The following is a 144,179-nucleotide window of genomic DNA, read 5'->3' on the forward strand; positions in this document are numbered from 1 at the left end:
AATTCTCGATAGAAATCTCAATCCATCAAGTTGCTTTTTCTATTTAAGGATGAGACGCGATTCAAAGTTCATTCTTTTCTCTTTCTCTGAATAGATTTCTTTACTCTCTAGATCCAAACACCTCTCCCTCACTAAAATTCTTCAACTCATCAAGTTGTCAGCCCAATCCAAGTTCAAATCACTTGGTAAATCTCTACAAATCCGTCTTCTCACTATTTTTTCATGCATTCACGCATTTATACCTAGGTTTTGGGTTTTTGAATTTTGTTTTTTGCGTTTGAGTTTATTGTGTATATGCTGGGTTGGTTTTTGTGTTATTGATGTTATATGATCGTGCATTACACTCTAAATGCATTATAACAATGTTTCATGCATTATAGATTTGTATGCTTGATTATCTCTGTTATGAGTGCTGATAGGATTGGATTAGATTGGGTATCACCCATGAGGTCTTTATTTTATACGTCACATGTTCATGCATTCTTCATGCATACGTTCTTTTCCATCTTTCCTATTTTGAACTTGTGTTGTGTTGTGTTCTTTCTTCTTTATCTCTTTCTCTTGAATAGAACCTATCTATGGCACCCAAACAGAAAAAATCCACTCTGGCTTAGAACCTTCGTCAAGGTTCCGGGTCATCTTCTTATGCTCTTACTACTGTTCCTTCTCACATCCGATTCCCTGATGAGAAGGCCAAGACGGACTTCTTTGAGAACTTCCAAGACCGTGGCTTTCATCCGGAACACCAGGTAATTTTGTCTGATTTTGTCGACACTCCTCTCCCCGAATTCATTCGGACTTGGGATTAGGAATCTCTACTTAAGAAACCCACAAGGTGTCCCGTCGTGTTTATTCAAGAGTTTTACTCTAACATACACAGCATCGATACCGCTGTGCCTCAGTTTGATACTACATTCAGAGTTACACGTATCGTAGTTACTCCGAATCTTATATCTGAGGTACTACGAATCCCTAGGGTGGCGCATCCTGACTACCCTAGCTCTAAGCATCTCTAGACCATGTCTAGAGACGACCTTCTTTCTCTCTTCTGTGAGAAACCTTCTCTTTGGGGTGGTGCGCTAAACAACCCTTGCTCGTGCTTTGCTAAAGGCCCTCGCTTTCTAAACAGGGTGATGATATTTGATCTTACTCCTCTATCACACTATAACTCCATCACCGAGCCTTGTGCTCGATTTCTTTTGTCTCTTATGGAAGGTCTTTCTATAAACTTTCCCTCTCACTTTATAGCATCTATTATAGATGTCTATAGAGACACTGCTACCCGTGATAAGCTCATCTTTCCTTTGGCTATCACATGGATCCTAATGCACTTCTCCATTCATATTACTCTCTATCTCTCTCTCTCTCTCTCTCTCTCTCTCTCCATCATGGTGCCATTAGCGCTGGCTTTATCCGGCAGAGTGAGGCTCAGCTTCAGTCGAAACGGCCATGTGTGGAGATGACCAACCCTACAGCTTCTACTGTTCCACCCTATTCAGCTCCAACTTCTTCCACTCCTTCTTCCTCCATGGCTGGTGGTGTGACCCTTAAGGCCACCATGGAGCAGTTTCAGCAAATGCATGCTAACTTTAGTGGTTTTTTGGACACTTTCACTGATGAGATGTGTCAAATGAACACTAGAGTAGGACGCATTGCTCGCCGACAGGCTCGCATGGCTGGTCTTGCTCCTTCTCCCGAGGCCTCTCCTGATGATGAGGATGATGATGATGCTGCTAGCTCTTCTGGTGATGACGAGATGACTATCTCCCAGTGACTTACCCTTTGTCATTCATGACAAAAAAGGTAGGGTAGTTTTGGGTTTGATAGTAGTCTTGTACTTAAAGGGAGAGTTAAGGTAGGATATTTTTGTTAGGGGGAGTGCTTTTTATCTATTTGAGGGATGTAGTGAGGATATTTATGTATTCTTTTACGTTAGCTTCATGTACACCGGTCTTGTAACCATTTTATTACATACATTGTACTTTATTCTTATATATATAATGATGATGTATGTTTTTCTTCACCTACCTCTACATATGTTGTTTCTTTTCTCTCTTTATACACATGTTTCTTTATGTATGCAATCTTTATTTATGTTTCTCACATGATACCTTGATGAGTCTTGTTTAAGTGTTTCAAAAAGACAGGTTGTGAAATTCTACCATACCATGACCTCTTTTCTTGCAAAGTTTTCAAGAGTTTATGTTAGGGTTAGATTTTTTTTGTAATCCAACAAGTGGTTATGAGTTTAGTGATTTAAGACTTCTCACATGATTTATTTGTTTGTTGTGGTTTTGTCACAAATTGCAAAAGGGGGAGATTGTTAGGGACATATTTTATGTAATTAGCAAATCCTTTGACAAAATGCATTTTACTTGTAATTCGGTAGATCTAGGATGGGGTTTAGGACTTCAAGAAACATGCTGTTCAAGTCAAGTGTTGAAGCCATGAAGATCTGACCAAGAAATAAGTGAAGAAAAGTTGTTTATTAAATCTCGATAGCAATCTCGTCAGAAAGACTTCTATCGAGGTTTATAGCCGAAGCTTGACACAAGTTGTTTCTGTCGAGACTTACAAATTCAGAACTTTTAGATTTGATTTTCGGCCCGTGATAAAAAATTTGTATAAGGTTTCTTTTCTCACCACCTTAGACATATATATATATAAGACTTATTTTAAAGGCTATCACGCATGAAGAAAGTGACCCAGTGCCTTGTTCTCTCTAAAAGAAGCTACTGCGTCTTTAAACCAAGGGTTTTGTGACCAAGAAACTTCCTGATCTTTATCATTGATGAATTGAAAAACTTTAAAGTCAACAACCTCTTTAAGTTACTGGAGTTAGTTACGTACTAGGATCCGTGCACATTGGTTAGTCATGTATTGGGATTCGTGCATCAAGGGAAAGATTGTCGTTACAATACAAGTTCAATTGGGTATTAGGGTAAGGGTTCAACTGTAGGTTGGTATTTCGGGATAGGCCAAAGGGTTTGGTAAGATTCCTTATACTTGTAACCACTTGTGATTGATAATAGTGAATTCTTGGGAGTGGTTGATAGACAAAAACATGTTTGTATCGCATACAAAACATACGCAGCGGAAAAACAACTGATTTACTTCATTCATAAATGTTAACATGCACTATATAAGTTTCAGAATATAAGAACAAGAGAGTGTACCTTTGGAGCGGTGAATTATAAAATCGAAGATCAGAAGCACTTGAGAATACTTTCAATCTTCACTCCAATTCCATTAACACCCAAGATGTGTGGTCTCTCAATCAGTTTTCAAAGGAAGAATGTCAAAGTGTCTAACACTCACATACACACCATTTCACAATAGTGTTGTTCTTTTTCATACTAAAAATTCTGTATGTTTCGCCCTTTTTATCTAACTGATTATCTAATTGGGCTGTTTGGGCCTTTCTGGGCTTAAGTGTGTGGCTTGGAGTGAGACCAATAAGACACTAACTCCAATGGGTCTTGGGCTTTTTTGTCAACTCTTGACAAGTCCAAAGTTACCATTAATTATATTTAATACCACTATATAAATATAATTGCACTCTAGGCCTTATTAATAAATTATATCCCAAGACTTTATTGTACATGCAACCTCTTCATAAAATATTCGTAGTAACACAAAGTCATGAACGTAGACTGTCACTTTGTAAATTACTACATCTTATCCTTGAGTACCCGGTTTAATTCTTTAAGTTATTCATCATATATTTATGAAATCCAATTTCATAAATATATACTTTAGTAACTTCTTACCAAAGTGGTTAGGCCTAACTCTCTGAATAACAAACTCATTAAACTTATCTCAAGGAAATATTTTGTATCTTCGATAAAAGACTATGAATTTCATCTTGAGAATATATGTTCCATCAACACTAAATGTGATTGCCCAACATACTGAGGTTTTGACCGTAACTATAGATCTCACACATGATATATCAAAGCAACCTACACTTCATGATCAGGTTCATTATCCTCTCAGGATTAAGAGTTCATGTAAATATAAGTCGTGACCAATTTCATAAATATATATTTTAGTAACTTCTTACCAAAGTGGTTAGGCCTAACTCTCTGAATAACAAACTCATTAAACTTATCTCAATGGAATATTTTATATCTTCGTTAAAAGACTATGAATTCCATCTTAAGAATATATGTTCCATCAACACTAAATGTGGTTGCCCAACATACTGAGATTTTGACCGTAACTATAGATCTCATTCCTGATATATCAAAGTAACCTACACCTCATGATCAGGTTCATTATCCTCTCAGGATTAAGAGTTCATGTAAATCTAAGTTGTTAGGAGAACAATAAATCTCATAGCAGTTCAGTTCAATATGTTTTAACTCTTAAAACATATCAACATACCAACTAGAAATCTCAATTTCCATGATCAAGACAAATCATCTTAGTTGATATGTTATAGTCTTCGCATATGAAATGCCCAATTTCATCACCGACTACGAACTACAATTCTGAATTTACAAAGAACTTGTGATTTATATCTTCTGTGACTTTTCACATAAATCATATACTATGCATCTCATAATGTCATACATAATAACATACATAGTATCATACAATAGAATTTAAGGGCATTAATCCTAACAGTGGTGACCTTAAAATCACCCGGTGGGGTTTTGTCTTGATAGTTTTCCCCATTTGTAAACTAATCGCTTGTGTCAAATTTATTTTCTGTTGCATTTAGATAATTTGGTGATTTGTTTGTGCAGCCATGCTATTGCATGAAATTTGATCTAATTAATGCGTGCTCCCCTCCCTCACATAAATGGTGGGTCTTACTATGAATTTAATTAGTGTGACCCACTATTTATGTGAGAGGAAGTACACATTTATGGTACTCTGTTAGGAACTTAGAAGTTCCTAATGGGGATGGGTATGAATTGTAAGGGGATTGATAGGAATTGTAAGGAAATTGACTTAATTCAAGGTAGTCACCCTCCATAGAGAAAGAGAGAGATTAAGAGAGAGAGATGCACTAATGCACTAAGAAGTTGGTTTATTCTTCAATTGATATCTCATATTGAATTACAATCATGTATTTATAAGAGATTAGCTCTAATCTCATTGGCCCACATGGCATTATCCTATTGTAACTAGTATTCCCTATGTGCATTAATAATTCCAACATGTGCTAAATGTGATTAACATTGGTTCTATTATTCTCCATGTGTATTAATAATTCCAACATGGGCTAAATGTGATTAACATGCTTGCAATTGTAACTAACTAACTAACTAACTAAATCTCAATACAACAATTATTATCTATATGCTTATAGCATTCCTAACATACTCTGGGAGTACACAATAATTCTCCAAAAGTGAGATAGAAGATTTGGACTCGAGACAGAGAGCCATATGTGTTATGGAAGCTGAAATGAGAACGGTTGAAGCCTTAAAAGACAAATAAAGAAATAATAGAAATAAAATAATTTGGTTTATTAATGAAAAGAAAATAATAACATGGTTGCTGATGTGACTTAACAAAAGTGTAACAATAATAAATATAACAACATTTAGATATAATATATATATATATACACACACACACAACATAGATTTGGATTCATGCCAAAAAAAAATTTAAAAAAAAATTTACATTATCAAAGAAACCAAATGAAATTACAATAATACCGGTCAAAAACAAAACCGGAATCTCAAAAAAGACTATAACAACTTAAAAATAAAAAATAAAAGACCAAATTATTGGAAAAGACTAGAATTTAAACAAAATGGAATAAGAGAGTATAGTGTACCAATTTAGTGATGGGTCGAAAAAAAAAATGAAATTGATAACCTGAGGGCTCACAAACGGCTGAATATTTATTCCATAAGGGCCAATTCGACCTAATCGTACCACGTAATCTTTTAAAAGACGTTCTGAGTGAGTTATTTCAGCTCCACGCTTTCTTTTCTCTGAATCAAAATTCAATCAAGTGGATCCTTAATAATAAAAAAATATATATTAATTAATCAAAATATAAATTTTTTTTTTTTTTTATAAAACGAGTAGTTATTTAGTTTATAGAAATCAAAGCCAAAATCCATTCTACGGATTTTGGCTTGGTAGCATTTGATAAGATAAGATTTAATTGTTAAAAGAAAAATAATAGTTGCACACTATTTGTTTCCCAACTTTGCTCGGGTGATTTGGACTTCTTAATCTTGGTTTCTCTCAACTCTCAAGCACGTCTCTTGTACAAAGGGGCGTAGCCAGGAAATTTTACATGGGGGGGCCGATTTGAAGTATTGATATAAAAAACATAAATCACAAGTCTATTGAATATGAAATTTTAATTTTGATATATCTTTAATATTAATGAATATACAAGGTAACAAGGTAAACATTAATGAACCTGTTGAAATGAATGCATCTGATCCGTGATGACCTATTGGTTTCTTACTAAAAAGGTAGCAAGGTAAACAATATATCGCATCCATTGAAGATGAGTATTCCAACCAATCCCTATGTGAATGTGATTCAAACCGTGAAGGTTGAAATCGATGACGATGAGTATCATCGTTGTATGGATAGTCTATATTTTTAGGTTGATAAGGACCTTCTTTGAGATAAGCTCGTCGGATTTCATTTTGTTTGTTGATAGGAAATTCACATATTTGTTTACGTGATCCTGGATCACGATCTAGCTCTTCAAATTGAATTCTTGAAAATTTGGAGGGGTGTTCATCAAGCATTGAAGTATCAATATTTGTTTCTACAGCCACAGGTGTCCTAATTTCTGAATTGCTACAATCTTTTTTCTTAAAGAATGCATCAATTATTTTTCGTTTGCTCATAATTCTTTTAGTTTTAAGAATATGACTCAAAAATTAACCTCAAAAGAACTTTAAAAAATAAAATTTTAATTAGAAATTTTTACTTAGTTATATGGATGTTATTTATACTCAAGAAAAAACAAATTTCCACTATAATTTAAACAGTCAACCCATTTTTAATACGACTTTAATTAATAATAACTCCTCAAACAAAAACAAAAATTAAACACACAAGTATTGTTACACACCATAAACCAAACAATTTAACAACACCGACAGCCACATCACACGATATCTAACTAATCAAAAATAAGTAATGAATCAAAACAATTTTACCTTGGAAAATTTGTCTTCACAAAGTGCAAAGATGAGTGTGAGCTGTGTGGCAATGCCTACTGCCTCTACCTACAACTTTAGATCTTCCCTTCAAGACTCATCACAAACAATCTCCCCATGCCTTCAATCATGTATTTCTCTAAAAATCTATGAAAATATAAAGAGCATGTGAATATTTAGGTGTAGATAGTTGAGAAAATCAAAAAAAGACACTAAAAAGGGATGAATGTCTAATGCTTAAGAAAAAGAAGAAAACTCACCATGCAGTCACCAAGTTTCAAATCTTGAAATTTGACAATAAAATATGTTGAGTGATTTGTTTTAAAAAGCAAGAAGAAGGTCAGGATTTTTTTTTTTTTTTTCAGACTGTAAGGACGAGGACTAATGCTGAGTATTGGGGGCTGGTACTCTGGTAGGCAGAGGAATGAGAAGTGTATAAAAAATAAAAAAATAAAAAGGAATAAGAAGTCAAGGGAATGAGATTCGGTGGGGTGGGTTTTTTTTTTTTTTCTTTTTGACCGAAATGATAGAAGTGGGGTATTGGGGTGGGTTTTTTCTTTTTGTTGTTAGTGTTTGTACTATTTAAAGGTAAGTGGGCTGTGGGTCAGTTTTTTGTATTATTTGGAGTACATCAGGCTAAAACTAAAGTTGGGCTGACTGCTGAGAAGAGTAGAGATATTGTGGGTATGGTGGGGGGGCTGGATGTTAAATATTGGGGGGGCCCAATTATTTTTAATAGCCACTCTAATGGATTTTTTTTTTTTTTTTTTGCAGGGGCCACGGCCCCCCAAGCCACTACGTGGCTTCGCCCCTGCTTGTACACACTTTCCATCACTCCCACTGATTTTAAATAGAAGTCTATTGATTCATCAATTGATAATGACGAATATGAGACTTGTAACTTTTTTTTTTTTCATAACTATTTAGATCAAGTGGGAGAAAGGAATTCGAGTTTTAATATTTCTCATAAATAAAAACTTAGTAATACCATTGAGATACATGGTCTATTTTTATTTTTGTAACTGTTACATCAAGTGGAGGAGAAGAATTCAAATCTAAAATTTTCTCCTAAGTTAGAACAGCTAATGCCATTGAATTGCAAGATTCTTGACACAAGATATGTCACTTGTGTCTAAGATTTGTGTAACTAACGCTAGGGCTGAACAACATAAAATGTCCAGACCAATTTTTAAAAAAAAAAACAAAACAAAATAAGAACAAAGAAAGCTTTATATTGTGTCCTTCAAGAGGTTTGAGTTACTAAATGCTGGTCAGCAATTCTATGGTCTCTTCATTTGCGGATTTCTTCAAGCGGTCAATGGCCTTCTGAACCTACACACCCAAAAGAAAATATGAATAAAGAAAATGATCATTGACAAAACATTGTAATGCAAATCATTTGATATCTTTTTTTTTTTAATGAAATTCATATGATAGTTTAATATAAAATGATATTTTAGTAAAAATATATATATTTTTTATTTACCTCGGCGTCCCAATTGGTTCTGGCTGTAAGAATTATAAGAGTCACAGTTTGTAGAAGAACTCCAACAATCATTCCCCACCAAATCCCCTGAAAATGCATTCAATCCGTTAAAATTAATAGAGAGCACTAGAAAATTGTAGAAGATGCGGAAGCAAAGAGAGACAGTATACTAGGATTATGTGGTTCGGTTTTGTTTATGCTAATATATATATATATAACAGGCCTAATGGCTTAACTCCACCTAGGAAGTTCTTGGATACATTCTTACGAGAGAGAGAGAGAGAGAGAGATTGAACTTACAGCTACCCCTAAACTAGTTTTGAAGCCAAGAACACATCCAATGGGGAGACCAATTACATAATAAGTGGCCAGGTTAACATAAGCCACTATAGCTTGCCATCCACTTCCAATAGCCACACCTGGAAAGTTAAAAACAAAATGAAGATGATATATCAATAATAGTTATTATTAAATTAAAATAAGTGAATGTGGACCTGTTTTTTCATTCATCTACTAACCAGAGAGTATAGGCTGAATTCCATTTAACAGAACAGAAATGGCAAGCAATGGAGTCAAATTTGACACTGCCTCAATAACCTCAGTGTCACTTGTGAAGAGTTCGCTCAATTCAACCCGAAGTATTAGAACCAATGCACTGAAAATTATACTAATACTAAGGCTGGTGCCATTCACAACCCATACTGAAAATTTTGCCACCTTTGGATGCCCTGCCCCAAGCTCATTACTCACTCGAACACTGCAATCACCATTAAAACTCGTCAATTTTGCTTCTTTGACTATTACTACTTATGTGTTTTTCTTGCCAAGAAAAGTAAACCGGGGTGCAAACTAATTAGTGGAAGCTCTAATTTGATTTGATCCACCAAATTTGTCACAAACCTGGCTGCTGCTGATAGGCCTAACATGAAATTAATGTCCCAATTCAGATAATTCATGCTGCGCCACAGAAATTGACGGGTAAGATAACAATGTTTGTGGAAAAAAAAAAAATTAAAAAAAAAAAGGAGAGAATAATAGTGTAGTCCTACCAAATTGAAATGGAGTCTAGTGAGATTGTAGGGTCGGAAAGGAGCCCAGATATCAGTACTAGTCCTTGGCTGTACCATATCTCCAAACTACATTAACATATGACAAAGCCCACTAATTAATAAGTTGTGTAAGAATAAAAGAGCTTTGACTGTTTCACATCCAATAATATCCGCGTTATTTTGCATCATGTTCGTACTCTTTTAGATCTTGTGTAAAAATATGGACAAAAACATTTACAGCCAAACAAGAGAGAGCGGTCACATACCACAACATGACAGCAGAAGCAATGGTTAACTTGAAATAAGGCCAAATTCCTGTGAAGGCTTTCATAGAGAAGCCAGTCCAAGTATCTTTGCAAGAGGGGCTTAGAAGAATGTAAAGTGCATTTAAAATGACGAGGATCCACCAAGACAGGCTCAGCGTAAGAGCAGCACCCATAAGGCCATAATCCAAAACATAAACTACTAACCATGAGAGCAAGATGTGCAAGAGGAATACCCCAACAGCCATGTAAGCCAGAGGATTTACAATGTTCTGTGCTTGGAGGAACCTCTGCATGGGGCAGCTTATTGCAAATGCATAGAGTTGGAGTATCAAACCATGTGCAAAAACTTGGCCTTGCTCAGCTATGCTCTCAGATTGGCCTATGGCTATGAGGATTGGGCCCGAGAACCAATAGAGGAAGGTAAGGAGTACTGCTGCTCCCAGATGCAAAATTATTGCTCTCTGGCATATGATGCCCAACGCCCCATATTTTTTGGCCCCATATGCCTGTCCACACACGGTTTGCACAGCACTGGCCATGCCCAACTGTTTTTTTTTTTTTATTATTATCACAAAGAAAGAATTACATGCATGAAACATTTAATGAAAGACAATATATATATAAAGTGTAACTTGAATTTTGGATTGTAATTGTCTCACACTCCCCGTTTCACACTACACAAACATTGCAGACATTCATTATCAACAATATTTGTGTGGTGTGCACGACAGTCTTGAAATGGGTAAATGTGAAATAGCAATTTGCCTAGAACTCTGTTCCCTTGAAAAACAAGCAACATATAAATTCTCAAGTAAATTAAAAAATAAAATAAAAAAGAGTCGTACCATAATCCCATAAGCAAGACCTTGAATTCCCACACTAGCAATGGATGCCCCAGCAAGCTCTAATGAACCCAAATGCCCAGTAAAGGAGAGAGTGGCAAAAGTAAGCATGTAATTGAATACAGAAACAATAATAGAAGCCCCTGATAGAATCCAGAGGAGCCTTGACTCCCACCCCACTAAACGAATCCACCATCGGACTGCCACTGGCTTGTGTTCTAAAAACTCTTCAACTGTATCTGATTTCAAGTCTGAAATTGAAGTATTTGAGTGAAGCCCATTTAGCAGCGGCTGCTGATCTTCCGGGTGAGCCATATTGTGGAAGCCCTACTGCACAGTCCCCACTACTTCGTACTTTGAAATGTAAGCTCGGAAGACTTCAGAGTTCAGATAAAAGCGCAACAGGGATTTATATAATAATAATTTATAAATAAATGAAGTGATTCATAAATCATACTAATTTACTCAGTTCCCAATTCTACTCCTCAACAACCAATCCAACCCACGTGCTAGTACTAGTAGTTAAAACTAACAAAAGACTTCGTGCTTTTCTCCTTTATTGGCACCTACCGGAGCATTTCTCTTTGGCGGTAGCATATCTTATATAATAATTTATTTGAATTTCTGTGATTTCCGAATCAATCGACATCCCATAGGACAAAAATCTCTTTTACAGTATCTTGTTCTGAAAATCAACAAAGCATCAGATAATAAAGGGGAAAAAAATCATCAATGTACTCAAGAAATATGCAAAAACTATGCATTTCACATGCATACCAAAAAAAACCTTCAAACTCATCTAACAAAATTCTATTACTCACAGTAACAACCAAGTAGTAAATTTTGACAAGGAAAAAGTTTGGCTTCTAATATGTTTAGAGCTATCTTCTTCCAACTTATTACCTATTATGTGGCGACTAAAGAAACCATTCATATATAATTTTAGTTATATAACTTTTTTAATAAATTGTGTGGCTTATTTAAATAATTTATATGAATAATCTTATAAATTGTCACGTAAAGATTTTTTTAAAAATAGCTTCATACATGTTTGTAGCCAAATTTTAGCATTTTATTTGTATATCATAATCATATTATGTATGATCAATTAAACTTGTGTAATGGGTGACAAAGCTATTGAAAATTAGATTTAATAATATCTTGGTTTTTTTTTTTCTTCTTCTCTTGAGATGCTACCGTAAGTTAGAGATTTGTTTCAATTGTTAAATAACACAGTCAAACATTAGGAAACCAATTTCAAGAAGGCAACAATTTTTTAGGAGTATAAGTCTTCTAGGTTATTCAAGTAAGCAAAAAAAAAATAGGTAAAGAATGGTTCCATATATGAGATGAACCGCTCACACAAACCTTACAACAATTCAGTAAATTTGTTCTTAAAGCAAATCAGGATAATGTCATGTCAAGTAGTTAAGATAGAAATCTTTACCCTATATCAATCATGGTTTTCTATCCAGTACTTCTCTAAGTCTTAAATATACATGTTCCCTTTTAGTAGGGGTTTTCTTCAATTATCTCATTGTACATATGCATTTTTGTGGTAGTCAAGGTACAGTACAAGAAATAAACCTCGAAAAATATGTCAAATTATTCTTTTAAAAATATATAGATATATATATATATATATTTAAATCAAAAGTTATATATATTTGTTTATTTCGTGGTGGGATTCTTAAGAGACATTGAGATATGTTTTTATTTTTGTAAACATGATAAATTCGTATATGGGATTTCTCTCTATATTATATTCTAACTCATTAAAGAAAATTGAGTTAAGAGTATATATATTTACAACCTTTCAATTAAAACAAATTAGAATAATAAATGTTTTGTTAAAATTGAAGAAAGCACACACGATACTCTATTTGATGGAACAAAAACTAAACTGTTAATTTCTAATAGTAAACCTCGAATCCACGAGAAGTTCCTTGAATTCACAAGATGATAGCTAATCTAGAATCCACCTGAGAAAACAATAAACAAAAGTCTAAATTTTTATTAATCTCAATAATATTAAAAACGTTTATAAACTTAGAGGCCTATTTAAAGGCTCAGTAAAACTTGACAGACAAAAAAATAAATTCTAATATAACTCTTAATTAATACTTAACCATAATAGGAGCCAACTTTGACTAAAAAGCACTAAAAGCTCCTAAAAACAAGGAAATAAATGCTTTAAACCTAAAATAACAAAAAATATATAAAAATACCAAAAATAACAAATTACATAAATTCATTTGAAGATTATGACCTACATCAACACTAATGGGATTTCTCTCTATATTATATTCTAACTTATTAAAGAAAATTGAGTTAAGAGTATATATATTGATAACCTTTCAATTAAAAAAAAGTTAGAATAATAAATATTTTCTTGAGATTGATAAATTGATAATGAGGTGATCTTACCTATGTAGTTGAGTGTTATTATGGTGGTCCTCATCTTTGGCACCAAAATTGAGAAAAAGAAACACTTTACACATTGCGTAAAATTAGACTCTAATTGAAATTGGATTTGAATTTTCTCTTTGCCTTAGTTTTAATAATATATGATAAAAATTAGGGATATATGGTATAAAATTAGACTTCAATTGTAATCTAATTTGGATTTTAATTAGATTTTCTCTCTGCTTCAACTTTAATATAGTATATATGATGATCAATTAGATATTTAAATTGATTATACAACAACTAGAAAAGGAGGGGCAACTTTATAACAACTAGCATGTAACATTTGCAATGCACGAGATTTGTTAAATGTTATTAACATTATTTATAAAAAAAAATGAAGTGTGTTGAATTGAAGTAGTTTAGTCTACGTAGGTTCTTTTTTTGGTAAAAAGATTTAAGTCGTGTTTTGGGCTTTTGGGAACTATTTCTTATTTTATTAGCAATAGTAACATGTAATGAAGTAGAAATTTAGTATTTTAGAGAACTTTGGTACTTGAAAGAGGTAAAAGTGGTAGAAATATTGGATGTTTGTGTGATGGAAAGATGGACAACTTTTGTAGATAAGCATAGGGATGGTATTAAAAATCCCTTTAGAGATCAATAGATATGAGAGAGAATTTGGAGGTTTCTAGAAAATTTGGATCAAACTCATGGATAATCTCTTCAGATTTTGAATCCAGTAATTCACTTGACTAAGGCTTCATTTGGGAGTTCATAAAGAAATGGAATGGAATGTATTTAAAAAAGGGAAAGAAATTAAATGAAATTAAGTAACCTTATTTGGATGTTTTAAAATTAAGGAATGAAAATGAATGCAAATGAATAAAATGCAAGTAGTCTTGTGTGGACGCCTAAAAATTCCCCCGTTGGGTTTTGGGGGGGGGGTTCATTTGTGGATTCTTTTTAGATTTTTTACACATTGGGTCCTTGACAACGTAACCCTTATGTGCTTGTGTCTCTAGGGTAGGGTGTGTGTATGTGAGTCCATTTTTCTTATTTTATTTTAGGAGTCGTCACCAACCATTGGTTTTGTGTTAGGTGCGATAGGTCACCAAGGGATATAATTTATTTTAAGTTGCCTAAATTATCTAAACCAAATTGTAAGGGTTTATTAATTAAGGCAAACCAAAAAGTCTTGAACTAAAGATCTTGGATATGGAAGTTTGGTTATGTGTGGAGAAGGTGTTAGACACCCCACAACGCCTATCCAAAGATAGTACCTCATTTTAATTGATTTCAAACATTATCCTTTTAGTGAAGAAATAGAATACTTGGCAATTTGATTGTTGAAAATGTTTTGCAAACAATATGTACATATATATACATGTGAGTAATTATTTGCTTATAATATACCATGTGAATATTAATTTCAAGGGATATTTACAAACAAAGCATGTGAGGTATATACATAGGTAGCATGTAAAGGGGTATACAAGAATAATGTATAATAGCATGTGAGTAGAATATTTACTAGATAGATAGCATGTGAATACTAATCTACAATTAAAAAAAATACAAAAAAAAAAAAAAAAAAATTGGAAAACCTTGTTGTCATCCACAATTTCTCATTTTTATCATGCAAAGAAGATAACAAATGAAATAGGTTAGCGCCGAAGAAATGGGAGGGACAATGTAAACTTGATTGGTGTCGATGGACTCAAGAAAATGAACCATAGATGCAAATCTTTAACAGCACTGTCCTAAGGAAAAGTTTAAATTACAAAGTATGAACAAATTTTACAACGTTAACTTTTTTATTATCTTTTTTTTTTTTTAAAGAAAGTTCAGAAAAGGTGCATCTTTTTAAAAGAAAGGTTTTATTGTTTTTTTTTTCTTGGAGAATATTTTAGAGAACGTCTTCAACACATTTTTTGAAAGGGAGAAAAATTCTTTTGAACAAGCAAATTTTGCAAAGGAAAACAAGTTTTCATTTTTCAGAAAAGGGGTTTTTGAAAAGGGCCATTTTTTAAGGGGAACCGAAAAATGGTTTGAGGAATTGAAAATGTTCAAATTCATTTTAAAACATTAATTTTAAAAAAGACAAAGACTCATGGGTTTGTTTTTTATAGAAAAGAAGATTGACTTTTAAAAGAGTCTCATGATTTTTGAGAAAATGGTTTAAGGAAAAGAGTATTATTTTTTGAAAATATTTTTTAATTACGTAAAAGATAGCTTAAAAACAACAAGGTTTTGGAAATTTTCTTTGAAAAATTTCATGGATTTTTCTTTTGAAAAGATTTGAATAAAAATCCCATGAGTTTTTGTGTGAAAGGCATGTTTATAGGAAAGTTGAAAATATTTGAAAAAGATCCATGGGTTTTTATTTTTCAAGGAAAAAATTTTGAGCTTTTTGGATTTTTTAAGAAAAGAGAAAACATATTTTTTTTAAAGCATTTCTAGAAAAAGACCTTTTTGAGAAAAGAATTTTTAAAGCAAAGTTTTAAAAGAAAACCTTTTTTTTTTAGAATTTATTTTAAGAGGAACGTCTTTTGAAAAAGGGAGGAAATTTTTTTTTTTGAAAAGCATTTCCTTAGAAAAATATGTAAAGAATTTGTTCTATCCAAGCAACTAGGTTGATAAACACGTACTCTCTTTTCAAATTTATTTGTTTTTTATTTTATTTTAGAATGTCTTCAAATATTGTCTTATTTTTAAAATTAAAAATTATTAATTTACTAATATTTCTATTATGTCCTTATTTTATTGTTAAAATTATTTTTGATAAAATTATTAAACGGTAATTTTATATATTTTTATACAATAAATAATATATTCCTTAAAAATTAAGATTTTTAAAGCAGTACAAACAAATAAATAAATGCTGAAGGCCATAAAACTGAAGTGTGATGCGGTGGATTTGGAAAGAGACCTGACTCTGAGTGTAGTTGAATTCAATATATATTAGTGAGAGAGTAGGTGCAAGTGTGCTACCGTGCTAACTTGTTAGATAGACACTCCGAGTAGGTGCTACCGTGCCAACTTGTTAGATGGACCCCCGGGACAGTTGGATACTTCTTTTGGAGAACAGGGCAGAAGTGTAGATGCTTAGACACGTGCGCACAAAACTAACGCCTTTTTTTTTCTGAAAATAAAATTCACGGGGTGGCCTATTTTGAATTAGGGAGAAGAAATTCTGTCAACAAAAAAAAAACAAAAAAAAGTTAGGGAAAAGAAATGAATGTTCTATGTATTGCTTTAGGAAATTTTTTTTTTTTTAATTATGAAAGATTATAAAAAAAATAGAAAAAGTAATTGATTTTTTTTTTGGGTAGTTTTCTATATTTTTCAAGAAAGTTTTTTTTTTATTTATATATATATATAACATAAAAATTTTACTTTAGGATAATCTAAGTATATATGTGTGTACAGCTCTCTCCTGAAAACTTGAACCTTAACCCTTAGTCCCCATATCCCATAAGTATTTATACTTATGGAGTGACCATCGCACTTATACTTGTGAAGTAACCATCACGCCAAAAGTGCGCAGTAATTATTTCTCATGAAAGTGGTATTAAAATTTAAAAATAACCTCCAATAAGAAATGCCAAGTGCACCCGCTAATTGGACCTAAAGAGTTATGAGTAATACTTTTTAACCACTACTTAGAGTCACCACCAACCTTATTGACGATGCAAAAAAATCATCGGTTGTACTCTCTTCTATCTGATAGACAATGATAGGGTTTCTTCCGACTATCTTATGGAGTGACCATGTCACTTATACTTGTGAAGTAACCATCGCGCCAAATGTGCGCAATAATTATTTCTCACGAAAGTGGTATTAAAACCGTTTAAAAATAATCTCCAATAAGAAATGCCCTAAGTGCACCCGCTAATTGAGCCTAAAGACTTATGAGTAATACTTTTTAACCACTACTTAGAGTCACCACCAACCTTATTGACAATGCAAAAAAATCATCAATTGTACTCTGTTCTATCTGATAGACAATGACAAGGGTTTCTTTCGACTATCTTATGGAGTGACTATTGCACTTATACTTGTGAAGTAACCATCGCGCCAAAGGTGCGCAGTAATTATTTCTCACGAAAGTGGTATTAAAACCTTTTAAAAATAATCTCCAATAAGAAATGTCCTAAGTGCACCCGCTAATTGAACCTAAAGACTTATGAGTAATACTTTTTAACCACTACTTAGAGTCACCATTATTGACAATGCAAAAAAATCATCAGTTGTACTCTCTTCTATCTGATAGACAATGACAGGGTTTCTTCCGACTATCTTATGGAGTGACCATCGACTATCTTAATGAGTGACCATCGCACTTATACTTGTGAAGTAACCATCGCGCCAAAGGTGCACAGTAATTATTTCTCACGAAAGTGGTATTAAAACCTTTTAAAAATAATCTCCAATAAGAAATGCCCTAAGTGCACCCGCTAACTAAACCTAAAGACTTATGAGTAATACCTTTTAACCACTACTTAGAGTCACCACCAACCTTATTGACGATGCAAAATAATCATCAGTTGTACTCTCTTCTATCTGATAGACAATGATAGGGTTTCTTCCGACTATCAAACTGCAAAGAAAGTTGGGGGATGGACAAAGGGAGAGCACATCGGTGTGGTGTTGGCCAAAGGCCCTCCGATGATCAAGTTAGAAATGTGAAAAGATTCACTTAATAGGATCAAGAAGAGAGAATAATATGGCTAGTATGTAAAGATCAGATTGCGTACCTCTTTACCTTTTTTTCTCTTGGGTTTTATAGCCTCCTCCTTTATTCTCGATAATAAATATTTGCATTTTTTTGTATGAAGAGTTTGTTGTGAATGGAGGGAGATAAATTCTTCCAACGTTCTTTTATCTGTTGGTCTATACGTTACACTTTGGCTGATTGTCCTCATAAATGAATTTATTGCTCTGACCTTCCATTAATATGGACACTACTAATAAATTCACATTCATCAAATATTACAGACGACCTAACATACCACCGCGTACCCTTGGTGCGGTGGTCACTCCATAAGTATAAGTGCTTGTGGGGTGTGGGGGGCAAGGACCGGGATTCAAGTCTTCATGAGGGAGCTTCACACACATATACACTTAGATTATGCTAGAATAGAAATTCTATCTTGTATAAAAAAAAATGGACGACCTAACATCTAATGCTATGGACGACCTTGGCCTTATGGACGACAATTGTAAATTTACACTCATTACCTACAATTCAATTGACACTATGAAAATATATAGGATTTAAACTATCTCATTAACTCAAACAATTCATTCTATCTCACTAACTCAAATAATATAATTTTAATCATAATATAGTTATTATTACTTATTAGCATAAATTTGTGAATGAATAAAAAAAGAAAGTCGTTGTGTTTAATATGTTAGGGGAAAAAAATTAAGTTAATTAAGTAGCTTGTTAACAAATTAGAGCTTGTTCAATAAGAAGATGAACTAAGTTTGAACATTTAATCTACTTTGATAATGAACCCGCTTGCTCACTTCCAAGTGCAAGAGATCGTAGCAATATAATTCTCGGAGTACCGAAGTCGAACCACAAGGAGCAGGGTAAATTCAAAGACAATGTAATTTAAAAAAAAAAAAAACTTTTGGTGAAGATGAAGAATAATTTTTGCCTGGTAATTGTAAACAAGAATAACAGTAATAACTGATTTAAGCCAATAATGTAAATATTAGGGTATCAGGGTGTTTCCCTATATCGATATGAAATTCTTTGTGATCTAATAAATTACATATTTCATAATTGATTGTTCTGATACAATTAAATACTTATGATTCAAGTTGAACTGAGACAATTCAAGAACATATGATAACTTAGATTAGTAATGCATTAAGAAAAAGTTTTCAGAAAAAACTCATTCACTTTAAAACCTAATTTCTATTTGAAACTATTAGAAATTCGTCTAAACAATAAGAAAAACATGATTGAACTGATTGAAAGCATGGAAGAACTAATACATCAAAAGAAATCTAATTGAACAATCAAATTTGTTGTTGATAAAATCCTAGAAAGAATCACATTGAATCTTCATACAGTATAAAAGAAACATAAACCATAGCCCTAGCAAAGAGTTTAGGTTGCCATTAGAGAAAGGAAAATGCAAGGTTTTCTCTGCCAAATTCATTCTACACAGCCTCCCTTCAAAACCCTAACGTCAAAGTGTCCAAAGAAAATAAAACTTTTACTATTTTAATTTTCGTCTAGATTTACAGTAGTAATTTGTGAGTTAATTTTTCCCTTCAGAAATTGTGAATTTTGAAAAACTTAGAACTGGAAAGTTGTAGGTATTTAAGTCATGGTTCCAACCCATCTAGCCTTGTGCCAATTGAATTTTTGAGGAAAGAGATACGCTCAAAATACTGATCAGTGCTCAAATTTGATTTTTCCTTTTCAGATTCTGCCTGTTTGATTTCTTTCCTTATTTGAAACTTCCAAACATGGTAGACGACCCAAGCACTCCAGCTGCAGCTCCTTAAAAATTTAAGCATGGTACTTTATCTCCTCTTTAATTCTAGTTTGGCCTCCATTCTCTCACAGACTCCTATAAACTCATCTATTTCACATGATTTCCTAAAAGTAGAACATTAAACACAATGAATGACATCTTATTCAAGAAATTATGTAAAGATAAATAGTAGAGACTAATGCAAATTATGGCTTAATTATACAAATTAAGCATAATAATAAGGAGATAACGCCCACGTAAATATATAACAAGTATACATGTTAAGGCGTTATCACACCTCCCAACTTAAATCTTGCTAGTCCTTAACAATCCACAAAGCACCCATGTCTACTAAAACTGAAAAATTAAAACTAAAATACAAGCACTTTCATAGACTACACGACTGCACTTCCCATGTGTAGCAAGTCTTTGAACCCCTAGGTTACCCCTAGTGGACGAGTTTACTCTAGTGAGGGTTTGCAGTGACTCTACCCACAAAATTTAAAGGTTTTCTGAAAATTCTTGTAGCAAATGTTAGTTTGCTTTATCAGTATATCATACAAATGAACTTTCAATTTTGAGTTGGGATACTATTCATCATATTAAAGAGTTTTCACTAGCTTCACTTTTGGAGTGCGTGTGTGCATAGCCTTTACTCCAAAACCTCTCTTAAGTCATCAACACTCTGAGAGAACACATAGAAGTAATGGATTTTTTTTTCTCTCTCTTCAAATCACATGTGAACAAAAAGGAAAGAAGAAGTTTTAAGAATATCACATGTGTATACAAAAACAACCACTAAAAAAATGGAAAAATATCTCTTAAAATGGATGTTGAATTCCTGGAAACATGAGGTTAATACCATTCTCATCCCTAGTTTTTATCCTAAACACATACAAGCCATGCACCTTTAGGATCAAGTATGACTTTAAGCTCAATGGTAGTATAATCTTATGGCTAGATCAAGGCAAAACTGCTCTCTTTGAAATATGAGATATATGAATCAAATGCAGAAAATTCAAGCCAAACCCAACTCATAGCAGTAACAACCAACTTGAATCAAAATAACATTTATTCAGCCATATAACCCTTCTAAAATACATGAAAGATGTGTAAAACACCAATGATTTATTGATTGATTATGTATGTCTCCTCTTTCTTTCTTTTTTTTTTCTTTTTTTTTCTTTCTTCTTCTTTTTGATATTTTTTTTAAGAAAATAGAGAAAATGGTGGTATCTAAACACATCAATTGCTCAAAACTTGAACCCCCAAGAGAATAACCATAAATAAAAATGTTTTGTGGTGTTGTAGAAGTATTTTCTCATGGCTCAAATGATGGTGACAATTATTAATGTAAAGGTAGGCTGAATATTTTTTAGCTGGAGACAAAATATTGGTGGTCTTAGGCTCTGATCTCCTAAAAGTTCACATAAACCAGCATGACTAAGGACAAAAATAAGTAGGATCATGGTATATCTTCCCATAATGTTTCTTGTAGTCAATCAAAAAAAAAATAGAAAGATCTTTTGCAAAATCTGAAGCATATGAGAGAAATTTAAGAGTTCAAACAAAGATATACTCTCACAAAGAAAAGCAAGGCTCAAGAACTCTCTATATGGGTTAAGTTTTAGCTTATATTCATGATCCATGCATATCCAACATCCTACCGCCCGCTAACCCGGCTATTGTGCTCAAAAGTTTCCAATTGTTCTTTTCATGAAGGGGCCTTAATGTAATAAATAGTATAACCAACTCAGCATTATTCATTCTATCACATGACATAAAAATAAACCATATAAATTTTCAACATTCAAATCCAAGGTTTTTTTTAGAATTGAAAAGTTGCAACCAAAAAGAAAGGGAAAAAAAATCATGAAAGGTGCATCAAAAAGTTTAAACCTCTCCCCCCAACTAAAACATTGCATTGTCCTCAATGTATCAAAGCCAAAATAAATTCAAGTATAAAGGAAAGAAGTTACCATAAGCATTTAATTTTTCTTTTTCTTTTTTTTTGAAATTTCTTTCACACCTGCAAATGTTAGCTCACAAAAAACAATAATAACAACAAAAACAAAAAAACAAAAACAAAAACAAAAGAAAATTAAAACAAATATGGTACAACTTCAGAAGGCTCTATGAGAGCTTACTTTGCATCCCAATAGGCGGGGATCTCAAGTGACATAGTCTCCTCCTCTGGTATAACTCCCCCTAAGTATGGTTTTAACCTTTGTTCATTTACTTTCAAAATCCTACCATCCCTAGGGTCCTCAACTACTACAGCTCCATGTTTAAACACTTCCCTTACAATGAAAATGCCATCTCACTTAGGTTTTAACTTACCTGGGCCCAAATATGCATATTTAAGACCATCGGACAACGGCTTAAGCTCTAGTTGTGGTGCCTCTTCACTTAAATGTCTGAGCTTTTTTTCATTCTCTAGTAGCTCCTCAAAGCAAGGCTTCCATCCTTCATTAATTATCACCATCTGTTGTTCTTCCATAACCTGTGAGGAATCCAACAAAGAAAAATTTTCAAATACAAGAATATCACATTCTAAATCATAAGAACCAACAAAAATATTAACAAGAGTTTCAAGAGGATCAGAAAAAAAAATATTATTAAACTCTTCTTGTACCACCGTGCCAATGAGATTCACATAAGCACATGTTAGGATTAGTGTCCTTAAATCCTATTGTATGATGCTATGTATGATATTATGTATGACATTATGTATGACATGATGTATGACTTAATATTGTGATTGATAAAGTTATTTTATTATTATCTAAAATAATGGTAACATGAATATGGGACATTATCATGTAGTCCATGAGATGCATTGTATGTGATTTATGTGAAAAGTCACAGAAGATGTAAATCACAAGTTCTTTGTAAACTCAGAATTTATAGTTCGTAGTCGGTGATGAAATTGGGCATTTCATCTGCGAAGACTATAACGTGTCAACTAAGATGATTTGTCTTGATCATGGAAGTGGAAACTTCTAGTTGATATGTTGATTTGTTTTAAGAGTTGAAACATATTGAACTGGACTGCTGTGAGATTTATTATTCTCCTAACGACTGTCAAATGAATAATAAATCTCACGACTTCTATTTGCATGAACTCTTAATCCTGAGAGAATAATGGACCTGATCATGAAGTGTAGGTTGCTTTGATATATCAAGAGTGAGATCTGAAGTGACGGTCAAAACCTCAGTATGTTGGGCAGCCACATTTAGTGTTGATGGAACATATATTCTCAAGATGGAATTCATAGTCTCTTGATGGAGATATAAAATATTCTCTTGAGATAAGTTTAATGGTTTCAGTTATTCAGAGAGTTAGGCCTAACCACTTTAGTAAGAAATTACTAAAGTATATATATTTATGAAATTGGATTTCATAAATATATAATGAATAACTTTCAAGAATTAAACCGGGTACTCAAGGATAAGATATAATAATTTACAAAGTGGCAGTCTACATTTATGACTTTGTGTTACTACGAATATTTTATGAAGGGATTACGTGTATAATAAAGTCTTGGGATATAATTTATTAATAAGGCCTAGAGTGCAATTATATTTATATAGTGGTATTAAATATAATTAATGGTAACTTTAGACTTGTCAAGAGTTGACGGAAAAGCCCAAGGCCCATTGGAGCTAGTGTCTTATTGGTCCCTTTTGGTCCCACTCCAAGCCACACACTAAAGCCCAATTGGAAAGGCCCAATAGGCCAGCCCAATAGGCCAGCCCAATTAGATAATCAGTTAGTTATAAAGGGAGAAACATACAGAATTTTTATGAGAAGAGATTAGAAAAGAAAAAGAAACTGTGTGTGAGAGAGTGTGAGACACATTTTCATTCTCCCTTTGAAAAACTGATTGAGAGACCACACATCTTGGGCGTAAAGTGGAATTGGAGTGAAGATTAAAAGTGTTCCCAAGTGCTTCTAATTTTTGTTTTGAATTTCTCCACACCAAGGTACGCTATCTTGTTCTTAAATTCTGAAATTTAAATAGTGCACGTTATCAATCATGAATGAAATAGACCCTAGTTCGTCGCTTCCGCTGTGGGTTTTGCATGAGATGCAAAACCAGAATTTTTCCTTCAGCACAGTCATCATCCTCATGTGACTATTTAGCCACATGAAATATGTTTAGCTCCAAAGTCATGGAACCAAAAGTGAGTTGCATCCTTCCATTCCTGCAATTAATTAAAGCATTAGTTGTGGCAAGAAAATGTTGGTAATCTAGAACAATAAAATCAACTGGATAATAAAATTGTTCAATTTTCACCAATACATCCTCAACAATCCCTCTCGGGTTCCTTACAGAGCGGTCAGCCAACTGTAAAGTTACTGAAGTAGGTTTTAACTCACCAAGTCCAAGTTTTTGATATACACTAAAAGGGATCAAATTAACACTTGCCCCAAGATCTAGCAATGCATGCTCCCTGATGTAACCTCCAATAGTACAAGAGATCGTAGGACAACCTGGATCCTTATACTTTGGTGGGGTCTTATGTTGGATAACTGCACTTACCTGTTCTGTTAGGAATGCGGTCTTCTTCACATGATGCTTTCTCTTGATGGTGCATAGGTCCTTAATTACCTTGGCATATGCAGGCACTTGCTTGATAACATACAATAATGGCAAATTTATCTTGACTTGATGTAAATGCTCTAATATCTCAGATGCGGTGTCCAATTTCTTAGGTAATTTTAAGGCTTGTGGAAATGGTGGAGGGATTGGGCATTGTTCAATGTCATCAAGCCCAAGTGACTCAATTTCATCATTCTCTTTTTCAACTAGGGTCTCCTTAGATTTCTTAGTTACTAAAGGAGAACTTTTATCAATCTCTTTATCACTCCTCAAAATGGTAACAACATTTACTTCCTCATACTTATCCTTAGAGAAAATTTTTAGATTTTGATTGATGGAATTGGGTTGAGTTTGGGAAGGAAGCTTCCCTCTCTCTATCCCACTCAATGAATTTGTAAGCCAAGTTATATGACTTTTAGTCTCTCTTACCTCTTCATTTAGCCTAGTGAGCATGGATTCAAACTTTTGATTTTACTCACTTTGCATTTGAATGAAAGTACCAAGTGCATCCTGTAAGGAAGGTCTAGATGATGATGACGATGCATGTGGTGAATTAAAATTCCTTGGAGCAAGAGGATTCAACAAACTATCACTCTTATAACTCAAATACGGATGGTTTCGCATATTTGGGTTATAATTATTAGAATATGAAGAATTATTTGGCCAATATGAATTAAATGCATGTACTGGTTCTTCTGGCACATTCAAGAATGATGAAAGTGATGCACATTCATTTGTAGCATTCATGACATATTTTACACACCTCCATTGGGTCCTCTCTAAAGGTAGCACTAACACTCTTACTTCCTTTTATTTTGAGTGCCTCAATTTCTTTAGTTAACATGCTAATTTTTGCACTCATGTTATCAACTTCCCTCAACTTGAAAACACTTCCACTAAAAGTGATAGTATTAGTTCTAGCCCTCTCAATGGAGTCCATAGGGCTAGGTCTAGTCCATGTGTTAGAGTTTTCAGTTACCTCATCAAGATAATCCATTGCATCTTCAGGTTCCTTTTGTAAAAATTCCCCTTCGCATGAGAGTTGAACAAATTGTCAGTCCCTAGGTGTAAGTCCTTCATAAAAATAACTAACCAACCTCCAATCTTCATACCCATGAGTTGAGCAGAAATTGAAAAGATCTGTGTACCTTTCCCAAGCTTGATATAAGGTCTCATTCTCTTCTTGGACAAAACTAGTTATCCTTCTCTTTTTACTTGCTGGACTTTGTGGGGAGGAAAATGTTTCTTAAAAAACTCTTGGGTCATCACCCCTCAATTACCTGTAGACCTAGGTTTAAAGGTTTAAAGCCAACTTCTTGCCTTATCCTTAAGAGAAAAAGGAAAGAAACGTAACTTAGCAGTCTCAATAACATTTTGTGCATAGAAACTACTAATTACCTCTTCAAAAGGATTTTCATTTTCTTGTCCTCTAAAGTCAAAGTATTGCTAGTAAACCTTGTTTCACTTCTACATATGGTGCAGCACCACTAGGAGAAAACACGATGCATAAAGGAACAAAATTTTGCATGGGATGCAATAGTTCATACATAGTTCTTCTACTCACCTCATGATTATTACGTGTTTCATCACCCATGATTGATGAAGAAGGTGATGGTGATGGTGTGTCAAAAAGATTACCAAAGTAAGTTTCAAAATTTTCTAATCTGCCTCTCTTGTTTCTAACCCAAATACTCATGCAACAATGAATGCACAATCAAATCAAATCAAATCAAATTTAAAATAATAAAAAAATAGTAAAAATAAAATAAAATAAAATATAAGGGTAAAGAAAATGGAACGAATTTACTAATAGAAGAATTTTCGCCGGTTGTGCTTTGCTCTCAAAAATTGCCTCTAAACACACAACAGCTCCCCGGCAACAGTGCCAAAATTGCTTGCTCACTCCCAAGTGTAGGAGATCGTACCAATATAATTCTCGGAGTACCGAGACTGAACCACAAGGAGCGGGGTAAATTCAAAAACAATGTAATTAAAAAAAAAATTGGTGAAGATGAAGAATAATTTTTGCCTAGTAATTGTAAACAAGAATAAAAGTGATAACTAATTTAAGTCAATAATGTAAATACTAGAGCATCGGGATTTTTCCTTATATCGATATGAAAGTCTTTGTGATCTAAGAAATTATATATTTCATAATTTATTATTCTTATACAATTAAATACTTATGATTCGGTTGAATTGAGACAATTCCAAAACGCATGATAACCTAGATTAATAATGCAGTTAGAAAAGTTTTCAGAAAAACTCATTCACTTTAAAACCTGATTTCTATTTGAAACTATTATTAATTCATCTAAACAATAAGAAAAACATGATTGAACTTATTGAAATTATGGAAAAAATAATACATCAAAAGAAATCTAATTGAACAATCAAATATGTTGTTGATAAAATCTTAGAAAGAATCACATTGAATATTCATACCGTATAGAAGAAACATAAACCCTAGCCCTAGTAAAGAGTTTAGGCTACCATTAGAGAAAGGAAAATACAAGGTTTTTTCTGCCAAATTCATTCTACACAGCCTCCCTTCAAAACCCTAACTTCAAAGTGTCCAAAGAAAATAAAACTTTTACTGTTTTAATTTTCATCCAGATTTACAGCAGTAACCTATGAGTTAATTTCGGCCTTTAAAAATTGTGAATTTCGAAAAACTCAAAACTGGAAAGTTGTAGATATTAAAGTCACAGTTCCAGCCCATCTAGTCTTGTATAAATTAGATTTTTGAGGAGAGAGATACTCCCAAAATATTGATCAGTACTCAAATCTGATTTTTCCTTTTCAGATTCTGCCTCTTTGATTTCTTTCCTTATTTGAAACTTCCAAACATGGTAGACGACCCAAGCACTCTAGCTGCACCTCCTTAAACATTTAAGCATGGTCATTTATCTCCTCTTTAATTCTAGTTTGGCCTCCATTCTCTCACAGACTCCTGTAAACTCATGTTTTTCACATGATTTTCTGAAAGTAGAAAATTACACGTAATGAATGACATCTTATTCAAGAAATTATGTAAAGATAAATAATAAAGACTAATGAAAATCATGGCTTAATTATACAAATTAAGCATGGTAATAAGGAGATAATGCCCACATAAATATATAATAAGTATACATTTTAAGGCGTTATCAGATCCCAAACTAAATTTGTGTTAAAAATAAATTTAAATAAGGCAAAAAACTCATTTTTATCCCTACATTTTCATGCAATTCCCACTTTGGTCCCTAACTTTTTTTTCCACCGCTTTTACTCCCTATCTTGGAAAACACATCTCATTTTTATCCCTGCCGTTACATCAGAGACGAAAATTGCACATGTGGCAAACGACATAAGTTAAAAATATTAAAATAATTTCCACATAAACCACGTGACTTTCCACATCAACATCTAAATTAAAAAAAAATTAAAAAAAAGAAATAAAAACCAAAAATTACATTAATTAAGATCTAAGTATGTCTTGAACAAGAATAACAAGAACACAAACCCAGATCTAAGAACACAAAATTAAAATCCAATAATCACAAATCCAGAAACACAAACACAAACCCAGCAACAGATCTTCCTTGTCAACCAAACACAAAAGCAACAAACACAAACCCAGCAACTGATTTTTCTTGTCAACCAAACACAAAAACACAAACCCAAACATCAATAAGAATACAAACACAAACCCAGTAATCCATCTTCAGAAAACCCAAATCCAAACACAAACCCAAATCCAAACCTGACTACTACTACTCAATCGCCTACCGTTATTGGAATCGGAATCAGAATTAGAATCAGAGCCACCACCGCCAGCTACAAGGAGCTTGTCCGCGCCATGAGTGATGATCTCTACCGTCGATTTCCAAACGGAGAAGCCGATATCATCGATGACTTGACTGACCGACTCAAGCGATTCTTGAGGAATGAAAGCGCCGGCTTCGAGCGAAGCCGGGAAATCCATGACGACGCGCGACGCAACTTCTCGAATAACCAACGTTTCTTTCTTCAACCCAAACCCAAATTCTGTATATCGCGCCGGTAGGTCTGGATCACTGACTCCGATTTCGGCGCGATCATTTTGATCAATCCGCCGAAACTCCAAATCGCAGTGGAGTCCAAGTCCGGATCCAGGTTTGGGTTTGGGTCCGGGTTCGATTCGGGAGCGTAGTCATTTTGGGGTTAGTCTGGGTCTTTGGAGAAGATGGATTTGAAGAACTCCATTATAGTCAGCTCTTCGTACCCATTTCTTACTAATGTTTGGGTTTGTGTTTGTTGTCTTTGTGTTTGGTTGACAAGAAAAATCAGTTGCTAGGTTTGTGTTTGTTGCTTTTGTGTTTGGTTGACAAGGAAGATCTGTTACTGGGTTTGTGTTTGTGTTTCTAGGTTTGTGATTTTTGGATTTTAATTTTGTGTTCTTAGATCTGGGTTTGTGTTCTTGTTGTTATTGTTCAAGACACACTTAGATCTCAATTAATATAATTTTTGGTTTTTATTTCTGTTTTCAATTTTTTTAAATTTAGATGCTGAAGTGGAAAGCCACGTGGTTTATATGGACATTATTTTAATATTTTTAACTTATGTTGTTTGCTACATGTGCAATTTCCATCTCTAATGTAACGGTAGGGACAAAAACAAGACGCGTTTTCTAGGATAGAGAGTAAAAGCGATGGAAAAAAAAGTTAGGAACCAAAGTAGAAATTGCGTGAAAATATAGGGACGAAAATGAGTTTTTCGCCTTTAAATAAATAATTTGAACTTTTTTAATATTTATCTCAACTTGACTCGTTTATATCCCGATACTTTTCTTTTTCTTTTTTATTTTGTTTTGCTCTTATCAGTGTACAAGTTAGCTTAGACTGAATAGACTGTTTAGCTGTTTAGGTGTTTGGATGTTTTGATTAGTTGAAGGCACACGGTTGAGCACTCTCTCTATAAGATCCTACCACCTGTAAAAAATATTTTTTTATAAGTAATAAGCTTTAAACTATATATTTCATTCAGTGTCTCTGCACTAAAACTGATTGACACCCTAAATGTTTTTTACAAATCTATATATACTATTAGTCTCTGAGCACACGCGTGAGGCTCTTCTATTTTTTGGGTAAAAGTTAATAATTTACTTCAAAAAAACTTAGGAGTGTGATGAGTATTATGCGTTTGTAGGTAAAATAATTTTTTCATCACACCCCTAGATATTTTGGCAATTGAAAAATGTAATAATCCCAAACTATAATGAAGTAAATTATTAACCTTTACCAAAAAAATCGAAGAGTCTCTGAGCACGCATGTGAGGCCACTCATCACACCCTTAAGTATTTTGTGATTAAAAACCCATCAACCTTGAATTAGGATAAATAAAAAGCAATGATCTTTAGAAAAAAAAATTTGAAGAGAACGCGTACTCAAAGTCTAGTTAAATTAATTACTAAAGTACACTTTTGGCTTTTAAAGATTGAGTTATTTTTTACTATTTACATTTGGAAATTTGTATTTTGAGCCTTCATATTTAATTTTGTTTTTACTTGCCATTATTTCTCTCACTTATGTCCGTAACAAACTTAGATGTATCTAAACACGCACCTAATCCCTCTAATGGAGTTTGAGATGATGGTATGGCTTAACCCATCTAATGGAGCACCTGTGGCACTTTTTTTTTTAAATGAAAATCTGTGGCACTCTTACAAAAGCTTTAAGATAGAAAGGTGTATTAAGATAAATATAACCCACCGGATCCATCATCTTGCTCCTAGGCTGAGGAGGGGGGTGATCTACTCGTATCTCCTTTCTTTCAGTCGTAGGTGCTTTGGCTTTTGACTTAGCTTGCAACTTGTCAACCTCTAACCTCTTATACTCCTCAACTCTCTGTATCAACTTTTGCATATCCGTAATTAGCTTTAGGGTCAAGGAGGTCCTCAGCTCAGAATCAATGGGAAGCCCAACCTTGAAAGTGCTAGTGGCAACCCCCCATTGTTTACCCCAATCTTATTATATAACTCCCAAAAGCAATTTGAATACACTCTAAAAGTCCCTCATTCATTCATTCATAGACATGGTGATCAAAGAATCAAAAGGCTTCGAGACTCAGCTACATGTCACAAACCTCGTGCAAAAGCTCAGGTTAACTCATCATAGCCATGAATGGACCCCTTTTCTAATCCATCAAACCACCTCATGATTGTGGGTCCAAGGCTAGAAGGGAAGATTTTGCACATTAAAGCCTCATTGCTGAAGTAAATATCCATACTCTGGTTGTAGTGGTTGACGTGCTCTATGGGATCAGACTTCCCGTTGTAAATAATGAAGGTGGACCTCACAAACCTTTGGGGTAAATCAAACTCTCAATCTCCTCAGAGAAGGGAGAACGAGAAATCTGCTGCAAGGCCTTACTCATCGCATCATTCCTCATGTTCTGCAAGGTAAAAGGCTCACCTTAAGTCCTTAGCACCTAATTTCTTCTTAGGGACACAACTCTTTCCATGGTTCTGCATGGGGAAAACTCTCTATGCCTATTCCTTCGTTTGGGGGGAGGGGGGGGGGATCCAGTCTGTCCCTATGCCTGCTAATTAAGGAGACTAACCTCTCCCCGACCCCATGCCTACGTGGTGGTGAGGCTAACTTCTCCCTATACTTGCTAGGTGGGGAGCTTTACCTTTCTTGATATTTCCAAAGATGGCCTAGAGTATTCTTCCCTCCATGAGATTCCCCTTCACCAAGTCTAATCAATTATCAATCTCTGTTTCCATCACAACACCTTGCATCTCGTTGTAAGGCCAATAGTTGCACTCTTAAGCGGTTTATCTCCTGAACCCTACTAGATTGGGAGGGTCCTGCAAAGTTTGTTGCTGATCCCTCCCTTTGTTGGGAAGGAGGCACCAACTCCCTACTCAAATTCCACCTTGATTCATCTCGGTTATTTCTCCTTACCCCCGACTGCATCCTCCTATTTCCATAGACCAACCCAACAGACATGCTCGACTATGGTGACTTAGGAGCCCCATTTCTTCCCCTGTTTGCCATTATAGCTTCAACTAGCTTCCCATCCTACTACTTGGTGGAATTTTCCACAAACGGTGCCAACTGTGGGAGTCCAAAACATAAACCAAGAATAATTAACACAACTAATTTCTAATAAAATGAATGAAATTCCATAATAGAAAGATTAGACAGATAATTGAAGGTAAAGAAAGTAGAAAAAGACACTTTAATTGATAAAAATCGGTTTCCCGAGGTACAAATGATTGTTCTAGAGGAAAATATAAGCTCTTACCCTCACTATTTCTCTCTCTTGTTCTTCCTCCTAACTTTTCTAGATCCCTTTCCTGTTGGTGTCATTTGTAGGAGGCTGAGTCGAGGCAAGAGCAGTGGTTGTGGACTAGATAACACCGACAAGCTGAGACGAGTCCACGTCATGAATTTGGATGGATGGCTATTGGGAGGCAAGAGGGAAGATGTGGCCTAGCTTGATGACCAAATATTTGGACAACGAAGATTCTCCAAGTCAATCGTCTTGAATAGGTTCTTCCTTTTATCTCCCAAAGTAGGATGAGGCAAACTTTTGGGGTGTTCTTACTGTTTAGGCTAGTCATTCAGCATTTAATGGGATTGACATTAGATGGGAAAAGCTCATTAATGCAAAGGTGACTATTACATTGGGTTCTGCATCTTCTTCTTCTCATTCCTCAGGGAAGGTATTGAAGTCGTATTCTCAGTGAGTCAACTAGTTGCTTCTCTGTTAAGCCACCTTGTCTCGAGACAAATAGGTTCCTTGGATTACCTCGACAACTGGCCTAGTTGGCCTCTCTTCTTCTGGGCTTTGGCTTTCCTATATTTGCATATGGACCGGGCCCATGTTGTGAAAGTAGATCTTCAAAATCTTCTTCTAGGCCCAAAGTCCATGTGGTGACCATGTCCCACGCCCCCCCCCCCCCCAACACACACACACAGTTTTAAAAACCGGTACGGTGAAAGAACCGGAAAATGAGCTAATTATCGATTTTAAGGTTGGATCGATGGTCGAACCGGTGACATCATAAATAATTTAACTATTATTTATTTAAATTATATAAATAATTAATAATTTTTTAAAAGAAGTATATAACATCTTTTTAAATAATTTAACATAATAACATTATAAAACAATCATCCTTAACATAATAAACTTTCAACAAAACCAAATAAATAAGTTCATTAGTCATTACATTTACATCCAAATGGCAAATAACAAATAAGTTCATTACATCCAAATAGCAAATAAGTTTTAAAGTTTCAAACAAACAACTAATAAGTTTTAAGACCTAAGCCTCATTTGTTATGAAGAAAATTGAAATCAATATCATCATGTGAATCCAATGATCCACCACTAGTATCATTATCATCATCCTCATCCTCATCTTCTTCATCTTCAACAGGAATAGGATGATTTTTATCTCTAAATTCGAGAGGAGCATCATCTTCATCACCAAATGATTCCAAATTGATGTCATCATTATCCTCAATCACTTCATTGTCCATATCTATACAAATTCCAAAACCAAAGAACAATAAATGAAATAACGATTCTAATAATCATTTCTCATAAATCATAAATAGTCTAATTAAAATATGCAATTAGGCAAAGAATTGTTATAACCTAACCTCTTTGTACATGGCTAGAAGACCCTTCTTCGATTGGATAGGCTCCATCTTCATATAATACATTATCTATCTCCTCATGATCCAAAAATGGAGGTTCTTCATCTTCCACTACCCAAAATTTAGTTTTATCGATACTTGTATAATCAATAGGATCAAAATTGAACTTCTTCCTTTTGACTCTATATCATAAGATGAACATAATGAATAATTGATAACCAAATCACTTATATTTCACAATCACAAAGAACCCACTTAACCAAATCAATGAATCACTCATATTTTCCCACAAAAACGTTGAAACAAAGAGATTATATAATATATACCTTTCTTTCAATCGGTAGTTATAATGAACATACACAAGATCATTAAGTTGTTGATGCTCCAATCTATTTCTTATTTTGCTATGTATTTTTTCAAAAACACTCCAATTCTGCTCACATCCCGAAGAGGCAACTGTTTGGCTAAGGATTCGAATTGCAAACTTTTGTAAGGTTGGAGCACAAGATCCAAACAACTTCCACCACTCATCTAAGTTCCATATACAACACAAAACAAAGATACAATGAATCAATAAACACAACTATACTTATCCCAAAAATATAAAAAATAAAATAAAATAAATAAAAAAAAGAGCTATGATCTTTAAAACATATTTTCATTTTATTATTAGCTAAAGTAAACAATATCTTACCCGGCTGAGATGTCTTGGCTGATTCTTGAGTAAGTTGGGTTCCAAAAGTTTGTTCACGCTCTCGAAATAGCCTTAATTCCTCCACCAACTTCAATCGGCCAACTGAAACTTTTGATTCAATAACATCTGTCACAATAGATTGTGTCTCTAGCCTCTTATTAAGAGTAGATAAGTCATATTGGAATGCAGGATTCAACCAATAAGCAGCAGCAGCATGAATATCTCTATAGAATTGATTATTCCAACAATCCTTGATAATATTAACATAAGGCTCTCATAGTCTCTTCTTGTCCTTGCAAATTTTTTTGATTCCATCAATTACTCTATACATGCCATCATATATATAACCCATAGCTGGTTTTTCATCAGAATCAATAATGCGTAATAAACGAATCAATGCTGACATAATATGCACAATTACATGACAATCATTCTAAAATTAATTGTAAAGAATGATTTTCACCATTGCCTTTTCTTTCTTATCTTTTGCATATCTTGATTCAACATAAAATTTGCTAGTCACCAATGCTTGTTAGTCATGCTTTTGTTCCTCAAGACTCCCTAAGGCAATGAAAGTAGTAGCAAACCTAGTTGGCCCTAGACGCACAATTTCCGTCCAATTTTTTCTAGTCCTCAGCCAAGCTTGCAAAGCCACATGATTATAGATGAACACTGTGATCTTGGATGCAAGCTTTGCAAGTTTAGCTACATGATCCATCTTCCCAATCTCCTTAAAAATTAGGTTTAGGCAATGTGCTGCACAAGATGACCAACTAATGTTCCTATATTTTCCACACAAAATTCTTCCAATAGCTACATAATTTGCAACATTGTCAGTGACCAAATGTATTATATTTGCAGGACCAACCCAATTAACAATTTCATCAAGCAAGTTACTCATATTAATAGCATCCTTAACCAAGTCAAAAGTATCAACAGAACGTATAAAAACAATTCCTTTAGGACAATAGACAAGGAAATTAATCAATCTTCTATGCCTAGTATCAGTCCACCCATCAACCATTATTGTACAACCAGTGTCAGCCCAATATGAACAATGAGAATCAACAATCAATTGGACTTTTCTTTTTGCTTCTCTCAACAAAGGCACTCGAAGGGCACGATAATTTGGACCTATATATCCAGGATCATAAAAAGCTACAACATTGAGCATAAGTTGATAATAACTAGAGTTCATAACATTAATTGGAATTCAAGCATCATACAACCATCTTACTACAACCATATCAACCTCCAACTTCTTTTCTTTGCCAGCAAGAACACTTTCAATAGAAGGTTGAGCTCCCAGTGTTATTCTAGGAGCGAAATAATTACCAATGTCACCAACCTTTCTTTTGCCAAGATTGGATCTTGGTAAAAAACTACTAGGAGGACCACTTCTATTTCCCCTACCTAACCCCTACCTCTAGGAGTAATTTCTTGGACATCTTCAAATTCTGATGAGTCCTCTAATGGCAAATAATTAGATGCTTCTTGATCCTTTTTTGTTTGTTCTTTAGATTTAGAAATTTCCTTCAAATTCTCAACCATTTAAAACCTAACATCATAAGGTACACCCATACATGCAGCCACATTACCTTTAATTCTAGCTAGATGTCTTTTCATCCTATTGATGCCCCCTCCTTTATAACTTTTCCCACAATGTATACATCATAAGGGATCACATTTCGCTCTCACAGATAAAGAATTAGCATTAGACCCGATTGTAGAAGCATGTTCATTAGATGGTACAGAGGCGGACTCCATTTCACTCAACATTTTAGACTAGCAGCAACTATTTTATCAACAAATAAATTCATCAACACAACATACACAAACAATAGTCAATAATTTCAAACTGACAGCAACCAGTTTATCCACAAATAAATTCATCAACACCAACATACACAATCAAAAGTATAATACTCTGTAAACTATATTTCCCAAACAATAATACTCTGTAAATCAAATCCACAACATACACAAAATCACAAATAAACTAAAATACTATTGTAAACTAATAATTGAAGTTACCACTTACCAGTGAAGTCACAGGAGGAGAACCTGAGATGAAGCTGAGAACATGAACTGAGAATCTGAGATGAAAAAAAAAAAAAAGAACCGAGAAAATTATCAAAATCGAAATCAAGTAATCAAAATCATAAAAAAGAAAAGAATATTAATTATTACCTGATGAAGCCGAAAAAAAAAATTACAGAGGTGCAGCCGTACAGCAGCGCTCAAAGAACATTACAGGCATGCCGCTGTGCGTGAGGCATAGACAGGGGCGTCATGCAAAGCGTGCTGCTGTGCGTGAGGGCTGAGGCAAAGAGAACAGAGTGAGGTAGATCAGAGAACAAAGTGAGGCCATGAGGGAGTGAGGGAGTGAGGGAATAAGGGATAGCGTGAGGCCGTGAGGGAGTGAGGGCGTGACGCATGAGGCCGTGGGGGCGTGACTCGTGAGGGAGAGAGTGAGCCTTGACCTTGAGAGTTGAGAGCTTGAGGTGAAGGGCTGAGGGTGTGAGGGCGTGAGGCTGTGAGGGAGAGAGTGAGGCAAGGAGTATGAGAGCTTGAGGAGGTGTGACTGTGTGCAACGTGAGTGAATCGTGAGGACTGAGGAGAGAGGTGAGAGGGCTGATCATAGTTTTAGGATTTAGGGTTAATTTTGAGGGGCAAAACGACATAGTTTAGGCATATAAGCAAAACCGGTTCGATCAGCCGGTTTTACGGTTCTCAAGGTTGAACCGGCCGGTTTGCACTGTTTACCTTTCTATGTTATTTTCGGTTTTATATCATAACCGGACCGGATTTAAGGCCGGTTCCTAGTTGAACCGATTGGACTGGCCGGTCTAGTTCGGTTTTTAAAACTATGCACACACACTATCTACAGTGCAATTTACATTTGAAATTTAGATTGTAAACTCTAGTTATCTGCTATTATGTGCGACTTGACTTTATCATTATCACTAACTTAAACCACAAAAACAGATACAAAAAACAATAATAGAAAAATTATTTTCTACCGTAATCCCATCGTCATACCTTTTTGTTAACAACGACACCCAAAGAAATTACTCACAATAGAAATCACAACATAGCATCGCTGCAATAGCCAAAATCACTATTTATGCCATCTTTGGCCCAAATAAATTGAACGCTTACCCCCAATCCGCCAGAAGCCTTCCTCCCCACTCATTGTTGTGCCACTTAAAAAAAACACACACACATTAGACATTTGCGTCGCCGCCGCTACTATATCATCATTGCCCAAGTCAAAGCGTGCAATGTGCTCAGCGTAAGTGAAGGGGTAAGGTCCTAATGGTGTGGAGGTAGTCTATGAGACTATGACTATGAGGGCTCCGATGGTGATGCTACAGAGAGAGAGAGAGAGAGATTGCAATGAAAAATAGGATGGTTTGAGGTGACTTTTTTTCTACTGTTAGATCATTTAATTGTCATGTGTCTTTTATCTATAAATTATAAAATAAAATAAAAAAGGGAGATAACAGGAGGGTTTCTAACAAGAGATGAGCCGGACCCTGTAAAATAAAGAATAAATCACATTACATTTCAGTCTTCTGTTATTGCAAATATCAGAAGATCTTAATAATTGGGCCACTGTATGTCTTATCTACTATAGGAGTTGACAACATTCTTGGAGGCCATAATAGTGATTTTCACCATAATTTCTTCTTGTCTTATTGTCTAATTTTTATATTGGTATGAGATGAAGACATTTTATGCACCTAATAACTGTTACACATCTTATGAGTCTCACAAACTGCGAGAATATAAGATAATTATTATAATTTTCGAAAAATATATATATAACTATTGCCTAATTACAGGATATACATCGATCGACTTCATTATAGAGCACTAAAAAAAATGCAAAAGGTAAGCTGTTTTTTTATTCCAAAGAGGGACATTTGACATGTTGAGAGTTTAATCAAGAAGGAAGAAATTAAGAAGCAAGGCATCTCGGTCAAGCAGAAACAAGATCAGAGTTGCAATGAAGAAATGACAGAACAAAACGACACAGTCAGGATGAAAGGAAAGAAGAAAGGGAAATTAAAAGACAACGATGTCGTTTCAATAAGTGATTAGCTCGTGTGATAGTTTGCACGTGTGATTGATTAATTGTGTACAGCTGTTGATTAGTTAGTCAGTTAGAGTTAGTTACGTTTCTTTCTTCATTTTACTTTCCTCTGCTTCGTGTATATAAGGCAGAGTCATTATGTAAATTAAACACTTCTTTCATTTCAATCAATTAAAAGAATTAGTTTCTTCTTTGTAGCTTCTCGAAAACTTTCTTTTACATGACATTGAAGGTCTCGAGAAAAACCCTCTCACAAGCAGCTGCCAAGTAGTGGGAAGCATTAAGATAGCATCTTTTTTTAGGTTGTTAGAAATATATACATAATACGTTAATACATTCTTCATTCTACAACTGGAATCTTTCTCTCTTGAATCTCCAAGCATTTCGTGCATAAAAATATACTATTCTTAGAATTAAGATGAACAGCTTTAAAGTTTCCTAGATTAATTCAGGTAATTCATTCAAATACATTTTCAGATTATGCTACCAAAATATTTGTTTTTGGATCACAAGTTTCCAAACACATTCGTCTAAAACAAAAAAAGAATAGGTATTCTCTGAAAAACATATCCAAACAAGCCTCTAAATCTTCAGTAGCCATACGCTGACACTCTATTGAAAACACACAAATTTCACAGCCTAAATTGTTGATCAAGAATCAAGACATATACATGCTTATATTATATGTCAGCTACCAAGTCCAATGTATCTTCTTCTGCAGATTTCTTCAACCGGTCAGCAGCTTTTTGAACCTATATAATATAAGCATCAGACAAATGATAAAGATAAAAACCTGTCAAATGCACTATAATAAGTCTGACTATGACTGACATGACATATAGTTATACATCAACAGATTTTTGAAAACCACATAAAGAGCTTAACTACCTTGTATTACCCAAAAAAATAAATAAATAAACATAATAAAATAATTAAAAAAAACGAAAGTCCGATATATAGTTGTTAGATTAAATGGTTTTTGAGTTGAAACTCTTATCTCAACCTTAAATTCTAGTGTTAGGTCTAAAAACATTCAGATTCAGTCAAAACATGTCTCCACCTTAGTTTTTATTTTAAAAATTGCCACGTGTTAAATCCTACTTAATAAGGGTAAATTAAATTCGATTTTTTTTAATAATTTAAGCTTTTGAATAAGTGATAATTTATCAAATGGTTTCAAGGTAAAAGTAATGAAAAGAAATAAATTACCTCAGCAGTCCAATTTGTTCTGGCAGTAAGAATAATTAGAGTTGCCGTTTGCAAAAGAACCCCAATAATCATCCCCCACCAAATCCCCTGAAAATGACCACTCCATTGTTGATAAGGCAAAAATAATATATAATGAGAGAGAGAGAGAGAGAGAGATATTAAACTTACTGCTACTCCTAGACTAGTTTTGAAGCCAAGAACACATCCAATTGGAAGACCAATTACATAGTAAGTGGCCAGGTTAACATAAGCCACCACACCTTGCCATCCACTCCCAATTGCCACACCTGAAATTCCCAAAAAGGGAAAATTTTGAATAATTAATGATGCTTTTATTACCAGCATGTTTTTGTTTTTGTTAGTTTATCATTATTACCTGAGAGTATAGGTTGAATGCCATTTAAGAAAACAGAAATTGCCAGCAATGGAGTCATGCTGGAAACTGCGTCAATAACTTCAGTGTCACTTGTGAAAAGCTGGCTTAACTCAACCCGGAATATCAAAACAATAGCACTGAAAATTATACTAATGATGATGCTGCTTCCATTCACTACTAGTACTGAAAATTTTGCTACCCTTGGATGTCCTGCCCCAAGCTCATTACTCACCCGAACACTGCAATCCATGATAATAAAAATAACTATCATTTCATTATTACTTTCTAATTATAAATTTATAATAGGCCAAGAAAAGAAAAAAAAAATTATCCCATTAAATTGGATCTGTTTTTTCTTGTCTCACACACCTTGCTGCTGCGCTTAGCCCCAACATAAATTGCATGTCCCAATTCAAATACATCATGCTGAAAATATATATGTACAATAGATTTTGTGAGTCAGGTAACAATAGTCCGGAAAAGGGAAAAATTTTGCAAACAGGAGTAGGTTGACATACCAAATAGATATGGAATCTAGTGCGATTGTAGGGTTTGAGAGGAGCCCTGATATAAGCACTAATCCTTGGTTGTACCATATCTCCAAACTGCATAAACATTATAATCAAAATTAATAAATGTTAAAAATTTGACTCAAATTTCTATTTTTACTTAATTATCTATGTAATAGCTCAACTAATATTAGTCTCTTCTCATCAACCGAACTTGGGTTCGAACCCTGCCTAAAAAAAATTTAAAAAAAAAAAAAAAAAAAAAGACTACTTGGTTATGTATTTTTTATTATTTTAGTCTTTTTGGTGTAGAAGAAAATTTTTTTCTTTAACAAAGAAGTTAAATCTTTATTCACCAAGAAATAAGAATTAGAGCCTTATATAGAGACACCTACATATAGTTATATATGGAGGCTAAATCTTTTCCTTATCAAGATGTAAATATATAATTATATTTGGAGACTAAATGTAGCTAGTACCTTTGGAAATATATGAGAGAGAGAGAGAGAGAGAGAGAGAGCGAGTTGACTTTCTTTCTTTTTCTTTTTTTTACCCAAAGAGTTTACGTGTTACGTCTACAACACTTTCATAACTCTTTTACAACAAATTATAGGCAGTAAGTTGAAATTGGTTTTAATTTGAATCCACAATTTAAATTAATTTTTCCCACCTTTAACAACTACCACTTAAAATTTATTGTAAAAGTGTTATAAAAATATTATAGATATATCTTTGTTATAAAAATATTATGGACATATAATTTCTCATTTACTATTACGTGATTGTGAGTGTATTTGTGTTTGACCTAGCAAAAAATAGAGTGTATTTGTGATTGCAAAGATTGTGGAAGTGCTGAGGGAGAGTTTGTGAGTGTAGTTTGCAAATATTGGTCTACTAGTTTTTTTTTTTTTTTTTTTTTTGAGGAACTGGTCTACTTGTATTTATAATTTCATATGGCACATGAATGTAGATACGAAGTTGACATTAAATTTTGTTGTTTTGTGAGTGGGGCCCTTCACTATCCGAAAATTACAAGAATAATTATTTAAAATGAAAGAAAATACAAAGAAGAGAGAGAGAGGTTTTGCACATACCACAACATGACTGCAGAAGCTACAGTGAGCTTGAAATAAGGCCAAAGTCCTTTAAAGGCTTTTGTAGAGAAGCCAGTCCAAGTTTCCTTGCAAGAGGGGCTTAGAAGAATATAAAGCCCATTTACCAAGACAAGAATCCACCAAGAGAGGCTTAGTGTCAAAGCAGCTCCCAGAAGGCCATAGTCCAAAACATAAACTGCTAACCATGATAGTAGACAGTGCAAGATGAATACCCCAACAGACATATAAGCCAGAGGATTTACAATGTTCTGTGCTTGGAGGAACCTCTGCATTGGGCAGCTTATTGCAAATGCATACAGTTGTGGTATCAAACCTCGTGCAAAAACTTCACCTTCCTCAGCTATGCTCGCTGACTGCCCCATGGCTACCAAGAGTGGTCCTGAGTACCAATAGATGAAAGTGAGCAGAACTGCTGCTCCCAAGTGCAAAATTATTGCCTTTTGGCATATGATACCCATTGCCGCGAGCTTCTTCGCCCCGTATGCTTGTCCACACACAGTTTGGACCGCACTGGCCATGCCCAACTGTGTTTCCAGTGTCACGTCAAATTAATAAAAACTTTAAACGATAAAAACAACCTGAAAAGAATTATGGAAATCTTACCATTATCCCATAAGCAAGACCTTGAATTCCAACACTAGCTATAGAGGCACCAGCAAGCTCCAAAGAACCCAAATGGCCAGTGAACATGAGGGTCACAAAACTTAGCATGTAATTGAATATGGAAACAACGATAGAAGCTCCTGATAGAAGCCAAAGGAGCCTTGACTCCCAACCCACTAAACGAGGCCACCATCGAATTGCCACTGGTCTGTGTTCCAAGAATTCTTCAATTGCAATCGATGACAGATCAGGAATCCGAGAATGTGAGTCCAGACCAAGTAGCAGTGGCTGATACTCAGCAGAGCCCATAATTCCAAATTCCAATATAGAAATTCCTAGACCCACCAATCCCACTACTAGACTAGTTAATTTTTGACTAGTAGTTTTGACACTCACTTGGATGTAGTAGTACGTTGATATATATATATTTATTTTTATCGAAACTAGTTAATCTAAGAAGCTACCATTCTAATTGTGAGTTACCAACCAGTTTATATGATTCCTGTGCAAAAAAAGGTAGCTAGACCCGTGTCTTTCTCACCTAACAGATTTTACTATAGTCTTTCTTTTTTTTCGTTATTTGACCTTTGTACTTGAAAGAGGGAATAATTAATGTGGATATTCAAATTAGAAACTTCCATTCATTCAGTAAAGAAACATAGTGAAAAATCTTCTAAGCAAGCAAAGTGGTAATTTCTCTGCCAACCTCTGAAATTGATTAAAATAAAAATAAAAAGCGGTAATTTCTAGGAGATTTTTTAACATGCAAATTGCACTTCCACTCCTAACTGCTCTTTTAGTTTGGTCATCACGTGCACCTAAATATTATGACACATTCACAATACCCGCAGGATTCCAACATTTTTTTTTCTTTCTTAAATGTTTGTGTGTGTATATTATTATATTAACAAAGATGCGAGTACTAATAGGCACTAGAAAATGATAGGCAAACAACAAAAAATAGAAGATAAAAAACGAATTAGCTGAAAGACTAAAACACTTGTTATGCTTATGCTTATGCCAATTGTGACTCTTGAGTTGTTGTGCCGTCTCATTCGTTGTGCTACAATGCTCAACTCATATGGGACTCATCAACTACCACAATCCACAAACATTGAATTTAAAACCTTTTCTCTCTCTCTCTCTCTCTCTCTCTCTCTCTATATATATATATATATATATATATATATATATATATATATATATATATATATATATATTTCAATCAATTTTATAGCTAAACTATGTTCTTAAAGAAAAGACAAAATTGATTGTATCCTAAGGCTACAACTTCCTTTAAAAAAAAAATAAACATTATTATATATTTTGAAAATCGAACCGTTGAATTGCATGTTTTTTACACTCTTAATATATATGTCAAATTTTGTGTCAAGCGGATATTATTTACTATATGATCAATAAATCACCTCTAATAAAAATATATTAAGTAAGATTATAGCCTTAAGCTACTGTGGGTGGTAAAAAGATCCTGATGGGAATGTGGGCCTTTTGGGCCGTGTTAAGGAAGGCCGACCTGCTCCTGGGTTTAGAATTTGTTAGTACTATGGGTCGGCCCATACGCCGAGGATCCGAGGATCCAGCCGAGGGTGAGCTTACCCTCGGATGAACACCGAAGAACTCGGGATTTCATAGTAAAGATTAGGGGATGACACGGTTAAGGCCAATGGTTAAGAGGGGTGAACCCTAGAACGCCCCAGAAGCACCGGTGTTGAAGAAATGTCAAAGATAAAGGCTGCTACCTCCACATTAAAGACCCTACACCTACCACCCTGGCCGCATTTATGGGGAAGTGACACCTGAACAGTGGAAGAGAAACTTCTGGTTACTATTCAAAGGCACTGAGAAAAGAAATATCTAGGCTAAGGGGGAGGTGAGGCAACACGTGTACAAAGTATTCAAAAGAGTAGTATTTAAAGAGCAATCTAAGACAGAAGAAGGGGACGGACTTTTTGTAACCTAAAAAGAAAAAGAAACAAAGACAAAGATATAATATAAGAACAACTCTTGGTTTACATCCGAGGAAGCTGATTTACGATATTTTTTGTTGTTTCCAATTACTTGCAATCTTTAGTTTGTCATTTAATCCTCACACGCTTCTAACCTGGGTTTCAAGCTCACACTCTACAAATTCATATTGTTTAAGGCATATTGGGCCTGAGCCCATAACTGTTCTTGGGACCAGGTGCAATTGTGCACTTACAGCTACAACCAATTTTGTAGCTAAGTTTTGGCCTTTTAAAAAATAAAGCAATTTAGTCCATTAACTTTTACTTCAATTGTCAAATTAATTTTTAAGGTTTATTTTTTTGTTAATTTAGTCCCTCACTTTGTCAAAATGAGTCAGGACTTATCAAATAACAAGATCTATCATATGGTGCATCTCATAAATATTTTCAATTTAAATTTTTAAAAAAATAATTTAAATGACTTTTATTAACAATTTAGACAAAAGGATTAGATTGACTTAATTTTAAACTAGATACTAAATTAACAAAAATTAAACTTTACGGTCAAATTTGACAATTGAGGTAAAAAGTCAAGAGAGTAAATTGAATTTTAGCCTTCTTCTTCCATTGTTTATCTTGTAGGCCACAAGTTGTCCTTTCAAAGATGGTTGCATTTGATTTTTTTTTTAATGGGTAGGGTGGAATAAATTTGTCGTGAGAGAAATTATTAAAACTTATGGGAGGACCATGTGACTATGTCGCAGTGACGTATTTTTTTAGAATTCTTTCATTTAACTTCCTACCTCATCTTTAATTAGTTTCATGTGTTACTCTTTTTGAGAGGAAAATAGGTATTATTCATTTAACCTTCCACCTAAACAAAGGTTATAACAAATTAGTATTTAATTTTTATTATTTATTTATATTCAAAAATATCAATTTTATTTTCTTAGTAATTTTAATAAAATTTTTGGGGACCACTTAGTGAAAATATATCTTTCATAGCCAAAAAAAATTCAAGAATAAAGTATTACCACGTGTAAATTCCAAGCATGTAAACTATAGCATTTAGGTTGATAAATCTTCGGAATAAAAGATGCTCAGTACACATATGTTATCTTAAGTTTACTCAGAAAAAGAAAAAAGTTTCTATGTTCCTTCTAAAAAAGAAAAATTTCTAGGTGGCATACTCCTTAATAATGAAATAAGGAGTTTCTCAAAAAAAATAAAAATAAGGAAATAGAATACTCTTCTTTTAATCTTTGGTCTCAACAAAACTTTTAATCACTTGTTTAATTATTTTAGCAATATTTTCTATTCAGCAAAAATAAGTTTTTTCTATTACAATAAAATATTAACATATTGATACATGTTCAATGACAGTACACGGATTGATTTGGTCCACTCATTTTTAATATTTTAAAAAATAGATTATATGGCTCTTTTTCTTTTTCTTTTTCGTTTTTTCACTCACAATAAATTGGGAGATTAGATTTAAATTTAGGTTCTTCAAGGAAATGCCTAAGACAAAAGGGTCCGAAAAATATATGTGGTTATTTTTGTTTTTAGGATTTATATTAAAATATTAATAACTTGTTTGGAATATGACAGTTTTTCATTAGTTTATTTGCTTTAGCAATAGTTGAAACAAAAAAGCAACCCACAACAAAATAAAATTTAATATTTATGTGGTTAAGTTAGTCAAAATAATTTAATAACTGTGAATTTATTAAACAATTTTTCTATTTACTGAAATATATCAATCAATAATTTTCATTTCCACTCTTTTTATATGACATGTAACGTATATCGGTATAATATATAATATATAAAAGTTGAAGCGTATCAATTTTTTTTTTTAAGAAAAAGGAAATCCGTACGAACTTTATTATAAGAAAGCTTAAGGGATTACATCAACATGAACTAGAAAAGAAATGTTTGGTGGAATAGATTTCATCCACACAAAAAGGGGGAAAGATTTCTTAGCTCTCCTAGCTAAGGTATGAGCAACTCCATTACCCTGCCGTCTAACATGAGAGAAAGAACATGTTTGTAGCAAAACCATTATAGACTTGCAGTCTTTCGCTATGTGACCAAAACTTTACCGTAACTTTACTATGGGAAGGAACCATAACTTTACCATCTTATCCAATGTGACCAAAACTAGAGTGATCAGAAAAATCTCCTGTTAAAGCTATAAACACAATTTCTGAATCTCCTTCAATAATAGACTGATGAAAACCCAGCTATGCTGCCAAAAGAATTGCCCTCCTAGCTGTCATGGCTTCAATAACTTCCACACCTCCCGATGGCATAATGATCTTCTCAGCTAAGGACGCCATCACCTCACCCCTTTCATTTCTAACCACAGCTCCTATTCCAGCTTCATCTGACTCAGAAAAGACTGCGCTATCGTAATTTATTTTATAAGTGTCCTTCGGTGGTGGTCGCCAATTCTGAATTGCTGGTTTGTTTTGTGTTGGTCTGTCAGTCTGTTTGGTCTGAAATTCTGCTACTGAGTTAAAGGCAGCCTCGAGGAGCTTATCAGGTGGTAAGCTAGGCTCTTTAAAGTGGAATTTATTCATCCTACACCAAATGAACCATGCCAACACCGTGAAGAGCTCAACATCTTTTCCTTCATGTCCAATTCTGCAGATCAGGTCCGTTACTGTAGCGGGTTGATGTGGCAGTTGTCGTAGCTCGTTGAAATCAGGACCCCAGCTGGTTTGGATCTTCTCGCACTCCCACAAAGCATGGCATGTTGTCTCGTCTGACTTACCACAGGAGGTGCATAAGGAAGAGTCCAGTACTTTCCTGCGGTATAGATTCTTCGCTGTCGGTAGTGACTCAGTGCAAGCTCGTCAACATAAAATTCTTTCTTTTTTTTTTTTGATTGTTGAACTTCCAAATACCATTCCAGAAACTTTTCTGCGTTGCCTGACTTGAGCCCGATGCTGCTTCTCTTCTTTCTAGATCACCGACTAACTGATATATTGTTTTCACCGAATAATTTTCGTCCCTACTTTGTGGCCATACTATGCAGTCTTCTTGCTTTGTCCTGCACAGTGGTATAGTTTTTATTCACTGCGCCAGAAAAGGAGAAATTAGATGATCAATCAACTGCCCATTCCACTCTCCTGTTTCAAAATCAATGAGGCTAGAAACTATGCTATTGTCTGTGAACTCCTGGCTTCGAGCTACTGCCTTCAGTGGAAACACATCAGGGATCCAGTTATCATAAAATACCTGGGTTTTGTTGCCATACCCAATTCTCTATATCATCCCTTTTTCAACAACCGATCTTGCTTTGAGGATACTTTGCCAAGCATAGGATCCCTTGAACTCTTTGCATCAAAAACTAAATCTGATGGGAAATATTTTGCACTAAACACCTTATAAAACAAAGATGTTTTATCCGTTAGCAACCTCCAAACCTGTTTCACCAACACTACTTTGTTGAACTTAGCCAAATCTTTGAAACCCATACCTCCATCAGACTTTGGCTTACATAATGTTTCCCAATTTTTCCAATGAATTTTCTTTGACCGCCATGCTCGCCTCACCAAAACTTTCAGATTTGTATCTCAACATCATTGCAAAGCCCCACCAGCAATTCGAAACAACTCATGGTGAAAGTTGGGATAGCCTGAATCACCGCTTTTAGTAACACCTCTCTTACTGCTTGAGACAAGAGTTTTTCCTTTCATCCATGTAATTTAGTCCACACTCTTTCCTTGATGTAATTTAGGCTCGCCTATTTTTTTTCCTCCCCACAACTGCTGGCAAACCGAGGTATTTTTCATATTCCTTGATCTCCACACTCCTAGGAAATTTACAATCTCCCTTTTCTTTTCTTCGACTACAGCTTTGCTGAAAAACAGTGTAGCCTTGCCTCGTTTAATTTGTTGCCCCGATGCTTGCTCATGCACCAATAGGATGTGTTGAATGACCTGTAAATCCTCCATTCTTGCTCAGAAGAATAGCAAACTATCATTTGCAAAAAATTGGTGAGTAATCCAAGGTCCATTCTTACATAATGAATAACCCCTTAAAGAGGTTTCCCTTGCTGCCTATTGAAGCATTCTATTCAATCTTTCTGAGCACAAAAGAAAGAGATATGAGGAGAGTGGGTCTCCTGGTCTGATTCCCTGTGTAGGGTAAATATCTCCTTTTGGCTCACCATTTACCAAAATAGAATAAGAGACTATGCTAATGCATTCATAGATAATGGCTATCCATGTTTCACAAAAAAAAAACCCCATCTTTCTCATGACTTCAGTCAAGAACCTCCATTCTACTCTGTTATATGTTTTGCTCATATCCAGCTTAAGGATCATAAAGTCTGCCTTTTTTTATTTCTGAGTCTTCATCTGATGTAGCATCTCAAAATCCATTAAGATATTATCTGAAATCAAATAGCTTTATTTGATTGAAATGCACTTTGTGATTCAAAAATAATGTGAGGTAAAACTTTCTTGAGCCTAGTTGCAACAACTTTAGAGACTAGTTTGTAGATAATATTACAGAGAGCAATAGGACGAAAATCTAAAACTCTAGATGGATTCTTAACTTTTGGAATGAGAGATATAAAAGTAAGATTTATAGTGGGTGGGATAGAACCTGTATTTAGACAAGTAAGGATTGCTTGTGAAACATCCTCCCCAATAGTCGGCTAGAACTTCTAGAAGAAGAGTGGAGGTAGTTCATCTGGTCCAGGTGCTTTTGAAGGTTCTGTTTGCTTCAAAGCTTCATCTACCTCTTCTCTCACAAATTCCACAGTTAACATAGCACTTAAGTCCGCTGTAATCATTGTTAGGATTGCTACTAGAACATGATCAATGTTTGATGGACTGGCCGAATGGAATAAATCCTGGTAGTGGGTGATTAATATCTGAGTAATCTCCTCCTCATCTGAGCATACTTCACCCGCATCATTCTACAACTTCTTAATCTAGTTTCTCCTATATTTGTGTGAAGCACGGTTATGAAAAAATTGTGTATTTTGATCTCCCTCATGCAACCACAAAGCCCTTGACCTTTGTTTCCACATTTTTTCCCTTTGATCAATAATCCATTAATCTCCATTTCAATCGACGCACTCTATCCATCGAACCCCCCCGATTACCAACTCCTCAGCCTTCCCTAGATGCTCCTTTTTTTCTTTCAAAGACCGAGTGATGTTCCCAAAGTTTAACTGACTCCATTGATCAATCTTTGCCTGGCACTCCTGAATTTTTCCTTCCACTTGATCAATTGGACTTCCTGTAAAAAATCTACCCTAAGTTGAAACTACAATCTCTTTACACCCCGGATCCTTTAGCCACATTTGCTCAAATCTCCAAGGCTTCCTTTGTTTCTTTTGAATACCTTTAGGCAGAATGATTATGGGTTTGTGATCCGAGGACCCACACTCCAAGTGAACAACCTTTGTCGCCAGGAAAAGCTCAATCCAATCCGTAGTGGCAACTGCTCTATCTAACCTTTCCCATATTGTATTGTTCTCTCCTTGACCTCTACACCAAGTGTCTTTGCCCCCTACAAAACCGAAGTATTTGAAACCACATTCATCCAAAACATCTCTAAACACTTCCATTTGTCTGACTGGTCTTAGCCTTCCTCCAAGTTTCTCATGTGCCTTGGCAATTTCATTGAATTCCCTGTACACACAAGATCAAATATTTATTCTTCAATCTTCTCAACTTTGCCCATGATTCATGATGAATATTTGTGTTTGGTTCGCCATAGAATCCTGTAAACCTCTTCTCATCTGCCTTTCCCTTATTCACATTGGCATCTATGTGATAAGGGAATATGTACCAACTGCAAAGTCACACTCTACCTCACACTCTACCTTCCAAAAAACAACCACTCTGCCTCCTCTATTTTTTCTTGAGACCTCAATCAAACCACCAAATTTATACCGGACCTTGATTGTTTCCAGCCTAACTTTATCAAGCCATGTTTCTAGCTCTTTCTCTGTCTATAGATTCCCAAGCCCACGACAGTTCCAACATAGGAGATTCATTGTCTCTGGCAGGGCTGAACATCAACCTTTGTCGATATAATAGGGGTCTTCCAATCATCATGTGAAACCTGCTTTTTCTTCTTCGGTAATTCATGATCATAAATGTCTAAGCCTGATTGTTTCAGTGTTGGTGAGGAGAGGATTTCGTGAGTTTCTAAATTTTTTGCTCAAGGTGTTCTCTTCCACGTTGATGTAGTGTTCGTAGCTACCACAGTAGGTTCTGTACTAAGGTTTGCTTGAGAAAGTGGCACATGGAGAATGCCTCCCTTAGGGTTTCCAGTCGAGAATGGCACATGATGCTTATGCTCACTTAACAACTCACATGTATCCACTAAGGGTTGTGTTAGTTCAATTTTTTCTGTTGACTCATTAATCATGCAATCCGAAATAATTGGCATTTCATCAGTAATAGCTCTTCCATAATGAATATCATTATCCAAATCAAATTTTCCTAACTCCTAGTCTATCTCATTTATTTTCTCCCCAAAATACTCTTCTTGATTCATCAGGGCCGGCCCAACAAAATTTGGGGCCTAAGGCAGAAATTTTATATGAGGCCTTTTTATATGTAAACATTAATTAAATAAATATATATAATACAAATTAAATTAAGACTAATTTGATGTAAATACAGAAATTGATGAATAATAATAATTAAACTAAGGTTAATTTCATACAGAGGATTGAATATCATAGTTGAACCATAAATTTAAACAAAAAGAACTAGAAATAATATTATTTTTTTTTAAAAAGAAACTTACTATAACTTGGATATATAACTATGCATAGTTAAGTACAGTTGTAACTTAAATTTTAATTTATATATTCTTTTTAAGAGAAAGAGATAGATAAATATTATTTGGTGCGTGGCTTTGTAGGATATTACTTTACAAAAATTAAGATCTCAAACTATTAGAGGAGATTAGTCATTATTGATGTTCTATCACATTTGTAACATTTTTTTTGAAACATTTTAGGGTTTCAATTGGTTTTAATTTCTATTGGTCTCCTATTTTGGAAGCCTTATTAGAAATGAACAATTGGTTTTAAAAATGTTCACAATATAATGTGATAATGACTGTAATTGATAAAATTCAACAACTTAATTTATTTGTGTTTGAATTAATTTTTTATGTGATTGGTGACATGTTAGTTAAATTTAAACTTAAACCTATAATAAAATTTGTGGCATCTTTAACATCACTTTTAAAAAAAGTACTAATTATTTAAAAAATACTATATTTTTATAAAATTTTGGGCCTTTACAAATGAAAATGGGGCTTTTTTTTAGTAGGGAATATATTTTTTTTTGGTTATGGGGCCTTAGGCCTAGGCCTAGGCAAAAGTTGCCTAGGCCTTGAGCCGGCACTGGGAATCAGGTTCCACCCCTGGTTAAATGCAGTTCCAAGCTGGCATCCATTTCCTCAGTAATTTTAGAAACACCTATAATAGCTTTTCATTTAACGTGGTGTTTTGAAACTGAAACTCCTTAACTCCACCACCGTGAGATCCACTGCACACTGCTACCGCCATTGCTTTTGGATCAGATTTATCCTTCTTTCTGTCGATAGCCTCAAGTTTTTTTTCTCTTTGTTTCATAATATCCTGGTACTACAATCACTAAGTTTTTATGCATGGGCAATGGGGATGCACGTAACCATGGACCGGACTCCTAATCTTCCTGCCTTAAGTTACCATTGCTTTGTATCCAACGTTCACAGTCCTTATTGAAATGATTCAGGCAACCACACACACTTGTAACACACGTTAGGTAGACATTCATATTTGAAGGAAACCCATCCCTTCTATCCATTTTTCTGGGAAAAAAACTCTTCCACAGTAGAGGGGGAGAGTGACATCCACCCGAACCCTAATCCTCATGACCTCACCCCATTCAACTTCCATTTGATTCATATCCCTCTTTACTTCTCCCACAGCTTCGCATAGTCTCTTAGCAACATCCCGGCTCAAGAATTGAATTGTTATATCATGGACTTGTACCCACAAAGAAACCTGGTCAAAAACTAAATCCTTTACAAGTTTGCTATGATCATAGCACTGAATCATCACCAAGTGTTTGTCAAAACTCCGTAGTTCCCCCTCAAAAATTCTCTCAACTTCTTCCTCATTATCAAACACGAATAGTAGTATATGGTTTCCAACATTACGTACCTTAAAACCATTCTTTGACCACCAAATGGGATTGAAGGTTTTAATTATAGCCTTAGTATTCAGCGCTTGTCTTATAAGAAATTTGCTACGATAGTACAGTTTGACAATTCTGTTGTCTTGTCAAATTGAAATTCTCCACCTTCTCTATCGTTCAAAGACATATTCACCCAAGTATCCATATTAACCACAAAAGTAATCAAAAAAATAGTGTTTCCCACAGCCCTAGAAAGGATTCCCAACAAACCTACCAGCAACAGTGTTACTTGAGGGACTCAAAAACCTTACAAGAAGGAAAAACAGCTAATTCTACGGTCTAAGAGAAAGAGGAGCCACTTTCCTTAGTAACCGAGAAACTTTTTTTTTCTATAGCTAAGGATCTTAGTATCACATTTCGAGGATACTTAAAAGAAAGAGATTCAATTAATTTTGTTACTTTCTTATTGTGTCACGTTATCGACCTAGTTATAACATTTTTTCTCTTCTTTTTTTTTAACTATTTTTCTCTTTATTAATTTCTCACTTTACAATTACACTTCCTCCAATATTTCTCCTTTGCTTTTATCATTTTATCCCTTCACTACTCTATAATCTATACCTTAGCGTTACAATTTATTCAATCCTCTGTCTTCCTTCTATTTTGACTTTCATTCTCTCCATTTTATTTATTATAAATTTGATTTCTTCCCATCAATCCATATTTCACCCATAAAAAAAAATGTGAATACTCTCTCTCTCTCTCTCTGTGGATTTTTAATTCATTATTGCACCTCTGCTTTAGGTTGATGAATTCTTGTGTTTTTTATATTTTTACTTTAGATTGATACATTTTAATGTTGTATTTTTTGAGTTCCCTATCACATGTCCTCTCTCTATCTCTCTTTCTTATGGTTTTGGTTTGAGTTAATTTTTAGGTATTTTGGAAGTGAGAATTTGAGTTAAAATCAAAATACAATCTACATGACTATATTTGAATGTGCTTATCAATTATTTGAGTAATATCATGATAATCTACTTAAGAGAATAAGAAACTTGAAACTTAAAAAAAAAAAAAAAACTGTACCAAAAAAAAAAACACCATAACAAAAGTTAGAAGAATAGACATACCCAGGTTTCTTAAACTCATAATAATAAATAAACCAAAATAAAATAATGATATATTTATAGAATAAGAGAGATGAAAAAATACTTTTAAAAATAATTCAATCTTCATAAAATTTTAGAAAATAAATTATACATATACCATATCATAAAATAGTTATATATTTCCATGCATCACATGGGTTTGCAACTATTATAACTAATTTTCAAATGTAGTACTACTTAATGAGTATCATACATGAACTACAAAGATAATTTTTTACAAAACGTTTTTATATAAACTTGTTATGCAATCGCTGTGGGCTTATCAACTCCCCTTGCTGCGCACAATCGCCATGTTCAAGGGAATATGCCTTAACCAAGTGGACTGGAGACAAAGGGTTTAGCGGGGGTCACCACCTAGTTTAGATTTAGAAACCAAACTTGGGCCCCTTGTACATGGCCTTGTATATCCAAAATCTAGGTCCAAAATTAAGGTACGATGATGGGAATGTAAGATATAAACGCTCTAGTTGTAAGGGATATAAAATGAGATGTCTACACTCACACATCACACGGGACATCTAATTAAAGTCAAACGCATGGTTGCATTGATCAATAAAACACAAACCATGATATCTTTTCCAAAGAGGCAAAGAATTAAATTCAATGTAACTATGCGTTAGAAAGGCTGTAATCAGTGCAGCATATCAATCAAATTCAAAGAAAATTATATTATATTATATTAGGAAAGAGCTAATTGCAATTCGAAGGTTAAGCCAAATAAGAGAAATGAAAATTGATATCTTTACTTGTCTTGAATGTCCACCCTTCAGGTATCCATGAGCCAAAACAAAAAACTTCACACTCAATTAAATGTCAAGATGTGTCCTTTAATCTTATCTTATAAGTTACAATATAAGATGGCAAGCAAACTACTATCATTAAGATCTCATTCTCCTAATGAATACACTTAAACTAAACACTCCAGTGGTAGGCCGTAGACTGGGAACAGTCTTCTATTATAATTTACAGTTATAAGCTGACATACAAGCTTTAGATAGACTTTCTCCAAGAACTACAACTCTCTAACCACAAAAGTCCATGAGAATGCCACTAATCCGTACAAGTAAAACGATACATGATATTGTTAAACATTCTTTAGCAGCTAATTCTTAATTTTCTGATTTGAAGCATACGCCTTAGTAGTCAAGAGACCCCATTGCTTGGATTCCTCAAGTCCTGACGACTCACATAATCATCACAACTGCTGCTACTAGTGGACAATTTGCGACTTGGAGCAGAAGTTGCAAGATTGATCCCTTCTTTGCCCAAATTTCGCACTTCTACTGGAGACAATATCTTTATATACCATACATTGTTTACAAATTCCCTGGGGAAGAAAGCAAGGTATAAATGAACTGAACCAAACAGGTTAAAACATCACCAAAATTGATATGCTGACTATCAAAAGTAATCATGCATTTATTCCAAAAATATAAGATGGTTACAATTTATATTTAACGAATCCAAAGTAAAGTAAGCATATGCAGTAAAAGGTCCATGTATTGGAAGGAAATTTGAACTCCTCACAATAAAATTGTCATTGAATTTGATTAAATGAAGGTAGATGAACTTAAAAGTACATATTACCCCAAATGCTAGCCATCTTCAGAGAGGCCAGACTCCAAGCTTTAGAGTCCCAATAATTTGATGCCACTATTGTCTCATAGACATCCATATTGTTCAGGGCTTGAACAGTTTAATGAACTTGTTGCCTTTTGTTGCGGCATTCCAAGTTTTACCAAAACAATTTTTGAACAATTCATTTATTGGTCCAAGCGTGGGTGTAGGAATCTAAATTAAGACAAGGTCTCATTGCATTTCTTCCACAATGCTTTTGGCATTGCAAACACAATTTCCAAAGTTTGGAATAAAACAAAAACAAAACAAAAACATAATGATGTGACAAAAATTCACATTCCGGGATGCGGGATTTTCACTGATTTGTGTTAGACTCGTTCTATTTGCCATACTTTTATATTCTTGTCATGCCAATAAGGTAGTCTGGACGTGACCTAGCAAGTCCTGAAGGGAATGCCAAGTTCCATCCAGGAAACATAGCCTAATTGAATTGGATCTAAAGGCAAAGTGATTGTCTTCTTTTTTTCTTTTTCTTTTTGATAGGTAAGAAAAAGTATATTCAAGAAAACTACTAAATGCAAATAAGCATCAGCATATCAAAAGTACAAAAGAGAAGGAAAAGCAGAAAACAAAAATTAAAACGGTAATAATTACAAAAAAAGAGAACTAAGGAATAGGAGAAGAGAGTCACTAGATGTGAGTCCCCAAGCCCTAGCCCTAGCCCAATCAAAAAGGGAACCAGAAAAGAGGGCAAGCAATTGGTCCTTGGATCTATCCAAATCCTCAAACGTCCTCCAGTTACGTTCCCTCCAAATACACCACATCAAACATAACGGAACTAAGTTCCATATGCAAGATGTATACTTCCCTAGCCAATTCCACCAACTAAAAAGAAAGTCTGACACCGTACAAGAGGGAACCCAAGAAATCCCAAAACTCCTAAAGACAAAGCCCCACAACCGATAAGTCTTTCCACAATGTAACAACAAATGATCCACTGTCTCACCACAGCAACGACACATAATGCACCAGTCAACGAAGTCAAAGCCCCTAAGCTGCAAGTTATCTCCTGTGAAAATCCTATCCCATGCAACTGTACAAACAAAGAAAGAGACACGTCGGGGTGCCTTAACCTTCCAAATACCTTTCCAAGGAAAAGTCACAGAGGAAAAGCCGTGTAACTTATGATAATATGAACGGATAGTAAACTCCCCATTTTTTGTCAACTTCCATTTCAAATGATTACTATCAGTCCCTAAAGATACATTGGATGCCAAGAATCGAAAGAACTTGTCCACCACATCTGACTCCCAATCATTAGGACCTCGATTGAAACAAACATCCCAAGTTCTCCTAACCCCTGCCCCTTGACCTATCAAAGATGACTCTACGGAAGCCTCTCTGTTCGCAGCAAAATTGTACAATTATGGAAAAGCCAATTGGAGAGGAAGATCTCCACACCACCTATCTTTCTATAGTTTCACTCTATCCCCCACCCCAACCTTATACTGAACATTACTATTAAAAACTCGCCAGCCCATCTGGATACTTCTCCATAAACCACAACCATAACCACCCCTTCCCGACTTAGAGGTCCACCCCCCCCCCCCCAAAATTCTTCCCCAAACTTCAAAGCTATCACCCTCCTCCAAAGCCTATTCTCCTTGGTCCCAAAACGCCAAAGCCACTTTCCTAGTAGAGCTTTATTGAAAGTGGTCAATTTCCTAATACCCAAACCGCCATTAGCAATAGGCATACACACCTTATCCCAACCCAATAGATGAGTCTTAGGGCCTCCCCATAGGAAGTCCCTTTGCAGCTTCTCGATTTTGTTTGCCACATGCGTAGGAATGGTGAATAAAGATAAAAAATAAGTGGAGAGGCTAGAAAGCGTGCTTTTAAGCAATGTCAGCCTACCACCTTTCGATAAGTACAACTTCTTCCACCCTGCCAGCTTCCGTTCCATTTTTTCCAAAATAAGGTTCAAATAAAGGGAGACTTATGGGTCTCCCCCAACGGCATACCTAGATAAGTCATTGGCAAGGCCCCCACCCTGCAACCCAATATCTCTGCCAAAGCATGCACATTATTTACCTCCCCTATAGGAACCATTTCACTTTTAGCCATGTTAACCTTTAGACTAGTCACAGCCTGAAAACAAAGTAGCAGTAATCGTACATGAAGGACTTGCTCCACCTTAGCATCACAAAAAAAAATAGTATCATCCGCAAATAGCAAATGTGAAACACTTTCCCCTCTACCCCTCCTACCATCCGCCCTAAAACCACTAAGTAAACCTGCCCCCTCCATTCTCTTCACCATCCTACTAAACACCTCCATCATAACTAAAAATAACAAGGGAGACAACAGATCCCCTTGTCTCAAACCTCTAGAGCTACTAAAGAAGTCAACTGAGGACCCATTGACCAATACTGAAAACTGCACTGTAGAGATACATGTTCGAATCCAGCTACACCATTTCTCCCCAAAACCCATTTTCTTCAACAATTTCAGAAGAGCGTCCCAATTCACATTGTCATAAGCTTTCCCAACATCTAATTTACAGATCACTCCTGGAATCTTACTCTTCGTTCTGCTATCAACACACTCATTAGCAATGAGAACTGAATTAAGGATCTGGCTACCTCCCACAAACCTATTCTAAGATTCAGATATTGGTTTATCTAACACCACTTTCAATCTATTTGCCAAAACCTTGGCCAAGATGTTTTACAAACTCCCCACCAAACTGATAGGTCTAAAATCACGAATATTTGAGGCATCATTCTTCTTAGGAATCAACACTATGAAGGTAGCATTAAGAGACTTCTCAAACTTACAGTGTTGATAGAACTCTTCAAAGACTACTAAAACATCTCTTTCTACCGCTATCCAGCAATGATGAAAAAATGCCACAGTAAAGCCATCTGGTCCTGGAGCGTTATCCCTTTCCATAGCTCTGACCACTGATAGGATCTCATCCTTCTCAAAACTCCTCTCCAACCAGCCCCTCTCCAACTCCCCTATTTGATCAAACTCCAATCCTTCCACAAACGGTCTCCACTCCTCAGGCTCCTAATACAGAGTTTTATAAAATTGAACTACCTGAGCAACCACTTCTGCTTCATCCTCATAAATCACCCCATCCACTTCTAAGAAACTCAGATGGTTATACCTTCTATGAGAATTGGCCATCTTGTGAAAGAACTTAGTATTATTATCTCCCTCCTTAATGCATAGCATCCTCGATTTTTGTCTCCATGAAATCTCCTCTAGAGAAAGGAGATGCTCTATTTGCGCTCTCACTTCCACCTTCTCCACTCTCTCCGACTCGGAAAGTCCAAGGACCCCTTCCTTAGCATCTAGTAACTCTAGAGCCCCCAATAAATCTTTCTTCCTACGTCCATCATTGCCAAACTCTTGGCGATTCCACTAATAATATCTTCCTTCAAAGCTTTCAATTTTTTTGCAAACACATAACTAGGAGTACCCACAATAGAATGGCGATTCCACCAAGAATCTACTCTATCAACAAACCCGTCCGTTTTCAACCACATAGTCTCAAACCGGAATGGACTTTTCCCCCTCGCCATACCCCCTGCCTCCAAAAGAATTGGGAAATGATCTGAAATAGGTATCCCATTGGATCACATCCGGAAAGTGTTGCTCCCAGTCATGTGACACTAGAGCCCTATCAATCCTAGACATGGATGGCTGGTCTATTGCTCTTTATTTTGGTTATGGAGGTACTGAATAGAATGTTGAGAACTAAGGAGGAAGGATTTATTTTCTAGCTTTACAGTTGGTAATAGAGTAGATGTTTTATTTTATTTTTTTGAGAATCAGGAAAGGAGTAGATAATAGTTTCATGATTCACACATCTACTCTTTGCAAATAACACTATTTTATTTTCGGGATACTGATGTGGAACATCTTTATAATAATATTTTGTTGACTTGGTAAGAGTAGAGTGGTCCCAATGGGAGAGGTTGAAGAGATAGCTACTCTGGCTAACATACAATGTTGTAAGGTGGGGGCGTTAACTAACGAATTATTTTAGGCATGCCTATGGTGTCGCATTCTAAGGCAGGATTAGTGTGGAATCCAATTTTTGAGAAAATGGAGAGCATGTTAGTGGGTTGAAAACACTAATATTTGTCAAAAGGTGAAGATCAACACTCTTGAAAAGCCCACACCAATTTACCAAACTATTATCTTTCACTATTCACCATTCCATCTTATGTGGCAAATAGATCGGAGAGGTTGCAGAGAAATTTTTTGGTAGAGTTGTTCCAAAGATAGATAGGTTTGAATACCAATTTGTAGATTAGAATACAATTTGCTCTACCGTTTGGGGGTTTGGGAATACGTAAGCTAGGCACTATAATGAAGCCCTATTGGGTTGGCTATGGCATTTTGGGACGAAGACAGCCATTTGTGGAGATGGATGGTCGCTTTGAAATTTTTTTTGGGGGGGGGTGGGGTTCAATGAAGCGGTTTAGAAGTATTCTAGGTTGTAGTTTATAGATAAGTATTAGGGAAGGTTGGGATAATTTTGTTGCTCGTGAGCATTTTAGATGGCAACTGTGTGAAATTCCAACATGACTCCCTAAAGGAGGCATACCCAAAGTTATTTGCAATTGCAGTAGATAAGGATGCCTCAGTTAATTCTTATTTAGAGAGCCAAAGGAAGGGGAGGATGCACGCATGGAATATCAGGTTTATTAGAGAACTGGAAATGGAGGAAAATTGAATCTTTGATTGCCAAGTAGATAAGGCCTTGATTCCCAAGTGATGCCTCCTCTTCCTCTCCCCCCTCCCCCATCCCTCCCTCATCCTACCCAACCTCCTCCACCTCACCTTCACCCCCTCCCACAAACATCACCTTCTTTTTTTCCTTTTTTGCCGCCCTTCCTTTTGCCTCCTCCCCCCCCCCCCCCCTGCTTCCCTCCTCAGTTTGGGATTTTCCCTTATCCCTTTCCCCCTCCTCCATCCTTGCCTTCCCCATCCCCACCACCTCAGGGGTCTAACCATGTTTTGTCGAAACTGCCTAAACTTGTACCCACACCTTTAGCCATACCGGTTACCCCCACCAAAGAAAATTCACAAAATATCCCCCCTTTACCCCAATCCTTGAACCACAAGGACACTTTGAGGTCGTTTCGCATTGATGCCAAACTTTTCTCTTTTTCTTTTGACGGGGGGCGGTTTGATACGTATGCTATACACGAGTCACGTCGGGGTGTTAAGAGCTCTATTTGGGTTTGTCGTAAGGGGTTGGAGTGGATTCTTACTTGTCTCGCTGATATACGTGACTGGGTGCCTGGTAGAGCTGTACTCTGTAAGAGACTGAGGGAAAATGGGAAGCTAATAGAGTTCTGTGGGAGCTCTAACAAATCCGGTCTTTTTGAAGTTATTACGGTCTATTTTGGAGGGTCTAGGAGAGGCTGTATTATGATACTAGCAAGTTACAATCATGCAGGTTGGTCTTTGTTTCAGAGAGTTAAGGATTTTTTTCACTAGTGCAAAACCAGCTTCTATGGCTGAAGCTTCCTCCAATAATGGTGGTGGAGGTGGTCAGTCAGCTGGTGGTGACCAGAGTGGGAAATTTTTGTCTGCTTTTAGTAGTCAGCAAAAGTTAAGGAATTTTGAAAATTTTGGAACAAATTTGGGGCAGAACGGGATTCCTGGAGGTCCTAAAGAAAATGGTTCAATTAAATATGGCAAGGTTTCAATCATTAATGGTAGACCCACACGGGCTTTTTCTTTTAAATTGACCCCAGCTACTCTGGCTTTGAGAGTGTTCAAAGTCTGAGGGCGGGAGACGTAAGGTGACCTGTATGGGTGCTAAGGAGCTCAGATGGCCCAAGGTTTCTAGTGATAGGCTAAAAGTTACAAAACATGCTGGTGGGCTTGTTAAAGCCCAACCCGTGGCCACAGCACCTTCACTAAATGAGGGTACTTTGGTCAAGCCCATTTCGTTAAATGTAATATCTAATGCCCAGTCTTCGTGGGTTGAAGGTGAGAGCTCGAGAGGGAGATCGGGGGATAACTCTGGGTCGCCGGTGACTATAGCGGTGCTGGAATCAGAGGAAGACCACCCCAACGAAGTGGCGAGGGCGACGGAAGGTCCCAAACTTGGGTTTTCTGGCGAGGTGGTGACCTATCAGAGGAAGAGGGACGTGACCCATTCCCCGATAGCTGGTGTTTTGAGGATAGGGTCACCGGCGAGGCCGATGGGTAGTGGGTTTGTGGTTTCTTCTGATCTTCGACATCAGGGTGCTGCTCATAACTCCTTTGCTCCTCTGTCGAGCCTGGGTAGCAAGGGTCCCTGTTTTGGAGAAAGAGACAACTCCACGGTGGTTTCAGGTGAGAAGGAAGAAAAATGGAGTAATTCTATTGCTGAGCCAAGGTCACTGTACCACTTGGATGGGGTTGAACTGACCCAGGTAGGGTCTGAGCATCTTCTTCTTCAATGGAAGAACGGTGAAGTTAATCCCAGTGGGTTAATTCACGGAGAGGAAGAGTGTGGGTTTGTGGAGTGCTCACCTCTATCTAAATGGGATCCCTATGAACGGAGTTGGAGGTGATCCAGGAAGTTGTTGGGGGAGAGGTTCGGGGATCAGAGGTGAAAATTTTGAAATGGGTATGTAACCTGATGAAAGACTTCTGTAAGATTGTGGGATTTCCTATTGTTAAGCACAAAGATCAATGTTTGGCTCTGTTTCGTCTTCTTGAACAAGACTGTGTTGATGTTGTTAGTGTTGGGTCTGCTAGAGGAATTGTGAACTCAAAGTAGAAAGGGCTTAGAGAACTCAAAGGTTTAATTTCTTCTATTAATTATGACGGGGTAGCATCTAAGGGGAGGAACAGAGACTTCTCAGTAGGTACGGGGGCGATTACCAGTTTTAAATGAGTTTACGGCTATTATCTTGGAATGTTAGGGGATTAAATAATCCTCAGAAGCGAGAGATATGCAAAAATCTTCTCAAGGAGTGGAAGTGTGATATAGTTTGCTTTCAAGAAACAAAGCTCTCTTCCTTGAACTCTGCTGTTGTTCGAAGTCTTTGGGGGTAGTTTGTTCCTTGATTGGGTTGCTCTAGACGCAGTCAATACTGCAGGGGGGGTGTTATTGGTTTGGGATAAGAGAGTTCTTGAAAAAGTTGATAGTGTTGTTGGTCTATTTTCTGTTAATGTTTTACTGAAGGGGGTTGTGGATGATTTTGTGTGGGCTGGTTCAGGAGTGTATGGGCCCAATGATGATAATCAGATGGGGTGCTCTATGGGAGGAGCTTACAAGGATGCATTCCAGGTGGAATACGACTTGGTGTGTTTTTGGGGACTTCAATATCATTCGTTTTCCGAGTGAGAGACTGGGTTGTGAGACTTTTAGTCCGGCTATGTTTGCTTTTTCAGACTTCATTGAGGCTAATTACCTTGTGGACTTACCTCTTGAGGGGCTTCTTTTACTTGGTTTAGAGATTCGGGGACAAATTGTATGTCAAGAATTGATAGAACCTTGGCATCGGTGGATTGGGTTGATCATTTTGGAAACGTGTCTCAAAGGATACCCCTCATGTAGTTTTGGATCATTGCCCTCTTTTGGTGGTGGCTGGTAGTGTTAGTAAAGGTCAGCGTGCCTTTAAGTTTGAGAATATGTGGTTGAAAGAAGAGGGTTTTGTAGAGAGGGATCGTCAATGGTGGAATGGGTATTGCTTTTCGGGTTCCCCTAGCTTTATTCCAGCTCGTAAATTAAAAGCTCTTAAAGAAGCCTTGAAAAAGTGGAATAACGAGGAATTTGGGGATTTGGCCTTTAGGAAGAACTGTCTTTTATCTGATTTGTTGGGTTTGGATGCTAGGGAGGACTTGTCAGGTCTTTCTCAGGAAGACCAAACTCGTCGCATTCAGATTAAAGGTGAGATTGCACATCTTGCCTCTTTGGAGGAGATTTCTTGGAGACAAAGGTCCTGGATGTTATTTGTGAAGTTATTTGTGAAGGAGGGGGATAATAATACTCGCTTTTTTCATCGGGTTGCAAACTCCCATAGAAGAACTAATCATATTAGGGGTATAGAGGTGGATGGTGTTCTCTATGAGGATGAGAAAGAGGTACGGTCGAAGGTGGTCCATTTTTATCAGAATTTGTACACTGAGTCAGATACTTGGCGCCCTTCTATGGATGGATTAGAGTTTGCTAGTATTGAGGAGGATGAGCGGCTTGATTTAGAGAGGGATTTTTCTGAGGAAGTGATGAAGGTTCTTCAAGAGATGGAGGGGGATAAAGCCCCAGGTCCCGATGGTTTCACTATGGCATTTTTTCAAAAATGCTGGAGTGTAGTGGAAATTGATGTCATGGCCTTTTTTGATCATTTCCATAGGAGCTCAGAGTTTGAACGGTCTCTGAATGCTACTTTTCTATCCCTGATTCCCAAGAAAAATAATGCTTTGAATATCAAAGATTTTAGGCCTATCAGCTTAGTGGGCAGTGTGTATAAGCTTTTGTCTAAGGTTTTTAGCAAACAAATTGAGGCGGGTGCTAGATAATCTTATCTCGGAGTCACAGAATGCTTTTGTGGGTGGCAAACAAATTTTGGATTCAGTGCTTATTGCTAATGAATGTTTAGACAGTGGACTGAAGTGTCGTACTCCAAGGGTGATGTGTAAGTTAGACATTGAGAAAGCGTATGATCATGTGAGTTGAGACACCTTGTTTTATTTGTTGGAGAGGATGGGTTTTGGGGACAAATGGAGGAGATGGTTAAAGACTTGTGTCTCTACCACTCGCTTCTCAGTTTTGGTTAATGGATCTCCTGTTGGTTTTTTTGGTAGCTCTAGAGGTCTCAGACAAGGTGATCATTTGTCTCCCCTTCTCTTTCTTTTGATCATGGAGGTTTTAAGTCGTCTCCTAAAGAAAACTGAGGAAGGTGGTTTCATTCAGGGCTTTCAAGCGGGTCCTATTAATTCTACCGGTATCCATGTTTCACACCTTTTATTTGCTGATGATACCATTCTTTTCTGTGAGGCCTCTAGAGAGTAGATTCTTACTATTAGGCTGGTTTTAACTTGTTTTCAAGCTTTTACTGATTTGAAGGTGAATGTGGGGAAAAGTGAAATTGTCCCTATTGGGGAGGTGCGTAACATTCAATCTTTAGCTAATATTCTTCAATGTAGGGTGGGCAGTTTGCCTATGACTTACTTGGGTATGCCATTGGGAACTTCATATAAAACAGCATCTCTTTGGAATGCGATCCTTGAAAGGATGGAGAAGAAGCTTTCAGGCTGGAAGCGGCTTTATTTGTCAAAGGGTGGTAGACTCACCTTGTTGAAAAGTACCCTTTCAAGCCTTCCAATTTATTACCTATCCCTTTTTCTATCCCTTTTTTCTATCCCTAAAGCTATGGCGACTAGATTGGAACGAATTCAGAGGAATTTCTTGTGGGGTTCATCAGCTGAGAGTTTCAAACCTTTGGTGGCTTGGGAAAAGGTTTGTTTACCGCGTGAGTTTGGTGGTTTGGGAATTCGGAATTTGGTGTCTTTTAATCTGGCCCTATTAGGGAAATGGCTTTGGAGGTATGGCCATGAAACCACTCATCTGTGGCAAAGGGTTATTGCCATGAAATAAGGGGAGGGAAAAGGGGGTTGGTGCACTAGGGCTTGTCGTAGGGCTCATGGCTGTGGGTTATGGCGAAGTATTAGTGAAGGGTGGGAAACTTTCTCAAAGCATGTCTCTTTTGTGATAGGGGATGGTTCTCGTATCCTTTTGTGGCATGATAAGTGGACTGGAGATGTTCCTCTTAAATTTCTTTATCCTCAGCTATTTATGTGTTCAGCCAATAAGGAGGCCTATATTTCGAAGGTGTTAAGCCCTCCTAAGGATGATAATGACAGAGTGTGGAGTTTAAGAATTTATAGGGAATTCAATGATTGGGAGTTAGCGGCTTCCTACTCCCTTCTTCATTTCATCCAAACCCGAACTCCTAGGGGTGGAGGGCGTGATAGGCTTAGTTGGGATCTTAATAGAAGTGGAAAGTTTGATACTCGGTCTCTTTATCATAAGATTCGAAATGTAGCTCCTTCCACTTTTCCTTGGAAGGGCATTTGGAAAGTTAAAGTTCCTAAATGGGTGGCTTTTTTCATGTGGACAACAGCTCATGGTCAAATTCTAACCTTGGATAACCTTGTGCTTCGTGGTCGTCATTTGGCAAATCGTTGTTGTATGTGTTGCTGTAATGCGGAATCTGTGAACCACTAGTTACTTTTTTGTCCGATAGCTCATTCTTTGTGGATGTATATGATTCAGTTGTTTGGGATCAATTGGGTCATGCCTAGTTCAATTGTGGACTTTTTTTTAGTTGGTATCATTGGCTTGGGAAGCATAGTTCTGATGTTTGGAATTTGGTCCCAGGTTGTTTAATGTGGACTATTTGGACTAAACGGAATCGGCGGTCTTTTGAGGAAGAGGGGAAAACAGTGGTTCAATTATTAGAGTCTTGCCAGCGGACTCTCTTCGATTGGTCTCGATGTTGGGGTTTCTCGGATTGTTCTACCCTTACGGATTTTCTTTCTTCTATTAGAATAGATTAGGGGTTGCTTAAGTCTTTTTGTTTCCTTTTCCTTTGTTCACTACCGTGAACTCTTTGTATTGTTCTTGCTTCTCTTTTTAATAATATTCTCTTCTTACTTATCAAAAAAATAAATAAATAAATAAAGTTTTTTCAGCACTCTAATGACATGTTTTTCCCTTGGGAAACCATATGGCGAGCCAAAACTTCAAAAGATGTTGCATTATTTGTGCAAACAACAGCTTGGGAAAGATCCTAACTTGTGACAATCTTATGAATAAAGGTTATAGTACAGCTGAATGGTGCAGAATGCGTAGAAATGGAGAGACTGAGCCATAGGTTGCACTATGACGTGGCACATGATTTGCTAGTATTCGTCTTCCATGTGTTTAGAATTCAATGTGTGATGTTGAGCGTCGTTAGTGTGTTAATTGGTTGGAGAAATTAGTTTGGTAAAAACTCTTCATTTGTTTGGAATCTAGCCACATTATGGTTGATGTGGATGCTATGGAGAGAGGAATTATCAAATATTTGAATACATAGAAGTCTCAATGGTTTAGTTGAAGTTGTCTGATGTAACACGTGGGTTGCAAGAGTAGGAAAACAAAAACAACCCTTCACCACCTAGAGTTGCTAGAAGCCCTAAGATTGACATCCTAAGGCTACTTGGAATCAACACCGAGCTAATGGAAATTTTCCAATATAACATTTTTTTTTTGATAAGTAAAATGTATATTGATATCAAAAAATGAAACACCCTAGTACACAGGGAGTGTACAAGGGTTAAACAATCAAGAACAAAATTACAAGAATCTAAGAAATCAAGAAAAGATAAAAATGATTGGTTCCGCAATGCAGTCAACCAATCTCTAAGGGTTCTAAAGAAAAATAGCTTCAAGTCTGAAATTGATCTCTCCTTATCTTCAAAGCACCTGCTATTTCTCTCTCTCCAAAGACACCACAATAAGCAATGTGGAACAATCATCCATATATGCCCATTTCGATGACAACCAAATCTGTCTTGCCAACATGCTAATAGCCCCACTACAGATTGTGGCATCACCCAGCTAACTCCAAACAATCCAAACACCATTGCCCACATATCCATTGCAACCAGACAATGGAGAAAAAGATGATCAACCGATTCACCATTGCACTTGCACATGTAACACCAATCCAATATCAAAATCTTCCTTTTTCGTAAATTGTCAATCGTTAAGCAATTCCCCAAAGCAGCAGTCCAAACAAAGAAAGCAACTCGAGAAGGAATTTTCTGTTTCCAAATACACTTCCAAGGAAAGCAACAATCATTAGAGCCCACTAAGAGACTATAATAATCCTTAACTAGAAAACCCTTCTCTCTATCAAGTTTCCAGCACATCTTATCCTCACCAAATCCTTTCACCGAAGCACCATAAATGGTATCCATAAAACCAGCCAATGCCTTTGATTCCCGAGCATGCACACCCCTAAAGAAACTTACATCCCAAAAGAGGACTCCATTATCAAGCTTCATAAGCTCAGCCACACTAGCCTCCTTGTCACTGCAAAATCTATACAATTCCGGATAACTGACTGCAAGGGAAGTCTCACCACACCAATGGTCTTGCCAGAATTTCACTTTTGACCCATCCCCAACATCATATAGAATGTGGCAAGAAAAAGAAGGCCATCCCTGACGAATATTTTTCCACAAACCCACACCATATGGACCATTAACAGGCCTAGTACACCAGCCACCCCCTTCACAGCCATATTTCACCTCTATCACTTGCCTCCAAAAGGCAGTCCTCTCCATCCCAAATCTCCATAGTCACTTTCCAAGCAAAGTTTCATTAAAAAGTCTTATCTTCCTTATCTCAAGGCCCCCCGAAGCAATGGGACTGCATACAGTAGCCCATTTAACTAAATGGAATTTTGGTTCATCTCTAATGCCACCCCATAAGAAATTTCTCTGTAGTTTCTCAATTCGGTTAGCCACAGCAACAGAAATAGGGAATAGAGATAGGAAATAAGTAGGTAAATTAGATAGAGTGCTTTTAATTAAAGTGACTCTACCTCCCTTGGATAAGTACAGACGTTTCCATCCTGCTAATCTCCGTTCTATCTTTTCCAGAATTGGGTTCCAGATTGCCTTATCCTTGCATTTAGCTGCTAAAGGAAGACCCAAATACTTCATTGGAAGAGTACCTTGTTTACAGCCAAGAACAGTCAACAATAAGTCCAAATTATGCACCATACCAACAGGAACCAACTCTGACTTGCCCAAATTAATCTTTAGGCCAGAAACCACCTCGAACCAAATGAGGATCATATGGAGAAACAGAACCTGGTCCAAATCAGCACCACAAAAAATCAAAGTATCGTCCACAAAGAGAAGGTGAGACACCACCAATGATCTTCCCTCTACACAACCCACACTAAAGCCTGACATGTGACCATCATGGGCAGCCTTTTCCAACATCCTCCCAAGGGCTTTCATAACCAATACAAATAACAAAGGGGATAATGGGTCACCTTGTCGTAACCCCCTGGAACTCTCAAAAAACCCACAAGGAGAGCCATTTATCAGAATAGAGAAACGAACTGTAGATATACAAAAGAAAATCCACTGGCGCCATTTAGCAGAGAAACCACCCTTTTCTAACAGCTGCATAGAAATCTCCAGTTTACATGATCAAAGGCCTTCTCAACGTCTAATTTGCAAAGTAGTCCTGGCAAATCAGATTTCAATCTACTGTCAAGGCTCTCATTAGCAATAAGTACAGGGTCAAGAATCTGCCTGTTTCTCACAAAAGCATTTTGTGAGGCTGAAATTATATCTTCCATGACTGTGCGAAGCCTATTGGCTAAGACCTTAGCAATGATTTTATAAACCCCCCCAACAAGACTAATGGGGCGAAAATCTTTAACTTCAATTGCTGCATTTTTTTTAGGGATGAGAGTGATGAATGTTGCATTCAAACTCTTCTCAAACTGACCTTTAACATAAAAATGATTAAAAACAGCCATGAGATCAGGTTTGAGAATTCCCCAACAAGCTTGGAAGAAAGCCATAGGAAACTCATCTGGACCAGGCGATTTGTCACCATTAAAATTCTTTATGACCTCAAAAATTTATGCCTCATCAAAGGGTCTATCTAACCAATCTGCATTATCACTGGATATCCTTGGAAATACCAATACTTCTAGAAAAGGTCTATCAACTTGCTCCTCAGAGTATAGTTTCTTATAGAATTGAGTAATACAATCAACAATCATGCCTTGATCGGAAGACAAATTTCCATCTACCATAAGGCTCTCAATGCCATTATTTCTTCTATGGGAATTAGCCATTCTATGGAAAAATTTGGTATTTGCGTCCCCCTCCCTCAAGTGCAACATCCTAGACTTCTGCCTCCAACTAATCTCTTCTAAGAGAGTGAGCTTTTCAATATTCGTACAGAGATTAGTTTGTTCTAACTTTTCCTCAGCTGTTAAAGGCTGAATCTCTTCTCTAACATCCAAATCATTCAATTTGTTCCATAGATGCTGTTTCTTAATAGTGACATTACCAAACTCCTCTTCGTTCCACTTTTTTAGATCCAATTTCAAAGCTGCCAACCTCTTAGCTAGTATAAAACTTTGATTGCCTTGGAACAAGTAAGATGCCCACCAAGCCTTCACTTTGTCAACAAAATTCTCCAGCTTCAACCACATATTCTCAAAACGAAAAGGGGTTTTACCTCTTCGATGACTTCCCCCCTCCAACAAAATTGGAAAATGATCTGAAAGTACTCTTGAAAGCCTTTTTTGGGAGAACAAAGTGAAGTGATCTGTCAAAAGTGGAGAGAAAAGAAATCGGTCTATTCTAGAAGCAGAGGAAGTATTGAACCAAGTATAAAGGCCCCCATCCATAGCTATATCCATCAACCCATGGAGAGAGATAAAATCTGAAAACTCATACATAGCCCGAGTACAGCTTGCAGCCCCTAATCTTTCCGAAGGGAAGCGGATTATATTGAAGTCGCCTCCTAGACACCATGGCACATCCCACCAACTAATCAGCCCTGCCAACTCCTCCCACATTTTCCTCCGCCTCTTATTTAAATTAGCCCATAGACACCTGTAAACGCCCACTCAAATTGATCCCCAACATTTTTAAATTTACACGAAACAGAAAAATGCCCCACTGCTTCCTCTACTTTTTACACCACCCTTCGATCCCACATCAAAACAATACCCCCAGAAGCACCTTCAGAACCCAAGTAAAGCCAATCTACATATGGGCAACCCCATATACTTCGAACAATTCCTCTAGTGATCCACTCAAGTTTGGTCTCCTGCAAACATACTATATCAGCCCTCCATGAACGCAATAAATTACGAATCTGAAGCCTCTTCTCAACCCCATTCAATCCTCTGACATTCCAAGAAATTATCTTCAACTTCATTTAGAAACAGATAGTGCCCGCACCCTACTAGTACCATTCCGCCTAGAAGAAGTAGAACCATAATTAATTGAACTGAATAGACCTTTTAGCTCTCTGATACCTCTCACTCCAGAACAATTCAAATCACGTGCTTTAATCTCCAAAGCAGCCCTACGTTGCAATTCAACCTCAACAGCTAGCAAGAAATTTGTTGCTTGATTTTCCAAACCTTTTAATGATACGCCCAGGAAGTTATCAAACCCATTGAATTTACTTTGAAACCAGTCAGAGTAAGATTCCTTCTTTACTGGACTCTCCAAACCCACAATTTCCTGTCCTTCCATGCCCAATGGTAGAGAAAAGGCCAACGGTTCCACCGCTATAGGTGACAAACCCCCTTCGTTAGGTAACTCAGCAACCTCCGAATATGTGTCCGAAACCCAGTCCTCCACAAGTACTTCATCCCCTTCAAACTGAGCTGATGACACCTCCAAAGAGTCTGAACACTTCAATGGAACCAAAGCCAACTGTTTTTGCACTTCTAGAACCTCTGTGACTTCACTCTGTGGCAGAGAAATTTGTATCGGAACCGCCACTCTCCTTCCGTCTCTCAATTCAAGCACCCACTGGTCTGAATTCCCCATTTCTTGATAACATTGCCGAAATGCTCCTGAAGTAACAATCGGATGTCCCGCTGCAAATTATCTTCGCCATCAGAGGTGGTTGCTTGCTCATCGGAGCCAAGAGACTCAGTATCGGCCCCGTCGGAGCCAAGAATCCCAATATCGGCATCAATATCGACGTCATCGGCGAGCTTCAATGACTGGGCTATCGTCAGAGAGCTACAAGGATCGACTTGAGGGTGAGTCGGCTTCGCAACCACTGCATTACTGCTTCGGGGATCTCGCTCATAACTTACCGAGACCGATGGTAAAGAACTCCCAAAGTTTTGAGTCTTGCCAGTTGATAAAGAACGAAAATGGGTTTGTATCGGTTTGGGCCGCCAGACTAGTATGGGTTTGGGCTTGGGCTTTGGTTTGAAGGGAGCTATAGGCTTAATTGAAGGTTTGGGCTTTACAACCTCCTGAACATTGGACCACTGAACCTTCCATCTACCATCCGGCCCACACTCCAATCTCATGGAAATCTCTAGCGATACAGCTCTACCAGCGATATCTTGAATTTCAAATGGAAATTTAGCCTCAGACCTCGCATGTTCTTTTTCGGCATTCAATTCACGAGTATCATGGGTATGATTGCGCAAGTTTGTTGTGTTTGAATTTTGAAAATTTGACATTAATGACTTTCCTTTCTTGCTACCACCATCCCCTCTCCGATCAGTCTCCGCCGTTGCCATCAAGAGAGACTTGGACTTCTCCACTGTCTGTTTCAAGACAGCTTGTGGTTGTGTGCTGACTTTCGCCTCAGGAATAATGACTTTCCGCAAGTGTAGTCCAAACCCTCTCCACCCACTACCCAATTTACCTTCTGGCACCACGATAAAGCCTTTCCGCCGGCCATGGACAAGTTCCGAGATCATAAAAAATCTGCCATGGGAATTGGAACCTAATTGCAAGATAAATACTTTGTCACCCTCTCTAAAGGTTCGTCCAAAATTTCCAGTAGTTACATTAGACATGAGATCCTCCACAATAGTTAGCAAACGTTTTGCACCCTCTTTGCCCATGAAAACTAATCGGAGAGAATCTCGATTTCTCTCAAAAATGCGTAACATATAATAAGTTCCTCCCTCCTCAACAGAGAACTCAAAGGTCTTGGACTCAACGAAAAAGAAAATGGAACCTCCCATATCAACAAAGTAAAAACCACAATTTTGTGACTAATCCGAGGTAGCCAGGCCTCAAATTTTGTGACTAATCCGAGGTAGCCAGGCCTCAAATCATTAACCTGTTCTAAGGGGCCGAATTATTTTAAAATGTTACAACAAATAAGTAAAGAAACAATATACAGTATATTAAATTTGAAAATGAAACCAAAATTCAAAAAAATTAAATAAAATCCATCAAAACTAATCCTAGCTTTATAAATGCCCATCAATCCGCCATCATCCACAGGTCTGGCATCTACACCAACTCTCTTGGGTTAGGATGAACTCAACCCATCAAGTGTGACTTGTGATAACTCTAGTAGTGCTCCATCATGCCAAGGTCAAGCCATTACAACCATGGTTTTAAAAACTGGACCAGACCATCCGATTCAACCAGTTCAATCAAGAACCAGACCTAAATCCGATCTGGTTCTCGCTAAAAACCGGAAATACCAAAAAAACCAGAAACAAGCACTTTGACCGGCTGAACCAGAAATCAGACCGGTTAGACTAGTTTTTTTACAAGCTTTTTGATGCAAAAACGTGGTATTTGACAAAATTTCTCATCAATACGATAGCATTAATGCAGTCAAAGCTAAGAAAAAGTAAAATGGGGTACTACCCCCACAACATTTATTATTTTATATTTATTAAGAAATCACATCAATGCATTAAAAGCCAAAAACAAAAATAATTGCTGACATAAAGAATGACTACCACCAAAAAGCTTTTGAACTTTTGGGAGTCAATTCCTCATTTTCCTCCAACGTCCCACCTCCACTCTATTTAATTGTTTTTCCATCCCAACACCTTCCTTATCCATCACTTGACTTCCACAAGTAGTAAATGCAAATATTTCTATAGCCCGCAATGCATTATTTTCCTTCAAAACCGTCATTACTTTCCTTTTTTTTTTTTAAAACCGCCAAAACTAAATGCTCCAAGGAATTTTGCCTTCACACTACCAAAAACATGACATTAAACCAAAACAAGAACGGTATTGAGTTTGAAATTTGTAATTTACCAAAAAAGAGTTTGAACTTTGCAAATGCACTGCAATAAACGCAGTCGTATCTTTGTAATATTAATATTTTTGGTACTTTAGTTACATATTGTTATATTTACTTTCTAAATATAAGAATTAAGATCTAAAATCTTACATAATTTTAAAAAAAAAAAATTATTATATATTTTTTAATTAAATATATTTATTATTATTAATTATAAAACTTATAATATATTTAATTATTTATTTTTATAATTTTATAATTAATTAAATTATTTATGAAGTCACTAGTTCAACCATCGATCCAAACCTAGTCCAAAACAGAAAACCAACCACTCCCTCTTCCGGTTCTTTGACTGGTCTAGTTTTTAAAACCATGGTTACAACTCATCGCTAGCAATCCAAGTACAGTCCAACTCTAATCGTCCTCTCCAACACACCAATAAACATTGAGCACCTCCATCCTTGGCGAAAATAATCTGCTCAACCAAAACAGCATCAATAGATTCTTCATGTGCTAGAGAGTATGGACCATACGGTTTAATGGTACAATGTCAAGGATAAGGTTGCCAATGGTAAAGGAAGGGTCTTCTAGAATGACTATTGTACCTTCATGAGCAAAGGGATCCTCTATATCAAAAGTAGAACTCATACCATATTCAGGCAGAATATCAATGACAGAGAAATTCGGTCTGAACAATCCAATACTTTAGGCTAGCAATTCCAAACGGCTCTGGGGGAAACCCACTCAGGCCTAATTAAACCACGACATAACCCCAACTATAAGTTCTCTATGTGAATTAGCATGAATTTTATAGTGATCATACTTGCTTAAATTTTTTTGCTGACCACATGATGTAATGCATGAACATGACATGCAGATGCTCCTAGTGACTCTTGTTCTCATGATATTAGGAGAAAATCTAAAGGCTTCTTCAGGTTTTGACCATGTATGCCTTCAAATGACTTCATACCTATAGACCTAGTGGTAGGAAGATCATGCGCAAATTGGGCTAGCAGTGGAAATGGAATCTTCATTCATCGTCTTTTTGAACTCTCTTCAGCTTATAATGTTTAGCCTTTTCAATAGAACATGAGTTCAAACAACCAAAAATAGTGACATCTAAATCATAAAACCAAGGTCTACCTAAGATGATACATCCCATGACCATTAGGATTATATCACACCATATTTTTCCTTGTAAGAGAGGAACAAAACAAGGACAAGATACCTCTCTTTGATGGCAATGGATGCCCTTTCTACCTAAGAAACCTTCAACAAGCTAGGATGGGAGACTGGTTTCAATTCTAGGAAAGAAATTACACTTGAAGAGACCATGTTATTCCAACTCCCACTACCAGATGACTTTGCAATCCCTGGCTCCAGGTATGGAAAATTGCACTCACTCTGCCAAACATCACTCACTTTGGGCTGAGCTAAGGCACACCTGAATACACTAGTCAAAAGTGTTTCTAAACACCCTCTGGGCACTCATCTTGAAATGGTGTGGCCCTACCACACCCTAGATAGTTGCGCTCTCCTTCACACTCTTCAGCAACGTAATTAATTACATCAATATTAGACTCATAAACTAGCTCCTAATAGTAAAAAAAAAACATGCACCCAATCATGAACTATATTTGATTGGTCAAAAATCATAAAAAGAGAAACCAAAGGAGAGCTAGAAACCAATAATTCCCTATGTAAGCTGTCCTTACTCCCTTCTATATCCTATAATTGGTGCCAGCACCAGAATCAGTCAACAACTAATATATGTCACAATAAATAGTTAAAAAAGATGCAGGAAAACCTTAGAAATTAGGAATGAAAAAGTAGTAGCTCTATAGTACGATCCCAACTAATAGAAGAAAATATAATTCACAACTTACTGCCAAGGGTCATCACCCAGGAGAAGAACATCATTCTCCCGGTCAACAAATACAAGCTGCCAGCCTGATCTCTGTGGGTCCTCTAATTGGCCTTCAAGGCCAAACATATGAGCGAGCTCACTGCGCAGCTCATCATAGCTGCTGAACTTGGAAATATCCAGTGACCTCCCAAAGGACCCTGACTTGTGAATCTGTCAAAATAAGACCAATTATGAACAAACAAAAACCTGGTGTCTTAAAATAATAGAAACACAATAACAAGTAACAGCCACTGTAATTTGAACAATAAATAAATTAAATCAATAAGTGAAAGCATAGACAATCATCCACTTGGAAGTAAATTATGCACATCAAGAAATAATTACAGTTTTCAGTCAAAAGTAAAGAACTTAGTTTCAGAAGAAAATATCGTTTATATTTATCTCAGCCTAGGTAAAGGTAACGTCTTCCAAAAAAATTGTATGGATGAAGCAAGCAGATCATTTATTATTTTTTTAGTACTTGCAAAGAAGTCAAATCAATGTCTCAAATAATAGGCAACCCTGATGAAAATCTTCTGAAGGTGACACGCCCAGAAGAGAGATTAAAGGGGAAATATTGCCATATAACATGCATCTGCAAGGACTTCCACAGCTAGGAGACTATTAAGTACACCAAACATGGCCCCACTACCAACAGAAAAACTCCCAGACACATGACCATTCCAATAATACACTAAGACGAATGCATGCAAAAAGACAATAAAATTCCTGTTACCTTCACAAAGGTTCTGGTTGGTGGATTTACTTGATCCACATTTTCGGAAGACTGCAAAAAACCTGATTCATCTACACAACTTGAAGTTGTAATATCCGAATTTAGTGGAAAGTCAGTGCCTGTAGCACTTGTAAAATTTGAAGTAGAAAATGTCATAGACAAAGAATCACTTTCACTGCCAATTTCTCTCAGGTTTGCCATCCCATTCTGCAGCATAAGAGATGAGGAATCAATGTTGACCCCAAACAAAAGATTGGTCTGTGGATCAGTAGCACCTTGGTATCCAGAGTACTCCCTCCCAGGAAATGGAGGCAAAATGGAAAGCTCAGAGACGTTTGACTGTGTTGTTCCCAATTGTTCCACTTGGGGCAGTACACACTGAGCAGCACCAGATCGAAGCTGAGGTTCAACTGCGATTTGCTTAGGTAACATGGAGGAAGAAGCTATTGCAGGGTTGGATCCATTCAAATTATGTAAGTAGGATGCTCCATCTTGGGATAATGAACCTAATACACTGTGTATAGGGGAAACATCAGATGTGGATATAGGGTTCCCAACAGGGTCAGAAAAGCACTGCTGCTGGCACTGTGAAGGAATGGACTGCAGAGATGGAGTCTGTGACTGGGTGGCTGATGCAAAATTAGATATAGCAGAAATCACATTTGGGATCTGCTGCTGGACAGACAAACGGTGTAGTTGCTGGGACTGTTGAAGCTGTTGCTGCTGCTGCTGCCGCTGATTATTATATGGTTGGTAACGCTGCAATTGTTGTTGCAGAAGCTGAGCTTGAGTGGGCAACTGATTTTCTTGAAAGCTCTGAAGAAAGGAATTTTGAGATTGGGGCTGCTGTAACATCTGCCTCTGAATCAAATTAGGCCCATTGGAAACGTTTTGAGATTGATGGAGCTGCAGAAGAGATTGAGAAGAACATTTGGAAGGATCCACTGTCCTCATTTCCTGAAGTGCAGCAGCTGCCATCGCTTGGTATACATCGGGTTGGGGACCTGATATAGATGAATCAAACCTTGGCTGCATCCAGGGCGTAACCCCAAACCCCTGGAAGTTCAAAGATTGAATTCCCTGATCTCCAAGCCCACCTTGCAGCCACATCAGAGGGGAACTGATGCTTATATCACCATCTTTTAGACCTGGAAGTAAACATACTCAAAATATTCAGGGAAGAAGGTACGAATACAAGTCAAAAAAATACCATGTGTCTTTTGTCTCATGTAGGTAAACCAGTCATACCATGAAAAGAGGGTAGTCCTGATGGCCATGGTCGCTTCAATCTCAGGGGAAATGTGGATGGATACATTGGAAATGTTGTTAATGGCTCAATCTCCCACAAGGAGACTCTTGGCTGCCTCTCCCCTGCAGTAGATTCATCCCATCCAACCTGCACAGTAGAACAACATTTCAGACAGCACATACTACATAGTTGATAACAGGATCAAATTTTGAGCAAAATCTCAGCAAATTATAATAGCAGAATGTCATAGTTATGGGGCATCCAAATCACCAAATTCTCTCAACTAACCTTCACAGAGCGCCAATGTGAACTCTGCCAGCGAACTGGATCTAAATCACTGATTCCAGTAATAGTACCCATGTATCTGGACAAAAATATACTTAGGTGAGCAAAAGTACCTACCTAGTTACATTTGCAATTAGAACTTCAGAGTACATGCAATTAATGAAATGAAAGAAAATAACAATGATGAAAATAATAAAAAAGCAATCCAGTAATATCCAATGACATTTACTTTGTTCATATAAATGGAAATTATAATCTTATATAAAATTCTGAACTGAATGATACTACAGTGAGTGAAAGCATCTACCGGTAACATTAACAATTGTATTGAAAGGAAAGAAAAATAAGAAAATTGAAAGGGGGAAGAAAACTAATAATATTGCAACAGCACACCACAGCATTACATTATTCAACAGAAGACAACTAAAAAGTCTTACTGAACTCTCAAACAAGAGTTTACTACTAGCACTGCTAAACAATAAATTAGATGAACAATGAATCAGATTGGTATCCGTGTAACATGCATTAAAACACAAATAGGATTATTGGATTGGTATGTGTAACATGCATTAAAACAAAAGGAAGAACTAACTGGAACTAAAAACATGCTACATACAACTGTACTATACCAATAATATGACCAATTGTATGAAAATATTGGAAGGTAATTGGTAATTAGAAATTTGATAAAAATCAATTCTCCATTCCCCAGCATAGGAACAAGTTACTCATACTTGGAAAGCCCAAGTTTAACTAGATATTTATGCTTCAAAAAAGGTTTATTAAACAAACAAACAAAAAACAAAAGCATACTTATCACAGCTGTTCTGATGAGAGAATAAAATTTTACTGTACAGTATATAAAAAACCATTCCAAAATAAATTAGCTAGTTTTTTGCCCACAGAAAAGGAATCCCATTACTAATCACTGGCTATCAATTTTTCACTAGCATGGAAGAACACTGATTATAAGTTCCTGTAACATCAAGAAGCTTCTTTGTTTACCCTGTCATCTAAAGGGAATATTTCCTAGACTTTATCTACCATGGGAGAAGTAAAGGAAACTGATTAGGATAATGAAACCATGAAACAGAGGCCACAGCAACTCAAAAACGGAGATAAAAAAAAGTATGTACAATGCTTAGATTATTGGAATCAATGCCTCTCACAATACAAAGAGAGGTTCAAAAAAGTAGAGCACTCATATTATTGGATGCAGTGCCTCGCACTACTTTCTGAATGCATTAACATCTTTGCTACATTACAGTCTAAACGAAGGCAAACTTTTTTGGTTAAACATTAATACGAAGGCTAACTTGAATTAAAATTACCAATAAGCATAATGAAGATTTGCAAACAGAAATGGGACATACCGTCTGACACTTGACTCTTCTGTTTCAAACAGCATTCTAAATCGCATGCCCACAGAAATCCGCGTGTGATAGACTGCTTTAACATACTTGGCCAATGGTATGACAAATTCTGATGGACTAGCCCTGCAATTAAGGCAATGAACATCAATTAATTGTATGTGATAACATATTTAAATTGTAACACTAGAAGATACCCCACCTTGGGTTATAAAATACGGTAAAGCGGCTATTCGTGGCAGCCGCATGAGCTGCAGCAGCAAGAAGACCAATGTGCATACTATCACTTGACAAAACTGAGGAAGGCATGACAGTCTGTGGACGATTTGCTCGGCGGATGCCCAGGAGCAGTTGATTTTTTTCATTCCTGATAGAATTGAACATGTATAAGGAATTTCAACTTATGATTACTTTGCAGTATCAATAGAATAAAAATGGGACATTGAGGGAAGCTGGCCTCATTGGGTGCACCACACATGTAGTTCAAATGCAGTGACCAATCATTTGGCAGGTCCAAACAAAAACATCCTTACAAGAAAGACCTAACGAATTGGTAATCGAGATTGAAGGTTAACTTCGGCAAGTCAGAGATGGTTTCAGACAGGGACATAAGCAACATTGAGGCATTAGTGGCTATCCCCTTGGGTTGTAAACAGTCAACAGTTCCAATGAAGTATTTTGGGTGGCAAATTTTAGAAGACTATTTGGAATCCAATTCTTAAGAAGATGGAGCAGCAATTGGCGGGGTGTAAGCTTTAACAAAGGGAGGTAAAGTTACATTAATTAGGAGTACACTTTCAAGCTTGCCTACTTACTTCCTCTCTCTTTTTCTTATCCCAATGAAGGTGGCTAGTCATATTGAAAAGCTACAAAGATTTTTTTGTGGAGTGGACTAGGTGAGGAGCCCAAGTTTCGTTTGATTAACTGGTCTCAGAGTTGTGCTCCTTTACAGGATGGGGATTTGGGTATCAGGAATTTGAGGAGGTTTAATCAAAGCAATATTAAGGAAGTGGTTGTGGAGATATGGAACTGAGCGAGTTACTTTGGGGGAGGATCATTGAGGTTAAATATGGGAGTGGTTGGGGGGATTATGCACTAAAGTTGTATCAGGCCCTTTCAGAGTGGAGGCCCTTTTCCATATTTCTTTAGTTTGACATGAGTGATTGTACTAGAGTGAAGTTTTGGCATGATTTGTGGTGCGGTGACTCTTCACTTAAAGAGGCCTTTCCAAAGTTGTTTGGTATTAATCAAGATAAAGACTCTTCCATAGCGGATCTTATGCAATATTGAAAATGATCTTATGCAATTCTGTAATGGAGTTCTTCACTGTGACGTTCATTTTTCACGACTGGTTCAAGATTGGGAATTGGAGCCTTTGTCTGTTCTTATGGACTTTTTATTCTGTGAGAGAAAGTGGGGAAAACCAACAAAGGGTCGCAGATTTGAGGTAGGAGGATCCTACCATTCATTATCTGTCTCATACCATGTCATTCCCTTGGAAAATTAGTTGGAGATCAAAGGTTCCTCCTAGGGTTGCATTCTTTTCCTGGATTGCTGCTTTAGGGAAGATCCTATCTACAAATAATTTACAGAAGAGGGACATTATTGTTTTAGACTGGTGATTTATGTGTAAACAGAGGGGGGAGTTTGTGGACCATCTTATTTATTGTCCAATAGATTATGAGGCGTGTCTGAAGTTCAATGGATTATGCCACAGAGGGTCCTGGATGTATTAGCATCTTGGCATGGTCAACTTGATAATCATTGAAACCTCACACTTCGAAGATTGTGCCACATTCTTAATGAGGCGTCTTAGGCAGGAAAGGAATTCTAGAAGTTTTTGAGGGATGTGAACAGTCTATTCTCAAGCTTAAGTAACTTTTCTTTCATTCTTTGTTTGATTAGACTACAGCATTACAATCTTTTTCTTGTGTTTCTATGTTAGATTTGATTGAGCATTGTAATTTGTGTGATTGACTGTAAGGTTCCCAAAGTATACCCCCTGTGTACTTGGGATCCTTTTTTTCATTAATAAAACTTTGTTACTTGTCCAAAAAAAAGAACTATTTACATTCTCTTCTAAACTGAACGAATGACTTTTTGCTAGCATTAAAATATAGATTCCATAACCAGCATCATTCCATCCAGTAGGAATAATAATTGGCAAGGACTGCACAGGTCTTGAACAACCTCATAGTGTTTGACTTAACAAAGGTCTAAATTACCAGGGAAAAAATAAACACAAAAACAAATGAATGGAGAATAAGAACATTTCTACCATATGAAAAGGACAGAATCACCAGCAACAAGCCTCTTTGCACTCACAAAGACACTCCATCCTGTGGTAAGAAGATGCCTCTTGGGCTGGCCTGTGAAAGTGAACAATTCAGGACTAATTAGAAGCCAGATTTGTACATTTAGAACTTCATGACCAGTTGTTATATTTATTTAGGCAGAGAATGCAAACTTCCCTGATAGACTATAATGTAATAGTTGATCATTCAGTTTTTAAGTCATTGTCCTATGACCAAGCCAAGCAAAAAAATAGAGCTGAGCAACCTCCCAACACATTGAGCCTCTAGCACTGGCTCATTCATATATAAGGCCGTCCATTTGGAGTAAAAATAGGGAGAATGGAAAATAAAGGGAGGAAAATAGGCATTTTCCACTGTTCGTTTGGAGAGAAAACAAAGGGAGGATGGAAAACCGGGCGGAAAATTTTCCTCCCGGGCCCACAAATATTTTCCTCCCAAATTGGGAGGAAAATGGTGGGGAGAAAACTTTGGGATGGGGGCTTTTACTAAAAAGCCCCCATCCCACCTGAACGTTCTTTTTTTCTTTTTCTTTTTTTTTTCAACGTTATTGGACTTTTCTTTTTCTTTTTCTTTTTCTTCTTCAACATTACTGAACGTTGTTTTTTTTTTTTTTTCAACATTACCTGAACTTTTTTTTTTCAACGTGACCTAATCTAATTTTTACATTATAATAATAAAAATAATAATATAAATTTATATATATGATGCGATAAATTTTATATTATGTAATGAATACAAATAAATCTATTTCTTATATATTATGTAACAAGAGTATAATAGTCAATTTATATAAATTACATTTTCCACCCTCCCACTTTTCCACCCCTCCAACCGGACACACAAGAGGAAAAACTAAATATTTTTCATCTTCCCACAATTTTTCATCCTCCCACTTTTCCACTCCTCCAACCGAACAGACCCTAAGTCTTGTACAATAAAAATCAACAATAAGAACAGCTCCGACCCTTCTGCCGTGGTGATTTAAAAATAAAAACAAAAGATGATGAAAACAGTGGGAGGGGGGCAATACCTTTTAAACCATACAGTTTGAGGGTGGGTTAAAATTGAACACTAAACTTTAAAGAGTTTCGACTAAAACCTGATTTTTGGGAGGTTTTAATCCACCCCCTTTCCACTTTTCCCTATCACCATTTACTTAACGTGTATGTCAAAACATCGCATTTTAATAACACTACTACATATCCACCATGACACTCACTTCTTTTTCTTTCCACTCTATTTCTTTTTCTCCCTCATCTATCCTAAGTTATACCTCTCTTTCCCTTCACTGAAGTCATCCACCAACAACATCTCCCAGCAACTTATGTTGCAGATCAGCCAATTGGTGGTGGTGGGAATGGGCTCAACAGTGGCTTGAGGTGGTGTCATGAGAAACTTGGTTAAGCAGGCTCAATATTCTGAGTGGTTGATGATAATTGTTCTATTGTTTGAGTATGGAAGCTTGGGGTTTGATTTTGAAGGGTGATTTAGCCTATGATGCACGGACACGGACACGGACACGGACACGACACGGACACTGATACGGCGATATGGCAATTTTTGAAAAACAAGGACACGACACGGCATGGACACGGCAATTAAATAATTAATTAAATTTTATATTTAGGCATATTTTTAGACATAAAATACGTTTATGTCTAGAATTTAAATTATCTAAGAACTACAAATAAGTAAACTAACACTCAAAGTAGTACAATAATACACATAAAATGTTTAAAGTACAAACCAAAAGTTTAAATAAGCTACATTCAAAAGCTATCATATTCATTTTCAATTTATACTTTCAGTATTCATTTTAGTAAAATCATCTATAATATTTAAGTTTAACTTTAATAAATTAATAAAACTATAGAAATAACAATATTATATTATAACAATTAACAACATTATATTTGGCACATAATGACAATAATAACATTACATTATATCCCACTCTCACAAAGTGACAGTGAGAGTGGGATTTAAAAAAAAAAAAAAAAAACAAAAGCAAAAGCACAAGCACGTTGTGCTTATAAATAGTCACTTATAATAAGTGACTATTTATAACTAACCCATTCACCCAATGACCCAAACGTCACCGGCCAAATATCTAAAAGAAAAGAAAAGAAAAAAAAAAAAAAACAACAACAGAGAGAGAGACGGGACGTTTATGGAGGTCGGGTACCTGATGTCCACGCCGAGAGAGAGAGAGAGATCGGGAGGGACTGGGCACGGCGGCGACGTCTATGGAGCTCGCCGATCGGCCCGATCTAGCTCCGGCGATGGACAGAGGGCAACGGCAGCGGCAGCGAGCAGAGGTCAGAGGGAGGGTGGGTGGGTTGAGAAGTGAGAAATTGAGAATCTGAGATGTGGGTTTCGGTCTGACTTGAGAATCTGTGATTTTCTTCTCTTTTTTCTTTTTTTTTTCCACTGCTGGCGTGTCGGATGTGTCGGCGCCGCGTCGGAGCCGTGTCGGAGAAGCGAAAAAAAAAAAAAAAAAAAAAGAAAAAAAAAAAACACTGCTTGGACACCGGAGTCCGGCGAATCGTACCGGTTCCGGTGTCCGATACGTGTCGGACACCGACACGATGCCAAAAATGGCGTGTCGGTGCAACCCAGGATTTAGCTGGTGAGGCTTTGATTGGGGGAGGGTTTGATTGGAGTAAGAGCTGTTCTATTTTTAATTTGGACTGGCATTTCATATTTGCATTATGTAGGTGTATTAATGATGCAGGACAAACAGAAACAATGCAACACAAAAATTAAAGAACAATAAAATAAAATAATAATAAAAAGGTAACCTAGGAGTTAGCACCTAGGCTTATTTGGAGTAGGCAGTAAGCAAAAAAAAAAAAAAACTTTTAGAAGTCAACACTTGGGCTTGGTTGGAGTCAGCACTATATATATATATATATCTCGAAGAATTTCAAGAGAAGTTTTATTCATCATCAAAATAATCAATCTCCTTAGAAGTAGATTATTGTAGTTATATAGACTACTAAACCTTAATTCTAACTGACACAAACTCTAATTACTTGGAAATTCACAATTATTGAATTACAGAAAACACCCCTGACTCTAGGAGATTAAATAAAAGTACTAACAATCTAATTAACTACTAAGTATAAAACTGAGTTTTTTTATTTTTATTGAGATATGTCTATCTGCTTTATTAAATACAAAGCTCATTGTTGCTAATGGTCGTGGTGTGAGATGGTGTCTCCTCCACCCCTCCCCCATCTTCATCCCCACCCTCTCCCTCACCCCCAGCCATCCCCAAATCCTACTCTTTTCCCATTCCTAGCACCGCCAGCCCCACATATTCCTTCTATCTCTCCATATCCCTTTTTGTTACCACCTCCATTCCCATCTTTTGGTTGTCCACCGTACCCCTTTTGTTACCCCCCCCCCATCCCACCCAACTCAGCCCCACCATCACACCCCTCACCTTCACAACCCATCAAACCTTCTGCGTATAAACCTCCACCCTTACCCATGATTACACTACCTAAAATTACCACCAAATCTTCTACATCTTTTTCTGATCATGGGAGCAGGAAAAGTTCTTTTCGTATTGATGCAAAGCTTTTCTCTTTTTCTTTCGATGGTGGGCGGCCTGATTCTGGAATCACAGTCAATTTGGTCTCTATATTATGGTAGCAGTCAATTTGGTCTATGTTATTTTCAACTTGCAATCAATTTAGTCCCTACCATCAACTCACTAACAGAAAATGTCTACCTGGCTAACAGCATGGACAGTTGGCACATTGAAGTTGATGTGGCTATTAAAATAATAAGAATAAATTTTGATGACATTAAATAATTCCAAGTCAGCATTTAAAATGAATAAAAATTTTAAAACAAAAAATTCTTTAAATTTTCAATTTTTAAGATAGAAAAAAAAATATAAATAGGAACATTCATAAATTCTCTTGCACTTTCTTAGCAATCAAACACAAAAACACAAATGTTTTCTCTGCAATCTATCTCTGTTTCTCTCAGTCTTAACTCTCTATGTTTTCTCCACCCTCTCTCTGTCCTCCAACTGAACATGGCCGAGCATTCATCATCGCCGCTCATCACCACCACCAGTCCAAGTGGTAGTTCTCTCATTTCTCACAGCCAACCCCACTCTCTTAAACCCAATCTATCCCATTTCTCTCTTCAATGTGAGGGTGAGTCCACTAAAATCTCTAGTGTTTCTAGGATTGGGGGTGAGTAAGGACGAATCAGGCCGCTGTAAAGGGGTATTGGAAGAATACTGGGAAGGACGTCACAATTTTTGCATTGGATGAAGAACACCCTTGTTTACCACAGTGGTCGTGCTCCTCCTGGCGTTCATACCAAATGGGTCATGCACGAGTACCACCTCATTGATGAGGATTTGGAAAATTCTGGACTTGTTCTTGTTTTAAATTTGATGTGATCATTGGATATGGGTTATGCACGAATACTAATTCCTAATTATGCAATAAAGTTGTGATTTTGGAAATGGTTAATTATGGTGGCATTGGAATTTATGTCGTTTTTGTAAAAATCTGTGTGATTATTGAATCTGCAGAATACATGCAAGAAAATGAATTAGTTCTGTTTGGATAATAAGAAAGTGCAGGAAAAATTAAAAGAAAAAAAATTAAGTTTTTTTTTTTTATTAATATTAAATGATGACATAGAATTATTTAATGCCAATTAAATTTTTTCTATTATTTTAATAGCCACATCAACTTTAAGTGTGCCAACTAAGCATGCCGTTAGCCACGTAAGCATTTTCCATTAGTAAGTTAATAGTAGAGACCAAATTGACTGCATGTTGAAATAACATGGACCAAATTGACTGTCACCAAAATGTAAAGACCAAATTGACCATAACCAGAAAATGTAGGCACTAAAATGGTATTTTCACCTTTTAAAAATTTAAAGAACCAAGTCCTACACACTTAACACGCCCCATATTTAGTGGACCAAAAATGCAATTTTACCCTTGAAGTTAGAAGCCCATAAGGATAGGTTTATAACCAATTAGTCCTTTTGTCACATTCTGTAAGCTAGAACGAACAGAATCAATAAAAAATTCATTTGATCTTGCCTAGCAACCACACTGCTTCAAGACTGTCATGAACCCTAGTCACCATCACCAAGAAACATAAAACAAACCCCAAATGTAGCTATCAGCTACAAACATACGTTCTCAACTTTTATTTAAAAAACCCAAGAAAAATAAATTGATTTCTCTCTCCAAAGTATTTTCTTATAAATTATAGTGTCTTGGTGATTGGGAGTTTGGTGGATGGACTATCGACTGTGTGTGGGTGTAAGGGTTTTGATAACAAAGTCAGAAATCTTGTGCATATTTTTGTGTGTGAGAGAGAGAGAGAGATTGAGATTCTTCCTTTCAATTTGAGGCTACTAACATGTCTAAATCCCAATTGCAGCAACCACTGGCCAAAAACCAACATTTGTGAAAGTTTTCCTACACCATCACCCAGTTCTATATTCTAAACAACTCAGTCCACAGCCACCACACTGGACAAATTCCTATATCAACCACATTGAAACATGTTACGCATCACATCCACAAACAATCACACAATTCTCTACCCAACAATCATACAATCATTATGTCTTCAAACAGACAATGCAACTAGGATTCTAGCTAAGACACCAAAGGTTAGCTAGGATTTCACTAATCCAAGAGTATGACCTTCCTAACTTGAGAAGGACAACAGTGTCGCCATAAAAAACATAAAACACAAACTTGAACCAATCTGAACAGGCCAATATAGCCAAACTACAAATGAACACAGCATGTATACAAGTAAAACAACAGCGGCATTAATGCATAACATCCAACTAGAGAGGTTGTTACATTGTAAATTCAAATCCCAAAGAGAAATTAACATGGTAGGAAATACAAGACCACATATATATTGCTCAAGTGAGTCAAGTATTCTATGTAAATTTTTTGTTAAAAATTCAAAACACAAATTAATGGAACATCAAGCTCACTAATATTACTCACTTGCAAAGCTAGAACAATGATATCATGTAAACTAGGCAAACCGAATGCTGAAGGAAGCAGAATAAACAATAAAAAAGTGCCATGATAGAAAACAAAGTAAGTTTCAACATTTTATATTTCATGGCTAAGGAAATGGAGTTTTGAACAAGGGCATTGTGGGAAACTACCTCGAAATATATGTCTGAATTTCCATTCATTATCATGAAGATCCCTAGCAATTAATTCTTGAGCTGGAGGCTGCTGCGAGTAGTCCTGGAGGAAAAATTTATAAAAAAGATAATTAATAAGAGGAAGGAAAAAAAAATATAACTGTTCATGAAAATCAGACCATGGTTAATTACTTAAATCACATGTCACGTACAAGAGGAGGAAAAACTTTTTCAGCTGCCCTTCGAGGAACAGAGAATCCTCCATGAGTGCTAGTATCACTTGCAGTTAATGTTTTACAGAAATAGTTGGTTGGCTGTTTGCTGGGAGTACCCAATTCTGCAGGCAGTAGATATACATCCTTTTGCTCTTGCTACAAAATAGTTTATGTTATCCCAGGAAACTTAAAAAATAATAGCAATCTCAAAACTCCAAGCGCAGCAAAGCAAAGTACCGGACTCAGCGGTTGCAAGGTCATTTGAGCATATACTTCGTCTGTCTCCACATCCGCCTGTAACATCACAAGATTTAATAGTTGGAGCAGCCAACACAATGTTTAAAGCAGATGTAACTAAACAGATCTAGACATACATGCATGGTCACATTGTGAAGCTGACAAATAAGTTGTGGGGGCAGGTTAGGGTAATTGGGAATATGTGCATCCACTTCCTTATTGGTTGAAGCAGCAACCTGCACATGTAACATTGAGGATAACAAATTACCGAATATGGAAAATTTGGGATTAAGAAATAATGGCATAATTTAAGAGATATCTTCAAGCTAGGAGCTTCAGCTATTCAAGCAACAACATTTATATTCAATTGTTTTATATGATACAATAGTCAGCAAGACAATGGCACATAAGGCAATAGCTTCAAATTAGACAATAACTAAAAATTTCATTTACACAACATTTGGGCCCCGTTTGGTACACCCACTCAAACACATGTTTTCAATTTTTAAACAACATTACACGTATTTCTACACTTTTTCACCCACACATATTTCCACACATGTTTTCAAACACATGTTTTCAGTTTTTAAGTGCATGTACCAAACACCCCCTTGGTTTTTCTTTTTCTTTTTCTTTTTTTCTTGGGGTGGGGGGGTGGGGGGGGGGGGGAGAAAGAGAGAGAGAGAGATAGGAGGGGAAGGAAGAGGGTGATGGGGAAAGCATATGAGGAATGGGTATATTCTTCTTCTTTGTAATTACCTATTTTGAATATTACTTGATTATGACTTTGAAAATTACCTCCTTTGCAATTCTTCCTCAATTGGACATACTACTTAAAATGCCTCCTCCATTGTTATCAAGTGCGAATAGCAAGACAAAAGCTATTTGTGGCTTCCTTTTGTACAAATCCTATTGTTTAGTCCACTAGTTCCTCAGTGTCCTGTTAAGTTTTAGCCCAAAAAAGTACACCTTTTTTTTTTATCTTCATTCATGTTGTAGCAAACAATTATTTTTGAGATCATTGTATGATTGGATGGCTGCACTAAGCAGTGTCTATATTATATATTGAACAAACACTTCTTGAGCTTGATAAACTTGTAGTGTATTTTCCTCCTTTTTCATAAGTACTCCAGTGTATTTAAATAAGATATACTAAACTATCAAAGATGATTATGATGATAACAACAGCAATGTTAGCTTGATATAATTCTATTGTAATTTTCCTCTGTTTTTTATTTATAAGTATGTAGATAACATATATCTAGCTATCAAATAATAATAATAATTAAGACTTGCACTAACCTGCTCGCTATGACCCTGAGGAAAGTAGACCACACGGCTTCCAACAGGAGGCAGAGACACCAGAGGGCCTGCACATGCATGCCATAGCTCGGAATTCAAACATTTCTTCTCCCCTGTTTGCATGAAATGAATACACATGAAACATTATATTTGCATCATCATCATCATCATCAAATTTACTGAATTACCTAAGAAATCAGCATTGGAAGTCAAGGCAGCAAAAATAGAGTATCAACGATTAAGGCTGAGGCATCTTATGCAACCTCACACTCCACCTTGCGTAGAGATGAGACGAGGTACAGCTTATTATACAAGTTGAAATGAAATGAAATGGCTGAAGTTTATCCATCCATTACTTCGAAAACCCCAACATACATGAATACTAATGCATAAATGAACTCAAGCTTAACAATAATAAAGTATTAAAGTTAGATGTTGAAATGGGTCAAGTTTATTTATTAAGCCATTTTCTTTTTACCCAAACCACAACATTGGGGAAGTTAATAATTGGATAGTGTTACAAAAGGTGTTGGCATAATAATGAATACAAAAAAACAAACAAAAGAAAGGAAAAAGAAACTGGGATTACCTTCCTGAGAGTGTTGACTAAAGGCAGCGGAGGAAGAAGAGAGTCTCATTGTTGAAAAAGCCAAAGAAACCAATGCTTATTACTATAATAATAATAATAATAATAAAGGAACTAAAACACCTGATAATACTGGTTCATCCAAACCCAGTCATCAGCACTACTGAGTACAGTTTTTTTTTACATGTAAGAAACAACAGAAACCCTAACCTCAACCACCAAAATTACAGTAGCCAGAAGAAGAAACCCTAATGAACAGAAGAAGCAGATCTTTATTAAATTTTGATTGAGATCATGAGAGAGTGAAGAAGAAGAAGAGGAAGAAGAGTTGAGAGTGTGACATTTTGGGAAATCCACTTCTCTCTACTCTCTACTACTATTTATTACTCTTTACTCTTTACTCTTTTACTCTCACTCGGGCAGTGAATGGTGATGATTGATTTTATTATTATAATATTAATAAATAAATAATAATAAGTACGAGACCTGAAAGACTTAAAAAAAAAAGAAGCTAGGAAGTAGGAAGAGGAGAGGAGGATGATGCGGAGGCTTGCTGGAGCTGCCGCTTCTTCTTCTTTTTTAAGTTGTTTGTTTGTTTGTTTCTGGTTAATTATTTTTGGTAGAGACCCAATAGAGGGCAGAGACAGAGAAATTAATTAATAAAATTAAATTAAAAAGGTAATTATTGATGGAGAGAGAGAGAGATTTAACAGGGACGGTGGCGTGACTCAGAAGAAGCATTAGAGACAGGCCGAGAGCTATCAAATCAAATTAAAAAGGAAGCCCAATACCGTACTATTCTTTTTTTACCGCATTATTTATTATTTTTACTATTATTTAAGAGGTTTTTCTTATTTTGACCGATTTTTTTTATTTTAAAATATCTTTACAACTCTATGTTTAAGTATTGACAAAATTATAGGACTATTTAGTAAAAATACAACCTTAATTTTCACAAAAATATTGCTTAAAAAAATAAAGACACTCTAATGTTGATATTCAAATTTATTTATCCATTTCTAAATTAGATTTTCAAAATAAAAATTATAAATATAAAATAACAAAAAAACATATAATTTCAAGTTATACATGGTATTAACTTACACTTTTTTTTAACGCGCGTGTATGCATGTGTGTGTGTGTGTGTGTGAGAGAGAGAGAGAGAAATTGGATAGGTCTTAATTGTATTTTTCCTTCTACTAGTTGTAATTAAAATTTATTTTTTAAAATAGAAAAGAAAACAAAAAAAAAATACTTCTTTGTGTATGATGTATGAGAACTTGGATACATGATAAAGAAAATCGTCTTGTTAATTTTGATTATTTATCCATAATGAGAGAAACAGGAGATGATTCAAAAACTCTTAGAGAGTTGTTCTCACCTACTACCACCAATCCTCCATCTTGCATAAGTATTGCTTGTAACCCCTACTACACATTTTGAGTTGAAGCCACAAATATTTCATCTTCTTCCTACTTTTCATAGATCGGATAAATAAGATCCTTATATGCATGTAAAGGATTTTCTTGAGATTTAAGCTACTTGTAAGTTCCAGTATTTCACTGATGACTCTGTTCGCTTAAGTTTATTCCCTTTTTCCTTTAAGGATAAGGCAAAAGCATGACTTAATTCTCTGTCACTTGGATCTATCACTTCATGGGAACTGTTGGTCACAAAATCCCTCTCTAAAATTTTCTCAATGGCCAAGACCAATGCTTTGAGGAGAGAAATTGCAGATTTTTATCAGGATGAACAAGAGAAATTTTATGAGAGTTGGGAGAGACTTAAGGACTTGATTTTAAAGTGTCCCTCATCTTGATTTTGAAACTTGGAGACTAGTACAATATTTTTATAATGGCTTAACTCACACAAATCGTAACACGATTGAGTCCATGAATGGTGGTGGATTTTTTAGTCTTGTAGATGATGAAGCATACAAATTTCTTGAGAATTTATCAGAAAGCTCACAACAATTGGATTTTCCCAATTGTAAAGAGAGATCTACCCTTGCAGTTAAAAGAGGAGGATTGTATGAAGTTAGTGAAGATTTACTCATAAAAGCTAGGTTGGACAATCTCACTCGTAAGGTTGAAGCTGAAGCTTTAGCTTTAGGTAGAGGGATGAATTCTGCCAATCAAGTTCAAAGTGAAGCATGCTCTATTTGTGCAAGTCTTATGCATACAACACAAATGTGTCCTTCCACAGTTGGTTACCCTGAATACTATACTGAGTAAGCAAATGCACTAAATAATTATGGAATACCACTTTCTAGTTCATTTTCAGAGACATACAATCCAAATTGGCAAAACATCCTAATTTTTCTTGGAGGCAAAACCACCCTCCAACAAATGTAGGTGGACGACAAGTGTAACAACAAAGTCAATTTCGTCCACCTATCCAAGCATATCCTCCCATTCCTCAATTTACTCCTCAGTTTATGGCACCACTAAGACAAAAATCATATTTGGAGAAGTTCCTCAAAACTTTCATGCAATCAACTAGCCAAGCCATTAAAGAGATGAAAAGACCCACTCATTTGAATACTCAAGCTATTTCAAAGTTGGAAAATCAAGTTGGCCAGTTAGCAACCCTAGTTGAAGAGAGGGAAAAAGGAAGATTTCCTAGTTAGCCTATACCCAACCCAAAATGGCAGTATGCCATCAATGGTTCTTCTAATTCTACTCATGCACATGAAGTTGTTCAATCTATTACTACCCTTAGGTCCAAAAGACAAGTTGATAATCAAGTGAATATGCTAGCGGTGAAGGATAATGAAAACACTATGTTAGAGGAAAAAGGAGTTCACAGTTCACAAGATGATCATAGAGAAAATAAGGGAAACTCAACCTTAATTCCAATTCAAGATCTTAGTTCTTCCCCTCTTGATAAGAAATTTGTTCCTGAAACTCCATCTCCTCAAAGGTTAATCAATCCTTAGAAAAGTGCACCATTTGGAGATATTCTAGAGTTCTTTAAGCAAGTGCAAATAAACATTCCATTCCTTGATGCAATTCAACAAGTTCTTGCTTATGCCAAGTTTTTGAAAGATTTTGTGACAATGAAAAGAAAGACAAATGTCTCTAAAAAGACATTTTTGACAGAGCAAGTTAGTTCAATCATTTATAATAAATATCCAGTGAAATGTAAGGACCCAAGATCTCCTACAATTCCATGCAAGATTGGGGATCGCCTCATTGAGCGAGCTTTACTAGATTTGGGGGGCAAGTGTAAACCTAATGCCATATTCAGTATATTTACAACTAGGTTTGGGGGGAGATGAAACCTACGCCCACGATACTCCATCTGTGAAAATTCCTAGAGGTATTATTGAGGATGTGTAGATTAAGGTGGATGCATTCTATTTTCCTGTTGATTTTGTTGTGTTAGACACTGAGCCTACTCTAAATGCCAGTACACAGCTCCATGTCATTTTGGGTTGTCCTTTCTTAGCCACACCCAATGCTTTGATCAATTGTCAGAGTGGTGTAATGAAGATTTCTTTTGAGAATATGACTGTTGAGTTTAATATCTTTAACATAAGTAAGCAAGTACCATAAAATGAGGATATATGTGAGGTTAACATGATTGAGGGCCTAGTCCATGATACTTTCATACAATTAAGTTGTGAGGATCCCCTAAAGGCTTGCTTAACCATTTTTGGTTGCAATTTGGATATTGAAAAATCAATTGAGGAGGTTAATACATTGTTAAATTCGATCATTTTTTTAAGTACTGATAGCTGGCAGCCAAAAGTGGTCCCTCTACCACTTTCTTCATCCCCACACCCACCTATTGTAAAACCACCAAAGTTTGATAACTTTTGGGAACACTAATTGATAAGTATACTTCAAGAGCATAAAGAAGCTATAGGTTAGACAATCGCTAATATTAAGGGTATTAGTCCATTTGTGTTTATGCAAAGAATTCACTTGGAATTGACTACTAAATCTTCCCAACATGTTTTTGACCCAAATAAGTTATAATTTCATTGGACTAGTCCAATCATAGTATGCATTGCTTATCTCCATGGTGTTGTTGAGATTTGGATGGTCCTGTTCATCAGGATTGATCTCTAGTTGTGTTAGATCTTTTTGAAAAAAAGAAAAAAAAAATTTCGTATTTATTTTCTTCTTCTAGATTAATCTTTGTGTTTATTATTTTGTTTAGTTTTATTCTCTTTTGTTCTAGTTGATATTTGATAAAAATTAAAATTTGTAACGATTAGCTTGATCAGGTATGTCTCCTCCTTCTCCTTACCTTACTTTTCCTACTTGATTCTTATGTTACATATTTATATTTTGCTCTCTTTTCATTCAAGACATATATTTGAGGGTTTCATTTTTAACATTGAGGACAATGTTTGGTTTAGGTTTAGGAGGATGTACATTGATTTCTATTTTTTTGTTTTGTTTTGTTTTGTTATGTTAGAATTTTTTTTTTCTTTTGCCTAACTTGAGTTTTATGTTTTAAGTTCATTATACTACTATTGTTTAAAGAATTTCATTTCTTATAGTTAATTTTATAGCAGGATTATGCATACACAAGTTCTTGCCCAGAAAACCTAAAAACACAACCAAGCCTAGAACACTAAATCTAACACCCTAACATGCATTTTAAACATACAAAAATGTAAACCTAAGCTAGATAAACATATTAAAGCATACAAAAATAAGAAAACAAGATAAACAACAAGATTAAAGCAGAAAAAGAGAAACGAAAAGGAAAAAGAAAAGTTTCGACTAACACCTTAAACAAAATCTTTTCAAGCTTGATTTTTGACAGTTCTCCTCAATCAAATCTATTCACAAACTAATAAAAAGGTGATTAGTAATATTAAACTTAAAGATCAAGGCCAGAAAAAGCCCAAATAAAAGGAAAATTGACTTAAGGATGTTTTTGTTGGAAAATCTGGTTTTTTATCTTATACAAAACACATAGCAGAAGTAACAAATAAGGATCTATTTCATTTATGATTGATAACATGCACAATGTAAATTTCATAATTTTAAGAACAAGATAGCGTACTTTAGTGTGGTGAAATTCAAAACAAAAAATTAGAAGTACTTAGGAACACTTTTAATCTTCATTCAAATTTCACTTTACGCCTAAGAAGTGTGGTCTCTCAATCAGTTTTCAAGGGAGAATAATTGAGTGGCTTCACTCACACACACACCATTTCATAATGATGTCTCTCATTTTTTCTAAAAAAAAATTCTGTATTTTTCTCCATTTATAACTAACTGATTATCTAATTGGGCTGGCCTATTAGGCCTTTCCAATTGGGTTTTAGTGTGTGGCTTGGAGTGAGACCAAATTGAACCAATAAAACACTAGCTCCAATGGGACTTGGACTTTTCTGTCAACTCTTGACAAGTCCAAAATTATCATTAATTATATTTAATACCACTATATAAATATAATTGCACTCTAGGCTTTATTAATAAATTATATCCCAAGACTCTAATAATATCATTTAACCCCTCCATGAAATATTCATAGTGAACAAAGTAATAATAAACTGTCACTTTGTAAACAACTATTTTATCATTGAGTACCCGGTTTAATCTTTTAGTTATTCACATTTATTGAAATCCAATTTCAATAAATATAAGCTTTAGTAACTCCTTACTAAAGTGGGCGCTCTGAATAACCAGTTCTCGTTAAACTTATCTCAAGGAGATATTTCGTGTCTCTATAAAAAGTGATTATGGATTTCATCTTGAGAATATGTGTTCCCTCAACACTACGTGTGGTTGCTCAACATACTGAGATTTTGACCGTGAATATTAGATCTCACTCCTGATATATCAAAGTAACTTACATTTCATGATCGGGTTCACTACCCTCTCAGGATTAAGAGTCTATGAAATTAGAAGTCGTGAGATTAATTATTCAGGCGACAGTTGTTGATTGAATAATTAATATTACAGTGATCCAGTTTAATATGTCTTAACTCTTAAGACACATCAACACATCAACTAGAAGTCTCCACTTCCATGATCAAGGCAAATTATCTTAGTTGATGTGTTATAGTTTTCGCAAATGAAACGTTCAATTTCATCATTGACTATGAACTACATTTTGAGTTTACAAGGAACTTGTGATTTACATCTTTTGTGACTTTTCACATAAATCATATACAATGCATCTCATGGACTATGATAATGTCTCATTAGTTCATTTATAAATAGTCTCATATAATTAAACAATTTAATTATTTATGACATGCCAATAAATTGAATTTTTAGGGCATAAACCCTAACAGTTTTGTGAAAAACTCATTCTTTAATTCATTATTTCTAGTGAATCTTGGTGTTTTCTCGTGAGATTTCTATATGTTTTGAAAATATACCATGTAAGACTACTTATAAAGTAAAAAAAGAGGTTTGGAACGATCCTCAAACGATATGGGATTTGTCCCAAATCTCAACTTAAATGTAGAAAACTTGCCTTGTGTAGTTTTCTGAAGATCGTTATGCGTGCACAAGATTGGGCTTGCGTATGCATGTAGAAAGCTACGTGCGCGGGCTAATTCATGCATGTGCATAGCGAAGGTTTCCTTTGGTCTTATTTTTTTTTAAATTAATTTATTTACTCATTAAAAGTTATATTTTTCATTTTAACATTTCTCAAGTTAATTTAACTTATGATTTAGCCATAAACCAACTTTAGGTCTTAAAATTCAGCATCATTGGGGAACGAGGGCCTATGTCGTACGGGGTACAAAATGCAGTGTTTACAAAGGTAACCAGGGTGAACCGGTTGATGATCGTTTAATGGTTAAGTCAGATTTCTTTTTTAGAACCCAAGTATAGTGAGTGGACTAATAGTAGGACAAACCTTAAGTTGGTGAGATTGGGTCCTTTTTATATAGAATTTGGAGTTGGTCTACTTGTTAGGTACCATTAACATCATGTGAGGTGTGTGGACTTAGCAAGACCGGCCCTAGGCCTAGGCCACTTAGGCCATTGCCTAGGGCCCCTCACTATAGAAAGGCCCCAAATTTTAAGGGCAAAAATTGAAATATATTTTAAAAATACATAGAGTTTACAAATATGTGCCACTAATTACAAGAAATAATTTAGATAAGAAAATGCTAGAAATACTATAAATTTTACTTGAAAACTTTTACAAATTGATGTGACAATTAATATGATTGTGGATTTCAACAACCTATTAAATGCATTTTTAAATTACTTTTTGTGATTGACGACATATTTTTATATGCCTTGTGTTGTAAAATTTATAATATCCCTAACATCATTAATTTAAATACTTGTTTATTATCTTCTTGAAATGTCACTAATCACATTCATTACTACATCATTTGTAAGTTTTTTGTAGTAAATTTTTTTTATAGCTTTAGCATTTCTTCAACAAAAAAAAAAAACATATTACAAGATAAAAAGAACGGATTTTTGTTATAAAAAATTATGATATAAAAAACTAGTTTTATATTATTTAAATAATAACAAAAAAGCTTCATTTAAATATATCGCATTAGGCCTCAAAGATTATTGGGCCGCCCCTAAGACTTAGAGCACTAGCACTAGGGGTATAAACACTCCCTAGTTGCTATTTTATAACCCAAACCAAAACCCGCTCTATATGGGCTTGCAAACTTAAAAAAATTTGTAACCTATGAACAATAAAGTTGTATTTATGCATCCTTATTATTCATAGGTTGTAAAAAATATATATTATTTTAATCTTGTTGTTGTGTGAAGAGAAAAAGTGAATGAGAGAAAAAAGAGAAAGAATAATACTTTTTATTATTTTATTAGGTAATTTATATTATTTTATTGGGTTATATGTAAAAATAAAAACTGGAATACATGGTGAGTTGTAAAATGGATTAATAAAATAAATAAAGTAGTGTTTGAAGATGCAAAATATATATATTTTTTTGCATTCTCGAATGCTAATGCTTTTAGTGGGTAGAGTGGAGCGAATTCAAAAATTCACCTCATGTTTCAAGATAAATGATCATGGCCTAACAATTTGTGATCAGTAGAAAACATTTAGAATTTTATTAAGTGTATGTTAATAGTCCACACCTTCATGTGTTGTGGACGACTAGTAATATTCTTGCACGTCATTCTTTCACGTTTGTGATGCATATTTCTCCTCTTTCCCTTCTTAAAATTGTCTTCAACGTTGTTGGGTATGGGCAACCGGCAACCCTTATGGACCAAAATTACTTGTTGTAAACCGCCATCAGTTTGCAACATGTTTTAGACATGAATCTCATTCGGCTCGTATCGGATCGGGTGGAATTGAACTAATATGACTCAACCCGTTTACTAGCCATTTAAATAATAATGGAAAGGAAAACTGGGAAATGTTCCGGACAAGCTACAGAGGATGCTTTTTAAAGGCGCAGAATATCCATTGTCAAAGTGTCCAAGCGGGTTTACCAAAAAAAAAAAAAAAAAAAGGTGTCAAAGCGGTACCGTATACATTAAAATAGAACCAACGAACAAGCCAATGATATTGCGCCAAGTCATTTATCTCACATTCAGAGTCACAGGATCGAAAAGAAAAAGAAAAAGAAAAGTTACTTATTAACAGGAAAATGTTAATTAATATACTAAATATATTGGTTTACAAATTGTTTTTAAAAATGTTTTATAGAAAATAATAAAGTAATTATTTTTTTTGATTTTTTAAAAATATTTTTCTTAAAAATAATGTTTAAAACCTTCTTCTTTTTATTTTATTTTTATTTTTACAAGATAAAATTCTCCTATAGCCTAATTTAAGGGTTTGTTTTTGAGCGTTTGGCATTCGTCTAGTGTGCGTCTATTATTTCAGGCGTTTTTTTTAATCAACGCATATTGCACTGTTCATGTCAACGCATATTGCACTGTTCATGGGATATGAACAGTGCAAATAGGTATGTGAACAATAATTTTAAAAGTGAACAGTAATTGAAAAATGATTTTTTATTGTTTTCTAATAAAATAAGCGGTATCTAAACACATACTAAGTATAAATGTGTGTGAAATTCCCTCCTGGAGACTTGAACTCCAGCCCTTACCCTTCACACCTTATAAGTTTTTATACTTATGGAGTGACCATCACACTAAAGCGCGATAAAAACCTAATTTAAGGGTCTATTTTTGTGTGTTTGGCGTTCGTCTGGTGTGCGTCTATCGTTTCGGGTGTTTTTTTTTTAACCAACACATATTGCACTGTTCATGGGATATGAACAGTGCAAATAGGTATGTGAACAGTAATTTTAAAAGTGAACAGTAACCGAAAAATGATTTTTTTATTGTTTTCAGTAAAATAAGCGGTATCTAAACAAATGTAAATGTGTGTAAAACTCCCTCCTAGAGACTTGAACTTCAATCTTTACCCTTCACACCTCACAAGTTTTTATACTTATGAAATGACCATCACACTAAAGCGCGATAAAAACCTTCTTAAGATAGTAAGGTTACTAGCTTACCATTAATACGACCCTTGTTAATAATATATAATAAATCCTAAAATATATATATATATATATATATATAAAATAAAATTCTCTCTTTACCAAAAAAAGAAAAAAAATCTCTCTCATCTCATCTAATAATATAACGAGTGAAAGAAAGAAATCCGTGTACGTCGGATAGTTGCACGTGCCTAAATTCAAAAAAATAAAAAAAAGAAGGTCTTCTCTTCTTCCCATCTTCTTCTTCGTCTTCTTCTTCTTGAGCTGCCTGTAGATCTTATTAGGGTTATATCCCTATCCTCCTCTCTCTCTCTCTCTCCGAGAGAGTATTTTTTTTTTCTTTTTTTGTTTTTTCCTTCTTCTTTCTTTTCTTTTTATAACCCTAACCTAACCTAACTGACCGAGCTTCTTCTCCAAATTTCCAAAACTGCCCCTTCTATTTCTCTAAATTTACTCGGCCTTCAGCCAATTCTCGAAAACCCTATGCTGATCTCCGCCGATACGACGTAGCTCCGCTTTGCCTCATTCTCAGTCGCAGTCTCAGTCTCAGTCTCTGTGTTTCGTTGTGCCGTCGATATGGACAGATCCGACGGCGGCAAAGACTTCAAGGTCTTCGCTGGGAATAATAATAATAATAATAATAATTCCTCAGGTCTAATTTCTCTACTTTCTTTTTTATATTTTAATCGAATTCTAGGGTTTTGGATTGTTTGTTTGGATGCTGAGAAAGATGAAAAACATGAATACAAATTATTGCTTGATCTCTCTGTTTTACTTCACATAAACAGGTTTCTGTATGTTAATTATGTGGCGGTTTGGTTTGGTTTGGTTTGGTTTAGTTAGTTTAGGACTCCAGACTGTGCAGTCCTGAGTCCATGTTTGTTAAAAAAAGCTGCCTTTTTTTGATTTTTGAATCTGCTCTTGGATTGAGATTGCCCCCTTTTTTTCTCAATAAAAAATATAATTTTTTTTTGAAGTTGTTACAATTATATTTTTCAATAATTAATAATAATTTTATTGAAAAATAGACTGCTTCATTCAAAAAAAGAAGAAGAAGCACAAAATAGCGAATTTTTTTTACAAAACAACCAAAATTATGTACAAGAAAAAAATAGTCTATAAACATCGGAATGGGTCACTAGATATGAGTCCCCAAGCTCGAGACAAATAGAACAGAGTGTTTATGAATGAGGCTAGGAGCTACTAATGTTATTTAATAAAAGGTGTTTCCCAAATTTATGTAATTTAATTAAAAATCAATCACTCTTGGCGGCATCACCCTATTTGCTCTCTAAAGGCCAAAAATATAGCCCCATAATGCACAAGCAAAATCACAGTAAAGTAGCAAATGATTCATTGACACCCCACTACACCTACACATACAACACCAATCTTCTAATGTGATTTTTCTATTTCTACGATTGGGTAATTCTAACTTTCACAATTTACTTTTGTGTCCTTAATTTATCATATCGCTAAATAACTTTCAATTTGGTAAGAAGGTTGTTTTTGGAAGTACAGAAAAGTATAGTAGTGGACACAAGGGAGTTCAATTCCAATTATATATAGACAAGTCTTCATTGAAACTCATAAGCTTTTGATGTTTCACACTAAGTTTTACCTATAAAAAAAACTAATAAACTTTTGATGTACTTTATAAAAAAGAAAAAATAGTACTAAACTTTTGGTTTTTTCCTTATTGTGTGCAAAACTAGAATGTATATTTGGAAGGTTGAAGCTGGAGTAAGTAGCTGCGCATGCATCTATAACTTTGTCTTTTTTTATTTTTTTGTCATGCAGATAGTGCACGCTTTGATGCTTCGCAGTATGAGTTTTTTGGTTGTAATGTTTTGCAAGAAGTTGAATTGGGAGGGTTAGAAGACAATGAAGATAATGGTCCTGCATTTGGACCTGCTGATGATGAGTACCATTTGTTTGACAAAGAAGAGGTAAGATTTTTGTATATGTTTACTTGACTTCAACTTTTTAACTTTTACTAATACAATGACAAATTGACAACAACAACAACAGCAACCAAACCTTTGTCACAAAATTTGGGGGTTATCTATGGATCCTTAATAGACTAATCAATGGTACCCACATGCATTTTTTCCAAAGTTGTAATTATATTTATCGTTCTTTTATAACTTTTTTTTTTCAATTACCTATGGTTTGTTATGAGAAAACCAATAAATCTAAACAATTGACATTCCCTTTAAGGTGTATGTAGTTGTAGTTATGTATTTTTTGACCTAGGTTTTTTGCTTAAATTTTTTTTAATTTAAATTATAAAAAATTGGGGAGTTTAGGTGATATTGTTCATTGTTGGTTTCAATTGAAGTACACAATGGGAGAGCTTGAAGGCCTGTCTACTCGCACATTGACTTTATATAATTGTGAATTAGAATACATTTATGGAGGAGAGGAATGAATTAAGAGATGACTGTCTGACTCAAACTAGAATCAGTAAGAACTGGACCTGAGATTTTGATCCAATGGAGTGGGGGTAGTTCTGAATTTTCAATCTTTACCTTTTCCAACTTTACAAATATAGTGTCAATTTGGGACAAACTGAAAATTTCAGCTTATTTGCAATTTCGGCTTATTTTGCTATTATTTATGGGTCCCACTGCACTTTTTGATACTAATCATGGGTCCTAGACATGGTTGTTAAAATCCCGATTTGAATCCTATGATTCTATGATTTTACGATCTCATCTGCCCAAAATGATCCAGATCTTTCAAGGATCTTTGTGATCGTTCAGGTTCAGGATCGGTAGGATCGTACGATTCTGACAATCCCAAACAATCTTAGTTTCTTGTAATTTTTTTTAACTTGACAGAAGACTTAGTTGAACCTAACGCTTTGTTTGTTTCAATAATGATGTTTTCTAGAAAATGAGTCATTTTCTAAAAAGCATTTTCTATAAAACTATCTCATTTTCCAATGTTTGGTAGTAACTTTAAATAAGTTGAAAAACAACCTCTTAACTTCCCTTATTTAGCTTGCTGTGACATAGAGTTGTTTTCCAAAAAAATTTAATGGAAAACAATCTCTAAAAATAAGCCATACTTTTTATATTGACCAAAGATAGTTTTCCTTTGACTTATATTTTTTTTATTCTACCAAACATTAGAAAATAAGGAAAACTATCTTTACACAAGGTTTTCCATTGAAACAAATGGAGCGTAAGTGAAAAATAAAATAAAATCCAAATAAACCAAGTTTTTCCACTCTAATGTAGAGTGTCACATTTTGGAGTTTTTGGCCTCTTTAAATGATGCTTCCAAATGGATGTAGTGATGTATGGTAATTATATCAATGAATGTATAATTTATGTGATTATTTAACATACCAATGTGTATTTTTTGTTTTTTTATCAAATAATGTAGGATCTTATGATTTACGATTTGATCCTATGATCTAAGATCTCACCTACCTTCCACGATTCTACTTAAGATCCCGATTTTGATAACCTTGGTCTCAGTGTACTATTCATCTTATTTTTTTTAAACTTTTTTTCTACACTTAAACAAAAAGTTTTTAGTTTCAGCTAAATAAGCTGTTCCCAAACGGGCACATAAATAATTAAAATGATCTTGGAAGTAAAATGAATTGAAATAAAGAAAATAGCAGAGTTTGAGTGAACCAACAAGTTAATCGGGGGGGGGGGGGGAGAGAGAGAGAGAGAGAGATTTTCCATGAGGGTTGGAGTGCGTTGAAGTTGAAGAAGCTATACAAGAGGATTTGGCGGATACAAAATGCAGCACATGTAAACAGTTTGGCTTTGAATTATCTTTTCCAATTGGAGAAGTAATCCATGATCTTGTTTTCAGTTGTCCTTAGCTCCTTTTTTGTGGGTCCTTTCCTCATTTGAAGCTTTTGTATGCACTCTGTGTAGTTCCCCTCTTTACAATGAACTTTCTTACTAAGAAACTTATCCTCCTAGGTTTTACTAGCTAGAAGTGAGTCTAAAGGGACCTTTTTTAGAATTATTCCCTACGTTATTAAAAAACGAAAAGAAAAAAGTTATCCTCTTAGGGAGAGTTATCAATTTAAGGTTTTAGTCATATATATCTTTACATAGTTCCTAGGTTAATAATTGTAACTGTTGAGAGGGAGATTGAGAGAGTTTGAAGCTCTAGATTTTATTTACTTATTTATTTGAATGGTAGGGTTGCTAAACCTTTTAAATTTGCAAACTGACAAACTGTATAAAGGATTTAACTAAAGTTAGTGTCAGCTTTAAGCAAAAATTTTCAAATGAAAAGATTTTCATAGAGTCAATCAAGTGGGTTAAAAACCATTTATGGATCATCAGTTTGATCACCCAAAGTTGAAATTTCCTTTTTCAAAAGTTCTCACAAATTGTTTTATTGACCTAAATTTTGATACACTGATAAGTTTGCTTTTTTACTTGATAATTTGAAAAAAAAAGCCTTTTTTATGCCTTGATCCATCCAAGAAAAAATGCATGACATAATTAGCATAATATAGAATTTCATCAATGGAAATATGGTTTAAGATAGTAGACAAAATTCAACCTAATTTGTGGGTTATATGTGGGATTATTGGAATGGTTTTGGGCTAAGAACATAAATTTAATATATTTGGCTTGTGGTGTTAAAGATTGAACCTGGATAATTTAAAATAATTATGTCCTTGATGGCTAGAGATGTAAAGTTATGACATGATTCGGATATTTGGAACTTTGTCTGTAGGAAGGAGTGAAATAACTGTGCCTTTGAGGATAAAGACAATCAAAGAATCAGTTGGAATCATTGCTAATTCAAACTCTGTTTGATTGGTCCCGTGTATGGGGTCTTACAAATAGTAACACCATTCTAGAATTCACAAAATCACTGAACTTTTTTACATAATCCTTTTATGATTATTTCAGGTTATGGAGTGCTCATCATCATGAGCATGAAGTAACCTTTTATAGTAATAAATTTCTATTACTAATGAAAAATAGTTATATGAATCATAGATAGCATTGCCATGCACTTTTGGAGCTAGTGATTGTGCTTTCATTTTACCATGTATTATTACAAGCAGAGAAAAATGTTTGTAGCTTGACTAGTCTAAAAGATATTAAAATAATTGTATGCAACAGTGTTGTAAAGTACCACAAAAAAATTCCTAGTAGAAAATTGATTATACGTAGCAAAGAAGCTTGCCCTGTAATTCTTTAAAAGCATATCTGACAGTAGTATACTATGGTCATCCAAAGAGAGTGCTGCTGGGAAGGGGTAATGCTAAGGTGGTTGTTTTCTCTTGAGGAGTGGAAACTTGTTGAAATATCCACTATGAGGGAATAGGTAGGGAATAAAGTTGGGAAGGTGGGGATTTGTTTTAGTTTAGAGAAATGATACATGTCAAGTAATATTTTTACTCCAAATCAGGAAAAAAAGTGAGTTAAAAAATTGCAGAGAGCTTTCTATGTGTCAAGTAACCAGGTCTGAACATTGTATTTTTGTATTTATCAATAGGAATGTGGATGAAAGGGATAATTTCCAGTTTTAATAGTAAATAAGTGAAAATTAAATAATAAGCACACACAAAGAACACAAGAATTTACGTGGTTAAGCAAATTGCCTACCTCCACGGCAATGACGGAGAAATTTCACTATAAAAAACAGGGAGATACAATAGTGCACAAGAACACTCTCAAGAAACCCAAATCCCAATTACAACCTAGTGCTCTCTCACAAAAGAAACAATAAGACTAGAAGCTAACTGCCTCTCTAATTCTCTATTTTCTTATGTGGCTGCACTGCTAGGTTATTAGGAATTCTCTCTAAATTCTATATGCCATACAACACAAACTTAATATATATATATATATATATATATATATATATATATATATTTCATAGGTCAGGAATATTAGGTCTCCTAATACAAGTTGTATTTGGTTTAGTTGACCAAATTTGGTCCTAGCAATTCATAGCCACAAGGGCCCACATCTACAAATCTCCACCTTGGCTTGAATTGATCAAGCTACACTAGCAAATTCCTCCATTGCCTCCACCTTAGCCCTTAAGGGCTATCAATAACGGTTGCAAACACCAATTAAGTCCAAGTAGCTCCTGAACTTGTCTGTTGGAACTGGCTTTGTCAACATATCTGAGGCATTCTCTTCCTCTCTGTATGAATAATCCTTAGCCACTAATCGTGCTTTGAATTTTTCACCTTCATTTTCTAATAATGCTTCTTTCTTTCGGTATACCCACTTGCAACCATTAGCCTTCTTTCTCTTGGGCAATTTCACTGATTCCCAAGTATTATTCATTTGTAGTGACCTTATCTCTTCTACATCCCTGTAAGATGATGAATCTCCACTACTGGTTATGAGAGCGAAGCTAACTATGTCTTCAAAGCCATATCTCTATGATACTTTGTGAACTCGCTTCTCTCTACCTCTATGCTGCTTCCCATACACACAATACTCACAGAAGTTTAGCTTGCATGTCTTCATCTGCTTCAATAAATTTCTCTCGTGTAGATCTAACATACCACGTTCACCAATATGGCTAAGTCGCTTATGTCATAATTTTGTGTCGTCAGTGGTTGACTCTACTGGAGTGGTGACTGCAACTCCTCTTACAACTGTGTTCCTAATCAATCTGTGAAGCATGCTTACTTTCTATCCCTTCATCACCATCAAAGCATCTTTGGTAATCTTGATAATTCCAGCCTTTGATGAGTATGAATACCCTAAATCATCAAATACTCCTAAAGAAATTAAATTCTTCCTAAGATCTGGAAAATGTCTGACATTACTAAGAACTCTTACAACTCCATCAAACATCTTGATCTTCACGGTACCAATCCTAATAACCGGGCATGTAGCATCATTACCCATTTGGACCATACCACCATTGTAAGGCTAATATGTCTCAAACCAATCTTTCTTTGGAGTCATATGATATGAGCATGCTGAATCTAAAACCCAAGATTCCGATAAAACATTGTTACCTGATGAAATTGAAAGTAAACCTGCACCAACTTCACTGTCATCTGATGTTTCTTCAGCAACACTAGTTGATTCCAAGGGCTTCTTTCCATTCCTCTTCTCCTCTAAATGCTCTTTTAAATCTTTGCATTGATTCTTGTAGTGCCCTTTCTTGTGACAATAAAAGCACTCTATTTCTTTCTTTGTACGTCATCTAGACTGGGATTTGTTCCCGTTGGATCTTGACTTGCTTCTACCCCGATTGCTTGACTTTGACTTTACAATTAGTCCATTAGCTTGAGAACCATCACCATCTTGCTTCATCTTTACGTATGACGAGAGAGCACTAGTCACCTCTTCAAGTACTACAGTCTCTTTCTCGTACATCAATGTAGTCACATCAAAATGCATAGGAAGCAACGCTAATAAGAGTAACGCTTTATCTTTGTCCTCATAATTCACCCCAAAACTTGACAATTGGGTGTTTAACATGTTAAACGTGTTGAGATGCTCCAACATATCTGAACCCTCCTTCATATGCAAACTATACAGTTGCTTCTTCACATACAACTTGGTCGTCAAATTCTTTCTCATATAAAGACCTAGTTTTTCCTAAACTTCCTTTGTGGTCTTTGCTTCTAGGATGTTGTGAATGACCTCATTACCTAGGTTGAGATGAATAGCGCTAGTTGCTTTCTCATCCATCTCTACCCATTCTTCATCCTTCATCTTTTCCGGTTTCTTCTCCATCCCAAGCAAGGCTTTATGAACTCCATGTTGAATTAGGAGATCCTTCATCCGCCTTTGCCAAAGGGAAAAATTTCCCTTACCACAAAACTTCTCTAAATTACACTCTATTTGAATGGAGTGTGGTTTTTTCTCATTTTTCTTGTTCTTCCTTTTCTTTTTTTCTTGACTGTTGTTCTTTTGTCTCTTGATTTGTGCCCCCATAGTACATCCCCAATGTACTTGGCTTGGCAATCTTTTTATTATTAATAATATTCTTACGTTGTTTATAAAAAAAAAAAAAACTTCTCTAAATCATACTTTGTGCTTGACATCTTTATTGTATTCAAAGGATTGAATCCTAACCTTGCTCTGATACCACTTGTGCAAATAGCACCATAGGACTCAATAATAGTAAATAAACGGAAATTAAATAACAAGCACGCACAAAGAATGCAAGAATTTATGTGGTTTAGCAAACTGCCTACCTCTATGGCAACGGCGGAGAATTTCATTATAAAAAATAGGGAGATACAATAGTGCACACGGATACTCTAAAGAAACCCAAATTCCAATTACACCCTAGCACTCTCTCACAAAAGAAACAATAAGACTAGACGCTGACTGCTCTCTAATTCTCTATTTTCTTATGCGGCTGCACTGCTAGGTTATTAGGAATTCTCTCTAAATTCTATATGCCACACAACACAAACCTAATATATATATTTCATAGGTCGGCAATACTGGGTCTCCTAGTACAAGTTGTATTTGGTTTAGTTGACCTAATTTGGGTTTGGCAATTCATAGCCACAAGGGCCCACGTCAGCACAACCCTTGAAAAAAGAAAAGAAAAGTATCTGAGGAAAAAGACACAATCAAGCTCAAGGCTTCATTCCTCTGTAGGCTTTTCTAGTTAATTTTTGGCATGAAAAGTTTTCTTCCTCTGCATACATGAGTTGCTGGTATATCCAATGAGAGCCAGCTCAAATAGTAGTACAACAGAGTAGAGGGTGAGGGTTGTGGGTTCAACACCCATAGAATGTATAACTTACCAATTAAAAGAAGAAAAAAAAGTAAAAGTTGCTTGTAAAGCTTTATTGTTATTGTTTTTAATGTTCTAACAGTCAAGAATATTATATACATTTTTGGAATTTCTGGACATGGAAGGTAGTCTGAACTATGGGTTTATCTTTTATTTTGTTCAGATCCATGGGCTTTACCTTGGGTTTTGGGTCTTTTACAGGTGCTCTTTTATAGTTATTTGGATTTTATTCAATAGGGAATGAACTTTTTTTATTAGAAAATAGAGAAGTAGAAAAATAACTTGCTCCCCATATACATAGGAAGTGTACTAGGGAAGGTACAAAAGTCATCTAAAATTACATAAGTTTAGAAACTTCACACACAAGTGAGCAAAAAGAATGAGCAACAGAAAGCAACCATCCAATTGGGTTCTGCGTTTGAATCAGTTTGAACAATTTATTAGGGATAGGGGTTGAGTGGTGTTGCCTACTCATATTTTCCATGGAGGATAAAAATTCCTACTAAGGTAGACGTCAAACGAGATATGATTTCATTGACTCATTCTATTTGTGTTTTAAGGAACCAACACAACTGATATGCTTCATTGGTTTCCCATATATGATATGTATCTTAAAGAAATTACTTTTTTTTTTTAAAAAAAAATTAATTAACTTTTACTTCAAGGTCATGGTGATGAGCACTCCATAATCTAAAAGAATCACAAAAATTTATGTACATAAGAGAAGAGATACAGTTAAATCAACAACAGTGGTACTATATGCAAGACCCCATGCATGAGATCATGCAAACAAAGTTCGAATTAGTAGTGCTTCTAGTTAATTCTTTGAGCTGTCTGTATCCTCAAAGGTATGATTATATTTGCTCCTTCCATAATAGCCACATCAAGCATAATGGTACAAAATTCATAATATTTGAAGAGTGCTTCCCAAACCAATTCCTCCACTCAGCCACATCAAGCATAATGGTACAAAATTCATAATATCTGAAGAGTGCTTCCGACACCAGTTCCACGCAGCCAGAACATTCTCATTGGTAACACCCAATGAAACCCAGATGTTTTGAAAACAAGGCTTCATAAGTCATAAAAAAAATTCACAATGGACCAACAAATGGCTTACTGTCTCTCCATTACACTTGCACATACAACACCACCCAACTGAGGAAAAACCTCTCTTGATAAAGATCATCACAAGTAAGGATCTTCCCCCAGGTTATTGTCCAAACAAAGAAGGATACCCTTTTAGGAGCCTTAGTACACCAAACACTCTTCCTAGGGAAATAATTAGTTGGTGCAACTCAGATAGCCTCGTGCAAAGAGCAGACAGAAAAGATGCCACTCTTTTTCAGTTTCCATAGCATCCTATCACTCCCCTCTTATAAGCAAATGTCTGGCTGATATGGATTGGTATAGAATTGTTTCAACTCATGCTATATTATTTTCTATTAATATGGACGCTTCCCATGTAAACAGAGATCAGTTTAGAGCATCTCCAGCAATCATGGAACTCTTCATTGAGAATAGTGTAATTTAATTCTGACTCTGGCTGTGATGCCTAGAAATTTAAGTTCTCAGTCTTCTTCTTCTGTAATAGCTTTATTTCTCTTAACTGTTTATCTAATTTTCATTCTTCTGATTCCTTCAATCTAATTTTCAAATCTTAAAATTCTATTTTACTTACCCAAATCCCCTCAACAATGTTTCAAGCCCAAGCTGCTGGCAAACTTAACACCGCTACCAATGCTAACCATGGCTCTTTATAGCTACTTAAAACTTGGACTTGGACCTGCCTCCCAAAATTTCAACCCAAACAGTTTATGCTTCTTTGCATCAATATATGTCCACCACATATGCTAAGTTGTTTAATGCTGTAGTGATGTATCCTATGTGAAAGTCACTTTATTAGAACTGTTGTATCATCTAGTTCTCTGAGTGGAAAGAGCCAAAACTTCCTTTTAAAAATCTTACCATGGTAATGTTCTTTTCTGAGTGATAGAATCATCAAAGATTTTGTTAGTTACATGCAGATCTCAGCAAGATAATTTATTCTTTTTTAGAAGGGAGCTTATTGAGTTCCGTCTTGCTCACCTTGTTGTCACTGAAATGCCTCTTTCAAATTACGTAAACTAAGCCTGAGTTTTATCCACTTTGGTTCTCTCTCTCTCCCCCTCCCGTGTCCAAGAAAATAAAGAAAACAGTATAGGTCATAGTAGTTTTGCAGTTTGCTAATCAGTTCACTGCCAAACAAGTACAGATTTAGAACCTTCAAAATGTAGCACAATGCCGGATGTAATAATCCCTTCCTAGTTTTTTTGCATTTCTGGTTTGAATGCTGAAATTATTGACTATTTGAAAATCTCTATTATTATATAGAAAGGTTGACTTGTTTCGTTTTTTTTTTTATTTATAAAATTTATAATTTCAAGAACTGGGCATGGTGAAAGGTTTTTAACTTTGTTTCTGGCATCATCACCAAAGAACAGTGCGATTCAGAAAATATCAATTTTAACAAATATATCTTCAGTTTGGGTCTATGATACATTTCCTCACCAAGTTGCTTGATATGCGTCACTTTGAGATATGTAAATATATCATCTGAACTCTTAAAATATGACTCTTCAGTTAGTACTATGGCAGTTCTTTTGTGCAAACCAGGTTCTTATAAATCTAAGCAGTTGCCTTTTCATATGTGGCACAAACTTCAATTGCTTATATGGAACTGCAAACATTTGAGAAGAATAATATGGATATTCCTTTTATGCAGTCCCCGTTTTTATAAACGTTCCCCATTTCTTGTTCTTTTATCATGTGATTTCAATTCAAATTTGTATGATTTTCCCTTTCCATGTACAGAATAGCTTTATAATGGTAAGCTTGCCTTGTAGAACTCCTGCCATTGGTTGTCAAATACATCAATTTTTTAAAAATGATTTTTTTCGTTTGCTTTATTGCTGTTGCCTTCCACTTTCTTCTTTTTCTTTTAAAACTGCAAGTTTAGTAAGAGAAATTTTTTATTGTCAACACTTCAATTTGCTGGGCCTGAAGTAGTATAATGACTTCAGTTCACTTATTTTCCATCTCAGGGTGTAGGTTTGGGATCTTTGTCAGATGTGGATGATCTGGCAACTACTTTTGCCAAGGTTAGCTTCCTTGAATTTGATGGTTGTGCAGGCAATGATGAATAAATGTTGTGTAGCCTTTGATAAGTTGTCAATTTCTTTAATTCTCATGTCATAATCTATAATTTCTATTATTTTTATATTTTGTTATTTCAATGATTTGAAGATATCACTCTTATGTTGTTAAGTGTAAGGCTTCTCTCTTAATTTCTGATGCTAAGCTGTGTGTAGGTATATAGGGTAATATAGATTTTTAATGACAGTTGATATCACGTTAGAATAATTTCCTGGCTTGAATATTTATTTTTATTCTATTTTATAAATAGATAAGTTACATATGCACCCAATGGGTCTTGAACCCACTACCTCACCCTCCACCAAGCACTTGCAAGGGTATGGAGGTGCTACTTGAGCTAGAGCTTATTGGCCTGTTTTGTATTGCAGTTAATTAATCATCTCTTTCTCCAGCTAAGTTTCTACTTATATAATTGGGAATTTTTTAGTGACTGGTCAATTAATGTCATTGCGAAGATTATATACAGCCATCAAGCCTGAAGACTTGTATATGTGATAGTGGTTATTAAATTCACTGGCTGGTCATTCTTGCTCTGACTATTTGATGGCTTGAATGGAGCTAATTTTTATTTGTAATTCCTTCAACATGATTATGTGGCTCTTTGATTGTTATATTGGTTTAGAATCATAGCAGATTATACTTGGATATTAACTGTGAAAATGGACATGCTTATTACTAGAAGTTTATTTTTATGCAACTCTTTTAGTATGTTTGAAAACTTTGACAATGTGCCAAAGAGTGAAGGTTGCTTGATTGTGCTATTGTGGTTGTCATAGTTATTTTATTGATATGCTATCTCCATGATTTTTCCCTTTATATTTTGTGGCTTATGCTGTTGTTCTGTTATACAGTTGAACAGAGTTGTAACAGGACCGAGACACCCGGGAGTTATTGGTGATAGAGGATCTGGATCCTTTTCACGGGAAAGTGAGTAAGCTTGATGTGAATTTTTGTGTTCCTGATGTTAGTCTTTAGATATCTTGAGGCAAACAGAGCAGCAAATAGACAGGCCATGCCACAGTATTTTTTGATGTTTGAGTAGGCATTACTTACTATGTTGGCCTCATTATGAGGTGTGGGCCCTGCTAACTTATTCTGGAAGTGAGTTTTTGGTATCTGGTTCCAAAAAGTGATTTGGAGGTTCTTTTATTTGAAAAAAGACACTTTTCTCAGGGGAAACACCTGTTACACGTGTGGATCCACACATTTCCCCTTTCTCCTGAAGTACTAATTTGACAAGTCTTTTAAACTTGCTCTTTGTGATCAGATGTTGCTTCAAACATAAGTGTTGACAAACAATCACCCTTAAATCAATTCATCCATGTCCTCTTAAAATTTTTGTGTAATGGATTTTCCAATCCTATTTTGAGCAGTGTACGCCCTAATTATGTTAATTTTCTCCTCCTAAGACAAGTTTTATTAACATAATTCTATTCACTATCTGCTTAATCTCAACTGCTTTTTTAAGAATATTATCTACGATTATCCTGAACTCTTTTTTATTTATTTATTTAAATTTATTTTATTTTATTTATCATTTTTTAATCTCTTCCACTATACTATAATTTATACCCTATATGTTTGAATTCTCTAGATTTCTCACCTACTAACTTAGTCTCCTGAAGATATACTATTTGTATACTCCTCCTGGTCATTGTTTAAACTATTTCCATTGGTTTCTTCGATAAAATTCCTATATTCTTAGTGCCTCTTGTTCTAAATTCTTTACCCACGCCCATTCATTAGTGTTGGAAATCTTGCACATTTTTCACTGTACCCGAGTGCAGATGTAGTGCATTGCTTGCATGGAACGCTCTGGCTAACCTTTGCCCATTTTTCAGTGTCTGATATAGCACTTCACCAGTAGGTAACGCCCCAACGTGCATCTGTAATGAATCCATTCATAATAGAGATTATTGCTTCCCCGCCCGGGCTTTCTTCCTGAATAGAGGATTGGGTTAAGTTTCTCCCTTGCCTCGATGATTTCCATTTGGATGCTTAGCGCGGGGATCCTCATACATGGTGAATAACCAAATTCCAATTGAAATGAAATTCTTAGGATAAATCAATGGGACCGATCTTAGACTCAAATAAGTCAAGATCGAAAGCACTAAACAATTTCTTGTTAGGGTCCCAGGCATACTGAATCACAGCCAAGAGCTAACAAGATTGTTGTTAGCTTTCCAATCACCTTTCATCTGTGTTTGAGTGCGCTCCAAACTCCTTTTTTTGGGCTGGCACTGGCTGTGAACAAAATATATGATGCTAAACATAGGCACAAACAGAGTTAAAAAGGGTCACTAAATATATATTTATAAAAATAATTGGACATAGTTTTAACTATTTAATCTGATAACCTGGGCAATCTTCCTGTGAAATGGTTTATTGTTCTTTCCCCTCTCTCTAACATACCTTCAAAAAATTAATTTTAGTCTCAATGATCCATATATCTGTTCAAGCCTAGCATCCCTGTCAAATGACTAGTACGAGATATAGGTTATATAAAATTTTGAATTCCTGTATAATGCCTTAGATGTTTTTGAGTAAAAGCTTTCAATTTGATAGAAAACCCGTAATCTTAAATGAGACGACATTTTTGGACAACTAATTTTGGTCTATCTCAGTAATCATCAATCAATAAAGCTATTTAGTATTTACTCAGGAAATTTTTTGGAAGAAAAAAGATCTTCCTCATTTGGTTCCTATTGACTTAAAAAGAATGTTCCTTAATTGTAAAAGTTTTTAGTCTATTTCTTTGTGTGCATGCATATACCATAATGTAGTTTTGTAAAATAAAGTTTAATTTTTATTAATAATATATTATGAGTGTCTAGAAGCTCCTTTCATGTCTCTATGCTCATTTGTTTTGTTTTGTATTTTTAATATTATTTTTTTGCCATTTAATTGTTTTTAATGTGAACAGTGAACTATATCACTAAACATGAAACTTTTCATTTTTTCTAGCATTAAGTGTTTCTTTAATTTCCCTTACTTTTTAGGCTTTTTTTTTTTGGTCTTGTCTGAGTTTCAATGTCTCAAAGAGCACAATCTGTCTTCCTCTCTATTCATGGTGCATGTAAGCATGTGCGTGTGCACATGCACACACTAGGAAGCTCTGTGGTGCAGTAATTATTTTGCACCATTCCATTTAGGCTTATGATCTGTATAAAATTAATTTGGGCTGCCAGCCCAAATTTACCATGATAATAAGATGACTTCATTAGTTCTGTTTAATGGAAAAGCTGATCTACCTTTTACACAACACATGGCAAGAAGGATAAGTGTTTTAGGTTGTGAAATTGGGCCTGAAATGGTTCAGGTTTGGACTTTGCTTTTTGATGTTTTTTCTGCTAGGAGTATTCCAGATAAACTGCTTTCTTTTCCATTGAGTGCATCTATTTGTTAAGTGCCAATTATAAATAATTGTAAAAGTAGGTTGGACTTTATATTCCTATAACTGTTGCTTATTGTCCCTCCTCCCCTCTTCTTCCCCCTCATTCACTAACAGCAAGCTCTGTTCAGGTTCATCTGCGACCGAGTGGGCACAAGATGGAGATTTTGGAAACTGGTTAGACCAGCAAATGTTTGATGCAGAGAGTGGTCAAGATGAGAAGAGGTGGTCGTCACAGCCTCAATCTTCTGCTCGTCTTGGAGAATCAAAACCTTTGTACAGAACATCCTCATACCCCCAGCAGCAACCAGTGCTGCACCACTACTCCAGTGAACCAATTCTAGTACCCAAATCAACTTTCACGTCTTTCCCTCCTCCTGGAAGTAGATCTGAACAGGGTTCACCGCACCATCTGAATATGCCTTCTCTTGGCAGTGGTTCTCAAATGCCATTCTCTGCACCGAACCTCTCTCCTTTATCTAATTCTAATCTTCATTTGGCTGGTTTAGCTCATGGGTTGCACTATGGTGGGAATATGCGTCAGTTCACCACTTCTGGCCTTTCTTTTAATAACAGGCCACAAAACCACTGGGCCAACCATTCTGGCATGTTGCACGGGGATCACTCTAGCCTTTTGAATAATATTTTGCAGCATCAGTTACCTCATCAAAAGGGTGTCATGTCCTCACAAATAATCTCACCACAGCAGCAGCTGCAACAACAGAGACTGCACCATCAAGTTTCACCATCTATGGCCCATTTTGCAGCACTGCAGTCGCAACTGTATAGTACTCATCCATCATCTTCACATAAGGCTATACTGGCAGATATGAGAGACCAAAGACCTAAATCATCTCAAAGAGGCAAACATAATATGCGTTTTTCTCAGCAGGGTTCTGATGCTAGTAGCCATAAAAGTGACAGTGGGTGGGTCCAAATCAGATCCAAGTATATGACATCTGAAGAAATAGAGAGTATTCTTAAAATGCAGCATGCTGCTACACATAGCAATGACCCATACATTGACGACTATTACCACCAAGCAAGTCAAGCCAAAAAGGCTTCTGGATCAAGGTTAAAACATCCTTTCTGCCCATCTCACCTGAGGGAGCTCCCTTCTCGAGGGCGTAATAGTACAGAACAACATCCTCATCTCCTAGCTGATGCCCTTGGGAGGATTCCCCTCCCACCTGTACGTAGGCCTCGCCCCCTCCTTGAAGTTGATCCTCCTCCCTCTGCTTCTGGTGATGGCTCTGAGCAGAAAGTCCCTGAGAAGCCCTTGGAACAGGAACCAATGCTTGCTGCTAGAATTACTATTGAGGATGGCCTCTGTCTTCTTCTTGATATTGATGATATTGATCGGCTGCTACAGTTTAGTCAGCCCCAGGATGGGGGTACTCAGCTCAGACGAAGGCGACAGATGCTGCTAGAAGGTCTGGCGGCATCACTTCAGCTTGTAGATCCACTTGGCAAAAGCAGCGTCTCTATTGGCCCGACTGCCAAGGATGACCTTGTGTTCCTACGGTTGGTTTCTCTTCCCAAGGGTCGAAAACTCCTTTCTAGGTTCCTTCAGCTTCTCTTCCCTGGTAGCGAGCTTGCCCGAATTGTTTGTATGGCTATTTTCCGTCATTTAAGGTTTTTGTTTGGCGGCCTTCCATCTGATAAAGGAGCAGCTGAGACAACCACAAACCTTGCAAAGACAGTTTCCTCATGTGTTAAGGGAATGGATCTACGAGCGCTTAGTGCTTGTCTTGTTGCAGTTGTTTGTTCATCAGAACAACCACCACTCCGCCCTGTTGGAAGTACAGCTGGAGATGGGGCCTCTGTTATTTTGAAGTCAGTCCTTGAAAGGGCAACTGAGCTCTTAACTGATCCTCATGCTGCTGGCAACTGTAGCATACCAAACCGTGCCCTGTGGCAGGCTTCATTTGATGAATTCTTTACTCTTCTTACTAAGTATTGCCTGAGTAAATATGAAACTATTGTGCAATCCATACGTTCACCTACCCAACCAAGCACAGAAGTCATTGGATCAGAGGCAGCCAGAGCTATTAGTAGAGAAATGCCTGTGGAGCTTCTACGTGCCAGTCTTCCTCACACTGATGAGTGCCAACGGAAACTTTTGTTAGATTTTGGTCAACGATCCATGCCCATTTCTGGGATCAATCCCCGTGGTGGAAGCAGTGGCCGGATAAACTCAGAATCAGTGAGGGGTTAATAGAGGGTTACAAAGGATAATTTAAATGATTTTTTGGAAACGTCCATGAATTAATTCGGTTTTTATCTGCCTCTCTGGATGCTTTCATGGGGTCAAATATATATTTTACTCAATGGCCCCTTGCATGCATTTGGAAGTGAACCTATCAAGAGGTGAATGTGGTTAGGATTTGATATTTGGCAGCATGGGGAGTGGATGCAAGGCATGTGTAGTTTATTGTAGGCGCAGTTCAAGGCTCCAGTGTAATCTTTGTTATTCTAAGTTTATTTCAGAAAATTTTCTGTGATTCTCATTTTGACGAATTGATAGTCTTGCATAAATGTGTATTATGATGGAATTCTTGATGTTTGTCTCTAAGATTTTTCTTCTGGAGCCTTTATTTTGGTGCTGTGGTAAAAGTCTAGCGTAGAACTTTGGTAGGGTATAGATTGTACAGATGTTACTGAACCTTCAAACATTTCTTTCAATTCCGTCTAGTCACTTGGAAAAATTTGTTATTAGGTCTCAAAAAGGTTGTTAATTAGTTCATGGCATTCCAAAGTTATGTGGAGAAAAGAAAAGAAGTAATTGACAAATAAATTCTTTTTTTCATTTATTATTTTTCAGTGTGTTGTGTCGATTTCAGTGTTACCTCCTTGATGAAGGGTGTAATATATGATTAGATTAGACTTTGTGATGAACCCGTTAGACTATATCGTAGATGGGTGGGGAAATTAAAGAGTAAAAATGGGGGAATTTCTATGTGAGAGAGAGAGAGAAAGAGAATATTAGTTCATTCCAGTGTTACCTCCTTGATGAAGGGTGTAATATATGATTAGATTTGACTTTGTAATGAATCCGCTGGGCTCTGTGGTAGATGGATGGGGAAATTAAAGAGTAAAAATGGGGGAATTTGAGAGAGAGAGAGAGAGAGAGAGAGAGAGAGAGAGAGAGAGAGAGAGAGAGAGAGAGAGAGAGAGAGAGAGAGAGACGATAACCGTTGGGAAAATGAAAAAGACAGAAAGGGTACCAATTGGCTAGAGCATTGTTATTAATACCGTTTCGGACCCCGTTTCGGTTTGTCCAGTGGAATGGAATATTTCGGTACTGGCCGATTTCGGCGTACCGTTTTAAGGTGTTTCGGGTTCCTAAAAATTAAATTATATATATTCTTGTAAAACATAAAATTGTCAATTCTAATAAATAAATAACTAAATTTCAAATAATACAAATCATTTAGTCTTAACTCTTAAGTCTTAAACATCAATATAACATCTATTTAACATCACACAATAAGAAGATTTACAAGACAATAACTAAACATCAAATAATACAAAACATTTAGTCTTAACTTTTATGTCTTAAACCTCAATACAACATCAAACAATAAGAAGATTTATAACAAGTCATTACTCATTACATAAGCCCATAATAATTAATAACTAATAAGCCAACAAAATTTATAACATAATATTAGCCATCAAAAATTTTTTTTTTCCATAGGCCAAATCATGTACCGGCCGGAATTCACATCTCGGCCGGAATTGGCCGGAATGGACCGGAATGGCTCGAAATCTGGCTCGAGGTGGAACGTTGGGTATCCTGGTACCGGTTTGCATACCGGAATGAAAAATTCCGGCCGTTCTGGCCGGAACGGAACGGAATCAATAACAATGGGCTAGAGTACGTGTAATTGAGGTCACTTTGCTAAACTATATGTAGTTTAGTCCCAAAAAAAGAGTCAAAACTTTAGAATTTGCAGAAAAATCCCCAAGAAGTCTAGAAAATCACAAATAATCCCTAGTGGACCTTAAAAGAAGAAGAAAATCAAGAAAGACTCAGAACCATCCCTAGTGGATCAGAAAATCAAAATTACAGACATGCCCTTTAAAGCGTAAGAAATTACAGAATTGCCCCTCAATGGGTCGAAAAGATGGGGAATTATATAGAAGCCTCAGAAAGTCCTGAAATGATGAAATTACTCCCTAGTGAGTCAATGTATGTTGATCTGCACACAGATTCCTCAGAAAGATTACAAGTCAGAAGATTACTCCTAAGTGAGTTAAGAAAAGCAGAATTTGCACAAAATAGAGTGTGTTAATATGAGTTCATTTCAGAGTTAGCTCCTTGATGAAGGGTGTAATATATGATTATATCAGACTTTGTAATGAACCTGTTAGGCTTTGTGGTAGATGGGTGGGGAAATTAAAGAGTAAAAAAGGGGGAATTTGAGAGAGAGAGAGAGAGAGAGAGAGAGAGAGAGAGAGAGAGAGAGAGAGAGAGAGATTCTGTTAATATTAGTTCATTTCAGTGTTACCTCCTTAATGAAGGGTGTAATATATGATTAGATTTGACTTTGTAATAAACTCGTTAGGCTTTGTGGTAGATGGGTGGAGGCAATTAGAGAGTAAAAATGGCAGAATTTATATGAGAGAGAGAGAGAGAGAGAGAGAGAGAGAGAGAGAGAGAGAGAGATGGCCGGTAATTGTTGGAAAAATGAAAAAGGCGGAAAGGGTACCTATTGGCTAAACTACGTGTAGTTGAGGTCTCTCTGCTAAACTATATGTAGTTTAGTCCCAAAAAAAGAGTCAAAACTTCAGAATTTGCAAAAAAACCCCCAAGAAGTCTAGAAAATCACAAATAATCCCCAGTGGAAATCAAAAGAAGAAGAAAATCAAGAAAAACTTAGAACCATCCCTAGTGGATCAGAAAATCAGAATTACAGACTTGCCCTCTAGAGTATAAGAAATTACAGAATCGCCCTCTAGAGCACAAGAAATTACATAATTGCCCTCTAGAGCATAAGAAATTACAAAATTGCCTCTTAATGGGTTGAGAAGATGGGGCAGAAGCCTTAGAAAGTCTCAAAATGGTGAAATTACTCTCTAGTGAGTCAATGGATGTTGATTTGCACACAAATTCTTCGAAAAGATTACAAGTCAGAAGATTACTCTTAAGTGAGTCAAGAAAAATCAGAATTTGCATAGAAGCCCTCTAGGAAGTTAAAGATCAAAATGAGAAATCCCTAATGGGCCAAGATTTACACAAGATTACCAAAACATTTGGAAAACACCTTAAGCGAGTTTTTCTCCAAGATTACAGAAGATCACCATCACCATAAGAAGACATCAGACTTTGTGCACATATCCTCAGAGACTTTTAGAGAAACCAGAATAGAAGACAGTGGATTTGCAATACATATCCTTCTTGGAATTTAACATGTACACTGAGACTTTGGGAACACCCATAACAAAAGATATTGAGATAGAGGCAAAAGCCACCTAGAACAGAAGAGATTGAGACAGAGGCAAAAGTCACCCAGAGGCAAAAGCCACTAGGAGAAGTTTGAGGCAAGAACCACAAACGAACACCCCTAGCTACGTTCTCTTTCTAGCTCATAAGAGCACCTTGTTTGTTAGATTGATGTTTGAGGTCGTTGGCCATGTTTGTTTTTCTTTTTTGTTGACTCTAGGATAGTGGGTCACTCACCTTTTGTTTAATAGTTCGAAAACTAGACTCTTGCATAGTGAGCATGTTGCTACTCATTTCCTGAGTAGCAACCTTGGGACTTCAGACATATGAATCCCACACAACTTTTGGGATTTGCACCCTGCCACGTGTATGTGTGTTTGCCATGTGCATTGGTCTTGAGTTGTACGTCGAAACAAAATGTTTTGTCTCTTTTTCTTTTAATTCCATTAGTGAAGCTCATGAATCAAAAGTGGGGCAACTGTAAACACCTCATTTTGTACTCCTTATGACTTGAGCCCTCATTCCCCAATGACGATAACACTAGGTAGGTTTAGGACTAGTCTAGGGGCCTAACCAAAGAAACTCTTTAGTTGAAGGATGTTTTTGGAAGAAAGAAAAACCTTATAGAAACTCTAAGGGTGCGTATGCATCCTAAACCTATGCGTACATAACCACGAGCATGCGTACGCATCTAAGGTTTCCAAAAGTTATGTAAGACAAGTTTTAATGGAAAATGCGGGAGAGCTAATTTCACATTGGTTGGGGATAGCTTTGCCCCTTCTCTTTGAACACTATAAAAAGGCCCCACAACCCTTTTCCCTAAAAACACAGAATCTACTAAAAAAAAAGTGATTCAAGAGAAGCTTTTTACTTTGAAAAGCATCCAAAAACTTTTTTTTTTGGGCTAGGACTTATTCCAATCCGAAGCCTTCTTGTTAAACTTACTAATCCTCTGGGTATATTGTTTTATAGATTGATTGAGGGGAATGGTCAAACTCAAGCTCTAGAAACTTTTGTGTGAGGTACTTATTCTTGTCTTTTCCTCTCTTTTCATTTATTTTTATTTCTGTTTTACTGCTTTATTAATCTTCTATGTAGTTTTGGTTTACTTCTTTGATAATTAGGACACATGCTAGGTTGATTAGAAGTGGTTTTGATTGGTGTTTCTTACTGTGTTTCTAGGAAGGGATGCATGTGCAAGCTTGTGCATGTGTATGCATCTCCATGACCCTGCTTACGCATGCTTGGTATGCACACGTATGGTTAACCCATAAACCCACAATTGTTTGTTCTTAGTTTATTCCATTTAAAAGCATGTTTTAACTTCTGTTTATGTTAGTCTTCACACAATTTGGTCTTAGATTAGTAGAATAACATGTTTTACATGTTTTTTTTATTATTTGAATTGAGTGATTAAGGTTTATGATTGGATGAACACTATGAACATGCATTGATGCATAGGTGCAGTGATGTAGTGAGGTAAGTCATGCATAATTACATCAACATGTATTTGATTTGATTGATAAGCATGACATGATTGATGAACATGATGAATATACTTGATTAAAACATATTGACATGCTAGAATATGATGAATATGCCTTGTTGATACCATTGTCTTGTGATTTGCTTGTTGCCCTGGATAATTATGAATGTCAATGCCATGTTGGATGAATGTTAGTGTGTATGCCATTATAGACATTGTGTTTTGTACTCCTTATGACTCGGACCCCTATTCCCCAATGATTGTAAAATTCTAAAGCCCAAGGTTGGTTAAGGACTCGATCAAATTGTAAATTGACTTGAGGAAGGTTTTATGGAAAATATAACTCTTTTATGAATAAAATAAAGTTATTTTTGGAAAATAAAGACCACAGAAACTGTAGGGTTGCGTATGCATACACGCGTATGCATATGCAGGCTCGATGTATGCGTACGCATACACGGGCTTGCGTATGCAGCTCGGGTTCTAGAAGCTATGAAAGATAAGTTTTCTGCATTAAAGACTGCGGTTTGGAATGAATCCCACATCGTCTGGGAGTTGTTCCAAACCCCCATTTTCTTAATATAAAAAGCCCTACATGGTTCCTTTTAAAAACACACAAAAAATCCTAAGGGAAAACCTAAAATTCACTAGAAATGGTGAATTAAAGAGGGAGTTTTTCACAAAATATCATCAAGTTAATTTTCTTTTAATTGGGACCGTGTCTGGTCTTGATCTTCAAGTTTTAAGGTTACTAATCAATTTTGTATTGTGAATAGATTGACTGAGGGGAATGGTCAAAATCAAGCTTGAAAAGCTTCTTGCTTTAGGTATTGAGTTCTAAACTTTTACTGTTCATTTCTTTGTTTTAATTATGTTTTCCTCTTGTTTTCTTGCTTTGTTTATGTTTTAATATGTTTAGGCAGCCTAGGGTTTGGTAGTTTATTGTTTTAAAGCATGTTAGGTTGTTAGATTTGTCAATTTTAAGTTCTGCTTTGTTTTCTATGTTTCTAGGTTAGGGTTTAGCACGTGTTTGCGTGTGCATGCTTCCTGCATGCGTACACAAACTTGAAGTATGCGTACGCATACAACTAGTTTGTGTATGCAGGCTTATATATGCGCACATAAATTCATGCCCAAAACCCTAGTATGAGTTTTCTAATTATGGTTTGAGCCCTTTTTGTATTTTTAAGTCTCTGTTTCTTTGTTTGATTTTTTGTTTGACTTTAACATGCTAGATTAGGGTTTCTCTTCTATTATTTCTTTGTTTTGCTATGGACATGCATTAATATGATCATGCATTAATGCATAGGTGCTGAGATGCAGTAAGGTAAGTAAGGTAAGGCATGCATTCACATGAGCATGCATTGTTGCTTTGGATGATGGATATGAACATGTTTTGTTGAATGATATGCTTTAGGTGTTTGAATATATGCTTGTTTAAACTTTAATATGCCTATGTTTATGTTATACACCTTGTTGCCATGTTTGTGTTTTTGCCGTGGTTTGTTAACGGCCTTGAATGATATGCATGATAGATGTATGCTATAGTTTATGATAATATGATAAGCATGATAGATGTATGTTAGGGTTTGGGATCAAATACCATGTTGTATGCTTAGATGTATGCTAGTTTGTATGTAAGTATAGAATGCAATATTGAATGTGCCTTTAATGAGATTAAGACGTAGGACACAATAAGTGGAAACCGACCCACCGGTTTAACCATTTTGGGTGTCTAACACCTTTCGAAAATCTTATCTAAACTTTGAATCCATACTCTGGTAGTAAGATCAGTCATTCCACGTAAAGGCACTATGTAAATGGTTCCTAAACTTAATTTAGGTGGCGGCTCCATCTTTTCTCCGTCCTGGTCCACTTGGCCGAGATGTACTCCCCCTTTCCTTTTAGGAGGAAGTTGGTGGCGCCCATAGCCATAAGTGTAATATTGATTAAGATGCCATGTTGTGTGTCTGTGTGTGTGTAGAATAACCTATGAAAGGACTTTTTGATGAAATTAGGATTTGGAACACAATGAGTGGAGGCTAATCTACAAGTCGAGTGGGGTTAGGTGCCTAACACATTCCTTTCCTCGTACCTAAACTCTGGACATGTGCTCTAGTAAGATCAGTCCTTTACATAGGGCACTATATATATGGTTCCTAGACCTAATTTAGGCGGTGACTCCATTACACCCTTCACCTAGTCCATTCCAAACTGAGACGTACTTCCCACGAAGAAACCACTCGACCATGGGTGCTTGTGCCCACACTTGTCAATATACTTTCCATATATTTGAGTAGTCCACAAATTCCCAAAAGAAATTGAATATTAATTGACTTTTGACTTTGAGTTTTTAGAAAATATTTAATCTTTTAAGAGTTGAAAGGCTTTCTTTATTTATCTCCAAGTTTTTTAGTTGACTTATTGAATTCAAATCAGAATTAGAGAGTGGATGAGAGTGAAGATAGAGAGTGCATTAGGGTTTGATACAAGAAAGGAAAGAAAAGAAGATATTTTGGATTTATTACACATGTGATACAAAAGGAAACAAACATGACAACATATATACAGTTAAAGTAGATAAAATAGAAAAGGAAATATAATAAAACATGACATTAAAAGCAAATAAAACAAGAAATATGGTTTCTGCCTAGATTGGTGTACACCATAAGAAAGGTGCGTACACATACTTTTACCGGCGTATGCATCTAGGCTTCAAACGGATTCCCAAATAAACAACCAAAATATGAACCCTAGTTGTCTAAAACATGCGTACGCAGGGATGAGTATGCATCCTAAGGTAGATTAGGGTTTTTTCTTACAAATTTGTAAAAAATTTTAGAAAATGAATCAAACAACCCAAGTAGAGCATGATATGGTACATAAACAACATATTAGAGGACTAAAAACAACAAAAAACATGAAATAAACAAGAATTGAGAAGGAGAGTGTGGATCATGGGAAGGATCCACATCTCCTCCTCATGGCACTTATTGTGACGTTGATTGATCAACCCCTCGAGCTGAAACGACTATCACAACTACGTGTGTGGAGGAATGATTCAAATGATTCCTTTAGGGCTAGCTGAATGACCCTGTGATATGCTAGTAAGCCTGAACTAACTAGAAGTTTTGAACATGATTGAGTAAGAGATTATCTTCTAACCAAAGGTGGTTGAAGATCAATCTAATGCTTGCTCTTTTTTCCCTTCTAGCCTAAACACTTAGATTTTAGTTTTCTTGAGGTATTTTGGTAGATTTTTTGTAGGTATTAAAAATCTAGACCCTTTAGATGGTGAAAGTATATTTATAAGTGAAATGGAGGTCTAGGGTTAGGTTAGACATTTAGGCTGCTAGTTGATCAAGTTGGTTGCCCTAGCATCTCACCAAAATGGAAATGGAGTGCTTTGAGGCTTTTGTCCAGAAGGTACGTATACCACATATATATTAGGTGCGTACACATCATAAACCTGGCGTACACACTTTTTGGTTTTCGGCCTTTGTTCTTGGGTCATAATTGGACTTGGGCTTGAACTATATTGGGCCACTTTAGAGTTTGTATTCTTATTGGGCTCCACACACGATACTGATTATATTGGTAGCAATTGATTTTCTCGTCACTGGGACCAGGGGGTTTAGGTATAGGTCAAAATGAAATGGGGTGTTTATAGGACCCTCGGACAAAAACCACCAAACCTTTTACAACAATGCCTATTTATAAAATGTTTCAATTCTATTTCTTGATGAACACATAACACCCAGTTAGTTCTTCAACAAGAAAATATTTTTCCTTCCATATCAAGGAGAATTACTATCTTCTATACCAAGAAAAAACATTTCCTTTCATGTCAAGAAAACCTAAAGCTAGTCAAATTAGGAATCTAAGGAAATTTCTAACATGAATTATATTATCAAAAAGATGTGAACGCAATGGCCAAATCCCTTGCAAAGAAGAAGGTCATCACTAGATAAGTGAAACCTAAGCTCCAAGAAGCTGAAAAAACATAAGCATGTTTTTAAACTTCCCTGTTTTACTTCCAAAATAAGGTTACACACATATTATGAAATAAATGCCTCTGGAAGAAAGTCTCATTGCTTTTCTTGACTAGATCACACTACGGCATGTAGCATCCCATCCCATCCCATCCCATGTATTCATTTTAGGAAAAATGAATTATTAAGAAAAATGTTTCGACTCGCCCTCGCCGCGGTTCCATTTAAGACTTGATTTAAAGTTAATTAATCACTGCCAAGATTTTACGTGGGAAGGAAGCCAATGCTTAATCTCAAGTGAAGTGGCATGATAAGATAGCGATGTTGGATCATATATATATAATGGTGGACGGTGGTAGGAACATCACCATTCACCAGACAGCTATTTTCAAATCCAAAGCCCAAGAGTTGGAAAAATAGGTTCCTTTAGAAAAATGTGGTTAGGAACAAATTACAACTAAGATTGGGGCCAACATGTTACATGTTAACAGCATCAATCCTTACCACCTTCCAACATCAAAGAAAAAGACAGATTGAGACGACAAGGAAAAAATAAGTGGTGTCGATACAGACCCAACTATCTTTGAATGAATGCCAATGGCTCCTAGCTATCATTATCTTCTTCTTCTTGTGGGTCCCATCTCTCTCTTCTTTTTCCAACACAACTGGCATATGTACACAAATAAAAAAGTTGAGCACGCTTGAGCCAAAAATTCAGGATCGTAATGTTCCATTCAAAATGAGATGGGAGTGGGAGTACTAGATAGTAGAATCGTTATCAATATTCGATGATGGTGAGGGAGAATATGGAATGGAAGAAGTGAGATGATGGTGATTCTGATTATATGCCTATTTGATAGTTGAGTCTCGAGTACAACTAGCTAGGGACTCTGAGCCTGTAAGAATTTCACTTAAAAGAATGAAAAAGAGGACAACTTGGCAAAGTTGAGAATAAATATACTATTTATTTATTTTTTTTAATCTCAATGAGGATTTTGTCCGAAAAAATGGTCAGCGGAAAAACTCAACCACAAGCAATTAGTTGGTAAATTTGAATTCAAATGTTGTATAGGCTTCTCAAGCCTATTTTACAAAAAATCTATTTTTTCTATTTTATACCATCATTTTTATAAAACACCCACATCAATCCATCTATTTATACACTATATTTATATAAATAGTATTTATATATTTTTTTTTTACAAAACACACCATCATTTTTACAAAACCCTCACATCAGTCCATCTTTTTTAATACTAAAATAATGTATAGAAGAGCTACAGTAACCTTGCATTTATGCACGGTTACTGTAGCACTTGTACATTTATGCACAATTTTACATCTACTGATGTTGGTGTTTTTTGAGTCAAAATGTGTAAATTGAGTTACTTTTTGAATTTTGCAAGACTTTACAACCATTGATGTGGTTGCTCTAAGTTGGAAATATGATAACAAGCATCTTGCCCACTTGGAAATAAATAATAAATTAAAAACTTTTATCTTTGTGATTTGATCCTATTACAATTAATCCACAAACTTTTAATTCTTATATTTGATCCGCTACATTTTGGATTAAAATGAAGCTATTAATACTGTCCAAATCAACAAAATTTACACTTTTTTGATTCCCTAATGTTTGGATTAAAATGAAATAGCTAAGGTAGGGGTACAAATATAACAATTTGTCAAATCATAGAGAGATGAATTGAAAATTTCCTTAAATAATATCTTATGTTAAATACAACAAAGATCCTTTTATTTAGATAAATATTGCTAAAATTTGAGTTTATAGGCTTTATATGTACTGTGCAACATTTTTTAACAAAATGAGAGTAGAGATGTAAAATTCGGTACTGTAGGTGCCGACTGCCGAATTGCTCAAGAAAATGGCACAAATGGTGTCGATTTTGCAAAAGAGAAAAGAGAGAATGAGAGGACATAGGGGAGAAGAGCGAGGAGAGAAGTAAAATGTGGCACTAGAAGTGCTGAGTTTCAAGTCCCAAAATGGGTCCCACAAAAAGTACCCAGGCCTTAGTTGTCCATCATTAGTTTCTTTTTTATTTTCTATTGTTTGTTTTTTAGTTTGTTTATAAGGGTATGTTTTTTAATTATTTTTTTCTTTTATTTTATGTTTTCAATTTTTTTTTTGAGATTAAAAAATTTGTTTGGCAATCTAAAATGGACAGGAGCAAAAACTGTTCTCAAAATTTAATTTTTTAAAGAAATTGAAAAAATATATAAGTATGTTTTCAATTTCTAATTTTTGAAAGTCAATGAAAACACACTTCTAATTTAATAAATTTATCTCATTTTATGAGTTAGCACTAGAGTTCGAATTCTAGTAACAAGAAATTTCAATATATATATATATATATATATATATATATATATATATATATTCTTTTCTCTTGCATAGGATTTTCTCTCTTTATCTTGCACTCTATTTTTATTTTTTTTAAAACTCCATTGTGTGAAACTCAACTGTCCTATAGAAGAAGCAGCACCTTACAAGTAGGAACATCCTAGGCTAGCATATTGATAAAGTATTTATGCAGGTTGTTAGAAAATTGCATAAATTGTTCATAATATCTCGTGGGTCTCCATGTGCAATGTTGGCTTAGTTCCCTGGTTGGTTCTCACTAATAAAGAACAAATATTGGTTTATATTTACTGTTCATATAAAGTGCACAATATTATACACTATTCATGCAAATATATACATGTACACATTTGTTTAATCTACAATGTAAATCTTATATAAACATTAAAATGTAAATTAATAATTTTCTTATTTTATATGTCAAAATTGGTTGTACTGTCACCAGCATTGCAAAACTTTTTTTTTTTTTTTTACAATATCCATCTAAAACTGATACCATATACCTTTGTGCACATAGAGTATAGACTTTATAGACTATATAACAAATAGCTTCTTTAGAAATTTAATCACCCTACGTGCTATATCTCATATTTGGATAATAATTTTCATTTGCCTTTTGTAAAAAGTATATAATCTTGTTTTAGCATCATCAAAATTACCAAATAAATTTTCTGTTTTTTTATTTCGATTTTTTTAATTTAAACTAATCAAGCATGTTTTTGATTTAAGAAATACAAGAAAATTGTTTTTTTTTTCTTTTTATCCCCAAAGACAAGTTTTTGAAAATAGAAAACAAAAACTGTTACTAAACATAACTTAAGCTTTTATTTAAGAAAAAAGCCGCTAGACTGTACCACATTTGATATATATGTTTTGGAAGTTAAAAATATTTATTCTTTAAAAATGATTAGATATTTAATAAAGAAGTATACGTTTTTCCCTCTTCTTTAAATCAATAGTAAGGCCAATGGGCATGGTGGATTTGAATTTTGAACATCAAATTTTTGTTGTTGTTGTTTGTAATTAGCGTTTGCTCATTATAATTCTTTTTAAAAAATTTGAAATTATTTGTTTGTTTATGCAAGCATGCCATGTACTTAAGGAATTAAATATATTATATTTTCTTGTTTAACTCATGTGATATATTTTGAAATTATATAAATTTTATTGGATACTATTTTTAATTAATGTTGCTAAATTTTACAAATTTATTCTATTTTTTGTATTTATTTAATATTAAATTAATTATTATATCATCATAGTTGAACTTGATTCAATCTCAAAACCTCAAACCTATCTATTTTACAGTTTTTTTTTGACAATCCATTTATTTTAAGCCTTGCCCTCATATTAGCATTTGCAACAAATAAAGTTATCTATAATCATATAATATGAATATGTAATTATGGGGTGGAAGCGGTTGAACTTGATTCCAGGCCGAGGCCCAAAGGTCTAGAACGTCATACTTTATGAGATGGTATAGGTCCAAAAATCTGGATAGGAGCAAGAACGCCTGAGGAATAAAAAGCGATTTCCTAGAACAGGTCCCGTGGAGATCCGAGTTAGCCACCATTACCAAAACTCTTATATGAGGTAACAAGTAGGGCTTGTCCTTCGGTAGATACATCGGGGACCACGAGCAACTGATTCCCTTTTTTATTTGAGATGCCACCACCATTAGATTCGTCTCGAAAAACACCTTGAAACGATAAGAATCACATAGACAGTCACCTCCGCGTTAATGAGAGGTTCTCTACTTAATCTTTTCCACGTTTAATGCATATAGATTTACATGAATAGTACAGACACCCCCAAAAGTCTATTTCATGATGAAAAGGAGGTAGAATAGAGGAGTGATATGACAAGTATCCCGAAAATCCAGTTGGAAGTAGGCTAGCTGGGGAGATAAGGGAAGGAAAAATGTCTGTAAAAGGAGAGGAGGGTGCAAGAGAGAGAGGTTTTGGAGATATTAGGGGAAAAATCTAAGGAAGAACAAGAGAGAGAAAATTGCTTAAAGAGAGATAAGACTTTTTTAGCTTTCTATGCAACTCTTTGTATCTTGGGAGAGCAGTGTATATATCAAGATAATCTTATCATCATTCATTTCTTCTTAATCAGTTGTTTAGATCTCCCATTGTGGAAATTCTACCTTGTGTTTCTTATAAATAAATTGTGCAAGTTAGTTACTTAGTCATTGTAATCGGCACAGTGTTTGTTTTTTGACCATTACAATTGGTGCCGTTTGTGGAAATTTCCACCAAGTAGTAGGCCTAGAAACTGGTTTAAGTAAGAGGATGGAAAATCAATCAAGGAGTGGGCCTACCCACCTCTCTCGTCTGAGAGTCTCGAAGGAGTTGATCCACGAGGACAAGCGTGTATGGTCTGAAGTGCATAGGGAAACTTAGGAGCAATCCTCATGGGGCCATAACCAGGAATTTACATCCCCCCCACACATAGGTAGAGGTTAATTACTAACCCCATAGGACCCTCCCAATCTAGTAGGAATAGGGAAATGGATAGGCTGAGGAAGCAAGTATTGCCCCTGCAGCGAGAGGCTAGGAGGAATGAAGATTGCTTCCAAAGAAGGAATGAAGTTCGCCTTTGAAGAAGGGATGAAGATTGCCTACACCAAAGGATCCCTAGCCCTGCACTGAGTCATCCCTGGAGAGAGGAAAGTAGTATGGGGGAACACCAAAGAAACCATGATAGGAGGCAACCCCTACCTCATAGGGAGAGAACAACTTCTTTGCCCTGGAGGTGTAGGAGGGAGGAGTCCCTATTGCATAGGGAGAGAATCAGAATACATCCCCCTCTACGTCCGGCATTCCGGGATCTCGGAGAGCCTCCTACCCCTTAGACTTTGGGGAACAATGATATGAGCAGGGCACTGTAGCAGATCTCTCGTTCTCCATTCTCAGAAGAGATAGAAAGCATAGATTTACTAGGCCTACCTTCACCATTTATGATGGTAAGACTAAGTGGAGCACGTCAGCCATTATAATCAAAGTATGGCAATCTACTCTAAGAATGAGGCCTTGATGTGCAAGATTTTCCCCTTTAGCTTGGGGCCTACTGTGATGAGATGGTTTGATGGGCTGGAAAAGGATTCCATTTGTGGTTATGATGACTCCCTCCTCACCATGTCCATGTCATGAAGGAAGGTGAAACCCTTAAGGCATACTCGGATCTTTATTGAGAGTTGTACAACGAGATTGGTGTAGATAACGGAGGACTTGCAGCGAGTACCTTCAAAGTGGGGCTCCCCATCGATTTCGAGTTAAGGGCTTCACTTGCTTTAAAAACAGTCATAGATATGCATAAGTTGATGGAACGGTAGAAGAATATAAGAGGTTATAAGATGATTAGTTATAGGATAAAGCTAAGGCCAATGCATCTATGGTGGAGAAGAAAGAGATTAGGGTGGACCACCCTCCTTGGTTGAGAAGAGATTTCTTCCCCCAAGTACAAAAGCCGAGATCTGAGATGGTAGGTTCATTGTATAAAGAGCTGGTGTATCGAATTGTAGAAAAGAAAAAAAATGAACCATACTTTTAGTGGCCGAACAAGATGAGTGGTGATGTCTTGTAGAGAAACCAGAAACTTTTTTGCTTTTATCATCGGGACAGGGGTCACACGACAAAGGATTGTCAAACCTTGTAGGATCATCTTGGTCAACTCAAAAAAGTGGGACATCTTAAGGAGTTCATATCACGGGATGGTACCCGACCCCAAGATGGGAAGGGGGCAAGTTCGTCACGAGCCTTGGCTCCCTCTCTGGGGCTATGGGCATAATGGAGGGAGTACACCTTGGCCGAGTGGACTAGGACAGAGAAGGAAAATGGAGTCGCCACCTAGATTAGGTCAAGGAACCATATATATAGCACCCTTGTGGAATGACTAATCTTTATTAGAGCACGTGTCCGGAGTTTAGGTATGGGGATAGGAAGGTGTTAGGAACCTAACCCCACTCGACTCGTGGGTCGGCATCCACTCGTTGTGTTCCAAATCCTAATCTCATCAAGGGGTCCTCTAATATGTTATTCTAAACTTACACACACACTAGCATGCATCTAACATCCAAACATGGCATATGTCCCACACTCAATCCTAGCATAAAAACCTACTATTCATCTAACACATACATATCCAAGGGCAACAAGTATATCACAAGATAGAAATATCAATAAGGCATTAATCACTGAGTATATTCAATCTTCAAACCTAACATCATGGTATTCATCAATCAAGGATACCAATCATCATATTCAAAGATGCATGTTCATATTAATATGCATGACTTATCTTTACTTACCTCGCTACACCATAACACCTCAGTACCTATGCATCAATGCATGTTCAAGTTCATATCCATGTTCATGTGATTCATTAAAGACATAAATCCTAATTATCAATCTATCAATCCAAGCATATGAAACATGTTATCCTACTAACCCTAATGTAAAAATGTGAAAACTAAACTTAACAGGACCTAAATATGTGATTAAAACTAATCAAAACAAACAAAATAGCAAGAACCCTAATTCTGCGTTTTTGCGCACTAGTATGCATGCGCATACATATGCCATGCGTGCGTATCCCAAATGTATGCATACACATACTTTGAGTATGTGTATGCATGCATAGAGCATGTGCATGCATACATGCCTAGAAACACAGTTTAAAGCTAGCAACAAAATGACAATCAAACAAAACCTAGTATGCTTCTAATATTTAAATCAACCCTTCATTCAAAATATGGTAAGACACAACAAAAAAAAACCAAATAAATCAAATCATATTTATAAACATGTATAACATATAAATCAAATTTAAGAACAACAAGAACACAAATTATAAAAAATCCAAATCAAGGAAAAGCCAATAAGAGAGACTCACCTTGATTATGGAACACAACTTGTCTGATATTTTAACCGGCCCCTCAATGTCTACACAACAAGATTGAATGATAATCAAGGGAATCAAATATATCAATAGTCAATTAGTAATCATAACTCAAAAATAAAAGGTTTTGAGAAATCCCCTTAAGAATAAGTTTTTGCCTTTGTTTTGTGCTAGAAAATGGTTTTGAATCCTTGTAAAAACCATGGTAGCTGCTGCCCTAGGGTTTTTGAGAGAGAAAATAGGGTTTAGAAAGTAAAGAGGCACTCTTTCTAGTTAGGGTTTTGATTGGAGACATAAGATGAGTATTTATAAGTTAAAATTAGGGTTTTCAGGGCTTTTTAATGGTCTTTGGACGTCCCCAAGGGTCTAGGAGCTAGTCCATGTAAAAAAAAAAAATGTTTTGGGCCCTTAAAAATGAAGTTATACTGCCCAGAAAATCGGCCTGCATATGCATCTTTTGAGGGTGCGCATGCTCCCTTGAGTCATACATACACAAGCCCTAATTCTTGACAGTTTTTATGGCCAGACTTAAAATGGTCATAACTCACTCAATATAAATCCAAATTAGGAAAAATTTATGTTCAAATTGAAGCCCAGGATGTATAATTTTCAATAAAACAAACCTTACTTAAATATTCTTTGTGGATAAAAATGTATGGTCAAAACAGTGAGAGAAGGTCAATTTTCAACATCGTTTTTAAAGCAATTTGAGCACTTTTGAGTTGTGATTACTTTCAAACTATCAAAATAACTTGAATTACCTTTTGTACACATGTAAAGCTCATCATTGTAACCAGTGACTAAAGTTTATTAGCTAGGTACAAATTGAAGTGTCTAAGGGGCTCAAAGAGGTCATCCATGCCGCTAAAGCCATAAGCCGACTAGGGTAAGTAACTTCCCGAGTTTTGACTATGGCTCCGGTTTTAGACTTGGAGATGAGTCTCTCTCCCTTTAAAAGGGCACGATGGGAAGAAGAATGTTTAGGTTTTTCGAGAAAGAATAAGGAGGCTACTATTTAGCCCCATGATGATGCATTGGTGGTTACTTTATGGATTGTAGGTTTAGATGTGAAGAGAGTAATGATAGACTAAGGGAGTGGTGCTGAAGTTATGTACCTAGATCTATATGAGGGGCTAGGCTTAACCCCCAAGGACTTAATCCAGTATGACACCTTCTAGTGGCCTTTGATGGAACCATGGTGAAACCAATCGGCCAAATACGATTAACTGTGGATGTAGGAGGAAGAAAATAATTGGTAGATTTCATAGTGGTCCACTCCCATTCTCCTTACATGACTATTCTCGTTTATCCATGGATCCATTCCATAGAAGCTGTGCACTCTTCCCTGAACTAGAAGGTAAAATTCCTGATTGATTAGGGTATTTATGAACTTTGGGGAGATCAGAGTATAGCCTGGTGATGCCAAATAATTGCTATCGATCACAAACAGATAGCAGAAGTCGAAATATCCAAGCATTCATAGCAGCTATAGTCCCCCTAAGAGAATCCAAGTAAGCAGTTGGAGAAGGTGTATATATACCTTGGAGACAGGTATTTTCAAGTGGGGAAGAGTCTCCCAATCATGGAGAAAGTAAAATTTTATTGTATTTAGTGGGCAATGTTGATGTCTTTGCCTGGGACTTGTATGAGGCTTCCAGGGTGGATCCAGAGTTTATATTCCATCAGCTTAACATGGATCCCAGCTGCACACCAAAGAAGTAAAAGCCACGTAAGTCCTTGGATATCCATGCTGACATAATGTAGGAAGAAGTGGATAAGCTAAAGGAGGTTGGGTCTATTAGGGAGGTGTTTTACCTTGAGTGGTTAGCTAACACGATGGTAGTAAAGAAGAAAAATGGGAAATGGCGGGTATGTGTGGACTTCATAGACCTAAATAAAGCCTGTTTGAAAGATCCGTTCCTAGTGCACAAGATTGATCAACTTGTTGGGCTACCATTGGGTACCCAAGCATGAGTTTCCTCGATGCCTTCCATGATTACCACCAAATAGCCTTAGCTCCCAAAGACCAAGAGAAGACATCTTTCATCACTCCCATTGGTAATTATCATTATAAAGTCATGTCGTTTGGATTGAAGAATGCGGGATCGACATATTTGAGGATGGTCACCAAAATGTTCAAGGGACAACTAGGAAGGAATATAGAAGCCTATATAGATGATATGATGGTAAAGAGTAAAGCTGTGGAGGAACCTATCTCGGATCTCATGGAAACGTTTGAGACTTTCAGGAAGTATTGTCTAAAATTGAATGCATCTAAATGCGCCTTCAAGGTAAACGTGGGAAAATTCCTAGGATACCTTGTTACAAGTTGAGGTATCGAAGTAAAGCTCGACCAAATCATAACCCTACAAAATTTGAAATCCCCGAGGGGCCCAAAGGAGGTCCAACGACTTACAGGAATGACAGTGGCCCTTAAACGTTTCATTTCCAAGTCTACAGACACGTGTAGTCCTTTCCTCTAGCTATTGAAGAAATTGAAGGATTTCCAATGGGCAGATAACTGTCAAAGGGCTTTTTATGATCTAAAGTCATACTTAGTTCGAGCCCCAATTCTATCCCGACTAGTAGCGGGCGACACGCTATACATGTACTTAGCTCTGACTAACCACGCTGTAAGCGTTGTACTAATCTAAGTAGAATAGGATATTCGGAAGCCAATCTACTATGCTAGCAAAACCCTCTTAGAGGTTGAGACAAATTACCTTCCCCTAGAGAAAGTTGCTTTGGCCGTTATCCATGCTACCTGGAAATTGCCTCACTATTTCCAAGCTCATACAGTGATAGTTTTGATCGAACACCCATTGCAGGCCTTACTAAGGAAGGCGGACTTCTCGGGAAGGATAGCAAAATATGGGGCATCTTTAGGGGCTTTTAATATCCAATACAAGCCCAGAACCTCATTAAGGGGCAAGTCCTAGTTGATTTCATTGCTGAGTTTACCCCAAGACATCTTGAAATTTTGAACATTGAAGGGAGCAAGTCAGGAAATCTTGAGGAATGTTTGGTATGAAAAGTATACATGGATGGAGCCTCAAATTGCCAAGGATCGGGAGTTGGCATAGTTCTTATCTCTTCACAGTGTATAAGGGTGGAAAAGTTATTCAGGTTAGGCTTTCAGGCATTAAACAACAGGGTGGAGTATGAAGCCCTCTTAGCGGGGCTTCTGATAGCCAAACAAGAAGGGATAGCTAGATTAAGACTTGAATGTGACTCTTGGTTGATAGTAAATCAAGTCAACGATGAGTTTGAGGCTAAAGATCAGAGGATGATGACATTTTTGAAAGAAGTTGGAACCTTAAGGTCTCTGTTTGAAAGCACAGATGTCTCATAGATTTCCCGAGGGAACAAAAGTCACACAGACTCTTTGGCTACCCTGGCTTCATTGGTAAATGACCTGCTCCCCCGAATTATATCAGTAGAATTTTTGCCTTTGCCTAGCACCAGTCACCCGAAAGAAACCACGGTCCTGAGCATGCATCCATCCCCTAGTTGGATGGACCTCATCCTGGCATATCTTCAGGGAGGAAATCTACTCGAGGACAAATAGGAAGCTGAGAAGGTTAGATAGAAATCGCCCAGATATTAGGTATCCAAGGAAGGAAAGTTGTACAAGAGATCATATTCAGGACCCTATTTATTGTGTGTCCATCCCAAGGTAGTTGAAGTACTTTTGGAGGAGTTGCATGAAGGGATATGTGTAAGTCACACGGGAGGAAGATCCCTGGTGCACATGGCCCTCACCCAGGGTACTGGAGGCCAAGCATGCAAAAGCAAGCCTAAGAGTTCTCTAAGAAGTGTGATCAATGCCAAATGTTTGCCTCTAGCATCCACCAGCCTAGAGGAGTTTTGAACCCAATATCAAGTCCATGGTTGTTTGCCCAGTGAGGTCTGGACATAGTGGGGCCTCTCCTTAGAGCTACGGGTAACAAGAGGTGGCTTTTGGTGGGAATAGACTACTTTACTAATGAGTTGAAGCTAAGCCTTTGGCTAATATCCGGTACACTAACGTTAAGAGATTTGTATGGAGAAATATTATGACGTGGTTTAGTATGCCCAAAGTTCTAATCTCGGACAACGACCTACAATTTGATAATAAAGCTTTTCGATGATATTGCTTGGAGCTTGGCATCACTAATAGGTATTCAATTCCATCTTATCCCTAAGGTAATGGTTAGACTGAGGCTACAAAAAAATCTATTATGAATGGGTTAAAAAGAAGATTGGATGAGCCAAAGGGAAGATGAATTGAAGAGCTCTTGAGTGTGCTTTGGGTGTATCAAACCACTCTTAGAAGGTTAACTGGGGAAACTCTTTTCTCAATGACCTACGATGGGAAAGCAATAATCTCTATGGAAAAGGGATTGCCTACCTCTCAAGCTGATAGATCTGGTGAAGAAAGTAATGATCGATTGCTTGGCAGACATTTAAACCTGGTAGAGGAAAATCGTGAAGTCGCCTTGGTGAAGTTAGCAAATTATCAGCAAAGAATTAGCCGTGGGTATAACAATGGTGTTAAGTGTAGAGAATTCAACCACAGGGAACATGAGAGACACCATAATGGGAAGCTGGGACCTAACTGGGAAGGGCCATATCAGGTGATGTCCATCGTGGGAACAAGAGCATATCGATTAGAAGACCTAGATGAAAGGCCTATAGCTAGGCCTTAGAATGTATTTAATCTAAATAAATATTACTTTTAACTGATATGTAAATAACTGTACATTATTCTCATTTGTTATTATTAAATCCTAAGAATAGCGAAGTTCAACCAAAAAGTCCACACTGCGGTAGCAGGATTATCATACAGAAGAATAAATCCCATGGTACTAGACCCAATCTTTGCCTCGGGTAGATCTTAAGTAGAACTTTCTGCCTTAGCTTGGTCACTAACAGCAAAGGGAAATTAAGACTTAACAAAAAAAAAAAAAAGAATCCCGTGGTATCAGACTCTGTCTTTGCCTTAGGTAGGTCTTAAGTTGAACTTTCTACCTTAGCTTGACTCCAGGGTCACTAACAGCAAAGGAAAATTAAGACTTAACAAAAAAAAAATGATGATAACAAATCCCGTGGTACTAGACCCCATCTTTGCTTCGGGCAAGTCTTAAGCTAAACTTTTTGCCTTAGCCTGACTCCAGGGTCACTAATAGAAAAGGGAAATTTAAGTCTTAACAACAAGAAAATAACGATAATGAATCCCTTGATACTAGACCCTGTCTTTGCTTCGGGTAAGTCCTAGGTTGAACTTTCTATGTTGTTTGATTCCAAGGTCACTAACAGAAAGGGAAATTAAGACTTAGCAAAAATGACGATAAAAACCTGTGGTATTGGACCTTGTATTTACCTCAAGTAGACCTAAAGAAAAACTCTTTGCCTTAGCTTGACTCTAGGGTCACTAACAGAAAAAAGAAAAGAAAAAGAAAAACAAAGAGAGAAAAAGGAATTCTGTAGCGTCAAACTTTTCGATTCCTTTAAGCGCATAAAAGGTTTAAGCACGACCACCATGTGAAGATAAGCGAATATTCTAAACCACAGATTGTGAAATAATAAACACCAATGAATATTTAAGAAGTGTATAATTATATGAAACAACCATATATGTAAATAAATTTTTTGAAACTACAATATTAGCCCTTCAGCACACCAAAAAAAAAAAAAAAGGAAAGGAAAGAAGAAGGGAAAAACTAAAAATTTAATCTAAGTACATATTCCTTTTAAGTTACTCTTGTAAACACTGTATTTTGTACCCCTTATGACTCAGGCCCCAATTCCTCAATGATGCTGAAATTCAAAGGCTCAAGGTTGGTTTAGGGTCCAATCAGAATACAAATTGACTTGAGAGGTGTTAAAATGGAAAATATAACTCTTTATGAGCAAATAAATTTATTTTTGAAAAATAAAAGGCTATGGAAACCCTCGGCCTGTGTACGTAGGCAAGGACCCACGTATGTAGTTTTGATGCATGTGTACGCAGGCACGGACTTGCGCACGCAGGTAGGGTTTTAGAAACCTATGAAAGGCAAGTTTTCTACATTAAAGATTGAGGTTTGGAATGAATCACACATTGTTTAGGAGCCATTCCAAACCCTTATTTTCTCAATATATAAAGCCATACATAGTACTTTCTCAAAAACACAGAAGATCCTAAGGAAAACCTAAGATTTACTAGAAATAGTGAATCGAATAGGGAGTTTTTCACAAAACATGATCAAGTCAATTTTATATGATTGAGACCTTTTTTGGTCTTGATCTTTCGAGTTTAAGATTACTAATCTCCTTTATATTTGATTGTGAATAGATTGACTAAGGGGAACAGTCAAAATCAAGCTGGAAAAGCTTCTTGTTTGAGGTATTGAGTTCTAAACATTTTCTTTTCATTTCTTCATTTTGATTATGTTTTAATTTGTTTTCTTGCTTTAATTATGTGTTAATATATTTGTTTAGTTTAAGGTTATGTAGTTCTTATCTTTAAAAGCATGCTAAGTTGTTAGATTTGCCATTTTAAAGTTCTGTTTGTTTTCTGTGTTTCTGGATTAGGGTTTAGGTTGTGTCTGCGTATGCATAATTGTGCCCAGAAACCCTAATTTGAGTTTTATGCTTTTATTTCTTTCACATCATATGCCTCTATTTTGACCTCCTTGTATGTTTTTGAGTCCTTGTTCTTATTTTTTATTGCTTGTTTGCCTTTAACATGCTAGATTAGGGCTTCTTTTATTTTTGCTTATATTCCATGAACATGCTTTCACATGACCATGCATTGATGCCATAGGTGTTGTGATGCAGAAAGGTAAGTGAAGTAAGTCATGCACTCACATGAAAATGCATATGGGTTTACCTTGATGATGAGTATGAATATGCTTTGTTGAGAGATATAATTAGATGTTTTGATGATACCATATGTTTGTTCAACCTTCAATATGCTTAAGTTTCTATCATATATACTTGCTGCCTCGTCTATGACTGTTTGTTTGCTTGCTTGGATGAGATGGGATGATTGCCATTATAGATGTATGCTAGGGTTTATGATGTGATGAGAAGCATGATAGATGTATGTTAGGTTTGGGATGAAGTGCCATGTTGTATGCTTAGATGTATGTTAGTGTGTGTGTGACTTTTTAGGATGCAATATTGAATATACATTTAATAAGATTAAGACGTAAGACACAATGGGTGGAAGCTAACCCACGGGTTAGGCGATTTTTGGTTGCCTAACATCTTCCCAAAATTGTACTTAAACTACAAACCCATACTCTGGTAGTAAGATCAGTCTTTTCACGTAAGGGCACTATATTCATGGTTCCTAGACCACAAAACTAGGTGGTGACTCCTTATTTCTCCGCCTTAGTCTACTCGGTCGAGGTGTACTCCCCAAAGGCCCAATCGCACATTGCGCACACAGTGGCGACTTCGCTAGGGATAGAGAGTTTGATTACAATGTGTCCTATTTCTTAATCTTAATAAAGGCTTGTTTAATACTTGTTTGCACACACTTCACTTGTCATGCCCCAAACCCCAAAGGGTCCAAAGCATGAGAAAGACGTCTCAAAGTACCTGTAGATTTTTTCCTTTTTGACAATTCAATCCAAACAAAACATATCAAGTACCAACATCAAGAATTATCATAATAATTCTATTAAATATACTCCCAAAGTAAGTTAGAGCTCTATGCAATAATTACAAGGACCATTGGCCACAAAAGAATAGAGGTTTGAACAAATAATTACATATCATCAGCTTGTCCCATTAGTGGGAATAAAGTCACAATCACTATAATATACAAAAGAATGAGTCAAGCCTATTCTAAGATGTACATCATCTAATATCTTCATTACAAAAGTTCAGCCTCCATTAGTAGTTAGTCTAACTAGTGTTAGTCATAAAACACTGTCTCAAAAGATTGTTGCCTACTCTGGAAAGTTTATAAAATAACGGGATGAGACAAAGCCCAGTAAGTAGCATAATTAATGGGGATGGGGGAAATGCAAGTTTCACCTTCAATGATAATAATATGATATGAAAAGAATGATTGAATGATGAAACACACAGTTTCTCAAAGTAAATACCTTGAAACTATATACTATAATCTGTGAGCACTAACAATTTAATTTCCAAAGCCATAATAGGTAACATAAGGTAAATTATCACAAATAAATCACACTACCACATAGACCGGTCATGGGATCCACCCATTCACAAGTGACATGATATTGTCCTCTCTGGTATGCAGTCTCTTGGCCCCATGGACAACAACCTCACCCATACCCTCAAGGTTATTCTCTCCCCCCCTTGGGCAGCAGAGAGAGCGCGTCAAATAGGGCCTCTTTTGCATGTGGTCTTTTGGCCCCATGCACAGCAGCTTCACCCATACACAATCAAGGAACCTCTTCTCCCCATGGGTAACAAGGAAGAACATGTCATCCAAAGTGAAAAGGGCATTGACCTAGATTTGATTCCGTTATCACAAAGACTATGGAAGCCAAATCGGGTGATCACCGGGAAATCACACATGACATGGTGTTAAAACTACATGAAGCTCACAGGTTACATTACTTTCAAATGCATAGTTTATATCTAGGTAATTTCAGAAAAACCTAAAATAATTTAATTTCCACAAAGTTTGTAAGGTTTTCAACTTCATTCTTGTCAAAAGATTTTCTATTAATTTCCCACATAACAAGATAAGATAAGCATCTTTAAATTTTCTAATATACCATCAAATCCAAGATTTCCTTATCAAAGATTAAATAAAGGATGCTTATTTTTCCATATCAACAATTCATGCATTTCCCTAAATGCAATACCAAATATGATGCATTTTCATATATAATCATATATATATATATATATATATATATATATATATATATATATATATATTAAGGTTACGACACAATAGTTTTTTTGGAAAATATAGTTTCCATAAGTAGTTTCCAAAGGCGTGTCTAACCCAAAAACAACATTTATGCAACATGGTTATTTTTCCAAAATCCCATTAAAAAGCTACTTACCTCGCAATCACAAAAGCCTAATTCTCCAAGCTCCAAGAAGATTAGCTAGAACCTAAACAATATCAAGTAAACCTATCACAATAAGCATAGAGCTTGAAATTGTATTTAGCTAAAATTTAGGAATTGCCAAATAAGCACTTAATTAGGCAAGCCTAGTATTTAACCTGATCAATAATAATATATTCCACTTCTAAAGTTTCTCAACAAATTGATTCACAAGGCATAAACTCCAATTTATAAAGTTAACCCATTTAATATCATCTCCAACATTATGATTAGCTTCCATAAAATTTACACTACATCATTAAGAGACCCATAGAAGAAAAATCAATATATCCTTCAAGACAAGAAATTTAGAACTTCAACTAACTCCAAATAAACCCAATGGCAATGGAAAAATTAGATTTACCAACCATCATATGTTATAACTCAAAATCCCTAAATTTTCCACCATACATAAACCTTAAATAGTCATCATTAGCACAAACCATAAACCCACTCATCAAATAATTCCACCAATGCAAAACCCGTAAGTATAAACACACAATTATCACTTCCAATGCTCATAAATCACATGGGTATCATTATTAAAGCTTAGATAAAAATAACCTCAAGCAAAAGTGTAAAACCCACCAAAATGATTAGAAATTTTTACCTCAAAAAGGGATGTGAAGGTGCTTATAGGTTCTTAAGAATTTTTCGGTGATCTTGCCAGAAAAATGATGGTGGAAATGGTGGTGGTGGTATGGAAGTACCGGTGGAGAGGATGAGAGTGATAGAGATGAGTGTATGAGAGAAAATGAAAAAAGAAAGAAAGAAGGGAAGGAGTGAGCCGGACAAAGAGATAAAGAGATGAGTGAAAATGAGTGGTGGGGAAGGGTGTTAGGTGGGGCATGTGGGAACTTAAAAAATTTGATCTTTACTTTTTTTTTTTTTGACTTACTGGGATGTTACATCACTTGCTTCTTTTGTCCCTTTACCTCGGTTAGTGATGAGTGGGAAGATAAGTACGCTTCATTCGGGCCAAAATTTTTGAAGTTCATCCCACCAACTCACAATGTGTGCCATTTCTTATGATTGGTGTACATAAGACCACTAAGGCATGGGAGAATGCATGAGTGATTGAATTTGGACCTTACAAATGTAGTGGTTGTGAGCAAGGGGAGAGGAAGCATTGGCTAAGGGATTTTGTCTTGGTCCATGCTAAAGGCGTGACTACCTTGGAAAAGAAGTAAGATTTGCACCTGAAATGGTACTTAAGCACTCCCAAAAAGGGAGATAGTGACTTTTTAAGGTTAGAGGCTACATGGACACTCCTTATTAGTTGAATGCATGATAAACCATCTCAGAGAAATGTGTATCAATCACAGTACACCTGATGTCCCTCTTAATGTCCAAGACTTGTTTCCCAAGTTGTGGCAAAGTCACCTACCTACGGGTCCTAGTGCCACGTTGGCCCAGTTCTTATCCTCTAGTCAGTAGATAATATGACAGCTATGCAAAGGTCCAAAATAGAAAATGATGACTTAAACTTGTCCTTGTACTCAGCCATATTCCTCAGAGTATAAGAGGAACATGCAGCTATGCTATTAGGGCAAGAACCCAAGTAGATATTTTTGAGAAAAAAGTAGAGAGTTGGTAGGAAAGAAAAACAACCTAGTTGTAAGAAATTGGTCTCTTTTCACAGATAATACAAGCTGAGCAGAGCAAGAATGTCAAACCGTGGTTTTTTATCCCTTTTTTAGGGTTTTCCACGTACATCCTGTATTTCTTTAGTAATCAATTTCTTCTTCTTGTTTGAATGTGCATCTTTTTCATGTCCTATCATCACTTTCTTTTGTTTCTTGTTCAAGTGTCATATCAAAGTTTGCATCTTTTCGAGCTTTTTCATGTAGATGTACTGTTAGATAACTTACTTTTACTTCTTTATATAAGCTCAAATCTAACTTGCATGTACATTTTTGGCGACTCCACAGGGGATCTCTGGATATTTTCCTTTTAAGTGTGTTTTTGTTGGGTTGTATACCTCTGTTTGTTGTCACTTCTTCCATGCCTCCGAGGAAAAAGGTGGTTACTGGGATACTGACTTGTGTGGGTGAAAACCATCGGTTAGAACCAAGTATAAATCACATATCCTGCATTCTGAAGGAACAGAATCTTTGGGTGGAACTAATTATCATTAGAGTAGGGAGGTCATGGCTGCTATTGAAGACCTTCAGCATTCTTAGGCTACTATGTGGGCAGAGTTCCAATCCCTACATTAGAGGACAACCATACCTCAGGCATTTCAAGGTGGTTAAGGTCCTCAAGGATCTCCTTATTTGGCTAGGGAAGATATACATGCTATTTTGTTCGATGCCAAGAAGATGGAGAGTGCTATTTATGTTGACACCAAACCTCCTTATCTTGAAGAGATAGCTGGAAAGCCTTACCTTTCTAATTACACGCCTCTTATATTCCTTAAGTATGATGGCATAATAGGGAATGCTAGAGAGCACATTAGATGGTATGTAGATACGTTGACAGCTCACTCTCATGTCCACAAGTTGAGGCTCAGAGAGTTCTCTAAGTCCTTAGAAGGTTGAGCTTGGTATACCAGTCTCTCATCGGGGTCAGTTCTAAATTGGAATGATTTGGCAACATAGTTCATGAAGTAGTTCTTTGCTTTGGAAGAAAAGCTCACGTTGTCAGATCTACAACATGAGAAGCAAAGGGTATTTGAGGGGCTGCTAGAATATATCCATAGGTTTCGAGATCTCTCTTTGTTGTGTTATGACCCCATGGAGGAAGAAAGACTGGTGGATGTTTGTATTGCGGGTATGTTATATGAATACCAGCCTTATCTAGGAAATCTTGAGATCTCTAGTTTTACAATGCTTGTAGAGGCTACAAGAAGAACAAGTATGTCTGTGAGGAACCCTTTAAAAGGTTTGACTTCACAAATTGTGAGTGCTCCTAGATATCCGTGGAGAAGAGAAAACAAGAATGTGGAAATTGCTATGGCAGCAGAACCTAAGAGGATAGCCAAAGGAAAGAAGAGGGAGAAAGGTGGTATTCCCCCTCCTTTCACTGTGTTTACTGAAGAATCGTATAGCAACCTAGAAGCTTGGATGAAAGATGGTGTAGTGACGTTTCCTGAATGCAAGCATGAACCTACAGAAGAGAAAAAGCGAAATCCACTTTATTGTAGGTACCACAGAAGATGTGACCACCATACTATGGACTGCTATGCTTTGAGGAATATTTTCCATGATAGGGTAGCTAATGGAGATTTGGTTATCAAGGCTAGGAAGAGGGCTGACCTAAGGATGCGTAGACCAAAGGTGGTAATGACTTTCTCCATAGATCGTGAGGATCCTATGGAAGAGGAAGCAGAGAACATGGCTAGTAGTAGCTTAGCACCTCCACCTTTGGTAGATGAAGAGATGGTAATGAGAATTTAGCAAGAAGATAAAATAAAATCCTTTCTTGAAGGAATAAGTCTCAGACCAATGGCTAGAAGAGAAGCAGCCTAAGCCTTGACTAGGTGATGGAAAGGAATCATGAAGTGGCAGCTGTTGAAGGAAGTTTG

General features: G+C 36.0%; 5 protein-coding genes across 6 annotated transcripts; 1 reads left to right on the top strand and 4 right to left on the bottom strand.

The window, feature by feature from the left end:
* Nucleotides 1–8,092: 8,092 nt before the first annotated feature.
* LOC142617459 (protein DETOXIFICATION 41-like) lies at nt 8,093–11,233 on the bottom strand. The gene is made up of 8 exons (XM_075790333.1): nt 10,801–11,233; nt 9,956–10,500; nt 9,690–9,776; nt 9,541–9,597; nt 9,159–9,397; nt 8,941–9,059; nt 8,641–8,727; nt 8,093–8,486 (listed from the first exon to the last, which is right to left on the bottom strand). Exons 1-8 carry the CDS (start codon nt 11,110–11,112, stop codon nt 8,415–8,417), a joined length of 1,518 nt encoding a protein of 505 aa, XP_075646448.1. The 5' UTR covers nt 11,113–11,233; the 3' UTR covers nt 8,093–8,414.
* Nucleotides 11,234–32,620: 21,387 nt separating this feature from the next.
* LOC142616308 (uncharacterized) lies at nt 32,621–35,411 on the bottom strand. Its single transcript, XM_075789185.1, has 6 exons — nt 35,330–35,411; nt 34,232–34,802; nt 33,645–33,868; nt 33,277–33,481; nt 32,954–33,132; nt 32,621–32,832 (listed from the first exon to the last, which is right to left on the bottom strand). The coding sequence occupies exons 1-6, from the start codon at nt 35,409–35,411 to the stop codon at nt 32,621–32,623; spliced, it is 1,473 nt and encodes a 490-aa protein (XP_075645300.1).
* Nucleotides 35,412–38,156: 2,745 nt separating this feature from the next.
* Nucleotides 38,157–41,945, bottom strand: LOC142614420 (protein DETOXIFICATION 41-like). 2 transcript variants are annotated; one of them, XM_075786943.1, is made up of 8 exons: nt 41,556–41,945; nt 40,932–41,476; nt 39,847–39,933; nt 39,698–39,754; nt 39,329–39,567; nt 39,121–39,239; nt 38,953–39,039; nt 38,157–38,495 (listed from the first exon to the last, which is right to left on the bottom strand). In XM_075786943.1, the coding sequence occupies exons 1-8, from the start codon at nt 41,862–41,864 to the stop codon at nt 38,424–38,426; spliced, it is 1,515 nt and encodes a 504-aa protein (XP_075643058.1). In that variant the 5' UTR covers nt 41,865–41,945; the 3' UTR covers nt 38,157–38,423. The 2 variants fall into 2 exon arrangements, with proteins under 2 accessions (XP_075643058.1, XP_075643057.1); XM_075786942.1 differs by having other exon boundaries at nt 38,953–39,239; nt 41,556–41,941.
* An 11,625-nt stretch (nt 41,946–53,570) lies between these two features.
* On the bottom strand, nt 53,571–89,222 carry LOC142615887 (auxin response factor 6-like). The gene is made up of 14 exons (XM_075788804.1): nt 88,625–89,222; nt 88,036–88,148; nt 86,871–86,969; nt 86,734–86,790; nt 86,494–86,652; nt 86,300–86,384; nt 80,077–80,167; nt 78,001–78,165; nt 77,802–77,924; nt 76,432–76,507; nt 76,143–76,290; nt 74,895–76,042; nt 74,139–74,329; nt 53,571–54,189 (listed from the first exon to the last, which is right to left on the bottom strand). Exons 1-14 carry the CDS (start codon nt 88,671–88,673, stop codon nt 54,006–54,008), a joined length of 2,688 nt encoding a protein of 895 aa, XP_075644919.1. The 5' UTR covers nt 88,674–89,222; the 3' UTR covers nt 53,571–54,005.
* A 9,099-nt stretch (nt 89,223–98,321) lies between these two features.
* Nucleotides 98,322–115,948, top strand: LOC142615630 (protein PAT1 homolog 2-like). Its single transcript, XM_075788370.1, has 5 exons — nt 98,322–98,712; nt 99,861–100,009; nt 109,871–109,927; nt 110,834–110,909; nt 113,505–115,948. The coding sequence occupies exons 1-5, from the start codon at nt 98,637–98,639 to the stop codon at nt 115,589–115,591; spliced, it is 2,445 nt and encodes an 814-aa protein (XP_075644485.1). The 5' UTR covers nt 98,322–98,636; the 3' UTR covers nt 115,592–115,948.
* The last annotated feature ends 28,231 nt before the right edge of the window (nt 115,949–144,179 follow it).

This window comes from Castanea sativa, chromosome 11 (genome assembly GCF_040712315.1).
Source record: "Castanea sativa cultivar Marrone di Chiusa Pesio chromosome 11, ASM4071231v1".
Taxonomy (NCBI): domain Eukaryota; kingdom Viridiplantae; phylum Streptophyta; class Magnoliopsida; order Fagales; family Fagaceae; genus Castanea; species Castanea sativa.

Excerpts from the sequence above, each read along its gene's own strand:
- LOC142615887 (XM_075788804.1), bottom strand. The coding sequence starts at position 88,673 with ATGAGACTCTCTTCTTCCTCCGCTGCCTTTAGTCAACACTCTCAGGAA. Across the intron at positions 86,791-86,870 it reads TTCACAATGTGACCATGCAT|GCGGATGTGGAGACAGACGA; the intron begins GTATGTCTAGAT and ends GTGATGTTACAG. Across the intron at positions 86,653-86,733 it reads CCTTGCAACCGCTGAGTCCG|CAAGAGCAAAAGGATGTATA; the intron begins GTACTTTGCTTT and ends ACTATTTTGTAG.
- LOC142616308 (XM_075789185.1), bottom strand. The coding sequence starts at position 35,411 with ATGGAGTCCGCCTCTGTACCATCTAATGAACATGCTTCTACAATCGGG. Across the intron at positions 33,133-33,276 it reads AACTACCGATTGAAAGAAAG|AGTCAAAAGGAAGAAGTTCA; the intron begins GTATATATTATA and ends CTTATGATATAG. Across the intron at positions 32,833-32,953 it reads TTCTAGCCATGTACAAAGAG|ATATGGACAATGAAGTGATT; the intron begins GTTAGGTTATAA and ends GAATTTGTATAG.
- LOC142617459 (XM_075790333.1), bottom strand. The coding sequence starts at position 11,112 with ATGGCTCACCCGGAAGATCAGCAGCCGCTGCTAAATGGGCTTCACTCA. Across the intron at positions 9,777-9,955 it reads GCTTCTGCTGTCATGTTGTG|TTTGGAGATATGGTACAGCC; the intron begins GTATGTGACCGC and ends ATGTTAATGTAG. Across the intron at positions 8,487-8,640 it reads GAACCAATTGGGACGCCGAG|GTTCAGAAGGCCATTGACCG; the intron begins GTAAATAAAAAA and ends TTGGGTGTGTAG.
- LOC142615630 (XM_075788370.1), top strand. The coding sequence starts at position 98,637 with ATGGACAGATCCGACGGCGGCAAAGACTTCAAGGTCTTCGCTGGGAAT. Across the intron at positions 98,713-99,860 it reads TAATAATAATAATTCCTCAG|ATAGTGCACGCTTTGATGCT; the intron begins GTCTAATTTCTC and ends TTTGTCATGCAG. Across the intron at positions 109,928-110,833 it reads TGGCAACTACTTTTGCCAAG|TTGAACAGAGTTGTAACAGG; the intron begins GTTAGCTTCCTT and ends TCTGTTATACAG.
- LOC142614420 (XM_075786942.1), bottom strand. The coding sequence starts at position 41,864 with ATGGGCTCTGCTGAGTATCAGCCACTGCTACTTGGTCTGGACTCACAT. Across the intron at positions 39,240-39,328 it reads CATTCAACCTATACTCTCAG|GTGTGGCAATTGGGAGTGGA; the intron begins GTAATAATGATA and ends TGGGAATTTCAG. Across the intron at positions 38,496-38,952 it reads GAACAAATTGGACTGCTGAG|GTTCAAAAAGCTGCTGACCG; the intron begins GTAATTTATTTC and ends TATATTATATAG.